Source organism: Phocoena sinus, chromosome X (genome assembly GCF_008692025.1).
Source record: "Phocoena sinus isolate mPhoSin1 chromosome X, mPhoSin1.pri, whole genome shotgun sequence".
In the NCBI taxonomy this organism is placed as follows: domain Eukaryota; kingdom Metazoa; phylum Chordata; class Mammalia; order Artiodactyla; family Phocoenidae; genus Phocoena; species Phocoena sinus.
The window spans coordinates 54,658,401-54,802,579 of NC_045784.1; the positions used below are offsets into that span (position 1 = coordinate 54,658,401).

At 42.0% G+C, this 144,179-nt stretch overlaps 2 protein-coding genes across 13 annotated transcripts; one reads left to right on the forward strand and one right to left on the reverse strand.

Moving 5' to 3' along the window:
* The first annotated feature begins 21,427 nt into the window (after positions 1–21,427).
* On the forward strand, positions 21,428–60,413 carry ZC3H12B (zinc finger CCCH-type containing 12B). Its single transcript, XM_032620248.1, has 5 exons — positions 21,428–22,035; positions 55,235–55,374; positions 56,811–57,045; positions 57,706–57,812; positions 58,993–60,413. Exons 1-5 carry the CDS (start codon positions 21,428–21,430, stop codon positions 60,411–60,413), a joined length of 2,511 nt encoding a protein of 836 aa, XP_032476139.1.
* Positions 60,414–69,432: 9,019 nt separating this feature from the next.
* LAS1L (LAS1 like ribosome biogenesis factor) lies at positions 69,433–89,130 on the reverse strand. 12 transcript variants are annotated; one of them, XM_032620219.1, is made up of 15 exons: positions 88,670–89,106; positions 87,787–87,912; positions 86,712–86,781; positions 85,798–85,879; positions 85,063–85,347; positions 84,733–84,779; positions 83,762–83,871; positions 81,934–82,019; positions 81,521–81,571; positions 80,967–81,173; positions 80,462–80,609; positions 74,845–75,386; positions 71,758–71,908; positions 70,332–70,435; positions 69,433–69,827 (listed from the first exon to the last, which is right to left on the reverse strand). In XM_032620219.1, exons 1-15 carry the CDS (start codon positions 88,858–88,860, stop codon positions 69,814–69,816), a joined length of 2,214 nt encoding a protein of 737 aa, XP_032476110.1. In that variant the 5' UTR covers positions 88,861–89,106; the 3' UTR covers positions 69,433–69,813. The 12 variants fall into 12 exon arrangements, with proteins under 12 accessions (XP_032476110.1, XP_032476107.1, XP_032476114.1 ...); XM_032620216.1 differs by having other exon boundaries at positions 70,332–70,492; XM_032620222.1 differs by having other exon boundaries at positions 69,693–69,827; positions 70,332–70,395.
* Positions 89,131–144,179: the final 55,049 nt, after the last annotated feature.

Genomic DNA, 144,179 nt, shown 5'->3' on the forward strand with positions numbered 1-144,179 from the left:
AAAGCTTCCAAAACTATGTTGAATAATAGTGGTGAGAGTGAGCAACCTTCTCTTATTCCTGACATTAGTGAAAATGGTTTAAATTTTTCACCATTGTGAATGATGTTGGCTGTGGGTTTTTCATATATGGCATTTATTATGCTCAGGTAAGTTCCATCTATGCCAACTTTCTGGAGAGTTTTTATTATAAATGGATGTTGAATTTTGTTGGAAGCTTTTTCTGCATCTACTGAGATTTTTGTATTGTTTTATCCTTCAGTTTGTTAATATGGTTTATCACATTGATTGATTTGTGTATATTGAAAAATCCTTGCATTCCTGGGATAAAGGCCATTTGATCATGGTGTATGATCCTTTTATTGTGCTGCTGGATCTAGTTTGCTAGTACTTTGCTGAGGATTTTTGCGTGTACGTTCATCTGTGATATTGGTTTGTAGTTTTCTTTTTTTGTAACATCTTTGTCTGGTTTTGGTATAAGGGTGATGGTGGCTTAATAAAATGTGTTTGGGTGTGTTCCTCCCTCTGCTACATTTTGGAAGTCTTTGAGAAGGATACATGTTAGCTCTTCTCTAAATGTTTGACAGAATTCACCTTTGAAGCCATCTCATCCTGGACTTTTCTGGAAGATTTTTAATCTCAGTTTCAATTCCACTGCTTGTGATTGGTCTGTTTATATTTTCTATTTCTTCCTGGTTCAGTCTTGGAAGGTTGTGCTTTTCTAAAAATTTGTCCATTTCTTCAAGGTTGTCCATTATTTTGGCATATACTTGCTTGTAGTAATCTCTCATGGTCCTTTGTATTACTGGAGTGTCAGTTGTAACTTCTCCTTTTTCATTTCTAATTTTGTTGATTTCAGTCTTCTCCCTTTTTTCTCTTTTGAATTTTATTTTATTAATTTTTTATACAGCAGGTTCTTATTATTTATCCATTTTATACATATTAGTGTATATATGTCAATCCCAAACTCCCAAATCGTCACCCCACACCCTTCTCCCCTTTCTCCCCTTGGTGTCCATATGTTTCTTCTCTATATCTGTGTCTCTATTTCTGCCCTGCAAACCGGTTCATCTGTACCATTTTTCTAGGTTCCACATATATGTGTTAATATGTGATATTTCTTTTTCTCCTTCTGGCTTACTTCACTCTGTATGACAGTCTCTACATCCAACCACATCTCTATAAGTGACCCCATTTCTTTCCTTTTCATGACTGAGTAATATTCCATTGTGTATATGTACCACATCTTCTTTATCCATTCATCTGTCGATGGGCATTTAGGCTGCTTCCATGACCTGGCTATTGTAAAAAATGTTGCAATGAACATTGGGGTGCATGTGTCTTTTTGAATTATGGTCTCCTCTGGGTATATGCCCAGTAGTGGGATTTCTGGGTCATATGGTAATTCTATTTTTAGATTTTTAGGGAACCTCCATACTGTTCTCCATAGTGGCTGTATCAATTTACATTCCTACCAACAGTGCAAGAGGGTTCTTTTTTCTCCACACTCTCTCCAGCATTTGTTGTTTGTAGATTTTCTGATAATGCCCATACTAACTGGTGTGAAGTGATACCTCACTGTAATTTTGATTTGCATTCCTCTAATTATTAGTGATGTTGAACAGCTTTTCATGTGTTTCATGGTCATCTCTATGTCTTCTTTGGAGAAATGCCTATTTAGGTCTTCTACTCATTTTTTGATTGGGTTGTTTGTTTTTTTAATATTAAGCTTCATGTGCTGTTTATATATTTGGGGGATTAATCCTTTGTCCATTGATTCACATGCAAATAGTTTCTCCCATTTTGAGAGTTGTTGTTTTATCTTGTTTGTAGTTTGTTTTACAAAAGCTTTTAAGTTTCATTAGGTCCCATTTGTTTATTTTTGTTTTTATTTCCATTACTCTAAGAGGTGGATCAAAAAAGATCTTCCTGTTATTTATGTCAAAGATTGTTCTTCATATGTTTTCCTCTAAGAGTTCTATAGTGTCCAGTCTTACATTTAGGTCTCTAATCCATTTTGAGTTTATTTTAGTGTATGGTGTTAGGGAGTGTTCTAATTTCATTCTTTTACATGTAGCTGTCTAGTTTTCCCGTCACCACTTATTGAAGCAGCTGTCTTTTCTCCATTGTATATCTTTGCCTCCATTGTCATAGATTGGTTTACCATAGGTGCGTAGGTTTATCTCTGGGCTTTCTATCCTGTTCCATTGATCTATATTTCTGTTTTTGTGCTGATACCATATTGTTTTGATTACTGTAGCTTTGTAGTATAGTCTGAAGTCAGGGAGTCTGATTCCTCTAGCTCCATTTTTTCCCTCAAGACTGCTTTGGCTATTTGGCATCTTTTGTGTCTCCATACAAATTTTAAGATTGTTTGTACTAGTTCTGTAAAAAATGCCATTTGTAATTTCATAGGGATTTCATTGAATCTGTAGATTGCTTTGGGTAGTATAGTCATTTTCACAATATTGATTCTTCCAGTCCAAGAATATGGCATATCTCTCCATCTGTAATTTCTTCCATCAGTGTGTTATAGTTTTCTGCATACAGGTCTTTTGTCTCCCTGGGTTGGATTATTCCTAGGTATTTTATTCTTTTTCTGGAAGGGTAAATGGGAGTGGTTCCTTAATTTTTCTCAGATTTTTCATATTACTGTATGAGAATGAAAGAGATTTCTGTGTGTTAATTTTGTATCCTTCAACTTTACCAAATTCATTGATTAGTTCTAATAGTTTTCTGGTTGCATACTTAGGATTCTCTAAGTATAGTGTCATGTCATCTGCAAACAGTGACAGTTTTTCTTCCTCTTTTCCAATTTGTATTCCTTTTATTTCCTTTTCTTCTCTCATTGTGGTGGCTAGGACTTTCAATACTATGTTGAATAATAGTGGCAAGAGTGCACATTCTTGTCTTGTTCCTGATCTTAGAGAAAATGCTTTCAGTTTTTCACCATTGAGAATGATGTTTGCTGTGGTTTTGTCATATACAGCCTTTATTTTGTTGAGGTAAGTTCCCTCTATGCCCACTCGTTGGAGAGTTTCTATCATAAATGGGTGTTGTATTCTGTCAAAGCTCTTTCTGCATCTATTGAGATGATCATATGGTTTTTATTTTTCAATTTGTTAATATGGTGTATCACGTTGATTGATTTGCATGTATTGAAGAATGCTTGCATCCCTGGGATAAATCCCACTTGATCATGGTGTATTATCCTTTTAATGCATTGTTGGATTCTATTTGCTAGTTTTTTGTTGAGGATATTTGCATCTATATTCATCAGTGACACTGGTCTGTAATTTTCTTTTTTTGTAGTGTGTTTGTCTGGTTTTGGTATCAGGGTGATGGCCTCATAGAATGAGTTTGTGAGTGTTCCTTCCTCTGCTGTTTTTTGGAAGAGTTTGAGAAGGATGGATGTTAGCTCTTCTCTAAATATTTATTAGAATTCTCCTGTGAAGCCATCTGGTCCCGGACTTTTGTTTGTTGGAAGATTTTTAATCAAAGTTTCGATTTCAGTACTTTTGATTGGTCTCTTCCTATTTTCTATTTCTTCCTGGTTCAGTCTTGAAAGGTTACACCTTTCTAAGAATTTGTCCATTTCTTCCAAGTTGTCCATTTTATTGGCATAGAGTTGCTTGTGGTAATCTCTTAGGATGCTTTGTGTTTCTGCGGTGTCCATTGTAACTTCTCCTTTTTTATTTCTAATTTTATTGATTTGAGTCATCTCCCTTTTCTTCTTGATGAGTCTGGCTAATGATTTATCATTTTTTTTTATCTTCTCAAAGAACCAGGTGTTAGTTTTATTGATCTCTGTTATCATTTCCTTCATTTCTTTTTCATTTATTTTTTATTTCATCTTTATGATTTCTTTATTTTTGCTAACTTTGCAGGGGGGTTGTTCTTTCTCTAATTTCTTTAGGTGTAAGGTTAGGTTGTTTACTGTAGATTTTTCTTGTTTCTTGATGTAGAATTGTATTGATATAACCTTCCCTCTTAGAACTGCTTTTGCTGCATCCCATAGGTTTTTGGTTGTCTTGCTTTCATTGTCATTTGCTTCTAGGTATTTTTTTTAATTTCCTCTTTGATTTCTTCAGTGATCTCTATGTTATTTAGTAGTGTATTTTTCAGCCTCCATGTGTTTTTATTTTTATGGCTTTTTTCCGGTAATTGATATCTAGTCTCTTAGCGTTGTGGACCTAGAAGATTCTTGATGTGATTTCAATTTTCTTAAATATACCAAGGCTTGATTTGTGACCCAAGATATGATCTATCCTGGAGAACATTCCATGAGCACTTAAGAAGAAAGTGTATTTTGTTGTTTTTGGACTGAATGTCCTATAAATGTCAATTAAATCCATCTTGTTTAATGTGTCATTTAAAGCTTGTGTTTCATTATTTATTTTCATTTTGGATGATCTGTCCATTGGTGAAAGAGGGGTGTTAAAGTCCCCTACTATGAATATGTTACTGTCAGTATCCCCTTTTATGGCTGTTAGCATTTGCCTTACGTATTGAGGTGCCCCTCTGTTAGGTGCATAAATATTTACAATTGTTATATCTTCTTCTTGGATTGATCCCCTGAACATTATGTAGTGTCCTTCTTTGTCTCTTGTAATAGTCTTTCTTTTATAGTCATTTGGTATGATATGAGAATTGCTACTCCAGCTTTCTTTCGATTTCCATTTGCATGGAATACCTTTATCCATCCCCTCACTTTCAGTTTGTATGTGTCCCTGGGTCTGTAGTGGTTCTTGTAGACAGCATATATATATGGGTCTTGTTTTTGTATCCATTCAGCCAGTCAGTGTATTTTGGTTGGAGCATTTAATCCATTTACATTTTAGGTAATTATTGATATGTATGTTCCTATTACCATTTTCTTAATTGTTTTGGGTTTGTTTTTGTAAGTCTTTTCCTTCTCTTGTGTTTCCTGCTTAGAGAAGTTCCTTTAGCATTTGTTGTAAAGCTGGTTTGGTGGTGCTGAAACCTCTTTACTTTTGCTTGTCTGTAAAGGTTTTATTTTCTCTGTCGAATCTCAGTGAGATTCTTCCTGGGTAGAGTAATCTTGTTTGTAGTTTTTTCACTTTCATCACTTAAATATCTCCTGCCACTCTCTTCTGACTTGCAGAGTTTCTGCTGAAAGATCAGCTGTTAACCTTATTGGGATTTCCTTGTATGTTATTTGTTGTTTTTCCATTGCTGACTTTAATATTTTTTCTTTGTATTTAATTTTTGATAGTTTGATTAATATGTGTCTTGGCATGTTTCTCCTGGAATTTATCCTTCATGGGACTCTCTGTGCTTCTTGGACTTGATTGGCACTTTCCTTTTCCATATTAGGGAAGTTTTCAACTATAATCTCTTCAAATATTTTCTCAGTCCCTTTTTTTTTCCTCTTCTTCTTTGGGACCCCTACAATTCGAATTTTGGTGCGTTTAATGTTGTACCAGATGTCTCTGAGACTGTCTTCAATCCTTTTCATTCTTTTTTCTTTATTGTTCTCTGTGGTAGTTATTTCCACTATTTTGTCTTCCAGGTCACTTATCTGTTCTTATCCCTCAGTCATTCTGCTCTTGATTCCTTCTAGAGAATTTTTAATTTCATTTATTGTGTTGTTCATCATTGTTTGTTCGCTCTTTAGTTCTTCTAGGTCCTTGTTAAAAGTTTCTTGTAGTTTCTCCATTCTATTTCCAAGGTTTGGATCATCTTCACTATTATTACTCTGAATTCTTTTTCTGGTAAACTGCCTATTTCCTCTTCATTTGTTTTGTCTGGTGGTTTTTTACCTTGCTCCTTCATCTGCTGTGTATTTCTCTGTCTTCTCATTTTTCTTAACTACTATGTTTGGTGACTCCTTTTCACAGGCTGGAGGTTCATAGTTCCCATTGTTTTTAGTGTCTGCCCCCAGTGGGTAAAGTTTGTTCATTCAGTTGTGTAGGCTTCCTGGTGGAATGGACTGGTCCCCTGTTCTGGTGGATGAAGCTGGATCTTGTCTTTCTGGTGGGCAGTGCTCTGTCCAGTGGTGTGTTTTGGTGTGTCTGTGAACTTAGCATGATTTTAGGCAGCCTCTCTGCTAACGGGTGGGGTTGTGTTCCTGTCTTGCTGGTTGTTTGGCATGGAGTGTCCAGCACTGAAGCTTGCTGGTCATTAGGTGGAGCTGGGTCTTAACATTGAGATGAAGATCTCTGGGAGAGCTCTCACTGATTGATATTATGGGGGCCCAGGAAGTCTCTGTTGGTCCAATGTCCTGAACTCAGCTCTCCCACCAAAGATGCTCAGGCCTGACACCCGGCCAAAGCACCAATACCCTGTCAGCCACAACTCTCCAGGTACTTGGAGAGTTTCTTGCCTTTGGGGAAGTCTGAGGTCTTCTGCCAACATTCAGTAGGTGTTCTATAGGAGTTGTTCCACATTTAGATGTATTTTTTATGTATTTGTTGAGAGGAAGATGATTTCCACTTCTTACTCCTCCACTATCTTGAAGGTCCTCCATCCACTGAGTTTTCACTGTTTTGTGTCTGGATCCAAAAGCTCCCACAAAGGCACTTTTGTTCAGGGATGGCTGTCAAATTATTGTCTCTGAGGGGGGATACAAGCAGGGGACTTCCTATTCCATCATCTTGCTGATATCACTTGGGCCACACTTTCTTATTTCTTTGTATGTCTCATATTGTTTTGTTGTTGAAAACTGGACATTTTAAGTAATATAATGTGGTAACTTTGGAAATCAAATTTCCGCCCCTTCCCAGTGTTTGTCATTGTAGTTGTTATTTAGTGACTTCTGAAGTAATTCTATAAATTCTTCAACAGAATTCTTTGTTGTGTGTGATCATTGAGGTCTCTGCCTGAAATTGCTTAGTTGTCAGCTAATGGTTCAACAGAGTTCTTCTTAAATACCTTGAACCAATAAATGTCCCTCCCTTTGCAGAGGGACTTTGTGTGTATGTTGGCACACACTTTCAGCACTCTAGGAGGCACTTGATAACTTGGCCTTAGCCTACACTTCCTACTGCACAGAGCCTTAATGTCAGCCAGAGGTGAGAGATAAAGGATTTTTCAAGTCTTTCCTGTGCACATGCACAGCCCTGCACACACATGTGTCCTTCCAGATCCCCCAGGAATATGTGGGAGCTTTTCATTGTCCCCTATGGACATCTAGTTTCCAGTTTTTATGTTTAAGAGTTTTAGTCAGCTTATTTTTTGCTCCAAATGTTATTACAACTGAAGACAGCTGCAATGCTAAAGAATAGTCTCTAATTATTTTTGATATAACTCCCTGGGGAAAAATCTTTTCACCATGCCCAAGCACTAAGTCAGGCCAAATAAAGACAAGCTCTATGAGTCAAGTATTCTAAGGAACTGCTAGATGTATCAGATAATGATGATTCTAAGGGGGTGGTACTTTGGAGCAGCTCTAAATGCATTCTGATCCCTATATTGGCTTCTAAGTTGCTGTATTTCATTACTAGTGTGATTGTGAGGCTGTTGGCTTTCAAGGCCACTATGGATCTTGGGAGAGGAGATGGGAATAGGGTAAATTAAAATGCCACAATTTCTGTTCTTACCATGGTTCAGCCAGTTGTTTGTTGTTGTTGTGTTTTGGTTTAGAACAAACACTCCCTAGATTACTGCAAGTCTTTGTTTAATTTCCAGAATTCTGGAAATGTTGACTTTAACAAGTTTTGTTTGTGTTCTCATTGCTTTTATAGACAAGCGGTTTTTGGAGTTCCTGTCTCTACCATTCCTGTTGACATCACCCATAACTAAGCTAACACAATATTTTAAAGCAACTATACTCCAATAAAAAAATCTCATGACATAAAGGTAATTACATGGACTTTTAGACATTTGGAGAGTTATGCTGTACATTGTTTTCACTATTTTTAATCTCTACTGTAAAAAAATGTGCTTTCCAAACAATTAGTATTAATGTTTACTGAAATACAAAGTCAATTACAGGCAGCTTTTTAAGCAAATTTCCACTAGATAATAAGTGACTCACAAGAAATCATTTTAACCCAACTCACCATTATTAAGGTAAAAGTCAGGACTGTATATAACTGATATAAAGTCAAATGTTTTTTATAATTTTGATCAACTGAACTTGGCTGCAGGATGCTATAATATGTCAGAGGCTGCAACAGTACAAAAATGAAGCATTTAATAAAGTATTTATTGAAAAATTACCATGTACATAGCAATATGCTGTGTTGGGACTGGGAAAAGAGGAACTACAAACATGAATGTGAATCGTTCTTACCTTTAGTGGAACTCATAGTCCAGTGAGGGAGAGAGACAGACTCGTAGCAAACGAAGGAGGGAGTGAAGTGGAAGAAGTAGAGGGGAGAGAATCCTGACTGTGAAGAGCATTAATCACTAGTCTTAACTCCACTGTGGTCTTTCATACCTCCATGCCCTTTCAATGTTACTCCATCTGCCCAGCATGTCTTCCACAATTCCCTTACCTTTTCCCTGATAAACCCTCAAAGCCAGCTCCAATTTCACTTCCCTTGCCTCAGGTAGCAGAATTACTTATTCCCTCCTTCATTTTCTCTTAGCACTTATAAACGACCTTATGAGAGTATATTATTCTGTGACAGTTTACATGTTTGTCTTACCTACTAGGATGTGAACATCTTATAGGGACTGTGTCATATTTGTTTTAGAACCCTCAGTATCTAGAGTAGTACTGGGCACATAGTATGCAAAAGAGAGAGAGAAAGGGAGAGAAAGAGATAAATTAGAACTTCCTATCTTCAAAGATCCAAATTGGAACAGTGATTTTATGATGTGGAAGGGCAGATTTTGGACATCCTCCTACTGGAACTGTATGGATAAGAGAGGAATGTAAGCCCAAGAGAAATACTACTTTGACATTATGTTTCAACAGTATAGTTGATGGTGAAGCAACCTACCAAGTCTGGAGATATGAAAATATGTTATATGGACAACTGGTATAGAAATTTACAGTTTATAAACAGCTTTCATATCTGTTTTTCATTTGATATTTACAAAATCCTATGAAATAGGTGCTATCACCATTCTCACTTCACAGGTGAGAAAACTATGGCTCAGAGAGGTAATATAATTTGTCCAAGATCACACAATTAGCCATGGTAAAGTTAGGACTAGCATGTAAGTCTCCTGACTCTCATTCTACTACAGTTGTTGCTGCTTATTATTAAGTGGTCTACACCTCTCTCTTATAACCAACAGTAACAATATCTTACATTTATATTATTTTATAATATACTTTCCCCATTTTCTTCTTTGATCCTCACACTGGTCCTCTCAGCAGAAAGATAAAAATATCCCCATTTCCAGGTGACAAAACAGACTAATAGGTGAGATGACTGCCTAAAGTCACACAGCTCTAGTAAATGGTAGAAGGCTGCTCCTGTTTCAGACGTTCAAATACCAACAGCACCCTATGCTCATGGAGCAACCAGGAAAGTGCCTATGTCATAACATGGTTGACATATTATTCACTAAAACATATATTGCATTAAATATTTCCTATTCTGAAAGCCTCTAAAATATTTTTAAAACTCTTTCTTATGAAACTGAATGGCCACAGTAGTGCAGCTTCGGCTGAGATCGAACAGAGCAGCTGTTGAAAAGAAAACAGTACATAATTGTCTGAGAAAGGAAGTGAAAACAAATAGTGTTTTGGTTAAAATAAGGATAATTAAGACTTATGAGAGTCTAATAACCTCTACAAGCATTCCACTCCCCCTTTCCCTCCTACTCCCATTTTCCTCCAAATACATTTTGAATTTCCTCTTGGAGATCACTGGGGCTAACCAGACTTAAGCTGATGACCTCATGGCTGCAACACTGCAAGCTACCCATCAGAATTGTCCTGATCATTGAGTGATTTCTTATTTTAGTCTAATGATTTGATTATGAAGAGAGAAAATAGGATATATTCTATTCTACTTATTTTTCAAAGCAGTTGAATTGGAGAGAATCAAGAAAGATCAAGCCTGGTATTATTAACTGAATGGGATGCTCAAGATATGTTTATTGCTATTAAAGTCATAAAACAGGCACTATTTTTTTTCAATTTACTGTGAGCATAAGATGGCACAGGCACATTTCCATACAGCTTTGACCAAAAGAATTTTTGGGGTGGGAGTGTATGGCACAGAGAAAAAAAAAAAGAGAATGGTGAAGGACAGAAAAAGGGAGAGGGCAGAAGAAAGCAAAAAAATAAAATAAGAAACTTCATCAATGAGTCTTGACATGTTCTCTGGAACATGTGGAACCCACTAGTGACAGCTGTCATTAGTGGCCAGAGAACATACATGCACTGCACAGTTACTCTAATAGAGACCATCTTTTGTAGTGTGTGATGCAGCGTCCCCACATGAATTTCAACCAATCTTTATCTAGACCTTCTTTATACAGAAAGAAGAAAATAGTAGGTATGTAACCTACAGCTTCCTTGTTTTTCTGAAAGGTTGAGCACTAGAAATGATTTTGTATGGGAGATTGAATCCAGTATAAATTAAGGTTACATTTACCAATGTGGTTTTAATTAATTTAAACAGCAGAGTGTGTGTAGTACTTTGTTTTAGTTGTTCTGTTGACATAAAACTTTCCTAATGGGATGAGTGCATTGAAAGGGAGCAGGAAAATGAGCCCCAGTTTAAAACCTAGGGATAATGGGTCTTGAAATTAAATCATTTTATGTTTATTATGTTTGAAATCCTAGAAGAATGAATGTATATTAAAAGTTAACGGAGTGTTACTTTCCTATAAACACTTTGTCTAAAACTTCAACATTTGATATGGGTACAGGGGACAAGAATTGAGGCCATTTAATCATGCGAAGATTTGAAATGAAATCCTAAATTTTGAATAACTTAGTTGTGTTTAGCTCCAGCCATGACAATTTTTGCTGTGACATGCATCTTATTGAGAATGCATTGAAGATTAAAAGTAAAAAACGAAAGAAAGAAAAAGCCTATTTTTGTTTTAGAGGGTAGTGTAAGGACAGGCTGACAAACACACTCTCTTTGCCTGAGGGAAATCCCATTTTTACAAACCACAGAAAATAGGCTATTTCTTATACTTATTTCTTTGCTAAGTGTTACCACCATTCAAGAGCACATGGACAAGTGGATACAGTTGGAGGCTGAGAAAGCAATAAAGCAAGTCTTTATCTTCTTTATGATATAATTGCTGTATGTAATTGATTTAATATAAATGAAAATGATAAGATTCAGATTTTGGATTTTTTCAGTTCACTCTCACGTGAACTTTTTCATTTTGAGAATCAGTAAGTATTTCAAACCCCTTTGCCTCCCAAGCATTGAGAAAGCTTACATTTCATGTTTTTCCCTGGGATTTTTGTAACTTCTTTAGCTGATGTGCTTGACACAGGGAATTAAAGGTGGACTATGTAAGTTATAACAACCCAAATCTGGACTGTATAGGTAATGGCATGGCCTTGTTGATTGAGAGCCTGTATGTGAAAGCACTTAGGCAAGCTCTAATTTGAAATGCAAACGTAAATGATTGTTCATATTTTATTACTATTACTAAAGTTTCATAATAGCTTTTATTTTCTTTGCCACTTTTAGAGTAAAATATGATGGGTTGATACAATACAGATTTGGATTTGTTCTCTTTAAAGTTAATTCTAAAAGCGGTGGTACAGTTCAAGCAGTAGAAACCAAGAAAAGAGTTTAGTATTCTTATTATGACTGAACTGTAATCATTTCTCAGTTATCTGGGCCTCACCAAAACTATCACATAGTAGATAATTTTTTTATTGAAGTATAGTTGATGTACAGTATTACATAAGTTGCAGGTGTACAATATAGTGAGTTACAATTTTTAAAGGTTATATTTCATTTATAGTTATTATAAAATATTTGTTATATTCCCCATATTGTACAATATATCCTTGTAGTTCATTTTATATATAGTAGTTTTTACCTCTTTATCCCCTACACTTATATTGCCCCCATCCCCTTTCCTCTCCTAGCGGTAACCACTAGTTTGTTTTCTAAATATATCTGTGTGTCTGCTTCTTTTTTGTTATATTCACTAGTTTGTTGTATTTTTTAGATTCCACATATAAGTGACATCATACAGTGTTTGTCTTTCTCTATCTGACTTATTTCACTTAGCATAATAATCTCCAAGTCCATCAATGTTGCTGCAAATGGCAAAATTACATTCTTTTTTATGGCTGAGCAGTATTCCATCATATATATATTTAAACCAGATTTTTTTTTAAATCTTGAGTTACATGAGCTGTTTATATATGTTGGATATCAACCTTTATCAGTCATATCATTTGCAAATATTTTCTCCCATTCAATAGGTTGTCTTTTTGTTTGGTCAAGGTTTCCTTTGCTGTGCAAAAGCTTTTAACTTTAATTAGGCCTCATTTATTTATTTTTGCTTTTTATTTCCTTTGCTTTAGGAGACAAATCCAAAAACATATTGCTATGATTTATGTCAAAGAGTGTTCTGCCTATGTTTTCCTCTAGGAGTTTTATGGTTTCTGGTCCTACATTTCGGTCTTTAATTCATTTTGAGTTTAATTTTTATGTGGTGCTAGAAAATGTTGTATTTTCATTCATTTACATGTAGCTGTCCAGTTTTCTCAGCACCACTTATTGAAGGGACTGTCTTTTCTCCATTGTATACTCTTGCTTTGTTGTAGATTAATTGATCATAAGTGTGTGGGCTTTTTTTTTTTTTCTGGGCCATTTTGTTCCATTGAGCTATGTGTCTGTTTCTGAGCCAGTACTATACTGTTTTGATTATTGTAGCTTTGTAGTATAGTCTGAAGTCAGGGAGCATGATTCTTCCAGCTCTGTTATCAAGTTGTTTGGGCCATTCAGGATCTTTTGTTTCCATACAAATTTTTAAATTATTTGTTCTCGTTCTGTGAAAAATGCCCTTAGTATTTTGATAGGGATTGCACTGGGGATTGTATTGAATCTATAGATTGCCTTGGGTAGTATAGTCATTTTAACAATATTAATTCTTCCAATTCAAAAACAAGGTATATCTTTCCATCTGTGTCCTCTTCAGTGTCTTTCATCAGTGTCTTATAGTTTTCTGAGTACAAGACTTTTACCTCTTTAGGTAGATTTATTCCTAGGTATTTTATTCTTTTTGATGTGATGGTAAATGGGATTGTTTCCTTAATTTCTCTTTCTGATAGTTTGTTGTTAGTGTAGAAATGCAACAGATTTCTTTATATTAGTTTTGTATCCTGCAACCTTACCAAATTCGTTTATGAGCTCTAGTAGTTTTCTGGTGGCAGTTTTAGGATTTTCTTTGTACAGTGTCAGGGCATCTCCAAATAGTAAGAGTTTTATTCCTTCCTTTCCAACTTGGATTCCTTTTATTTATTTTTCTTGTCTGATTGTTGTGGCTATGACTTCCAATAATATGTTAAATAAAAGTGGTGAGAGCAGGCAGGCACCCTTTTCTTGTTCCTCATCTTAAAGGAAATGCTTTCAGCTTTTCACTGTTGAGTATGATATTAGCCGTGGGTTTTTCATATATGGCTTTTATTATGTTGAGGTAGGTTCCATCTATTCCCACTTTCTGGAGAGTTTTTATCATAAATGGATATCGAATTTTAACAAAAGTATTTTCTGCATTTATTGAGATGATCATATGATTTTTATTCTTCAGTTTGTTAATGATGTGTATCACATTGACTGATTTTTGGATATTGAAAAATCTTTGCATCCCTGGTATAAATCCCACTTGATCATGGTGTATGATACTTTTAATGTATTGTTGGATTTTGTTTGCTAATATTTTGTTGAGGATTTTTGCATCTATGTTCATCAGTGATATTGATCTGTAATTTTCTTTTTTTGTGATATCTTTATCTGGTTTTGGTATCAGGGTGATGCTGACCTCTTAGAATGAGGTCAGATGTGTTCTTTCCTCTGTAAATTTTGGAATACTTTGAGAAAGATAGGAGTTAACTCTTCTCTAAATGTTTGGTAGAATTCACCTGTGAAGCCATCTGGTCATGGACTTTTATTGGTTGGGAGGTTTTTTGATTATTGATTCAATTTCATTACTGGCAATTCGTCTGTTCATATTTTCTATTTCTTCCTGGTTCAGTCTTGGGAGACTGTACCTTTCTAAGATTTTATCCATTTCTTCTAGGTTGTCCATTTTATTGGCATATAGTTATTCACAGTAATCTCTTATGATCATTTGTATTCCTGTGGGTATTTCTGTATTTGATATGGGTATTTTCTTTGAGGATACCTATTATGAAAAACCTGCTAGAAGGGAAAGGAATGGGCAGCTGTCTAATTAGGTATCCCTAAGTGTCTCTCGAAACATGCCTTCCCAGATCACAGCTTGAGATTTAACTGCTCCACAAATAAGAAAGTGGCTTAGTCACATGTAGATAATTGAGAATTAACTATTCTGTTCTTGATTTGGCTACTGCTTGATGGCTCTGTTCTACATGGTTATTGGACTTTTTTGAACATTTCCAATGATTTTGGTTCAGTAGACATGGTCAGATGTTTCTGTCTCCATACAGGGTGTTGTTTAGCAGATTTTGGAGAAGATGAAGTGGGGTTTGTAGTAGAATCTGATTGATATTGGAAAATTACTCTGTGCAAATGCAAAATGAACGAATCATATTTTGTAATAAAAGGATGGGGGAGGGGTGGAGGAAGAAAGTGGACTGAGCAGACTGAATGGTAAGGTGAAGATTATTTTTCCCTTGGTGGAAATTCCTTGTCACTCTTGACAGCTTTTGCCTGCATTTGCTTCTCTGTTTTTTTAGCTTCAAAGGCAAGTTTTCAATCATTTGTTTATTATATTCTTAAGAAAATTATAGGCAAGCTCTGTACCTATAACACACAGCCATCTGATGACAAATCTCTCAACTTCTTAAAACAAATTATATCCAGTCCTTTAATTTCTTCTGATGAATGTGATTTTCCAAAATATGTCAGTATTTGTGACTTTTTAAATCAATAACAATGAAAGATAAAAACTCTTTACAATACCTGTCGTAAGTAACAGCTAGAACATCGTCTTTGAAAGCTTTCCCCCCAGTCACCTTCCTTTTTCAGTAAAAGTAACTATTTTCCTTTAGACATCTTCACCAGTAATATTAAGCATGAGGCATTAATTAAGGCACAATATTATATTAATATTCATATATCTATAACAGTAAAAATTCTTTCCTACCCAATAAATTGTTACTCTTTCCTTTAAGACTCAACTCATATGTCCCTATACTTTTTAACAGTTAATCACTTGTCACAGATTATAATTATGAATTATATAAGTATTTGATTATTGTCTATCTCCACTCCCACCACCACCACTATAAGCACTATGAGATCAGAATCCTTGTCTGTTTTTACACCCTACCAGATAACATGTCTCTTGGTACATAGTACTAAGTAGATGTTAATTAATTAGTCAGAAAATTACTCCAAATATTATATCTTTCTTGAATTCTTCATAATCCCTTCAACCACCACCCTCATCTCCCACCCTGCGGATAGAATCGAACATTCCCTCTTCTGTATGTAAATGGAAATTTTCAAGTAACTTGAAGGACCAACCATATATCCATATTTGCCTGGGAATTCCCCAGTTCATGCCTATTGTTCTGATGTAATTATTAGTAATGATTCTTCATTCTCAAAATTGTCCCCACTTGAACTAAAATTGATATGATCACCCTCTATAGAATTGTGTTTCAGCATTCCCTAGGGCCATTTCTAGTCATTTTTAAAATTAGTTTGAGAGTTCTTTGAGGACAGGATCAGTTCTGATCTTTCCTTCTAGACCCAGGGCTTATCACAGTCTCTGGCACTCAGTGATTGTTCTTTTGAATGAAAAGACTTTCCTGCTATCTTTGCCTCAAGAAGTTTGCATTGTAAAACAACACAAAAAAACACATGATACTTACACACCTACGTAGGTTTTAGGACAGACAACCAGCATTTCTCTTAAAAACTTGCTTAAGGCTTTAAAAAGTAAATCAAAGTTTATGTCTGCCAAGTGATTTATTTATCTTCTATCTTAGGTTATTGAGTAAGAAACTTTCACAGTAATAACTAGACATTTGGTCTGCTAGCTAAGAGCAGTCAAACTTGTCTTTTACAGGTACCTGTCATTTGCCAGTAAAATATACATTTAGTCTTATAAACAGTTCTTGTTAAGTGACTTTGGAGCTTTGAATAAATGCAAGAGGAAATTTTTCAATTTCCTGTGTGCACTAGAAATTATTTTCAAGAGAATAAAATGTAAGTCAGTAGTAAATATGGAACTTATAAAGGAAATAGGATTTAAAATTTATATAACAAAGATTAATGGAGAAGTGACAGTGAAATGGGTGTCTATGTGTCTATTCATTAAGAGAAAAATTTGAAGTAACAAGTGGTGATATAATCATTAGAGAAGTCATTATATGCTGCCTGAATGTCAGGTCTGAGATTCAATTCTGTGTGCATATGTTGTTTCCAAACGTGACTTTCCTAAGATAAGTATGCAGTTATCTATATTATTCATAGATAAAACTACTGATGAATTTTCTTCTTGTTTAAATGAATAGAATTAAAGTGTAACTGGAAAACCCTAGTACACTAGTTACATAGATAGTCTGGTTTTAGATTAGTGAGCACAGCTGCTATCTGAAGAGCTTATCAATGCTCACAGGTCTATAGTCTTGCCTCACTGTCAATGTTCTCTTTTTTAAAACCAAACTTCTGGTGGTGTCTGTTGTACCCTTTACATATATTGAGAGCCTACTATGTTCTGTTCACTTTTCTAAGCACTTTCCTTACTCATTTTATGTAATCCTTGTTCTGTGAGGTAACTATCCGTATCCTTATTTCATATATGAGGAAACCGAGGCTCAAAGTAAAGGAAACACCTTGGACAGGTTAGAACTCAAACCTGAGGGGATAGATGATGTAGGTGAAAGAAGTTTAGAAATAAAATGCCCCTATTTCTCTTCTGTAATTAATGTTCTTTTCAAGTATTCTAGTTTCTCATGCAAATTGAGTTGATTTTCTCCTTTTTACAATATAATAAATACAATTACAATAGATAAAAGAGGCTGCAGATACAATTCATGAGTGTGCACACACCTTTTTTTCTTATCTGGAGCACACGTCTCTATTCGTGACTCTTATAGCCAGCTTCAATTGCTTTAAAGCAATTTTAATGGTTTACCAGTCTCCCCAGTAGATGGGGACCCTGATATTTTGCAAAAAGTAATGCTGGAGAAGTTGTCCTCTTCAGGAGTGGAGTTCAGCTTTAGCTAGAAGAATATGGTGTGTTATTTGGAGAATTTACCTGGCCGAAAGTAAAAAAGAGTTCTTAAAAGATGTATATGTTTCTGCACCCTGTTGAAATGCCATGTTTCTCTTCCTTCGTTTTTGTGATAAGCAGTTAACTTTAGATATGACTTTTGTGTGTGGGGGGGAATTAAACCACTATGGCCATCACTGAAAATTTTGTGTCTAGATTTAGTAGAGAATTAGAGACCCTTAGATGGCTCTGTAGTGCAATGGATAGTGCATCGGACTTCTCGAGACTCTATTTTTTTTAACGTGAGTCCAATCATTTTTTATTGAATTATAGTTGATGTGCAATATTATGTTAGCTTCAGGTTTACAACATAATGATTTGACATTTAAACACATTACAAAATTATCACCCCAAAATTCTAATAACCATCTGTCAACATACAAAATTATTAGGACATTATTGACTATATATTCCTTATGCTGTGTATTGGATCCCTGTGACATTTATTTTATTATTGGAAGTCTGTACTTCTTAATCCTCTTCACCTATTTCACCCTCACCACCCAGCCCCAACCAGCAACCATGAGCTTGTTCTCTGTATCTATTAGTCTGTTTCTGTTTTGTTATGTTTATTCATTTGATTTGTTTTTTAGATCTCACATATAAGTGAAATTTACAGTATTTGTCTTTCTTTGTCTGACTTAACATAATACCTTCTAAGGAATTCCCTGGAGGTCCAGTGGTTAGGACTCCATGCTTTCACTGGAAAGGACCCAGGTTTGATCCCTGGTCAGGGAACTAAAAACAAACAAAAAACAACAACACAAATAATACCTTCTAGGTTCATTCATGTTGTCTCAAAAGGCAAGATTTCATTAATTTTTATAGCTGAATAATATTCTGTGTGTGTGTGTGTACACAAATATATCTCACACCTCTTTTATCCATTCATCTATTGATAGACACTTAAGTTACTTTCATAGCTTGGTTACTGTAAATAATGTTGCAATGAACATAAGGGTGCATATATCTTTTTGAATTGGTGTTTTTGCTTACTTCGTGTAAATATCCAGAAGTGGAAATGCTGGTAGTTCTATTTTTAATTTTTTGGGGAACCTCCATGCTATTTTCCATATTGGCCGTGCCAAGTTACATTCTCACCAACAGTGCAGGAGTATTCCCTTTTCTTCACATCCTCACCAGCACTAGTTAGTTGTTTTCTTTTTGATGATAGCCCTCCTGATAGGTGTGAGGTGATAGGTGTGAGGTGATATTGTGGTTTTGATGCATTTTGTTGATGATTAATGAAGTTAGGGATCTTTTCATGTCTCTGACCAGTTTTTAATCAGAAAGTTTGGGGCTTTTTGTTATTGAGTTGTATGAGTTCTTTATATATTTTGAATATTAAGCCCTTATCTAACATGTCATTTGCAAATATCTTCTCTGATTCAGTAGGTTGCTTTTCTTTTGTTGATAGTGCACAAGCACTTTTTAGTTTGATGTAGTCTCATTTGTTTATTTTTTTCTTTTGTTGCCCTTGCCTGAGGACACAGATCCAAAAAAATGTTGCTAAGACTGTTGTCAAAAAGCATATTGCTTATGTTTTCTTCTAGGTGTTCTATGGTTTCAAGTCTTACACTTAAATCTTTAATCCATTTTGAATTTATTTTTGTATATGGTGTAAGAAATTAGTCCAGTTTGATTCTTTTACATACAGCTGTCCAGTTTTCCCAACACCATTTATTGAAGAGGCTGTCTTTTCCCTATTGTATATTCTTGTCTCCTTTGTAATAAATTAATTGACCCAATAGATTTCGGTTTATTCTTTGGCTCTCTATTCTCTCCCATTGATCTATGTGTCTGTTTTTGTACCAATACCACACTATTTTAATTACTATAAATTTGTAGTAAAGTTTTAAGTCAAGGAGCATAATACATCCAGCTTTGTTCTTTTTTCTCAAAATTGCTTTGGCTATTCAGTGCCTTTTTTGGTTCTATATAAATTTTAGAATTATTTATTCTAGTTCTGTGAAAACTACCATTAATGTTTTGATAGGGATTGCATTGAATCTGTAGATTGCTTTGTGTAGTATGGAAATTTTAACAATATTAATTTTTCCAATCCATGAGCAAGGTATATCTTTCATTTGTTTGTGTTGTTTTCAATTTCTTTCATCAGTATCTTATCCTGTTCAGAATACAGTTCTTTCACTGCCCTGGTTAAATTTATTGCTAGGTATTTGATTCTTTTTGATGCAATTGTAAATGGGATTGTTTTGTTAATTTCTCTTTCTGATAGATGGTTTTTAGTGTATAGAAATACTAGAGATTTCTGTATATTAATTTTGTATCCTGCAACTTTATTGAACTCATTTGTCAGTTCTAATAGCTTTTTTGGTGGAGTCTTCAGGGTTTCTATATATAGTATAATGTCATCTGCAAGAGGTTTTACTTCTTTCTTTCCAATTTGGATTACTTTTATTTCTTTTTCTTGTATGATTGCTGTGGCTAGAGCTTCCAATACTGTGTTGAATAAAAGTGGTGAGAGTAGGCCAACTTGTCTTGTTCCTGATCTTAGAGGAAATGCTTTCTGGTTTTCACAATTGAGTATAATGTTGGTTGTTGTGGTATATATGGCCTTTATTATGTTGAGGTATCTTAACTCTATACCCACTTTCTGGAGAGTTTTTATCATAAACAGATGTTAAATTTTGTCAAAAGCTTTTTCTGCATCAGTTGAAGTGATCATATGATTTTTATTCTTCAATTTGTTAATGTGGTATATCACATTGATTAATTTGCAGATATTGAAAAATCCTTGCATCCCTGGGATAAATCCCACTGGATCATGGTGTGTGAACCTTTTAACTTACTGTTGAATTTAGTTTGCTAATATTTTGTTGAGTGTTTTTGCATTTATGTTTATCAGTGATTTTGGCCTGTAATTTTCTTTTTTATGTTGTCTTTGTCTAGTTCTGTTATCAGGGTAATGCTGGCTTGGGAGCAGCATTGAAAGCATTCCCTCCTCTTCAACTTTCTGGAATAGTCTGAGAAGGAGAGGCAATAACTCTTTTTAAAATGTTTACCTGTGAAGTTTACCTGTGAAGCCATCTTATGCTGGACTTTTGTTTGATGGGAGGTTTTTAATTACAGATTTAATTTCATTACTGGCAATTGGTCTGTTCATATTTTTATTTATTCCTGATTCAGTCTTGAGAAACTGTGTTTCTAGGAATTTATCCATTTCTTTTAGGTTGTCCACTTTTTGGCATATAATTGTTTGTAGTAATTTCTTATAATTCTTTGTATTTCTGTGCTGTCAGTTGTAACATCTTTTTCACTTCTGATTTTATTTATTTAGGCCCTCTCTATCTCTTTTGTTTGATGAGTCTGGCTAAAGTTTTATCAATTTTGTATATCTTTTCAAAGAACCAGACCTTACTTTCATTGATTTTTCTATTGCTTTTTAGTCTGTATTTCATTTATTTCTGCTCTAATCTTTATTATGCATTTCTTTCTACTAACTCTGGGTTTTGTTTCTTCTTCATTTTCTAGTTCCTTTAGTTTAGATTCTTTATTTGAGACTTTTCTTGTTTCCTGAGGCAGGCTTGCATCACTATAAACTTCCCTCTTACAACTGCTTTGCTTCAGTCCCATGGATATTTGTATCATTGTGTTTACATTTTTATTTATCTCAAAATATTTTTTATTTTCTGTTTGATTTCTTCAATGACCTATTGGTCATTTAGTAACATGTTGTTTAGACTCCATGTGTTCGATTATTTTCTTTTAGTTGTTTATGTTGTAGTAGATTTTATAGTCTCATATTGTTGTGGTCTGAAAAGATGCTTGGTAATATTTCAAGAGTCCAATCATTATAAGCAGAAAAATATAATGTCAGACAACTGTAGTTTCTTAGGAAGAAAACACTGTGTTCTAAAATACTTTTTCATAAGTTTACTAAACATGATTATGGTATGTGTGTTTATTTGTAGGAACTGGTAACATCTAAACATAACAAACCAAACAGGCAAACCCTTGTGCCATCACTACCACCCCATTTTACACAAAGGGAGGCCAATGTACATGGATTCCAAGAAGGCTAAAAAGAAAAAGAGCTGATTAGACCTCAGATTGCCCACTAAACGGGATGACGGCCACCGCTGCAGTGGAAACACCAAAAATGAAGAAGAATGCCTCCAAGGAAGAGAAGCAGCAGCCTAAGCAAGAGAACACAGAGCAGCATAATGCTGATTCTGAAGAGTTGTTGAACTCTGAGAATGACCCTGAACAGATGAGCCTTAAAAGCAGCAGTAATGACAACAGCTGCCAACCTGGAGATGTTCAGTTGAAGAAAAAGGAGATTCCCTCTAAGCCACACCGCCAGCTTTGTAGATCACCCTGCCTAGATCATCCAAGCTTCTCCCAGAGTAGCATTCTACAGGATGGGAAGCTTGACTTGGAAAAAGAATACCAAACCAAGATGGATTTTGCTTTAAAGCTGGGCTATGCAGAGGAACAGATTCAATTAGTACTGAACAAGCTGGGTCCGGAATCGCTTATTAATGATGTACTGGCAGAGCTTGTCAGACTTGGAAACAAAGGTGATTTGGAAGGGCAAGTCAACTTGAGTTTGTTAGTGCCTCGGGGTCCCAGCTCCAGAGAAGTTGCAAGCCCTGAACTGTCTCTTGAAGATGAAATAGACAACAGTGACAATTTGAGGCCAGTTGTCATAGATGGAAGTAATGTGGCAATGAGGTAAGACTGGTATATTTTGTTTCTCTTTCTTTAAAACTGCCCTGTATGCAGACATTGCTTAGCAGGGTATCTAGAGGTACATTTCAATATACAGTTCTATATAATCTTCATAGCAACTTTATTTTACAGATGAGAAAACTAGAGCTCGGCAAGGTTAAATGACTTCCTTGAGAACACTTGATATAGGTAATATGTAGCAAAGTGAGGATTTAAGTTTTCTGGCTTCAGATGAATGAAATGAAATTAACATTTGTAATCTATTTTGTGCCAAGTACTTTGCATATATGATTTAACCTGCCGGTGAGCCAACTCAAGTTCAGAGGTTGAGCAACCGCCAAGGTTACACAAGTAATAAATGGCAGTTTGTATTAAAACCTGAATCTGACTCCAATGCTCCTTCTGCAATATCATGCAACAGTATGTGGCTATTAATGTTATTAAGAATATTTGACATTGGGCTTCTCTGGTGGCACAGTGGTTGAGAGTCTGCCTGCTGAAGCAGTGGACGCGGGTTCATGTCCCGGTCCGGGAGGATCCCACATGCCGCAGAGCGGCTGGGCCCGTGGGCCATGGCCGCTGAGCCTGTGCGTCCGGAGCCTGTGCTCTGCGGCGGGAGAGGCCACAGCAGTGAGAGGCCTGCGTACGGCAAGAAGAAAAAAAACGAATATTTGACACGATTTCTATTTTTTTTTAACATCTATATTGGAGCATAATTGTTTTACAATGGTGTGTTAGTTTCTGCTTTATAAAAAAGTGAATCAGTTATACATATACATATGTTCCCATATCTCTTCCTTTTTTTTTTAATAGTTATCTTTTATTTATTTATTTATTCTTGGCTGTGTTGGGTCTTCGTTTCTGTGCGAAGGCTTTCTCTAGTTGCGGCAAGCGGGGGCCACTCTTCATCGTGGTGCATGGGCCTCTTCACTGTCGTGGCCTCTCAGGTTGCAAAGCACAGGCTCCAGACGCGCAGGCTCAGTAGTTGAGCTCACGGGCCTAGTTGCTCCGTGGCATGTGGGATCTTCCAAAACCAGGACTCGAACCCATGTCACCTGCATTAGCAGGCAGATTCTCAACCACTGCTCCACCAGGAAAGCCAATCTCTTCCCTCTTGTGTCTCCCTCCCTTCCACACTCCCTATCCCACCACTCTAGGTGGTCACAAAGCACCGAGCTGATCTTCCGGTGCTATGCAGCTGCTTCCCACTAGCTATCTATTTTACGTTTGGTAGTGTATATATGTCCATGCCACTCGCTCACTTTGTCACATCTTACCCTTCCCCCTTCTCATATCCTCAAGTCCATTCTCTAGTAGGTCTGTGTCCTTATTCCTGTCTTACCCCTAGGTTCTTTGTGACATTTTTTTTCTTAGACACCGTATATATGTGTTAGCATAAGGTATTTGTTTTCTCTTTCTCACTTACTTCACTCTATGACAGACTCTAGGTTCATCCATCTCACTACAAATAACTCAATTTCATTTCTTTTTATGGCTGAGTAATATTCCATTGTATATATGAGCCACATCTTCTTTATCCATTCACCTGTTGATGGACACTTAGGTTACTTCCATGTCCTGGCTGTTGTAAACAGAGCTGCAATGAACATTTAGGTACATGACTCTCTTTGAATTATGGATTTCTCAGGGTGTATGCCCAGCACTGGGATTGCTAGGTCATATGGTAGTTCTATTTTTACATTTTCAAGGAACCTCCATACTGTTCTCCATAGTGGCTGTATCTATTTACATTACAACCAACAGTGTAAGAATGTTCCCTTTTCTCCACACCCTCTACAGCATTTATTGTTTCTAGATTTTTTTGATGATGGCCATTCTGACTGGTGTGAGATGATATCTAATTGTAGTTTTGATTCACATTTCTCTAATGATTAATGATGCTGAGCATTCTTTCATGTGTTGTTGGCAATCTGTATATCTTCTTTGGAGAAATGTCTATTTAGGTCTTCTGCCCATTTTGGATTGGATTGTTTGTTTTTTGTTATTGAGCTGTATGAGCTGCTTGTAAATTGTGGATATTAATCCTTTGTCAGTTGCTTTGTTAGCAAATACTTTCTCCCATTCAAAGGGTTTTCTTTTGGTCTTGTTTATGGTTTCCTTTGCTGGCCAAAAGCTTTGAAGTTTCATTAGGTCCCATTTGTTTATTTTTGTTTCCATTTCTCTAGGAGGTGGGTCAAAAAGGATCTTGCTGTGATTTATGTCATAGAGTGTTTTGCCTATGTTTTCTTCTAAGAGTTTGATGGTGTCTGGCCTTACATTTAGGTCTTCAATCCATTTTGAGTTTATTTTTGTGTATGGTATTAGGGAGTGTTCTAATTTCATTCTTTTACATGTCCAGTTTGCCCAGCACCACTTACTGAAGAGGCTGTCTTTTATACACTGTATATTCTTGCCTCCTTTATCAAAGATAAGGTGACCATATGTGTGTGGGTTTATCTTTGGGCTTTCTATCCTGTTCCATTGATCTATATTTCTGTTTTTGTGCCAGTCCCATACTGCCTTGATTACTGTAGCTTTGTAGTATAGTCTGAAGTCAGGGAGCCTGATTCCTCCAGCTCCATTTTTCGTTTGCAAGATTGCTTTGGCTCTTAGGGGTCTTTCGTGTTTCCATGCAAATAGTGAAATATTTGCTTCTAGTGCTGTGAAAAATGCCAGTGGTAGTTTGATAGGGATTGCATTGAATCTGTAGATTGCTTTGGGTGGTAGAGTCATTTTCACAATGTTGATTCTTCCAGTCCAAGAACATGGTATATCTCTGCATCTAGTTGTATCAACTTTAATTTCTTTCAGCAGTGTCTTATAATTTTCTGCATACAGGTCTTTTTTCTCCTTAGGTAAGTTTATTCCTAGATATTCTTTTTTTGAAATGGTAAACGGGAGTGTTTTCTTAATTTCACTTTCAGATTTTTCATCATTAGTGTATAGGAATGCCAGAGATTTCTGTGCATTAATTTTGTATCCTAGTACTTCACCAAATTCATTGATTAGATCTAGTAGTTTTCTGGTAGCTTCTTTATGATTCTCTATGTATAGTATCATGTCATCTGCAAACAGTGACATCTTTAATTCTTCTCTTTTGATTTGGATTCCTTTTATTTCTTTTACTTCTCGGATTGTTGTAGCTAAAACTTCCAAAGCTATGTTGAATAAGAATGTGAGAGTGGGCAACCTTGTCTTGTTCATGATCTTATTGGAAATGGTTTCAGCTTTTCACCATTAAGGATGATGTTGACTGTGGGTTTCATATATGGCCTTTATTATGTTGAGGAAAGTTCCCTCTATGCCCAGTTTCTGCAGGGTTTTTATCAAAAATGGGTGTTGAATTTTGTCAAAAGCTTTCTCTGCATCTGTTGAGAGGATCATATGGTTTTTCTTCTTCAATTTGTTAATGTGGTGTATCACGTTGATTGATTTGCGTATATTGAAGAATCCTTGCATTCCTGGAAGAAACCCCACTTGATCATGGTGTATGATCCTTTTAATGTGCTGTTTGATTCTGTTTGCTAGTATTTTCTTGAGGATTTTTGCATCTATATTCGTCAGTGATATTGGCCTGTAGTTTTCTTTCTTTGTGACATCTTTGTCTGGTTTTGGTATCAGGGTGATGGTGGCCTCGTAGAATGATTTTGGGAGTGTTCTTCCCTCTGCTATATTTTGGAAGAGTTTGAGCAGGATAGGTCTTATCTGTTCTCTAAATGTTTGATAGAATTTGCCTGTGAAGCCATCTGATCCTGGGCTTTTGTTTGTTGGAAGATTTTTAATCATGGTTGCAATTTCAGTGCTTGTGATTGGTCTGTTAGTATTTTCTGTTTCTTCCTGGTTCAGTCTCGGCAGGTGGTGCATGTCTAAGAATTTGTCCATTTCTTCCAGGTTGTCCATTTTATTGTCATAGAGTTGCTTGTAGTAATCTCTCATGATCTTTTGTATTTCTGTAGTGTCAGCTGTTACTTTTCCCTTTTCATTTCTAATTCTATTGATTTGAGTCTTCTCCCTTTTTTTTTGGTAAGTCTGGCTAATGGTTTATCAATTTTGTTTATTTTCTCAAAGAACCAGGTTTTAGTTTCATTGATCTTTGCTTTTGGTTCCTTCATGCATTTCTGATCTGCTCTTTATGATTTCTTTCCTTCTGCTAACTTTGGGGGTTTTTTTGTTTTTCTTTCTCTAATTGCTTTAGGTGCAAAGTTAGGTTGTTTATTGGAGCTGTTTCCTGTTTCTTATGGTAGGATTTTATTTCTATAAACTTCCCTCTTTGAACTGTTTTTGCTGCATCCCATATGTTTTGGGTCACCGTGTCTCCATTGTCATTTGTTTCTAGGTATTTTTTGATTTCTTCAGTGATCACATGGTTATTAAGTAGTGTATTGTTTAGCCTCCATGTGTTTGTATTTTTTACAGATCTTTTCCTGTAATTGATATCTAATCTCATAGCATTGTGGTCGGAAAAGATACTTGATATGATTTCAATTTTCTTAAATTTACCAAGGCCTGATTTGTGACCCAAGATATGATCTAACCTGGAGAATGTTCCCTGAGCCCTTGAGAAAAATGTGTATTCTGTTGTTTTTGGATGGAATGTCCTACAAATATCAATTAAGTCCATCTTGTTTAATCATTTACAGCTTGTTTTTCCTTATTTAATTTCATTTTGGATAATCTGTCCATTGGTGAATGTGGGGTGTTAAGGTCCCCTACTATGATTGTGTTACTGTCGATTTCCCCTTTTATGGCTGTTAGTATTTGCCGTATGTACTGAGGTGCTCCTATGTTGGGTGCATAAATATTTACAATTGTGATATCTTCTTCTTGGTTTTATCCCTTGATCATTATGTAGTGTCCTTCTTTGTCTCTTGTAATAGTCTTTATTTTAAATTCTATTTTGTCTGATATGAGAATTGCTACTGCAGCTTTCTTTTGATTTCCATTTGCATGGAATATCTTTTTCAATCCCCTCAGTTTCACTCTCTATGTGTCCTTAGGTCTGAAGTGGGTCTCCTGTAGACAGCATATATATGGGTCTTGTTTTTGTATCCATTCAGCCAGTCTGTGTCTTTTGGTGGGAGCGTTTAATCCATTTACATTTAAGGTAATTATTGATATGTATGTTCCTATTCTGATATTCTTAATTGTTTTGGGTTTGTTATTGTAGGTATTTTCTTTCTCTTGTGTTTCTTGCCTAGAGAAGGTCCTTTAACATTTGTTGTAAAGCTGGTTTGATGTTGCTGAATTCTCTCAGGTTTTGCTTGTCTGTAAAGCTTTTAATTTCTCCATCAAATCTGAATGAGATCCTTGGTGGGTAGAGTAATCTTAGTTGTATGTTTTTCTCCTTCATCACTTTAAATATGTCCTGCCACTCCCTTCTGGCTTGCAGAGTTTCTGCTGAAAATTCAGCTGTTAACCTTATGGGGATTCCCTTGTGTGTTATTTGTTGTTTTTCCCTTGCTGCTTTTAACATGTTTTATTTGTATTTAATTTTTGATAGTTTGATTAATATGTGTCTTGGCATGTGTCTCCTTGGATTTATCCTGTATGGGACTTTCTGTTATTCCTGGACTTGATTAACTATTTCCTTTCCCATATTAGGGAAGTTTTCAACTATAATCTCTTCAAATATTTTCTCAGTCCCTTTCTTTTTCTCTTCTTCTTCTGAGACCCCTATAATTCAAATGTTGGTGTGTTTAATATGTCCCAGAGACTGTCCTCAGTTCTTTTCATTCTTTTTTCTTTACTCAGCTCTGTAATAGTTATTTCCACTATTTTATCTTCCAGGTCACTTATCCATTCTTCTGCCTCAGTTATTCTGCTATTGATCCCTTCTAGAGTAGTTTTAATTTCATTTATTGTGTTGTTCATCATTGCTTGTTGCCTCTTTAGTTCTTCTACGTCCTTGTTAAATGTTTCTTGCATTTTCTCTATTCTATTTCCAAGATTTTGTATCATCTTTACTATCATTATTCTGAATTCTTTTTCAGGTAGACTGCTTATTTCCTCTTCATTTGTTAGGTCTGGTGGGTTTTTCCTTGCTCCTTCATCTGCTGCGTGTTTTTCTGTTTTCTCATTTTGCTTATCTTACTGTGTTTGTGGTCTCCTTTTCGCAGGCTGCATCTTTGTAGTTCCCTTTATTTCTGTTGTCTGTCCCAGTGGGTAAAGCTGTTTCAGTGGGTTTTGTAGGCTTCCTGGTGTAGGGGACTAGTGCCTGTGTTCTGGTGGATGAGGCTGGATCTTGTCTTTCTGGTGGGCAGGTCCACTTCTGCTTGTATGTTTTGGGGTGTCTGTGGACCTATTATGATTTTAGGCAGCCTCTCTGTTAATGGATAGGGCTGTGTTCCTGTCTTGCTGATTGTTTGGCATAGGGTATCCTGCACTGTAGCTTGCTGGTCATTGAGTGAAGCTGGGTGTTGGTGTTGAGATGGAGATCTCTGGGAGATTTCTGCTGTTTGATATTACGTGGAGCTGGGAGGTATCTTATGGACCAGTGTCCTGAATTTGGCTCTCCCACCTCAGAAGCACAGCACCGACTCCTGGCTGGAGCACCAAGAGTCTTTCATCCACACAGCTCAGAATAAAAGGGAGAAAAAAATAGAAAGAAAGAAAGAAAGAAAGAAGATAAAATAAAATAAAGTTATTAAAATAAAAAATAACTGTGAAGAAAAAAAATCTTTAAGTAAAAAAAAAAACGGATGGACAGAAACCTAGGACAAATGGTGAAAGCAAAGCTATAAAGACAAAATCTCACACAGAAACATACACATACACACTCCCAAAAAGAGGAAAAGGGGAAAATATAATATATCTTGCTCCCAATGTCCACCTCCTCAATTTAGGATGATTCGCTGTCTATTCAGGTAATCCACAGATGCAGGGTACATCAAGTTGATTGTGGAGATTTAATCTGCTTCTTCTGAGGCTGCTGGGAGAAATTTCCCTTTCTCTTCTTTGTTCACACAGCTCCTGGTGTTCAGCTTTGGATTTGGCCCCACTTCTCTGTGTAGGTCGCCTGAGGGCGTCTGTTCTTTACTCAGACAGGACGGGGTTAAAGGAGCAGCTGATTTGGTGGCTGTGTCTCAGTCAGGCCAGGGTGAGGGAGGGGTACGGATGCGGGGCAAGCAGAGGCCTGTGTAATGATTCAGCAGCCTGATGCATGCCATGCGTTCTCCTGGGGAAGTTGTCCCTGGATCACGGGACCCTGGCAGTGCCAGGCTACACAGGCTCCAGGGAGGGGAGGTGTGGGTAGTGACCTGTGCTTGCACACAGGCTTTTTGGTGGCTGCAGTAGCAGCCTTAGCATTCCATGCCCATCTCTGTGGTCTGTGCTGATAGCCACATCTAGCGCCGGTCTCTGGAGCTCGTTAAGCAGCGCTCTTGGTCCCCTCTCCTCTCACACCAGGAATCAAAGAGGGAAGAAAAAGTCTCTTGCCTCTTCGGCAGGTCCAGACTTTTCCCCAGACTCCCTCCCGGCTAGCCGTGGTGCACTAGCCCCCTTCAGCCTGTGTTCACGCCACCAAACCCAGTCCTCTCCCTGAAATCCGACCAACGCCAGAGCCTCAGCTCCCAGCCCCCGCCCACCCCGGCGGGTGAGCAGACAAGCCTCTTGGGCTGGTGAGTGCCAGTCGGCACCAATCCTCCATGCAGGAGTCTCTCCGCTTTGCCCTCTGCACCCTTGTGGCTGCACTCTCCTCCGTGGCTCTGCAGCTTCCCCCCTCCGCCATCCGCAGTCTCAGCCCACAAAGGGGCTTCTAGTGTGTGGAAACCTTTGCTCCTTCACAGCTCCCTCCCACTGGTTCAGGTCCCATCCTTATTCTTTTGTCTCTGTTTTTTCTTTTTTTCTTTTGCCCTACCCATGTACGTGGGGAGTTTCTTGCCTTTTGGGAGGTCTGAGGTCTTCTGCCAGCATTCAGTGCATGTTCTATAGGAGCAGTTCCACGTGTAGATGTATTTCTGATGTATCTATGGGGAGGAAGGTCATCTCCGCATCTTACTCTTCCACCATCTTCTCAAATCCATCTGACATAGTTTCTAGTAGCAGGGAATAGATTTACAGAATTATTTTTTCGAATATTATTTTTTTATTTTTTAGTAAAGTACAGTTATTTACAATACTATATTAATTTTAGGTGTACAACATAGTGAGTCAGTATTTTATACTATTGAATCAGTATAGTAAAATTCAATATTTTACTACATTTAAAGTTATTATAAAATATTGACTATTTCTCTATGACTGTTCTCTGCACTATACAATAAATCCTTGTATCTTATTTATTTTATACATAGCAGTTGGTACCTCTTAATCTCCTACCCCTATATTGCCCCTCCTCCATCCTTCTTCCCAGTGATAACCACTAGTGTGTTCTCTATATCTGTGAGTCTGTTTCTGTTTTGCTATATTCATTCGTTTTATTTTTTAGATTCTACATATAAGTGGTAGCATACAGTAATTACCTTTCTCTGATTTTTTCACCAAGCATAATACCCTCTAGGTCCGTTCAAATTTTTTCAAATGACAAAATTTCATTCTTTTTTAAGGCTGAGTAATATTTCATTGTATATACACCACAGCTTCTGTATCCAATCATCTGTTTATGGACACTAAGGTTGCTTCCATATCTTGACTATTATAAATAATGCTGCTATGAACATTGGGGTGCATATATTTTTTCCAAATCAGTGATTTTGTTCTCTTCAGATATATACACAGGGATGGAATAACTGGATCATATGGTAGTGCTATTTTTAGTTTTTTGAAGAATCTCCTTAGTATTTTTATAATGGCTACACCAGTGTACATTCCCACCGACAGTACAGTAGGGCTCCCTTTTCTCCACATCCTCACCAACACTTGTTATTTTTTGTGGTCCTTTTGACAATAGCCATTCTGACAGGTGTGAGGTGATGTCTCACTTTAGTTTTTATTTGGATTTTGGAGATGATTAGCAACGTTGAGCATCTTTTCATGTACCTGTTGGCCATCTGTATGTCTTCTTTGGAAAAATGTCTACTCAGGTCTTCTGCCCATTTTTTAATTGAGTTGTTTGGCTTTTTTACGTTGAGTTGTATGTGCTGTTTATATATTTTGGACATTAACCCCATATCAGTCATATCAATAACAAATATTTTCTCCCATTCAGTAGGCTGTCTTTTCATTTTGTCAAAGGTTTCCTTTGCTGTGCAGTAGCTTTTAAGTCTAATTAGGTGCCATTTGTTTATTTTTACTTTTATTTCCTTTGCTTTGGGAAACAGATCCAAAAACATATCGCTCTGATTTATGTCAGAGTGTTCTGCCTATGTTTTCCTTTAGGAGTTTTATGGTTTACAGTCTTACATTTAGATCTTTAATTCATTTTGAATTTATTTTTTATGTGGTGTTAGAGAATTTTCTAATTTCATTCTCTTATATGTAGCTGTCCAGTTTTCCTAGCACCACTTATTGAAGAGACTGTCTTTTCTCCATTGTGTATTCTTGCCTCCTTTGTTGTACATTAATTGACCATAAGTGTGTGTTTTTTCCTAGGCTCTCTATTCTTTTCTATTGAGTTATGTGTCTGTTTTTGAGCCAGTACCATACTGTTCTGATTACTGTAGCTTTGTAGTATAGTCTGGATTCAGGGAGTATTATTTCTCCAGTTCTGTTTTTCTTTCTCAAGTTGTTTTGGCTATTAGGGGTCTTTTGTGTTTCCATACAAATTTTTAAATTATTTGTTGTAGTTCTGTGAAAAATGCCCTTGATACTTTGTTAGGGATTACATTGAATCTGTAGGTTGCATTGGGTAATATAGTCATTTTAACAGTATTAATTCTTCCAATTTAAAAACAGGGTATATCTTTCAATCTGTTTGTGTCCTCCTCAATTTCTCTTATCAGTGTCTTACAGTTTTCTGAGTACATGCCTTTTACCGCCATAAGTAGCTTTATTCCCCCCTAACTATTTTATTCTTTTTGATGTGATGGTGGAAAGGATTGTTTCCTGAATTTCTCTTTCCAACAGTTCATTTTTAGTGTATAGAACTGCAACAGATTTCTTTACATTAATTTTGTATCCTGCAACCTTACTGAATTCATTTATTAATTCTAGTAGTTTTTTTATGGAGATTTTAGGGTTTTGTATATATAGTATCTTGTGATTTGGAGCATTAATCCATTGACTTTTTTTTTTTTTTTAAACATCTTTATTGGGGTATAATTGCTTTACAATGGTGTGTTAGTTTCTGCTTTATAACAAAGTGAATCAGCTATACATATACATATGTTCCCATATGTCTTCCCTCTTGCGTCTCCCTCCCTCCCACTCTCCCCATCCCACCCTTCCAGGCTGTCACAAAGCACCGAGCTAATATCCCTGTGCCTTGCGGCTGCTTCCCCCCAGCTATCTACCTTACTACGTTTCTTAGTGTGTAAATGTCCATGACTCTCTCTCGCCCTGGCAAAACTCACCCCTCCCCCTCCCCATACCCTCAAGTCCGTTCTCCAGTAGGTCTGCATCTTTATTCCTATCTTACCCCTAGGTTCTTCATGACATTTTTTTCCCTTAAATTCCATATATATGTGTTAGCGTACGGTATTTGTCTTTTTCTTTCTGACTTACTTCACTCTGTATGACAGACTCTAGGTCTATCCATCTCATTACAAATAGCTCAATTTCATTTCTTTTTAAGGCTAATATTCCATTGTGTATATGTGCCACATCTTCTTTATCCATTCATCCGATGATGGGCGCTTAGGTTGTTTCCATCTCCGGGCTATTGTAAATAGAGCTGCAATGAACATTTTGGTACATGACTCTTATGGAATTTTGGTTTTCTCAGGGTATATGCCAAGTAGTGGGATTGCTGGGTCATATGGTAATTCTATTTGTAGTTTTTTAAGGAACCTCCATACTGTTCTCCACAGTGGCTGAACCAATTCACATTCCCACCAGCAGTGCAAGAGTGTCCCCTTTTCTCCACACCCTCTCCAGCATTTATTGTTTCTAGATTTTTTGATGATGGCCATTCTGACTGGTGTGAGATGATATCTCATTGTAGTTTTGATTTGCATTTCTCTAATGATTAATGATGTTGAGCATTCTTTCATGTGTTTGTTGGCATTCTGTATATCTTCTTTGGAGAAATGTCTATTTAGGTCTTCTGCCCATTTTTGGATGGGGTTGTTTGTTTTTTTGTTATTGAGCTGCATGAGCTGCTTGTAAATTTTGGAGATTAATCCTTTGTCAGTTGCTTCATTTGCAAATGTTTTCTCCCATTCTGAGGGTTGTCTTTTGGTCTTGGTTATGGTTTCCTTTGCTGTGCAAAAGCTTTGAAGTTTCATTAGGTCCCATTTGTTTATTTTTGTTTTTATTGCCATTACTCTAGGAGGTGGGTCAGAAAGGATCTTGCTGTGATTTATGTCATAGAGTGTTCTTCCTATGTTTTCTTCTAAGAGTTTGATAGTTTCTGGCCTTACATTTAGGTCTTTAATCCATTTTGAGCTTATTTTTGTGTATGGTGTTAGGGAGTGATCTAATCTCATACTTTTACATGTACCTGTCCAGTTTTCCCAGCACCATTTATTGAAGAGGCTGTCCTTTCTCCACTGTACATTCCTGCCTCCTTTATCAAAGATAAGGTGTCCATATGTGCGTGGGTTTATCTCTGGGCTTTCTATCCTGTTCCACTGATCTATCTTTCTGTTTTTGTGCCAGTACCATACTGTCTTGATTACTGTTGCTTTGTAATATAGTCTGAAGTCAGGGAGCCTGATTCCTCCAGCTCCTTTTTTCGTTCTCAAGATTGCTTTGGCTATTCGGGGTCTTTTGTGTTTCCATACAAATTGCGAAATTTTTTGTTCTAGTTCTGTGAAAAATGCCAGTGGTAGTTTGATAGGGATTGCATTGAATCTGTAGATTGCTTTGGGTAGTAGAGTCATTTTCTCAATGTTGATTCTTCCAATCCAAGAACATGGTATATCTCTCCATCTAATTGTATCATCTTTAATTTCTTTCATCAGTGTCTTATAATTTTCTGCATACAGGTCTTTCGTCTCCTTAGGTAGGTTTATTCCTAGATATTTTATTCTTTTTGTTGCAATGGTAAATGGGAGGGTTTTCTTGATTTCACTTTCAGAATTTTCATCATTAGTATATAGGAATGCCAGAGATTTCTGTGCATTAATTTTGTATCCTGCTACTTTACCAAATTCATTGATTAGCTCTAGTAGTTTTCTGGTAGCATCTTTAGGATTCTCTATGTATAGTATCATGTCATCTGCAAACAGTGACAGCTTTACTTCTTCTTGTCCGATTTGGATTCCTTTTATTTCCTTTTCTTCTCTGATTGCTGTGGCTAAAACTTCCAAAACTATGTTGAATAAGAGTGGTGAGAGTGGGCAACCTTGTCTTGTTCCTGATCTTAGTGGAAATGCTTTCAGTTTTTCACCATTGAGGATGATGTTTGCTGTGGGCTTGTCATATATGGCCTTTATTATGTTGAGGAAAGTTCCCTCTATGCCTACTTTCTGGAGGGTTTTTATCATAAATGGGTGTTGAATTTTGTCGAAAGCTTTCTCTGCATCTATTGAGATGATCATATGGTTTTTCTCTTTCAATTTGTTAATATGGTTTATCACATTGATAGATTTGCGTATATTGAAGAATCCTTGCATTCCTGGAATAAACCCCACTTGATCATGGTGTATGATCCTTTTAATGTGCTGTTGGATTCTGTTTGCTAGTATTTTGTTGAGGATTTTTGCATCTATGTTCATCAGTGATATTGGCCTGTAGTTTTCTTTCTTTGTGACACCCTTGTCTGGTTTTGGTATCAAGGTGATGGTGGCTTCGTAGAAGGAATTTGGGAGTGTTCCTCCCTCTGCTATATTTTGGAAGAGTTTGAGAAGGATAGGTGTTAGCTCTTCTCTAAACGTTTGATAGAATTCACCTGTGAAGCCATCTGGTCCTGGGCTTTTGTTTGTTGGAAGGTTTTTAATCACAGTTTCAATTTCAGTGCTTGTGATTGGTCTGTTCATATTTTCTATTTCTTCCTGATTCAGTCTTGGCAGGTTGTGCATTTCTAAGAATTTGTCCATTTCTTCCAGATTGTCCATTTTATTGGCATAGAGTTGCTTGTAGTAATCTCTCATGATTTTTTTTATTTCTGCAATGTCAGTTGTTACTTCTCCTTTTTCATTTCTAATTCTATTGATTTGAGTCTTCTCCCTTTTTTTCTTGATGAGTCTGGCTAGTGGTTTATCTATTTTGTTTATCTTCTCAAAGAACCAGCTTTTAGTTTTATTGATCTTTGCTATTGTTTCCTTCATTTCTTTTTCATTTATTTCTGATCTGATTTTTATGATTTCTTTCCTTCTGCTAGCTTTGGGGTTTTTTTGTTCTTCTTTCTCTAATTGCTTGAGGTGCAAGGTTAGGTTGTTTATTCGAGATGTTTCCTGCTTCTTAAGGTGGGCTTGTATTGCTATAAACTTCCCCCTTAGAACTGCTTTTGCTGCATCCCATAGGTTTTGGGTCGTTGTGTCTCCATTGTCATTTGTTTCTAGGTATTTTTTTATTTCCTCTTTGATTTCTTCAGTGATCACTTCATTATTAAGTAGTGTATTGTTTAGCCTCCATGTGTTTGTATTTTTTACAGATCTTTTCCTGTAATTGATATCTAGTCTCATGGCGTTGTGGTCGGAAAAGATACTTGATACAATTTCAGTTTTCTTAAATTTACCAAGGCTTGATTTGTGACCCAAGATATGATCTATCCTGGAGAATGTTCCATGAGCACTTGAGAAAAATGTGTATTCTGTTGTTTTTGGATGGAGTGTCCTATAAATATCAATTAAGTCCATCTTGTTTAATGTATCATTTAAAGCTTGTGTTTCCTTATTTATTTTCATTTTGGATGATCTGTCCATGGGTGAAAGTGGGGTGTTAAAGTCCCCTACTATGAATGTGTTACTGTTGATCTCCCCTTTTATGGTTGTTAGTATTTGCCTTATGTATTGAGGTGCTCCTATGTTGGGTGCATAAATATTTACAATTGTTATATCTTCTTCTTGGATCAATCCCTTGATCATTATGTAGTGTCCTTCTTTGTCCCTTTTAATAGTCCTTATTTTAAAGTCTATTTTGTCTGATATGAGAATTGCTACTCCAGCTTTCTTTTGGTTTCCATTTGCATGGAATATCTTTTTCCATCCCCTTACTTTCAGTCTGTATGTGTCTCTAGTTCTGAAGTGGGTCTCTTGTAGACAGCATATATAAGGGTCTTGTTTTTGTATCCATTCAGTCAATCTGTGTCTTTTGGTGGGAGCATTTAGTCCATTTACATTTAAGGTAATTATCGATATGTATGTTCCTATTTCCATTTTATATATTGTTTTGGGTTCGCTACTATAGGTCATTTCCTTCTCTTGTGTTTCGTGTCTAGAGAAGTTCCTTTAGCATTTGTTGTAAAGCTGGTTTGGTGGTGCTGAACTCTCTCAGCTTTTGCTTGTCTGTAAAGGTTTTAATTTCTCCATCAAATGTGAATGAGATCCTTGCTGGGTAGAGTAGTCTTGGTTGCAGGCTATTCTCCTTCATCACTTTCAGTATGTCCTGCCACTCCCTTCTGGCTTGTAGGGTTTCTGCTGAGAGATCAGCTGTTAACCTTATGGGGATTCCCTTGTGTGTTATTTGTTGTTTTTCCCTTGCTGCTTTTAATATGCTTTCTTTGTATTTAATTTTTGACAGTTTGATTAATATGTGTCTTGGCGTGTTTCTCCTTGTATTTATCCTGTATGGGACCCTCTGTGCTTCCTGGACTTGATTAACTATTTCCTTTCCCATATTAGGGAAGTTTTCAACTATAATCTCTTCAAATATTTTCTCAGTCCCTTTCTTTCTTTCTTCTTCTTCTGGAACCCCTATAATTCGAATGTTGGTGCGTTTCATGTTGTCCCAGAGGTCTCTGAGACTGTCCTCAGTTCTTTTCATTCTTTTTTCTTTATTCTGCTCTGCAGTAGTTATTTCCACTACTTTATCTTCCAGGTTACTTATCCGTTCTTCTGCCTCAGTTATTCTGCTATTGATCCTATCTAGAGTGATTTTAATTTCATTTATTGCATTGTTCATCGTTGCTTGTTTCATCTTTAGTTCTTGTAGGTCCTTGTTAACTGTTTCTTGCATTTTGTCCATTCTACTTCCAAGATTTCGGATCATCCTTACTATCATTATTCTGAATTCTTTTTCAGGTAGATTGCCTATTTCCTCTTCATTTGTTAGGTCTGGTGGGTTTTTATCTTGCTCCTTCATCTGCTGTGTGTTTTTCTGTCTTCTCATTTTGCTTATCTTACTGTGTTTGGGGTCTCCTTTTTGCAGGCTGCACTTTCGTAGTTCCCGTTGTTTTTGATGTCTGTCTCCAGTGGCTAAGGTTGTTTCAGTGGGTTGTGTAGGCTTCCTGGTGGAGGGGACTAGTGCCTGTGTTGTGCTGGATGAGGCTGGATCTTGTCTCTCTAGTGGGCAGGTTCACGTCTGGTGGTGTGTTTTGGGGTGTCTGTGGCCTTATTATGATTTTAGGCAGCCTCTCTGCTAATGGGTGGGGTTGTGTTCCTGTTTTGCTAGTTGTTTGGCATAGGTTGTCCAGCACTGTGGCTTGCTGGTCGTTGAGTGAAGCTGGGTGCTGGTGTTAAGATGGAGGTCTCTGGGATATTTCCACCGTTTAATATTATATGGAGCTGGGAGGTCTCTTGTTGACCAGTGTCCTGAAGTTGGCTCTCCTACCTCAGAGGCAGAGCCCTGACTCCTGGCTGGAGCACCAAGAGCCTTTCATCCACACAGCTCAGAATAAAAGGGAGAAAAAGTAGGGAGAATTAGTAGAAGTATGAGTAAAGAAAGAAGGAAAGGAGGAAAGGAAGGAAGGAAGAAAGAAGCAAAGAAGGAAAGAAAGGAGGGAGGGAGGGAGGGAGGAAGGAAGGAAGGAGGGAAAGAAGGAAAAAAGACAGAAAGAAAGATGATACAGTAAAAATAAAATAAAGTATAATATAGTTATTGAATTAAAAAATATTTAGAAAAAAAAAAAGGGACGGATAGAACCTTAGGACAAATGTTGGAAGCAAAGCTATACAGAGAAAATCTTACACAGAAGCATACACATACACCTTCACAAAAAGCGTTAAAGGGGGAAAAATCATAAATCCTGCTCCCTGAGACCACCTCCTCAATTTGGGGTGATTCGTTGTCTAAGGGAGGGAAGGAAGGAAGGAAAGAAAGAAAGAACGAAGGTAAAGTATAATAAAGTTATTACAATTAAACTTAATTATTAAGAAAAAGAATTTTTAAAAAAAAGTCATGGACGGATAGAGCCCTAGGACAAATGGTGGAAGCAAGAGTATACAGACAGGATCTCACACAGAAGCATACACGTACACATTCACAAAAAGAGGAAAAGGGAAAAAAATCATAGATCTCGCTCCTAAATTCCACCTCTTCAATTTGGGATCATTCCTTGTCTATTCAGGTATTCCACAGATGCAGGGTATATCAAGTTGATTGTGGAGCTTTAATCCGCTGCTTCTGTGGCTGCTGGGAGAGATTTCCCTTTCTCTTCTTTGTTCTCACAGCTCACAGGAGCTCAGCTTTGGATTTGGCCCTGCCTCTGCGTGTAGGTCGCTGGAGGGCGTCTGTTTTTTCGCTCAGACAGGACGGGGTTAAAGGAGCCGCTGATTCGGGGCCTCCGGCTCACTCAGGCCGGGGGTTGGGGGATGGGGGTAGGAGGGGCACTACGTGCGGGGCGGGCCTGCGGCTGCAGAGGCAGCGTGACGTTGCGGCAGAGGCCGGCGTGATGTTGCACCAGCCTGAGACCCGCCGTGCGTACTCCCGGGGAAGTTGTCCCTGGATCCCGGGAACCTGGCAGTGGCGGGCTGCACAGGCTCCGCGGAAGAGGGGTGTGGAGAGTGACCTGTGCTCGCACACAGGCCCCTTGGTGGCGGCAGCAGCAGCCTTAGCGTCTCCCGCCCGTCTCTGGGGTCCGCGGTTTTAGCCGCGGCTCGCGCCCGTCTCTGGGGTTTGCGCTTTCAGCCACGGCTCGCGCCCGTCTCGGGGGCTCGCGCCCTCAGCCGCGGCTCACGCCCGTCTCTGGGGTTCGCGCTTTTAGCCGCGGCTCGCGCCCGTCTCTGGAGTTCCTTTAAGCAGCGCTCTTAAACCCCTCTCCTCGCGCACCAGGAAACAAAGAGGGAAGAAAAAGTCTCTTGCCTCTTCGGCCGGTGCAAGCTTTTCCCCGAACTCCCTCCCGGCTAGTCGTGGTGCACTAACCCCTTCAGGCTATGTTCAAGCCGCCAACCCCAGTTCTCTCCCTGAGCTCCGTCCAAAACCAAAACCCGAGCCTCAGCTCGCAGCCCCGCCCGCCCCGGCGAGTGAGCAGACAAGCCACTCGGGCTGGTGAGTGCCGGTCAGCACCGATCGTCTGTGCAGGAATCTCCCCGCTTTGCCCTCCGCACCCGTCGCTGTGCACTACTCCGCGGTCCCGAAACTCCCCCCTGTGCCTCCCGCAGTCTCCGCCCGCGGAGGGGCTTCCTAGTGTGTGGAAACTTTTCCTCCTTCACAGCTCCCTCCCACTGGTGCAGGTGCCGTCCTTATTCTTTTGTCTCTGTTTTTTCTTTTGCCCTACCCAGTTACGTGGGGAGTTTCTTGCCTTTTGGGAGGTCTGAGGTCTTCTGCCAGCCTTCAGTAGGAGTTCTGTAGGAGTTGTTCCACGTGTGGATGTATTTCTGGTGTATCCGTGGGGAGGAAGGCGATCTCCGCGTCTTCCTCTTCCGCCATCTTCAAGGTCCCCCTCCAATCCATTGACTTTTAAAGTGATTATTGATAAGTATGTACTTATTGCCATTTTGTTACTTGTTTTCTGGTGGTTTCTGTAGTTATTCTCTATTCTTTTCTTCCTCTTGTGGTTTGATGATTTTTTAATGGTATGCTGTGTTCCTTTCTCTCTAGTTTTTGTGTATCTATCATAGGTTTTTGTTGTTGTTGTTGTTGTTTATAAATTTATTTATTTATTTTTGGCTGTGTTTGGTCTTCATTGCTGCATGCGGGCTTTCTCTAGTTGTGGCGAGCGGGGGCTACTCTTTGTTGCGGTGTGTGGGCTTCTCATTGTGGTGGTTTCTCTTGTTGTGGAGCATGGGCTCTAGGCACACAGGCTTCAGTAGTTGTGGCACACGGTCTCAGTAGTTGTAGCTCATGGGCTTTAGAGCACAAGCTCAGTAGTTGTGACACCTGGGCTTAGCTGCTCCGCAGCATGTGGGATCTTCCCAGGCCAGGGCTCAAACCCATGTCCTCTGCATTGGCAGCTGGATTCTTAACCACTGTACCACCAGGGAAGTCCCTATCATGGGGTTTGTATATGTTGACCTACAACTAAATGTATAGATCATGTTCTAAACTGATAGTCATTTAACTCAAACACGTTCTAAAAAATCTACATTTTATACTCCCCTCCCCCAAAGTTTGTGTTTTTTATGTCATATTTTATATCATCATGTCTACCCCTTAACTCTCTATTGTAATTATAGTTTATTTTACAACTGTTGTCTTTTAGTCTCATACTTGCTTATGTAAATTGTTGATCCACCACATCTACTATATATTTGCTTTTACTAGCAGGATTATTTCTTTCCTATAAACTTTTACTTCTTATTGTAACCTTTTATTTTCTACTTAGAAAATACCTTTTAACACTTCTTGTAGGGTCAGTTTAATATTGATGAACTCTTTTAGTTTTTGTTTGTCTCAGAAGTGCTTTTTCTCTTCTTCAATTCTGAATATCTTTTCTGGGTATAATATCCTAGGTTGTAGGTTTTTCACTTTCAGCACTTTAAATATATCATGCCACTCCATTCTGACCTGCAAAGTTTCTGCAGAAACATCAGCTGATAGCTTTGGGGGAGTTCCCTTGTATGTGACTCTTGTTTTTCTCTTGCTGCCTTTAAAATTCTTTCTTTGTCTTTAACATTTGCCATTTTAATTATGATATGCCTTGGTATGTGTCTCTTTGGGTTCGTGTTGTTTAGGACTCTGTGCTCCCTGTGAATGGAAATTTCTTCTTCTGGAATTTTTCAACCATAACTTCATCAACTACATTCTTTACCTCTTACTCTCTCTCCTCTCCTTCTGTGACCCTTATGTGAATGTTAGTATGCTTGATGTTGTCCCATAGATCCCTTAAACTATCCTCATTTTTTTTTTTTTTTTGGCAGTATGCGGGCCTCTCACTGTTGTGGCCTCTCCCATTGCGGAGCACAGGCTCCAGATGCGCAGGCTCAGCCGCCATGGCTCATGGGCCTAGCCGCTCCGTGGCATGTGGGATCTTCCCAGACTGGGGCACGAAACCGTGTCCCCTGCATTGGCAGGCGGACTCTCAACCACTGCACCACCAGGGAAGCCCTATCCTCATTTTTTTTTAATTTTGTTTTTCTATTTACTGTTCTGATTAGGTGGTTTCCATTAGACTATCTTCCAGGTACTTATGCAGTCTTCTGTATCACTTAGTTTGCTTCCAGTGTGTTTTTCATTTCAGTTATTGTATCCTTCAGCTCTGACCAGTTGTTTTATATTTTCTAGCTCCTTGTTAAAATTCTCATTTTGCTTGTCTATTCTTTTCCCAAGTTCAGTTAGCCTTCTTATTACTAATGGTTTATACTCTTTATCTAGTAAATTATTTACCTCTGTTTCATTAGGGGTTTTTTTCAAAGGCAGGTTATTTTTCTTTCATTTGAAACACATTCCTTTGTCTTCTCATTTTGTTTAACTTTCTCTGTCTTTATAGAATTAAGTGAAACTGTTACTTTTCCTGATCTTGAAGCAGTGTTCTTCTCTGGGAGTGTCCTTATGCAGTCTGTGTGTGCCCAGTGACTTTGGTGGGAGAGCTGGATCTGAAATGAGCACAGGTCACATCTTCCCCAGGGGTGTGCTGACAGCTACCACCCTAGTTGGTGGTAGGGCTGGATATGGAGGAGCTAGAGCCAGAAACAGATGTGAGCTGGGGCTTCTCCTATGATCAATGGTTGTCACCACCCTATGGGGGCTGGGGTCCAAGATGCTGGAGTAGAAGCCCTAAGGATTGGGTCCAAGCTGGTCCCACTCTCTAAGTGTGCACTCTCCACCCTAGTGGAGAGCAGAGCCAGAGCAAGTGGAGTTGGAACAGTAGCCCAGTGAGGGCTGGAGTGGATGCTGGGGCAGTAGTGAGGAACAAGCCAGAGTCCCAGGCTGTTTTCAATATGCTTTCTTTGCCTTGTTCCTGGGAGTAAGGAAGTGTGCATGCACACTGTTCATGATGGAGTCTCAGTTTCTCACAGCCCCTCTAGTAAGTCCCACCAGTTTTCAAACAAGGTAAGGGGACTCATCTTCCTAGTGTGAGACCCCAGTGCTGGAATGCCAAATATGTGGCTAGAACCATATATTTGGCATCCACTCACTTCCTAGGGAGTATCTCCAAGCCTATGATATACCCCTCTACTTCTGTGTCCCCCGCTAGTAGCACAGGTCCCAAACTGATCACTTCTCCTCTCTGCCTGACTCCTTGCAGATCTTTCTTTATAGGCTTCGTTGTAGAAGAGCCTTTCTGCCAGCCTCCAGTTAGTTTTCAGTGAGAGTTGCTACACATGTAGATATATTTTTGATGTGTTTGTGGGGGGAGGTGAGCTCCCACAAACGTCCTCCTACTCTGCCATCTTGATTCCCCCTTTTTAAAATATGTTTAAAAATCACAGCATCATAATAGGCTATGTAAAGGAGGCTAGACATCTCCCCTGTTTTAATGAGGGGAAACTAGAAGCATAGTAACAAGAAAGTTAAGTGACCTGTACACAATATTCCAGGAATCAGAATGATGCAATGGGCGGTGAAAAGCAGAGAGTGATTTCTGTGTCCAAAGGACCAAAGGTAACTTTGCCCCCCTCCCTAATAGGCATAAGTAGAGTGATTCTTGAGGGGAAGAGGTATGGATCTGCTAAAATCAATTTTTTTTCCAGATCAGGCCACCCAAAACACTTTAGATTGGACCCATTTCCCAAGACCCACTCTTCTTTAAGTGTTTTGTGTTTTGGAGGTGGGGATGAGAAGAACCCAGGACTTCTTTGAGAACTTTGAATTCATGGTGATATAAGATCTTCCTTGTATTTGGAATTCTGTTCAAGGATTGCTGATTATGAAGGACGCTTTATGGTTCTTTTGCTTTGTAAGGAATAATGAAGAGATTAATTACCAAGGTAATTAGTTTCAACATATCTAGTCTTTGCCAATAGTAAACTCTCATGCTGATAGGAAGATAAACTTGTCTTTTATAGTAGTTGATTTACTATGTTAAAGATACCTCACACAACTTAAAAAGAGCAAAAAAAATCAGCACTCAACCTTATTTTTAGGAGCACGTTAAAATAGTGCATAATGGACAACATATTTTTTTTAATTGCCAACTGTGTCCTTGTTAGCATCTCTTCCTTGTATGACTAGGAAAGTTACTGATGAGTCCCATTTATTCTGCAATCACATTTCACATGGTCAAAAGTTCAGTGCCATAGTCTGCTCATGATTTTTAGTGCCATTAATCTGAATTCATTTTGTTTTCCCCATTCTCCTGTAACTTTATCATGAGATTGGTACTTAAACTATATACTGATGTCTGTTTTTCCTCAATGTATTGGATGAGACTGCATTGAAATCATGATGCTTTGTCATTAATAGCATTTGTTTAACATTTGCAATAGTGGTGTACCTGTAATTCACATATAGATGTATGGTAAAATCCTAAAGGGTTTGTTCATTCAGAGAGCTGTTTCCTTGGGGGTTGGGGGGGATCCATTTCAGTGGAGTTAAGGCTTTCAAATGTAAATACCACCATATATTTTTTTTCTTAGCTGTGTTGGGTCTTCATTGCTGTACATGGGCTTTCTCTAGTTGTGGTGAGTGGGGGCTACTCTTCATTGTGGTGCACAGGCTTCTCATTGTAGTGGCTTCTCTTGCTGTAGAGCATGGGCTCTAAGCATGCAGCCTTCAGTAGTTGCAGCACCAAGGCTCAATAGTTGTGATGCATGGGCTTAGTTGCTCTGCAGCATGCGGGATCTTCCCAGACCAGGGCTTGAACCTGTGCCCCCTGCATTGGCAGGTGGATTCTTAACCACTGGGCCACCAGGGAAGCCACCCCACCATGTTCTCTTTTAAGTCTAGGAGAAGCCCAAATATTTGAACCCTACAAAAAAAAAAAGTCAGGGAGAGAGGCCAGTGACCCATCTGCTAGACTGAATTTGGCTTGGAACCTAGATCGTGAGACATATCTAAGCCACTTGACAGAACAAAGTGCGTTGTAGTGTCACTAAAACATTCTGTAACTTTCAGGTCCTAGGTTTTATATTGCTTTTTAGATAGGATTTTAGGTCCTAGCTTTTTAAAATTGCAAAAGAACATTTTGCAGGTTCAGGCTAAAACAGGTCATCTTGCAGGATTTATTTTCCATTTTTTCATTCATTTATTCCTTAAATATTTATTGATCTCTAAACTTTGCATACTGGGCCCTTATGTAGTGTTACTGGGTTGGCGTGCATTGTGTCAAATAGCTTCAACTAAGGAGGTCAAAGGAAGACCCAGACCAGCAATCTCTGTCCTTGTGATAGCAAGCAAAGAATTGCAGGCTACCACTTTGGGCTTAAGTGCAAAGCAAAGTTTACTAAAGCATAGTTACACTCTCAGAGAGAGAGTGGGCTATTTCTGTGAAGTGAAACCAGCACTCCTGTACAGGCTTAAGCGTGTTTGTAAGGAGCGTTCTGTGAGGAGGTGGGTCATGATCATGGGTGACAGGGGATCATTATTTGATTGACAGTCCCGAACTATGTAACAAGTTCATTATTGTGCATGTGCTTACCCTTAATTCACTAAGAAAAGCCTACCCAGATGGGCAAAACCACTTACAGATTTTATTATAATGATGGTATAATGAGTTTGGGTTTACTATAGGTTATACGCCTGTCTGGTCTGGGCATGTGCAGCCCAGAGAAGTTCCCTCGTGTTATTGGGTTCCCTCTTTATCTTTATCAGGATAAATTGCCCACCACCTGACCATAGTTTCACCCATTCTGGGTGGGGTCAGGGGAGGGTCTTCAGATGGTTGGGGTGTAACTTGACTATTCCCCCCTTGTCTTTTTACCACTGTCACCTCCTTGCTGCTAATGTCAGGGGAGGGTCCTCAGATGGTTGGGGTGTGACTCAACTACTCCCCTCTTGTCTTTTTGCTACTGTTGCCTCCTTGCTCCTAATGTCAGGGGAGGGTGCCCAGTGGGTTGGAGTGTGACTTGATAGTTTCCTTCTTGTCTTTTCACCACTGTCACCTCCTTTCTGCTAATGTTTGACTAACTACCTAACATTCCCCCCTCAAGAGTATGGGACCCAATTCTTTGGGACATGGGCGATTACTGCTCTGGCTGCTTCCTGCTGTTAAGGGGCAGAGTCTTGATTGGGTCCCTCCTCTTGCTCTCCTTCAGCTAGGAGGTAGGCTGGAGTGATGATCATCAAGGGGTTCCATGTAGATCTTGGTCTCAGGGCCAGGCTGAATGGGCTGGTAGCTACCTCGCAGAACCATTTGGAATCGAACAGCCTGTATGCGTTCTGAAATGAGTCAAACAAGTAGGTTTATGATACAAGGGCCTAATAACAAAACAAAGGCTGTCAGGACTAATGGTCCCAACAAGGGCAACAGTCATGTCCATATCTGGGTCTCCATGGAGGAGAGGAAGGTAGAAAACCAACTAGGGCCCTGTCCTGCTCTCTCTTTCAGATCTTCTATTATTTTGATGTTTTTCTTTAAAGCCAGAAGGTTTTCTTCAACCTGGCTGGAGATATTAACATAGAAGCAGCATGTTTCATTTAACAGGGCACAGACACCCCCGGCCTCAGCTGTTATAACAGGGGTCCCCAACTCCCTGGCTGTGGATCGGTACCGGTCTGTGGCCTGTTAGGAACCAGGCCATACATCAGGATGTGAGTGGTGGACAAGTGAGTGGAGCTTCATCTGCTGCTCCCCATCGCTCACATTACTGCCTGAACCATCCCTGCCCCCCACCCAGTCTGTGGAAAAATTGTCTTCCATGAAACTAGTCCCTGATGCCAAAAATGTTGGGGACTGCTGTGTTATAACATTGAGGGCCCTCTTATTTTGTAAAACCACCTCAGCCAGAGAATCAAGGGCTGACTGTTGCTCCTCAATGGCTGCTACTGTAGCCTTCCAGGATTCCTGGACCATGATGGTAAGATTGAGAATGCTTCTCTCTAAGAGGTGTATACCCGCAAACCAAAATATTTCCTCTAAAGACACTGTGGATCACTTCAGGCTGATCCAAATGGCGATCCCTGGTACTTTAACAGCTGTAGGAGAAGAGAGCAAGACTGGATAGGGTCCCTTCCAGGTCAGCTGAAGTTGAGAACCAGGGGAGCCATCCTTCCAAGTTTTGATGAATACTTGTGTTCCTGGAGAGTAGAGGCAAGGAGAAGACTCTGGGGAAGGAAGCCTTTTTACCACATATTTCTGGAGGGCTTTTTGGAATTGTCCAAAGGAGGTGACAGAGTATGTCAGTAGGTCCCCTCATAAGAAAGGCCTACCAACAGCATTTCATAAGAGCTAAGGTTAAGTAAGGCCTTTGGGGATGTTCTGACCCTTAAAAGAGCAATAGGGAAGGCTTCCTTCCAACTAAGGGAGGTCTCAGGTTATTTTTCTTAAGGTATTCTTTAAATGTTGGTTGGCTCTTTGTACGTTTCCTGAGGATTGGGGTCTCCAGGAAGAATGAAGGTGGTACTCAATATCTAGAGCCTTGGATATCTGCTGAATAATTTGGTAAACAAAGACAGGACCATTATCACTCTGAAGAGACAACAGGAGGCCAAATCTAGGGATTATTTCAATTAAAAGCTTCTGGGCTACCTCCGAAGCTTTTTCTGTCCTGGTGGGGAAAGCTTCCACCCAACCAGTAAAGTTGTCCAGAAACACCAAAATGTACTTATATCCTCAGTAGGGAGGAACCATTGTAAAGTCCATTTGCCAGTCTTCCCCTGGATATGTTCTGTGTCTCTGAGCTAGAAGGGCCAATGGGGGTGGCTTATTTCCCTGAGGATTGTTAGTCAGACAAATAGGGCATGATGAGGTTACCTTATTAACTACATCGTAAAGTCCCTTCCCAGAGAAGATAGAAGAAACAATCTGGTATGAGGCATCTCTCCCTAGGTGACAGGCCTCATGCAAAAATTTAATAATTTTCCACTAGAGTGACTGGGGCAGGTGAGTTAAGTCCTCTCTCCAGTACCATCCATCTGGGTCAAGGTGGTACCCATGATTTATGGCCCATTTGATTTCCTTAGGCAGGTAAGACAGGGAAGGGGGAGAACTAAGGGAAGGAACTAAGGAACCCTCTATCACAAAGGGCTGAAGGGCTGTTTGTCGGGCAGCCTGATCAGCTAGCCGATTTCTCTTTGTTATTTCATCGTCACCCTTCTGGTGACTTCTGCAATGAATCACTGGTACATGGAAAGGCTTGAGGACTACATCCAAGAGGGAGAGAATTTGAGGTCCATACTTAACTGGGTTGTTTTGGACCATCAAGTAGCCACATTACTTCCAGATAACAGCATGAGCATGCAGAACCAAAAAAGCATATTTAGAGTCAGTATATATATTAAAGGCCTTATTTTCAGCCATGGTTAAGGCTTGGGTTAAAACAATTATTTCTGCCAATTGGGCTGAGGTCCCTGGGGGAAGAGTCCGGGCCTCAATAACCTGTGTCAAGGAGACCACCACATACCCTGCCCTTCTACATCCTTCAGAAACAAAATTACTTCCATCAGTAAACCAAACCTCCTCAGGTTTTGTAGTGGAATATCAGTTAGATCTGGTCGGGGCAACAAGGAATGATATATTATCTTCACATTGGTGAACTGGTAGACCTTCTTCAGGTAGGGGGAGCAGGGTAGCTGGATTTAAAGAGGAACAGACCATGACACATAAGTCTGGATTCTCCAACAGTAATGCTTGATATTTGAGGATCCTGCTATCTGTGAGCAAGAAATGGCCTTTCTCTTCTGAGAGAGGTAACCTGATGGGAGGTATATACTGTCAGGGGAGGCTTCTTCCACTAATAAGGCCAAGGCAGCAACTACCCTAAGACAGTTGGGCCATCCAGTGGCCACCAGGTCCAGTCTCATTGACAGATATCCTACAGGTCTCCAGACAGGGCCAAGTTCCTGAGTTAAGATTCCTAAAGCCATCCCTTGATTTTCTGCCACAAATAGTTAGAAAGGTCTATCAGTTCTTGGGATTCCCAAGAATGGGGCCTGAGATAGTAATGTCTTTAGCTGTTAGAAATCTTGGGTTTGATTAGGGCCCAAGAGCAGAGGTATAGAGTCAGATTTTCCTTTCGAGGTCTCATAAAGAGGTTGTGCTTTTAATCCGTAATTAGGAATCCATAGTCTGTAATACCCCATGAGGCCTAAAAAGGCTCAGAGCTGCTTTCAGATAGTTGGTTCCAGCAGATCTAAATCCCTTGTATTCTATCTGGGGAGATACTTCGTTCCCCTGGGGAGAGGATTACTCCCAGATATTTGACTTCCTGCTGTGCCAATTAGACCTTAGACTTAGAAACTTTATAGCTTTTTTTGGCCAAAAAATTGAAGGTCTGGGTAGCATGAATTAAGGCTCTCTCATGGTCTTGGGAGCAAATAAGAAGGTCATCCACATACTGGATGATAGTCCCTTCCTCCAGGTATAGATCTTGGAGGTCCTTGGCCAGGGCCTGGGCAATAAGGTGAGGGCTGTCTCAGAACCCTTGAAGTAGGACTGTCCAGGTGAGTTGTTGTCCTCTATTCCCTTCCTCATGCCACTCAAAAGCAAAGAGGTAGTAGGACTGGGGGTCCAGAGGTATGGAAAAGAAAGCATCCTTTAAGTCTAACACAGTAAACCAGGAGGCTGTGCCTGGGATGGTCCCCAACAAGTTGTATGGGTTGGGGACTACTGGATGGAGTGGGACAACTGCCTCATTGATAGCTCTTAAGTCTTGGACCAGTCTGTATTCTCCGTTTGGCTTCTTAACAGGTAAGATAGGGATGTTGCAAGGAGAACTGTAAGGAATAAGTAGCCCGTGTTGTAAAAATCTGGATATGAGAGGCTGCAGTACCCTTTGGGCTTCTGGGCAAATTGGATATTGTTTCTTTTTTTTTTTTTTTTTTTTTTTTTTTTGCGGTATGTGGGCCTCTCACTGTTGTGGCCTCTCTGGTTGCGGAGCAGAGGTTCCAGACACGCAGGTTCAGCGCCCATGGCTCAAGGGCCCAGCCGCTCCGCGGCATGTGGGATCCTCCCGGACCAGGGAACGAACCCGTGTCCCCTACATTGGGAGACGGACTCTCAACCACTGCGCCACCAGGGAAGCCCTGGATATTGTTTCTGATTGGGGAAAGAGGTTGGCTCCTTTAAGGTGATAAGCACTGGGGAGGCGGTTATAGCTCTCCCTGGGATTCTATCAGCCCAGACCTGGGGGTCTACTGGCAACTTATCTAAGGCTGGTGTGCCAGTTCTCAGAGGGGGCTGTGTCTCTAAGACTAAGAACTGGAGGGGTGTTACTGGGGTGGTTCCCCCAAGTAGCAATCTGGTTCCCAGCTTGCTGGGGACAGTGGGAGGGGGCATTCAGGTATGACCAGGAAGGAATGAGAGAGAGTATATCCTTCCCAGTAACAACACAAAGGGACAGTAAAGGGCCTAGTAGTAAGTTTACCTGAGACTCCTGTACCCTGACAGGAGTCGGAGAAGGGTCCAGAGAAGGAAAACTAGGACAGAGTAAGAGCCCCCTGTATCCAATAAGAAAGATATGGTCCTACCTGCCACATCCAGGTTCGCCCTTGGTTCCAATCCAGTAATACTGACGTTAAACAGGGGGCCCATTTGGAGCGGAGGGTCCCGTCAATCCAGGGTCATCTGAGGGGCTGCCCCTGGCCCCTGAGCCCTTTAGCCCAAAGGGAAGTTGGCTCCTCAATGGCCACTTTTTTGGCATTTTGGACAAGGCATCTTAGGAGGCTTGCCCTTGTGGGAGCATTCCCTCTGCCCAGTAGCCAGGCTTTCTACAGACCCAACATCCGTCTTGGCTTCTGCTGGGACGGGTCAGGGTTTCTCTGGATGGGGGTTGCCCCTGTAGGGCTACCAATAGTTGGGCCTGCCTATTTTCTTTCCTCTTTTCCTTCTCTGGGTAAGGAAACTATCTTTTAAGAGGTTGGATTAAAATTGGGTTTCTGGCAGATGGAACAAATCAAGCTCGCTTGTCTAGATGGCTAAACCGTTTTTTACTAATATTTATGGAAAACAAGTCAAGTTCTAAATTACTTTACCCTCTTTTTCAAAATTTGCATTTTAAAACGATGGCAGAGATAAGGGTTCCTGAGAAGACCAGATAGCACATTGGCATCTCAAAGATACAGGCAAGTTTCTCTTAGGATGACTTTGTTTCCCCTTTGTTTAATACTTACAAGCCTCTTAAGATAAATAGGGAAGGTTTGGGAGTGGTAAAAGGATTGGTGCGCTTTGGATTATTTTTGGAGCCACACTCCTGGTCTTGTAAAGACTACATTTGTAAAACAAGGACAGTTTTGTTTTTCTTTTTTCAAAGAATTGGGTGGCTACCTCAATGATATTGAAGGACTAACATACCCATTTACCTATGTTGGGAAGTTTTACTTTTCCTCATTTAGCTTAGGGGAGAAGGTCTCTTCCAAAATTCCAATCAGGCTCTGAATATCAGCTATGATTAATTTAGTCAGACCAGTGGCCTCCTATTTTGGTAATCTATGTACAAATATTTTTGAGGATCTTCCCTAGGTTTAAGAAATTTGTGAGGGTGGTTCCCTTGCCCCTCAAGAAATATAGTGGCCCCTAACTTAGTTAATAAACCTCTTCCCATTAAAGGGATGGGACAATCAGGCACAAACAGAAAGGAATGTAAAAACAGCTGGCCATTGATGTTGCACAAAAGAGGTTCCAGGAAAATGTGCCCCTGCCTTTTCCCTGACACCCCCATTACATACTCTTTATGGTTACTAAGTTTTCCAATACTTTGGGTTAAGACCAAAAAGGTTGCACCCGTATCTATAAGCAAAATTCTATCAGGAGGGCTGCCACATCAATGACCACCCAAGTCTCAACATTTATTATGTAGATGGTATCTCTAGGCAGAGCCACTTTTGGCCTCGGGCCCCCTCAGTCTTCTGATTGTGAAACCGTCAATGGCTGAGGGGCCCCCATCACTCTCTGATGTCTGGGGCATTCCTTCTTCCAATGCCCTGGCTGTTTGCAAAGGGCACATCGATCGCAACTCTCCTTCCAGTGCCCGTTTTGTCCACACAGGGTACATTGGTCCTGTCTGGGTATCCATGGGCCTAGTGGTCCAGGAAAAGCCGGCCTCACAGTTGGTGGTCGCTGAGCAGACAAAACCACTGCAATCATTTGGGCCTTTTGCATATTTCTCTCCATGCATTCAGCATTTTTGGCCATATACCTATTGTAGAAAAACAAATAAGCCAATTGGAGCAAATCGTTCTTTGGAGTCTGAAGACCAGCAGTTGCTTTCTGAATTTTGTACCTGATGGCTGGGGCAGACTGGGCCATGAAATGCATAGCCAAAAGGGCCTGTACCTAGGGGGAGGAGGGATCCATATTCATTCGGGATCCATGGCCCTGTAGGGTGAGGTCCCCTAGCTGACATTCTAGAGGTTGTAAGAACAAATGGTTTTGTACTTCTACAGAAACTCCCATGACCAGGATAGACTGAGATGTTTTCTGTGCCACTATGGTGTTTACCACAGAATATGTGACACCATATCTATTAGAAAGTCAATCAACTTATTCCTCACTGTCAATGTTACCTGGGGGCTCTTGTGGGAAAGTTAGAATCGGGCACCTCAAGTCCAAGGGAGTCCCCGGGCCTCTTAGAGGATATCGGAGCAAGGGAAATTGCCCTGCTGCGGAAACGGCTCCCGGTCCAAATTGGGTGCTCTGTCGGGTCTTAGATGGTGATACTAAACCAGGTTCCTGTGCTCCAGAGGTTAACATAGAAACTACTATTTGATCCCCATGGGTAAGGTAAATAGGAGGTGGTGAATATGTTGGCGGCATGGGTCAAAGTGCAGTTGGAACAACTGCCGGGGCAGCTTGCTCGGCCGCTGGAGGAGCTGGATAGGCTAGAGGGAGGCTTAAGTTTTGAAATAACATATTCCCACTCTCATTTTCTCCCTCTTCCCCTTGTAGAATAGGTTCCCCCTTAGGTTTTCTTTCAGACCGCTGCACCATAAGGTGACAGCCCTCTGACTCCTTTTCCTCCTGATGCAATAGCATAAATGCTTCTACATATGGAATCTCGTCTCTTTTCCCTGCTCTTTTGCAAAACACTTCTAACTGCGGTATCATATAATAATTGAGGGCTTCTCTGGTGGCACAGTGGTTGAGAGTCCGCCTGCCGATGCAGGGGACACGGGTTCGTGCCCCGGTCTGGGAAGATCCCACATGCCGCGGAGCGGCTGGGCCCGTGAGCCATGGCCACTGAGCCTGTGCGTCCGGAGCCTGTGCTCCGCAACCAGAGAGGCCACAACAGTGAGAGGCCCGCGTACTGCAAAAAAATAAAAATAAAAAAAATAATAATTGAGTGAGCCATTCAGGGGCCATTGTTCTTCTGTTCCTAACATATATTGGATCTGCACCCTATTATAGTAGTATATCATATCTTTCTTAGTCATAGGCTCACAGCTATGTTTTGCCCATTTATCTAATATACGCCCCAAAGGGCTCTCCTTTGGGATAGATGGAGTATTTCTCATTTTTATAAGTTTTATAACACCAGAACACAAAAGACACATATTCCAACACAAAAAGCACAAATTCCAACATCAACAAAACCAAAACCAAACCCACCAAACCGGTTCCCCAAATCAGGTAGAGTCCAACAACAATTCCCCTCTCCAACAGGGTACCCCAGTCAAACAAACTGGTTTGTCCTGTAAAGGAAAAGCCCAAATTGAGGGGGAAATATGTTCTAATGTGCACGGCAGAGCGACTTACTCTCCAAAATCGAGTCTGTGGATTTATAGAAGTTTGTCGGTTCCTTGCTTCAACTGCCAAGAGCTGGGGTAGCCAGTGCCGCTTCAGGGAATTTTGAAGGGAACACCCTCAGGACAAATGGTCCCCGCAGCTGCTAGGGCCTAGCCCCAGTATTCCCTGACTGGCGCCGCCTAGCCACAAGCAGCAAGGCTCCTGGCTGGCTAAGCTAAATTTGTTACCGAGTCCAAGATCGCTCTGCTCACGGCACAACAGGCCAATAAATTGGGAGACGAGGTGTTCAGACAAGGAATAGCTACTGTATTCAGAAAGCCGGCAGACTGAGAAGATGGCAGACTAGGGTCCCCCCAAAACCCATCTTATTGGGGTCTGGATGCCAGTTTCTTTTATAGAATCAGAGAGGGAAGTAAAGTAAAAAGTCAGAATAGAGAGGGAGAGGTGGGGAGGAAGTAAAGTAAAAAGGGCCATCAGTCTTGAAAAACATCTCCTGGAATGGCCAGCCTTGGGGAAGGGATGTGTTAATTTCTTTTTTCTTGCAGCCATTCACAGGTGGGTAGGGTTCCCTGAGGCAGGCCGATATGTATGGCTATAATAACAAAAGCAACCAAAAGCAAATGCTAAGGTCAAAGAAACAGATCCAGCATGGAGTCAAAATTGGCTCTTCCCTGCTAAAATAGTTTTTCTAACTTTTTACAGTAGTCCCCTGTTATCCACGGGGATTACGTACCAAGAACCCCAGGGGATGTCTGACACTAGGGATAATACCAAACCCTGTTTGGTATATACTCTGCTTTTTCCTATACATACATAACTATGATAAAGTTTAATTTATGAATTAGGCACAGTAAGAGATTAACAACAACTAATAATAAAAGAACAATTATAACAGTATATTGTAATAAAGTTGTATGAGTTTGTCTCTCTCTTAAATATCACTGTACAAATTCGGTGTCTTTTCCATCTTAACTTTTGCAGTTTGAGGTGCAACAGCAAAACTAGCATGAATTTCTTTTTCTTTCTTCACAGTTTCATGGATAGAAGATTCGTTCTTACAGTAGACCTTAGCAACCTCAGCATATGATTTTTTTTCTTTCCTTAAGTCAAGAACTTTCACTTTTCCACTTAAGGGAAGCATTTTATGGCCTCTCTTCAGTATATCCAAATTGCGAGTACCACTACTCTTGCACTTTGGAGCCATTATTAAGTAAAATAAGAGTTACTTGAACACAAGCACTATGATACTGCAACAGCCAACCTGATAACAGAGATGCTGCTAAGTGACTCAAGAGATGGGATATGCTGGACAAAGGGATGATTCACCTCCTGGGGTGGGATGGAATGGGATGGCACCAGATTTCATCACTCAGAATGGTGCACAATTTAAAACTTATGAATTATTTATTTCTGGAGTTTTCCATTTAATATTTTTGGACTGCAGTTGACCGTGGGTAAGTGGAACTGCACACAGTGAAGCCACAATAAGGAAAGAATACTGTACATATACTTTCTTCTATAAAATTTAGATTACATTACATGTAGTCCAAATCCTTTCTTTTCTCTTTTAGCATTACACTGTGAGCATTTCCCACATCTTAAAATTTTCAAGACTGTGACTTTTGTTGGCACATCATATTTAATTAAATGTGATAACTTTTCAGTCAGCATTTATGTGTGCCTTTTTTGCTATCAGTTGTTTTTTAAGCTTACTATATGTGCTTAAAATTCATCTCCAATTAATCCTCAATATAAACTTTATCTAAACCTCTGGTGACACCTCTTCTTTTTTCATCTGATAAATATCTGAATCTTTGAAAAGAAAGTGGTAATAGAAACAGAAAGAGATGAGAGAAAATGGAAATAATGATAGGAAATAGTCACTAAGGCTGCTATAAGTTGGGAGGTGTTACCTGTGGCCTTGAATGCATGTGTAATAATAACGGCAATATTTGTAATGATGGAATAAAAAAGAATTTGTTTTTTTAAAAAATACATTTTTGCCATCCTCAAGAAACAATATGTCTGTCGTTAATGCCTTGGTGCTAAGAAAAAGCCTGTTCCGAGTATTTCTTTGCTACCTGTTGTCAATCTTCTCTACTCTCATTCTCTATCTTCCTGAAGCCATGGGAATAAAGAAGAGTTCTCCTGCAGAGGAATACAACTTGCTGTGGAATGGTTTCTAGATAAAGGCCATAAAGACATTACTGTATTTGTGCCTGCGTGGAGAAAGGAGCAATCCCGCCCTGATGCACCAATTACAGGTACCATTTCATATAAGACATTTCTTCTCATCCAGAGGCAAAGCTGGCAAGATAGTTTGGGGAGAGCTTGATGCTCCCAAATTAGATAATTACTTTTCTAAATTTATTAAGTATACTTAAAATGTTTTTATTAAGTATATTTTAAAGCATATTTTTCCTGATCCAAATAAACCATTTTGCTGTGGCATACAGCAGTTAAATAGAGACTTCAATTTCAAGCAAAGAATAAAGCACACAGTTGAAAAAAAGGAGTGTTTTTTTCTATTTGACCACAGACTTCAGACTAAAGGGGGATGAATCTGAGTTTTCCAAAATACTAAAGAAACCATGGTAGACAATGGATCTTATTCTGTACCAGATAAGTGACTGTGGGATTTGCAGATTAGGGGGTAGAATAGAAAAAGAGAAAAGTCCCATGGCATTCAGAGCGAACTTATCCATGAGGCACAGGAGGCTCAGTGCCTAGGGCCTATGATAGATACTTTTAGGGTCCCATGTAAAAGTTTTAATTTTATTATTTTTTTAACATCAGAGGGGAAAATTGAATATAACAATGAATATATAATAATGTACCTAACTGGATTATTTGTTTTTATACTACCCAGTTGTAAAGTATAATTTTTAATATTTCTTTAATGGAAGAAGGGACCCATGAAGGCAAAAGTGCCTAAAGTCCACAAAAGTCATGATGTGGCCCTATTGGCAGGAGGATCACTACATTCACTTGTAGTAGTATATGAAGCTAGCTCTTTACAGCATTTGAGAGCATAAATACCCCAGTCCTCTGAGTATCAGCTCTTGCCTGTTGTGCAAAATGAGAAGGTTCAGTGAATGGCTGTCAGAACTGTGTCATGGAGCTATCTGCCAGCTGCTGAACAGGCTTCCAGCCTCAGTCTGAGAGTGGATCCTGGCTTCTTTCCTCAGTAATTAAGAAGCTAAAAGGAAAGGGGGTCAGTACTCACGTGCTACCGCTTAATGTTTTTCCTTAGTCATGGCTTTCCCTCAGACAGAAGGCAAAAATGTTGTCCCTAGGAGGGATGCTTTATTCTCCTTCTGGCAGATACATCCTCAGCATACTGCCCTGGTTTCTTCAGCAACCAAAAGCTGGTGCTTCAGCCAAAGGGCAAAACAAGCCTCAAGAATGCTAGGATATCAGTGTTATTTCTCACTGTTCATGGTAGGTTTTAAAAACTTAGATGTCATTGAATCTATTTCCTTCATTTTATCAGAAAGAAAACTGGAATGCAAAGGGGAAGGTAACTTGCCTAAGGTCACAATCCAAATTGGTGCCATAGCCAGGAATAGAGGCCACTTTCTCTCTACAGGCAAATAATATATTAATCTAGTACCAACTTTTGTATTTGTAATATGGGGATAATGCTGTTGATTTCCAAAGGTTATTTCTACCCTCTGACATATAATCCGTATTTCAACAGATCAAGATATCCTACGTAAACTGGAGAAGGAAAAGATTCTTGTCTTCACACCATCCAGAAGGGTCCAGGGCAGGAGAGTTGTTTGCTATGATGACCGGTTCATAGTCAAACTGGCTTTTGATTCTGATGGCATCATTGTATCCAATGATAACTACCGAGACCTTCAAATTGAAAAGCCAGAATGGAAGAAGTTTATAGAGGAGCGGTTGCTGATGTATTCTTTTGTGAATGACAAGTATGTTTCTTTCCTGTAGGCTCTGAATAGCCTAAATCCAAGTTACTACTAGGGATAGATTTCATTTCATTTCAATAAACATTTGCTGGACACTTACTGTGTACAGTGCATTATGCTGGTCACCATGGGGATAAAAGGCTGAATGAGTAACAGGACTCACCCTTAAGAGGCTCAAAGTGTACTGGAGAAGAGAAAGATTCCCACAATGTGTCATGATATGTGCTATGGTTAGAATTTTTTTAAATTACTTTGTCTATGTGAAATGATAGGAAAAAGCCTCACAGAGGAGATAACATTTGAGATGAAGTTTACTGCAGAGAAAAGAGGGCTGCTGGGCATTTCAGGTAAAGAAGACATCATGAATAAAGCTATAAAGATGTGAAAGTGGATTGCATGTTGGGGGAACCAGCAGGCATGCCAGTATGGCTAGAACTTATAATCCACAGAAGAATGATGCATGGGAAAAATCATTCCTTTTTTGTGTTAAAGTGGAAACAGAGGGAAGAACTGCTGGCTTAGCAGAAGATAGACTTGAGGCAGGAAGGGCCGTTAGAAGGCTGTGACAACAGTGTAGGCAAGAGGTAGTGATGGTCTGAACTCCTGATAAGGGATAGTGGAGACAGAATGGAAGACGTTTGCCTCTTGCTTGCTTGCTTTCAGATTTATGCCTCCAGATGATCCTTTAGGACGCCATGGCCCAAGCCTTGAAAACTTCTTAAGAAAGAGACCCGTTGTCCCCGAACACAAGAAGCAACCATGCCCTTATGGTGAGTACCTATGTGCAGAACCAAGTTCTGTACTGAGAGAAACATGAGAACTCTGTGAATACTTTTCTCTTCAAGGTTTCCCTTCCAAAGGGAAAATCCTGGCTTGTCCACTTTCTGAGTTAAAGTCTGTGTCTTCGTGTATTATCAGCTAGGCATTTAAAGAAACATCTTAGAAATTACATGAGGAAAAGGTAACTAGGATTGAAGGAAAGAATAATTGTCACTAGTTAAAATGATGCATGTGTTCTAGCTGCCTCTGTCCTGAGCAGTGTTGCTGGGTGTAGGGAAGTGCAGAAACCCACTTGGCCTATGGAATCAGAAAGGGCAATGCCAAATTGGGTTTGGTCTGAAGAAGGACATGTCTTTCAGGCAGGTGACTGCACACTCTGTCAACTAATAATACCCTTTTCTTCCAATCTGTACTTTCCAGTTTGCTTTCAAACTTTATTTTCATTTCCTTTTTAAAATATAGTTTTCTAGAGTGCTTTCATGATCTTACCCAAGTCCCTAGGATACAAAGTTTGTGAGCCTAATAATATGACATGGGATGCCTGGTCTGAGGCTACTTTGAATGTTCACTATTTTTGGAGAGTCATTTATTTATAGGATGACTAGGTGTTTGTTCTCAACTATCATTTACTCATATCATAGAGTATTTCATGTTCATTATTTTCATTTAATCCTCACAATGACCCTATAATAAAGGCATTATTATTAACCTTGTTTACAGAATAGGAAAATGAGGCACAGAAAGTAAAATCGCTTACCAAGGTCACGGGGCTAGTAAGTGACATAGCTGGAATTCAAACTCAGGTCTGACCGGCCTCCAAGCCGGTGCTCTTTGCACTGAACCACCCTGCCTGCTGCTGCCCTACACTGCCTCAGCATGTGGGTTATACCTAGGCAAAGTTGTGAATTACAGGAAAATGAAGGCTGTTCAATGGCTCAACTCTTAGCTTTCACATTGCAGTTTCCTCCCCAGGTTTCCACTTCTCTCTCCCCTCACAGTGTGTGATGCCACCATGGTGTTGTGTCTCCCATCTTTATGAACAGTTAATTTTCTGCCTTAACCCCAAACAGTAAAACTCTAACCTGAGTGACCAGATTGTTACGACAGCTTCTGGCACAGAGAGTTGCACTACTCTGAGAGAGAGTCTTACCACAAGGCATTATTTTTCAGGCAAAAAATGCACCTACGGCCACAAGTGCAAATACTACCATCCGGAGCGGGCCAACCAACCGCAGCGTTCGGTGGCTGATGAGCTCCGCATCAGTGCCAAACTGTCCACAGTGAAAACCATGAGTGAAGGCACCCTGGCCAAGTGTGGCACAGGGCTGTCTAGTACCAAAGGTGACATAACCTCAGAAGTCAAACGTGTGGCCCCCAAGCGCCAATCGGATCCCAGTATCCGTTCCGTGGCTGTGGAGCCTGAGGAATGGCTGTCCATTGCCCGTAAGCCTGAGGCCAGCTCTGTCCCCTCACTTGTGACTGCTCTAAGTGTCCCCACAATCCCACCTGCCAAAAGCCATGCAGTGGGTGCACTCAACACCCGTTCAGCCAGCAGCCCAGTGCCAGGATCCTCTCATTTCTCCCACCAGAAGTCCTCACTGGAGCACATGACCAGCATGCAGTACCCCCCGATCCTGGTTACCAATAGCCATGGGACCCCTATTAGCTACGCTGAGCAATACCCAAAGTTTGAGTCCTTGGGTGACCACGGCTACTATTCAATGTTAGGTGACTTCTCCAAATTGAACATCAACAGCATGCATAATAGAGAGTACTACATGGCTGAAACAGACCGGGGGTTGTATGCCCGGAATCCCAACCTCTGTCCTGACAATCGTATGAGCCATAGCAGGAACGACAGCTATTCCTCTTACAACAACCTGTATTTGGCTGTAGCTGATACTCATCCTGAAGGTAGTTTGAAGCTGCATCGCTCAGCATCTCAGAACCATCTTCAGCCTTTTCCTCATGGTTACCATGAAGCCTTAACGCGAGTGCAGAGCTATGGCCCAGAGGACTCTAAGCAAGCCCCCAACAAGCAATCAGTCCCCCACTTAGTTCTGCATGCCCAGCACCCGACAACTGGAGCACACTCCAGCTGTCCTGGAGACTATCCCATGCCTCCCAATATCCATCCTGGGGCAACTCCCCAGCCAGGACGTGCCCTGGTGATGACTCGGATGGACAGCATTTCTGATTCCCGTCTGTATGAGAGCAACCCCATGAGGCAAAGACGCCCTCCTCTGTGCCGGGAACAACATGCCAGCTGGGACCCACTGCCCTGTGCAACTGACTCCTATGGCTACCACTCCTATCCCTTGAGTAACAGCCTCATGCAACCATGCTATGAGCCAGTCATGGTACGGAGCGTGCCTGAAAAGATGGAGCAGCTTTGGATGAATCCTTGGGTTGGAATGTGCAATGATTCCAGGGAGCATATGATCCCAGAGCACCAGTATCAGACCTACAAGAACCTCTGCAATATTTTCCCTTCAAACATCGTCCTTGCAGTGATGGAGAAGAATCCCCACACAGCAGATGCCCAGCAACTAGCAGCCTTGATTGTTTCTAAGCTTAGGGCTGCACGTTGACATGACATAGGACTTATTTCATTTTACAAATATAAATATGAATACCAATAATGCACTAATACTATGATAATAGTAACTAATAATTTTGTGTTACACTTTACAAGTTACAGAGTGTTTATGTCATTGATGTGCATAACAACCCTGTGAGGTAAGTCTTACTAAAGTCTTGCTTTCTAGACAAGGAAACTGAAGCTCAGTGAGATTAGGTGACTTGCCGAGGTCACACTGCTAGCAAGTGACCAAGTAAAGACTCACACCCAAGTCCTCTGACTCCAAGTCCTATGCCCTTTTACACTGCACCATGCAGGTAATGGAGGACAAAACCCAGGGGAAAGGTCCAAATGCAAGAAACTCCAAGGGATTCCGTTACCAACTGTTTTCTTAGTCACACATTCTATATTACAAAGTATCGATGATATATCTAATTTTAGAGAGCAAGAGCATCAGGATCAATCCATATGTTGAATTAACCTTTTAGGATTTTTAATAGGAATATTTAAAGGTATTTAAAAGTAAATGCATACTTTATTGCATGGATATCTGACCATTCAATACCTTTATTAACCGAGCTATAGGGTCACATCGAAGCTTCTAGAGCTATATTTCAAACTTATTGTTAGCAATTATATTGCATGTATGACTGTATGTATTTGTTTGAGAGGTGTGTGTGTATATCTCTATATAACCTTTTATATAGTGATGATAAAAAGACAGGCTCTGCACAGCCCTTCGTCTACAGCTGTGTAGATCACAAATCAGACTTGATTTTATGTCACATTTCATAGTTTCAACTAGTTTTGAAAGTGAAACTACATCCTAATATTTGAACATTGCTTTCTTAGGCACCAGAGCAAACTGGCTCTATTTCCTTTGCACATTTTACTTGTCAACATTTATTGACAGTTCTTAGCTTTTCAGTCTCTTCACCTCAGTAAATTAGGGATCAGATTGCAGCCTTCTTCTGCAGAGGAGCTGATGGATAAGCTCAAGTTCCAAGCATAGTAGATGCGTGTGCTAGACAAGCACAGAAGAGTTTGACCAGGACCAAGGGATTTCCTACCAGAATCCGCTTCCCTTAATCCCAGGAGAGATGGCCAAACTCATTTGGCATTAAATGATGGACACAAAAGCTGCATTCAAGGAGGGTCTAATGGATGCTCTTTGGACTTCTGACCTATGCAGTATTCAACACTACAGGATGAAATGTAATGCACAGCCATGTAATCCACTTTGTCCTTCCATCCACCCTTTGGGCAATAAGGTTGATCATTGGTGGAGCAGAATTTCTTTAGGAAACAAAATTAGGGGATTTTCTAGGTGGGAAAAAGGCAGCTTCCAAAAGGGGATGCTACATCTTTGCTAATAGCTGGCTCAGTTACACACTTCAAATGCACACAAAGAGTGTGCGCTTGACCTTAGGTAATTCTTAAATGCATTACTAAAGAAGGCAGGACTTTGTGTTGAGGGCACCATTTGCGCAACTTGTATCTTGCTCAGGGTGGGAACCTTTGTAGCTAAATGCCTCTAGAAGAGGCGTTTATTGTTTTTGGTTTTTTAACAGCTGCACTAAATGAACCCCTTTTTGAATCCATTGTATATTGCAACATTTTGAACCATGACCAGCTCAGTATTTCTTGAGCTGGAACTTGCTAATTTCTATGGTCGTTTTTTCATGAAAGTTGAGAAGGCCTGGTCTTGGCCTTTTGTTTCTTCATGAGAAGGTGTGACACTGCCTATAAATGTTTCTTACTGTGAAACACTCCGAATGTGAGACTGTAGTCAGGGTTGTTTCTGGTGGTTTGATAATGGCTTGCATGCTGCTTTCTGGCTTTGTGTCTCTGTCCTAGTTGATCAAAACTTCATCTCAGTGTTTCTCTTCAGTTAACCACAGTTCACATTCATCTCCTACCCTCTGATCTTTCTATCCCTCAGCATACTGAGATGTAAAATTATTTTCTGTCAGGTAGGTCCATAGAGAGTGATGTGCTTGCTATTTCACACAAACACCATTTTATACCTTCAGCTTCTTGGACCTTCTAAATCTGTCCCATGTCTAAATCAGGGTATTTGACAATCTTAGATGACTCTACTGCCTTTGTGCCAGTTAGTTCATCTTCCTACCAAAACCATCAATGACACCACTGTATCCACTAGCTGCACAACGTACAGGGAAGCACAAGATTAATCTTGTCAGCTGCAATTCATCTGGAACATGTTCATGTTTAGTACTCAAAAAAATTGTAAGCTCCTCCCAATACAGGAAATATTTTTAGGGCAGCGTATGTATTTCTTATTTCCAAAAACAATTGTCATTCTTCTCATAAAATGTGTATGAATCAAAGCGGCTAAGAGCAATGCCTCAAATAACCAGAAATGACCTTCTGTTGATACAAATTGTATCTCTTTTTTTCCTGATTGTATAGAAGCAAATGTACAAAACTCATCTTAAACTAGGTTTGGTATTGACTTTTCACTATGATGTTTGTGGCACTGTGTGTCACAAGGGAGTAGCCCAGGGGTCATGAGAGAGCTTTTATTTCCAAAGGGCAGCAGTTTATAGACAAAGACAATTTTTCAAGGCCTCTTTATTACTATGTCCAACAGCTATTGTGCATACAGTTTCAAGCATTATATTGCATAAGTTTCTCTTTAGCTTGTTAAGTTTAATATATCCTTGCAAAAGAGACTTTGTGTAAAAAAGTGTCAGTGTTAGTGGTTCATCTGCAAGAATCTACAAATCAAGCTGGGAACTCCCCTGGTGGTCCAGGGGGTAAGACTCCACGCTCCCAATGCAGGGAGCCTGGGTTCAATCCCTGGTCAGGGAACTAGATCCCCCATGCATGCCACAACTAAGAGTTCACATGCCACAACTAAGAAGTCCGCATGCCACAAATGAATCTGCATGCCACAACTAAGAAGTCCATGTACTGCAACTAAAGATCCCGCATGCCACAATGAAGATCCTGTGTGCTGCAACTAAGACCTGGTGTAGCCAAAATAAATAAATAAATATTTAAAAAAATATATATAAATGGAGCTGTACAATTATGAATGCATTGAGGTCTGCACACTTCTTGACTTCCATTTTGTCTGCAATTATAAAACAGTAAATACAAAGAAAGCCTGGAACCCCTTTGGCTCCCTTGATAATAAAATCAAGCTTCCTTCTTAGGGCTAAGTGTGTGTCCTTCAGGATGCTTACCTCCAAGCACTAAGCAGGGGTTACTACACAGTGTTTTGTGTGGTTTTCAAGAAGTATATTTTGAAGAGGTGCTTTGTAATTTTAATTCTTTCACTGAGTTTCTGAACTCATAGCAAGTCTGTGCTTATTCAGGCCTTATATTTTGTAGATTTTGTGAATTTTTTTTCTTTTTGTGATTTTGTTGTTGTTATTTTTATTTTGATCTGAAGAAGTGTGACTCTGGAGTGGCATGGTCAATCCAGGGCACCATTTCTGTAAAACAACTCAAAGGAAAGTGAGCTTTTTCAAAGGTAACATATAGCCATTGCATTCTCTCTTAAGGTGCAAGAAATGGGAGGATGACAGATGCTTTATGGAAATGGTATATAAAACTTTTCTTCTATGTAATGAAATATACATCTATATATCTATATCTATATCATCTATATATCCTCTCTCTCTCTCTCTCTCTTTCTGCTAGTTTCCAGGAGAATACTTCTAAATCCATTTTTTTCTATTTTAGAATAAATTATCTTTATACAGTAATTCAAACACTGATATCCATTAACCTTTGGCACTGGGTTTTTTTCTAATATAGAAGAGTTCATTTTGAGAGGCGCTCAGTTACTGTTCTATCTATGCTTTAAGTATGGGACTTTGTATAAACACCCTTTTTGAGGGCCAACAATTTCAATACACTTTAACTCTGTGAACTACGTCTGGAACTGCACAGGGAAAGTAATGTCAAGCTGTCCAAAGAGCCCTGCTCAGGTGTCCTCCCAACCCTTCTCTGCCTTCCCCTAGTTTGCTTCTCCTCAGGTCTGACACTGAGATGTGCATAATCTTCAACTGAAAAGGCACTACACTTAGTTCTCATTGGAAACCAAACTAGTATATTTTGGGAACCTGCTTATCTAAATAGCTGATGCCAAAAGACTCAGCATATTCCATATCTATCATAGTGTAGCTAGCTATATACATAGGCAGATTGACTAATTTTAGTCCTGGTTTGTGTATCACTGAGCTATAGTAGTTTGCTTTATCCATTTGTGGGGTTAAATGATACTGTATAATGGCTATAAACTTTTATAAAATCTCTTTGGGTTTTTTGTTTGACCCAAACATTATGTAAGTCTCAACGACAAAACACACAAAGCTAACCTGAGGTGAGTGAAAATATATCGTGTCCCCAGTTTTGTCTGCCCCTCTAATGCATGTGCAATGCTTTGCAGTATGTTCTTACTGGCATGAATGTGCTACGACTACTTCATGAGGTTTTAATTTGTTTCACCTATCATCATGATGGAAAATGCTGTCATTGACAACAATGAACTGTAACCACACTTAATTACTGCATAAATGTTTTGTTTACTAACCACTAAGGGCTCTGTTTCTTTAAGAATGTCACCAACAAAAGCCATACCACACATGTAAATACACACACTCAGCTCCTAAAAAATTAGACTTCTGTCCTTGGGATTTGCATCTTGAGATAAGCTATAATGGGAGGGATCTCCCCAAATGAGTTCATCTGAATTTCATCACAGTAAACATATGCCCTCTAATTTTTGTATACTAACACATCTATAAGTGCTAATCAGTCGGTGTTTCCCGCAGGGCTGGGCTGGACCAGGCCTTCACTGGTGGGTCAGAAACTGGTGGAGGGCTCAGGGCTCAGGTTTATTTCTGTAAAAGCCTACTGTTTCCCCCCTGAATAGCCTCAGGTCCACAGAGACATCATCTGCCGAGCCATAGCCAGAATATCAGAGCTAGAAGCAGCCTGGCACCCTACAGTTCACAGAGAAGTCACATGGGGAGTGCTCAGTTGCATGGACTCAATCAAGTTATAGGTATGAGAACTGAGGCTCCAAGAACTGAAGAGATTCAACCAAGGCTTAACAGGGAGTTAATGGCAAAGCCAGGACTGGAACCCCAGGCCTCATTGCTCTCAGGCCAGTGAGCCCTTTATCACAGTGGTATCTGCTCTTCCCTTAGGTCTCTCTGAAGCCTCATCCTTACCCCTGCACTCCTCCTCCCCTCCCCGACACAACAGGTCAGTCTCATTCTAAAGGCAGAGGTGGACACAGTGGCTGCAGGGGACCCCAGGCTAGGAGACTTCAGAAGGGGCTAGTATTCGTGAATCTTTTTTTCTTTTATCATCCTTCTTGGGACTAAGTGTGCTCATCTCTCCCCATCCTTTTCCTCTTCTGTCTGTTTACTCCTGCTGTCTCCTCTCACATTTCTCAGACATACATACAACAAATTCTTACTGAGTACCAAATAGGAGCTTGGCCTATACTGGACTAGGGAGAGACTGAAGAGGAGGAAACAGTTCCTGTCTTCTGGAACTTGCACTGCAGTGAGGGAATGAAACATGCTTAGAAAATAAATGAATTCCCTTTCTTAGAGGGCAGTGACAGTGTGAGGTTAGGGGAAGTGATAAGAATAATTAGAATTCTAAGAAGGGACAATTCAATGTCCAATGCTTCTCCCTAATCACAGGCAGAAAATCAATTAGTCTGACAATATCCCTCTCTAGCTTAACCTCTCTGGCCTCAGGACCTCCCATGTTCTTCGCTTAACCCATATTCCAATTATTCTGGACCCCTCACTGGTGCCCCAACATGCCATGGTCTTTCTTATAACCCTCCAGACTTTTACCTTCCTTCTACTCTTTTGACTAGTAAAGTCACCTCCTTATTAAGCTGTCCCACCTCCTTGTCCAGACATTGTTAGTCCTTTCCCCCGGGGGCCTTGCAGGCATCTTGAACAATACGTCTATTTTAGCACTTGCCACTCTGTTACAATCATGTTGGCATGCAGATCCCATACAAAACATGAAACTCCTTAGGGGCAGGAACCATATTCTTCATTACTAAGGAAATTAACTCCTATCAGAAGGGGTGTGTTGACTTTAAAAAAATACACAACCTGAGAGTTGCAAGTTAAGTTTTATCTGGGGCAAAATGAGGACTGAAGCCTGGGGAGACAGCGTTTCAGATAGCTCTGAGAAACTGCTCCGAGGAGGCAAGGGGAGGAGCCCGGATATAGAGGAGTTTGCAAAGAAGGGCAGGTAGTCAGGAACATCAAAAGATTACTGTTAATTAAAGAAAACCAGATAGCTCAAGTTAAGGAATTTAGCGCTTTTCTGTGTATGGGAAGATGCAAGAGTCTGGGCTCACTGAAATCATTCCTTTGATATGCACCTCAACCATCTGGGGCCAGTATCCTGTATTTTCACATCCTGAGTTTCCTCAGGGCTCACCACAGGGAGTGGCTGCAGTCTGATGGCTGCTAGATGTCAGGTATTCTTTTCAGCCCTGAGTTTCCTCAGGACTCACCAGCTCACGTTGGAGGGCTGCAATCGTTGATGACTGTGACATCCTTTGTTTATTGATAAGGCAGGAAATATTCCATTTATAAATATTCCATTCCACTTATATTCCATTTATCAGGTGACTCTCATTATTGTTGTTGAATAGCAATATAATCAGTGCTCCCTTCCCTTGACCCTGAACCCTGCTCCTCGGTTAAATGTGTGCAGTTCAAAGACTTTCTAATCAGTCTCTGGCCTCTAGTCAGAAGGAAAAGGTGCAAGGGCACTGGGCTAAGGTTGCTTCCTGGCCTGTCCTCCCCTATGCCCCCCTCCCTCACTTCCTACCCCCAGCCCCCGCCATCTAAAGCAGCCCTTCCCAGGGACCTGGCTTCACAAATCCCAGGTTTCAGGAGGACTCCAGCCAACAATAATGCTTGGTTCTTACTCTCCCTGGACCTGGACTAAAAATGGCTCTGATAGCCTACTTCTCATCTTTAGGTCAGTCTTTGAGGGCCAGGGGAGAGGTCTTTGTCCTAGGTTATATGGAGACCCAAGTCCTGAGTTCAAGGCCTGTGAACCCTGGCATGAATCCACACCACTCACACATACAAAGCATGAAAAGCTTTAGAAAGCAATTGCACATCTATTATCTTATTTGATCCTTACAAGCCCATGAGGCAAATATCCTCCTTCTACAGATCAAGAAACTGTGACATGATTTGCCCAAGGCTGTTCTCATTAAGTGGTGGAGCTTGCCTGGAATCTAGGTCTTTGGGTAGCTTTTTCCTCTATACCAGAGCATCTCAAACTTTAGTGTGCATCAGAATCATGTGAAGGGCTCGTTAAACCAGATTGCTGGCCGTCCTCAACATTTCTGATCCAGGCCAGGAGTGGGGTTCAATAATTTGCATGTCTAACAAGTACCCAGGTGATGCTGATATTACAAGAAACTCGTTCTACACCAAGCTGTTAACTTGTTCTGTGTCCTTAGGCAAATCCCTTCCCTTTTACTCTGCCTTAGTGTCTCAATGTATAAAATGAGGGGGCTAGACTAGAACTATGATTTCTAAACTATTTTTTTGGCAGCAAAGTCCACTTTGAAAAAATATCTTATATACAATACCAATACATACACAATAGATAAAAATCCAGGCTGCTTTAGAGAAGTGCTGGACAGAACCAAGAGCTTGCAGCACCCATCTCCCCACAGGGCAGATGCTGAGGCTATGTCCCAGAATACACATTTGCAAATCCCTTTAGATGTGGCCTAGATCCTCCTTGAGGGCTCCGTTAGATCTGACATTCCTGGATGCTAAGACTTAGCATTTGGCAGGAGAGGGAAGAGTTGGAGGGAAACTGACTTTGCATTAACCTGTGCAGGAGACTGCTTGGCCCATGCCTCGTGCTTGGGTCCACACAGGATAGGAAATTGTAACCTTTTCAGCTGTTGGGCTCATGGACCACTTTGATAATCTGATTAAACCTGTGAACTAGCTCTAGAAAAATGATTACATACACATACCCACAAAGATATTCAGGATATCTTTTAAGAGGTGTTGGGGACTCCCTAGAGTCTTAACTAGTTTAAACCCTTGACTGGGCTCTGGCAGGACACTTACACTCAATTCCTCCTTGGCATTTCATAGCATATGCCCTCTCCTTCCTTTCACCATTCCTTGGCTCAGCCGCTTCTAGAGCCAGCTTCTTGGCTGGAATGTGGCCTGGTTCTGTCCCTTGTTTCAGCTTGTCTGGGCCCAAACGGGCCCCACAGATGCCCACTCTCTCACCCAGTTATCACTTCCCCAAGTTGGGTTGGGAGATACTGTAGCCAATCTTAACCTCAGTCAGCCACCACCCTGGAAATATCATCCTGAGAAAAACAAACAACTTGTGTACACTGGGGCTTTCTTAAGACACTTAACAAAGGCATCAGGTTACCATAATTGGTGGACTTTGTCCTTTTTCACCCGGCAGAGGGCTCTGACAGGTGAGACATATTTTATTCATCCCTGTCTCTTGGCAGCTCAGGGCTGACAGGGTAAGTAAGGCACTCTGAGTGTCTGAAGGAGTTGGGTGACCATAGAAGAACTCTGGTTCAGTCCCTTAGACATTTTCTGTTCCAGTGCATACCACAGGGAAGTCCACTTCATCTTTTCCAGGCAAAAAGGTGACAAAGAAAGGTTTCTCTTTGACTTTCAACTGCTTTTTGGTGCCCAGTGAGGGCAGGCAGGTAAATGAGTCAGAAGCCTGCTGAATAGCAACAGGAAGACCTGGGTCTTCCAGCTGTCAGGGAGGTTCTGAGCAGATTCCCCTGATGCTGGCTGGGCTTTATGGCCAACAATGCCTCTTCTGGGGCCTGATGCTTCCTAGTGAGCTGGCCTCACACTACATTCCAATGAGGGGAGTGAAAATGGTTTGAGTCAGAAAAAAAGGCAAAAAAGGGGCAGTGGACCCAGATCCTGCTCTGTTATGATCCCACCTTTTCCGGAGCCCCCAGAATAAAGGAAGAAGCACACAATCCCTCATCTCACAAACACCAAAACAGTTGCCTGTTTATTGTTTTTCAAAACAAAAAACAAAATGAAACAAAGCAAAACAAAATAAAACATATTCAAAATCCTACTGTGATTTTGAATCCTACTGTGATTTTGAAAGCTGAGCTGATATGGCTGATGCAGGCTGTCTCCCAGCTTGTTTTATGGAGCATTAGGTGCACTGGCGGAGTGGGGGAGAGTGGGCTGTTGCCCCAGTAGCACTGGATGAACACCTGCACCAGGGCTGGCATCAGAAGAGCTGTAGGCCACTTTTGAGCCCATGCAGCTGGCCCTGGCTCCAGAGAAGGCCGTCCAAGTTGCCACTGTCATTGCTGCCATTGCTGCAGTTGCCACTGCCAATGCTGCAGCTCAGGCCCAGGGTGCTGCAAAGAGAGGGGAGAGGGGAGGTCAGTCAGAGAAGGAGGCAGCTTTAGGCTCTGGAGGGGCTAAGGGTGCTTGATGTGTGTGTCTATGGGAAGGGCCCACCCTCTTGCCTGGCTTTACAAAGAGACTGGAACACATCTGAGAAACCATTTCAAGATGGGCCCCAGGGGTGGCTCTGCCCTGCCCTCAGTTGAGGGAGGAGGGAGAAAAGGAGTGGAACTTTTCAAATGAAACTTTATATAGAACCCCAGTACATAAACCAGATTAAAGCAGAGCTAATTGGGTTGAGGTAGGAAAGGGAGACCCGCACCACCCTACCCCCAGGAAGGCATTAAAAGTGGCTGCCTTAATAGGCTTTCTTCTAAGGCCCTAGATCTTGGGCCTTAGATCCTAGAGGACCCTGGGCTGGATCCCTCCCACCCCAACAGCAGGTTAAGGGGCCCAAGGCCAGGCTTAGGCTGCATGGCTAGGCCCAGCTCCCATCTCAGGATTGCAGAACTGACCTAGGGAGAAGACTGCCCTCCTCTTCCCTGGCCCTGCTCGGAACACTCTTGCTTCCCCTGCTTCCTGCAGGTCAAAAGTTCTTCCAGGTAGATGAGGGTGACAGCTGAGAGCAAAGCCATCATCCTTCCTCTCAGGGAGATCCACGGTTACACTAATGCAGCTGAAAAAACCCTTAGAGATGATCTAGCCCCATCCCCTCCCATCACTCACCATCTCACAGACAAGGGAACTGAGGCTCAGAGATGAAAAGGGACTTGCTCAAGGCCACACAGCCAAGTCGGGGTGGAGCTGAGACAAGGAGCAGGGGCAGGCACGCTGGCTCCAGCTGAGGAAGTCTCCCTACTACAGGGGGTGTGGGACTGGGCCTCCTTCTGGATAAAACAGCTCTACCTGCCCACAATTCACCCTTGATACCTTGATGTTCATCAAGACAGCCCTACCCAAGGGAGAGGAGGTCTCTCTCTCAGACATGTGGGCCCCACTCGCAACTACAGACAACCTGGCTTCCCCCACTGCCTCCTATTCTCTCCAAGAGGCCTGCTGCCCCGGCTTACAGCAAAGAGTCCATGACACTGCCTTGGGCCTGGCCTGTTGCTGGGGTCCCTGGGTTCCATAGCCCTCTCTCTGAATGTCTAGAGGAAGAAGGGCTCATCTCCCATGAAGTGGGCAGGCAGCACAGGGACAGACTGTTTCAGGGGCCCACAGAGGTCTCTCTCTGGTACTCACAGGATTGTCCCAGTCACAATGGCCCCACATTCTGGAATGTACAGGCCCTCTGGACGGGCTCCTCTGTGTTACCAGCAGAGCCCCTCAGCAAGGGCTGCTTGGTTCCTGCCTCCCTGATGACCCAAGGGCTCCTACGCCTGTGATCCAGAGGTGAGTTTCGAGGGACAGCATGGAGCCGGGCATAGGCCTTGCTACCAAGATGCCTGGACAGTGCAGGGAGGCCTACTGATTACTCTGTGCACCTTTGGACAAATCTCTTCCCCTTTCTGGGCCTCAGTTTTCTCCTCAAGAACATGAAGAAGTTAATTAGAGCACCTGTTCTTGACTTTTTAGGAGTGGTGGATCCTTTAGAGAATCTGTTGAAAGCTATGGACCTCTCCCTTCCCAATACACACACACACACACACACACATACATACACATAAACACACACACACATGCATGCATGCACAAACCAGATGCAATCTGAGAGGGATGCCAAGCCAGTTCTGTGTGGCTGCCTCACTGGTCCCCCACACTAGGGGCTGGGACTCCTGGCAAGGGCCCAGCCAGGGACTGGAGCTTATATTTCACTCATTTAGGTCCTGACTGGGGACAGTTACCTCCCTCAACCACCCCACTCTATGTTCTTCCCTTCCTCCCTCCCTCCTGTGGGAGGCAGAGAAAGGGGTGAGAAATCCTGCTGCCATGGGCACTCACCCAGTCTTGCATGTTGGGGGTTCCAGCCGCTGGTCTAGCACAGGCTGGTCCAAAAGATACATGGTGTCATAATTCTCCAGCATAAGCTCTGATGGGTCCTCGGTCTGACCTGGCATTCGGCCTAAGGGGAAAGTGTCCCATCGTACATCTTCTGTGGAGCAAAATGAGGAGGCAAGAGAGGGCTGATGAGCTAGTTCTCATATGGGTGCACAAGCCCACCTACTCTGTCCATCCACCCACCTTACTTAGCCTGCTCAGCACAGGCTGTGTATCTTCATCCTCACTCCTCTCTGCATCATTTCTCATCATTTCTCCTCTCCACCTTAGCACTCCCTGTCCCTTCCATACTCCCCCATACACTCTTCATGGTCCTTCTATGTGTTCACATGCAGCACCCCCACCACAGCCACCCCCAACCCCCGCATACCATGCACACAACTATCACAACTGTAGACATTTTTGTTCCTCTCCACTCTTCTTCTCCCACTTCCCCAAACATGTCCCTACACAGATACAGATGACACCTTCTTCAGACCTGGCTGTATCACTGCCTCAATCGCTCACCCTCACCCCTATTTTCACACACGCATATATATATATATATATATCCTGGAGAGTCTGGATGCCCCTGAATTCCCACCACACCTCCTCCCCAAACTGAAAGATACCTCTGCATATCTGAATGACCTAGATATCCTATACATCTATGCACAACCACCCCCTCCCAACATGTTTGAGTGCCACATCATTTCTTAGTAGCCTTGCCTTGAGAGATATACATACAGGCCCACATACCACCTCAGGGTGAACACTCTCTCAGCAGTTATCATGCTCTCCCTGCCCCCTGCAAGGTCTTTTTGCCCCAGATATGCACACAAAGAACATCCCTTCTCTAGGGAAGGACTGTCTCATTGCATATCCCACCCCCTATAGATGCCTCAATATACATACATAAGCACACTGACCAAACCCTCCACTCAACAAATGTTTCCAGTTTTACTCCCTGCCTCTCATACTTCTCCTGCACAGGCACACAAACCAGAAATCTTAACGTCCCTGCATCTCCACATATGTGTATACACATACAGAGGAAGTAACAACAAGGGGGAGAGGGAAAGATTTCAATGCCCTAGGCCTTTCCACATTCACAACCCCTCCCCGCCCCTGCCATACTCCACTTTGGAATGGACCATGTCAGGCACTCCCTACCCACTCTGTCCTATCACTTAAGTATCCTCCATACAGTATTATATTAAATCCCTTCCCCATCCTTACACTAGTGCATCCAGTGTTTTCAAGCGAAGCCTTCACTGGTGAGCTCCTCCAAGTAGATCCAGTTTCTGGCCTCCTGCATCTCCCTGGTACCCAAAGAATTCTCCCTGTCATTACGCCCCTGGCATTCTGGAAAGTATCAACCCTGGACTAGAGTTTTATGTTACCCAAAGAACCCCCGCAGGAAGGGCTGTACCTCTGCTTGCCCATCTCCCCATCCCTGGCTCTCTTACACGAAGGAAGTTGTGACTTTTAACACCCTGCATTGCCCTATGCATACAAAGACACCTTTGTACACAGGGACCATTCCCCCATGTCTGTCACTGACCTGACCATCCTCCCTACTCCCAACCCTGTCTACATCACTGCCCTTGGCTCTCTAGCCTGATACCTTTGTACATGTCCCCTCAGTGATAGCATAGACCACATAGGCCATCTCAACATGGCTGTTTCACTGCCTGTTTTCAGGCCTTTCCATATCCCCCCCACCTCTTATTGTTTCCACTTCTCTCCCTCATACAGATGCCTCCTGGTCCTCATAGGTCTTAGCAACCCTGCCTCCTCTTCCAAAAACATATATGACCATGTGTGCATGTATGCACAGATGCACATACAGCCCACTTCACACTTTCTCTTTTCACAACCCCTACTCTCTTTCTCTCTCTCTCTCTCTCTCTCTCTCTCTCTCACACACACACACACACACACACACACACACACACACAATTCTGCCTGAGTCACTGCCCCTCCCTTTGAATATTTACAAACACAGCCCTCCTTGCTCTAAGAGATTTCTCTGTTGCTGTGCCTTGGTTTGTCCAGCACATGCAAGCACATACCCATTCACATTCACACACACACACATAAATATGTTCCCCCATCTGTAGCACTCAGGGCCTTTATGTCCCAGCCCTTCCACACACACGTCCATAAGGGCAAAGACTTCACTTTCCCCCTAAGCTCTTTCACTGCTTCCCCTTTCTCTCCCTATTGTTCTCCACCATGCCTACCCCACAGCATACCCAGTCCCAGCCCCAGGCTCCATCACATGGGCTGTGCCCCATGTCTACCCCTGCCTCCAGCATGTACACATACACACATGCCCATGTGCACAAGTCAGACTGTTCATTCCTGCGGAGTCCCCCTGCCTTAAGGTTCCTGCTCCCCAACCCAAATGAGGGCATTCAAAAAACCACCCTCAGGAGCTGACTCATGTTCCCCCACCTACCATTCAACCCCCTGCTCCCTCCTGGCTTTGTCTCACTAACTCGTATACTCACCAAAAAACTGCACTGCTCCTTATTCTCCCCCTTCTGATCTCATTTCCACTTCCACTGACTGAATACCCTTGGGTTCCTTCTTTCTCATACACACAGCAAAATCCTGTCCTATCACCAACCAGCCTCCAAGTGTCCATACACATTCACATATACACAGAAAGCACTATTCTTTGGCTCCTTGCCCTGATCACTGCACATGAAAAACACACGCAGAATCATACATATATCAACCACCTAACTCTAGCCTTCTGTGTTTTGCTGCCCAGTGCCCACATCCACACCAACCTCTCTGAATGTGCTCTCTGCATGAGGCAGCTGGCAGCATGACAGTGCTAAGGTCCCTGGTGCTCACATGCTCCATCTTAAGGGGGAGGGAAACCAGATGTCATCCACACACCAGGCTGTCTCCCAGGCTTGCCTCATGCTGGCTACCTCCTGCTACTTTCCATCCTTTCTCTAGGGTGAAGGGAAGCCTCAAGAGCCAGCCAGAGAGGGAAGATAGATGTGGGGAGAAAGTGGATATCAGGCTTCTTACCTGAGCTAACTTGCCATGTAGAGCCCTCCAAAGCTCCTCTTTTCTGGGCCAGGAGCCTGGCATTCTCAGCAGTGGGGGACTCTTCCTCCATAGAGAAAGGCCCCACTTCCATCCTGTCTTCCTCCTCCTCATCTTCGCCGTCGTCGTCATCATCGTCGTCGTCGTCATCGTCGTCATCATCATCACCTTCCTCCTCCTCCTCCCACTTCTGGGCATCATTTTCCTCTTCCTCCTCCTCTCCCTCCTCCTCTTCCATCTGGTCTTCCAAGGCCTCTTGCTTCTTCTTCTCATCTTCCTTGGCATCATTAAGGCTGCCCTGTTCCTCCTGTTGCTGGGCTTCTCCTTCAGGTCCAGAGCTCGAGCCAGCTGGTTTGAGGCTCCAGTACAGGCTGTCCAGTGTGTATGGAGACTTCCCAATAGGGGAAGCCTCTGAGCCCTCCTGCACCAGGTTGTTTTCTCCACTCTGGGTATAAATGGAACAAATGTGCAGCAGCTTCTCCTGCTCCTCATCTGGCAGGACCTGCCCCATGGCTTTGAAGATGCTGAGCAGAGGGACGGAGTAAGAAAGATTCAAAATCTCAAGTCATTTTATATCCCAAAACTCCAGTTTCAATTTGGTCTCTGAGCTTCCAGACCTGCCTCTGAAAGGCAGTGCAGTAGAGCAGACAAAACACAGATACAACAGGACCATGGACACTGAACGAGCTCTGTAATTCATCTCTGTGGCTCACTTCCACTCTCAGTAAAATGAGGACAATAATGGCACCTAACTTAGAGAGTTGTTGAAAGGAGTAAATAAGATAGCTCACACAGAATGCCTGGCACAGTGCCTGGCACATAGTAAGCAATCAATAAATGAGAGCTATTAATCTGTACTGAAATGCTATGTAAATACACAAACTAGCCAACAGGCCTGCAGGGCTGGACATGAGAATAGATCCCTCTCTTTAGCCGAGCAATGTATCCTGAGCTCCAAAGATATGCCTGGAAGTGTGCTGTGCTCCTTCTGCATGGAACACAAAGTGTGATCCCTTTTGGGGGACAACTACAGCCCAGCCTGGAATGGAGGAAAAGAACAAAAAAAAGCAGCAGCTGACAAGACAAAGCAGAATGTGGGCGGGAGGCCAGATGAGCACTGCAGACCTGGGCACTACAGGAGCTGGGGGGAGGCAGAGAGCACAAGGAGGGCAGGAGAGATCAAGGGAAGGCTTTGTGCAGAGACAAGAGTGAGCACACCGGGCTGTGTGCATGCCGTGAGAGTAGCCTGGCTCGAGCGGAAGGGCTGTGCTGAGCAGCTGTGGGAGCAAGAGAAGCCTGCAAAGGTTAAGTGTGTGTGTGTTGGGTGGAGGGGGTCATCTGACGTGTTTGAGCACAGGTGAAGGCTGCATTTCTGAAGATCACCATGGTGACCATGTGGAGGATGGCCTGGGTGGGGCAACCTGGAGTCAGGGAGAACAGGGAGAGTCGGTGAGGGCTGACCTAGGGCACTGGCAGCAGCGATGGGAGGGAGAGAAGCTATGAAGGACAGATAGACAGAGAGCAGGGCTTGGTGATCAGATGGTAGGGGGGAAGGCAGAGGGGAGTTAAAGATGACGACATCGTGCATACAAAGGACGGCGCTAACAGCAAAACCACCAACAAACACAGAGCGGTTGGGAAGGAGAGCTCCTGGGGAGGAAGAGGGTGAGTACCCCTTGCAGAGCCTCACATAGAACTGGGCACCCAGCAGGTACCTGGTCACCGCTGGAGGCATGGTAGGATGGACAGATGGATAGTTTCCTTCTAAGTGTATTGAGTTTGAATTGTGGGTTGTTCACAGAAGGAAGGGCCATGTGCTCAGCAGGCTGTTTTCTCTCTGGGCCCCATAGGCAGACCGGACACATAGGTGTGGCTGCTGGTCACTGGCTGCTGGGGGTAGGGCTGGGAGCTAGTGACTCCACTGGGAGACCCTCTCTGCAGGGCTAATTTCACATTCCAAGATGGCACTGGCTCAAGCTGAATTGATATTGGCTGGCTGGGGGAAGCTCTCAAAAAGCTTCCAGCCTTACTACTAAGAGGAAAAGCCAGAGAGAAACTCTTTTCCCTCTCACTGTGGTCCATTTGTAGGATTAATAATAAATATTCCCAGGCACTTTATATTGGCAAGATGCCATATTACCACTGTTTATTATTATTACACACCCACTCTCTCAAGCTGTCTAGTCTGACCACTGAGGTACAGGGGTGATATGAATCTTAAAATCCATCTCCTTCCTCGGGTATGCCTGGTCACAGCTAGGGACTGAGAAGGTCACAGGTCAGGCTGGTGGAAAGAAGGTGGACTTTGGACTCATAAGCCCTGGGCCCAAATCCCTGTCCCACCACCAACAAATTGCATGACTTTTGGATAAGTCACTTCACACTATTCAGAACCTTGGTGTCTTTCTTATCTGTCAAATAAAAGTATATAATATCTCCACCTCCAAAGACTGCTGTGTCAAGTTAAATGAAAATGCTTCTACAAACACAGCACCATGTCCGACACTTAATTGCCAGTGGTATCTTTTATTTTCCTGTGGGGAAAAGAAAAGTCATGTTCTGTATGTGCAATCTAATGGAACACTGTAGAAAGAGCACAGGAGTAAGGACAGTATATCTGGAATCTGGTTTCTGGCCCCAGCTCTGACTTGCAGACTTGTTACTGACTTGCAGCCTAATACCTGGGGAAATCCCATTTCCCAATCTGTGTAACAGGATGATTAGGACTAGATTCACTAATTATCTGCGAAAGGCAGGATCTGTGCACAAGAAATCGTACCCAAGTGAGCCGCTGTTACTGCTGGCATGTGTCGCATCCCGCTGGTATGCTTGGGTTGGGAGAAGATCTCTGTGGTCCAGACTTCTCCAAGACCAGCAGCTTCCACTCTGTAGGCACTTAGGATTGGAAAGTACCTTGAAGGCCACTTATCCAACCTCTCCATGCTGCTCTTTTCATTCCCTCCCCCCATTACATACATATGCCATATTCCTTCAGAATTTTGAAATTTCCTTTATTCTTTCTCTTGCTGGAATTGCTCAAATGCCTCTAGGATTTTTTGGTTCTCCTCCCAGTTACCCACCCATCCATATCACTTCCAGTCTAGAGCATACACATCTGGAGATTTGGCTGTTTGGTTCAGTCTCATCTCCTGGAGGTCTTAAACTGGCTATCTTTTGTCAACAAGGCTACTTTTTTCTCTTATAAGTTACTTATAAGATACAACTGTGCCCCAAATGTCATTAGGGTTCAAGAAAGACTTTCTGACTCCATGGGAAAGATCAGGGGACTAAGACGGTCTTAGCATCCAGACTCCCACTTCATTTATTCCTCAAGCATGGAGTCAGCTCCCACCAAAGACAGCACTGCTGGCAATGAGACAGCAGAGTACAGTTCAGTTCAGCATTTACTGAGGTTTATTTGGGGCCTGGACTTGCATGGCGTGCTGGGGCACAGATGGCTAATGCAGAACCCTTGTCCTTGAAAAGCTTAGTCTGATAGAGGGAAGGAGACACTAGGGGAAATAGACACGGCAAGACAGAATCTCAGATTTGAGAAGTACTTGAGAGAATCAACATGACACAGTAGATAGTACTGCCACCAAGTGAGATAGGGAGCAGAGGACGAAGTTCACTTTGGGGCTGGGGTGGGGAGTAAGATGACCCATGCTCTTTTGGTCACAGTAAGGTGACTGGAGGCCATCTAAGGGGAGATATCTGGCATGCGGTCAAATACAGGAGGTTGAATCTTAGGGGAAAGGCCTGAGCTAGATAAAGAGATTTGAGCTTTGGTACTTTACTGGAACTAGGAAAAAAGCACAGGCATTTGAAGGAGGGAGTGGTAAACAGCATCAATGCGGCAGACAGGCAACGGACAAGGGCCCACTGGATTTGGTAATTAGGTCAAAGCAGCTCTGGGGATGAATGCCAAATTGCAGTAGCTTGAGGAGTAAGAAGGTAGTGAGGAAATTGAGACTGCTGAGTATAGACTACTCTTTTGAGATGTTTTGATAGGAAAGGAAGGAGTGATAAGCTAGTGATAACCCAACAGAGGGATGCAGGGTCAAAGGAGACTTTGCTTGTGTTGTTGTTGTTGTTTGGTTTAAAGATAAGAAAAACTCAGGCACTGTTCACAGGTTGAAGAGTAAGAGCCAGTAGAGCAAAGGAGGGGCTGGGTTGAGGCCCCAGTGATGCTAGCAGAGAGCACAGGTGGAGAGAAGGCTTTGAGGTTGGGCAAGGCCACCTCATACTGAGACTGGCGACAATGTTCAGTTCACGAGGGCTGGACCTCAGGTCGAGGGGGCCCTGCTGGAGGCCTCCATGTGCTTGAGGAAGCTAGGGTGAAATGGGAGGGGGGGTGGGGCTTGAGATGAGTGGTTAGGTTTTCAGAACAGTCAGGAAACAGGAGAGAAAGTGGGCAGAAAACAAGTAAAAGTTCAGACAAGCAGAACTGAGGCCTGGCTTGAGATTAAAAATCATACCTCTGCAGTGGCAGCAATCTGCAGGGCTATGTGGTTTTCTCCAGCAGAGCTCAGCTACCCGGGCTGAGGAGTGGGAGAAGCAGAGTGGGGAGGATCACTCCTAGCTCGGGGGTTTGCAAGTCAGACACGCCAAGGGATGGGCAGAGCTGAGGATGCTGATGATGGGTGGCTGAAGTGATCAACCACAGATAGGATTGAGGGGAAGCAAAATTGAGGTGGGTAAGAAATGGAGGGATGGAGGTCTGGAGGCAGGCAAAGAGCAGATGTTGTGGGATGCGAGGGTGAGAACTGGTAGGACAACAGGTGGTGGTCACCGAGTGGGATGCTGGGATGTAAACTTTCAGAGGTGGAATAGCTCTGAGTGATGGAAATGGGTTGCTGAGTGTAGTGGAGAATGAAGGTCACTGGAGGTGAGGAGCTGCAGTGTCAGATGGGTCACTCAAATGAAACAGATATCATTCAAGAAAGCAGGAAGAGAATTGGGTGCTAAAGCCTTCCATGAGTATGAGGGAAGTGGCTCAGGGTCAGGAAATGACAGAAAAAAAAGGGAGACAACCACAGGTATTTACAGGAACCAGTGCAATATTCAGTTTGACCACAGCGCCCAGAGTAGACTGGGTAAAGGGGAATCACAGGAGGTATGGTTATCATGATAGGTTGGGGCAGAATCAGAAAGATCTTTGAATGTCAGGCTAAGAAGCCTAGACCTCATTAGGAAGGCAGTAAGGAGCCACTGAAGGTAGTTAAGCACCTATGAGAGGTATATTTTGGGAAGATAATAGAGACAGCACTGGGCATAAAGTCAGAAGAATGGGTTCAATAATAAACAGCAGCTACCATTTATTGTGCACTTACTCTGTACAGGCCACTGTGCTAACCACTCTAGGGGTGTTGCCTTGTCCATTTTCATACTGGACTCAGTTCAGTCACATCTTAAGCTCTGTGATCTTAGGCAAGAATACCCTACCCTCTCTGGGACTCAATTCTCTCATCTGTTAGTAGGACGGCGACAGGACTAGATGTCCTTGCAAGGGCTCGTCCAACTGTGCCATTCTAGGGCTGTGTGGCCCTGAGGCCTGCAGGGTCTCACCCTCTTACCGGATGGAATTCAAGAGACTTACAGCTGAAGGAGTTGGGGGCTGGCCCAGCAAGGTGAACCCAAGCAGGACTCAACCACCTGGGGCCAGTCAAGGGAGGCAGAGCAGTTGAATAGCCTCCAGTTCTTCCTCGCTTCCCACTGGCTTGCAGAAAACCGGCGGGCGTTCCGTCCTGAGAGAGAAGAGAGGGCCTGAGGAGAAGGAACTAGAAAGCCCACCCACCCAATCTTGCACCTCGAAAAGCTTGGCTCTGCCCATCCCTGTCTCCCCAGACTCCGACTCCCCATTCTATACCTCCCAATTGCTCAAAGTATTCAGGACCCTTTGCCCCAGTCCAGTTTACTTGGTTCTGAGAAGAAAAATGTGAAGGGAGATTTGTCCACTGCTGCTGTGGGGCCCTCTTGGGCAGATCTAAACCTTTCACAAGGGATGTGTCCTCCTGGTGCTATTCAGTCGAGAGCTGAGCACAGTGGCAGATGCTCTTGCCTGGGCTGCATTAGGCCCTGGAGCTAGGGCTAGTCTCCCTCACCAGTTTTGGTGTTAGCCACGATCAGTTCAATGGTCCATCTGAGGATGTAGGTGGGCCGGATCCCAGTGTCCCCCAAGGCTGGCAGCTCAGAGAGCATCCTTTCCAGCAGGGCCTGTGTGAAGGTCTGGGAGTGGAGGCCCCTGAGCAGGGGCTGCCAGAATTGAGAGAACGGCCTTGGCACCAGGACGTCATTCAAGTCCACATTTTCTGGTTTGTGAGAAACACCCATTGACAGGAAAAGGGGAGGCAGGGAGGGAGAGAGAAGGGGGGAGGGAGGGAAGAAGGAGAGGAGAGAAGAGGGCGAGAAAGGGAAAGAGGGAGAGAAAGGGAAAGAGGGAGAGAGAGAAGGAAGGGAGGAAGAGAAGGAGAGAGAGGGAGAAGAAGAGGGGGCCCCACCAACAATAACAGAGTTGCCACCGCAGAACAGGAGGAAAGAGGAAAGTAGAAGAGCGGGGAGAGAAACCAGTTAGTATCTGGTAAACAACAACTGACTCAAAATAGAATATAAAAGAAAAAGAGCTCTGGTTCTAGCTTCGGCTTTGTCAATAACTCACTGTGTGACTTTGGGTCAGTACCTTCCCCTCTCTGGACCTCAGTCTGCCCATCTGTAACATGAGGATGTTGGACTAGATGACCTCACAAGGCCCTTCCAGTTCTGCTGTTCTAGCTCTCTACCAAGTGGCTAGATCACAATTAACATAGCACAATAATGGCATTAAGACCCCCACCCCCACCCCAGCCCACCCCAGCCCACCTCACCCCACCCAATTCCAGGCCACCTAAGGGTAGCCCAACAACTACTTATCAGTGGGGCTACATGTTCTGCTCAGCCAAGAGGGCTTCCAGTAGCTATGGAACAGCAGTAAACAACCCTTACCTCCCAGTCCAGGGCCACCCAGCCCACCCCTGGTGTTCTTGCCCAGGATACACTGTACCCTAAGGCTGCATCGAGCCTCCAGAACCCTACCTTCATAGTCTAACTGCAAAGCTGCCAACTGTTCAAATGTGGGGATGAGAAAGCCGTCATCCAGAAAAGCATCTAGCAGAGCCTCCCTGGAGCAAGAGGACACTAAATTAAGTAAAATGCAACAGGCAGAAGACCCTCTTCTACTCCCCTACCCACTCCCAAGGCAGCTAATGCCTTTGACTCAAATGGCCAAACCAGCATGGGGGAAAAGGAAGGCAGATGACAGTTGGTTCTCAGGCCTCAGCCTCCCTGAGTCAGGGGCTGAGCCAAAGACTGGGATCTGTGGGTTTTGAACAAGCATTTACCAAGCACAGGCAAATCTAAGGCCCATAACAAGGGCAGTAGTGGCTTAACAAGTCCAAAAGCACAGATGAAGAAAAGTCCCAGGCCCACAAAGGAGTTAAATGCCTGAGGTTATAGGGTCAAGGGCTTTTAGACTTTAGTTCCTGCTTAGTCTTTGTTTCCCTTGACAGTCCTCCAGTCTCCTACCCCTCCCCTTCTCCCTGGTTACCCTCTTTCAGATCTTACAAGCAGAAACTTTGGGGACTCAATTGCTGGGCCAAATATTATATTATCCTCATTCCTAAGGACCCCAAGAACCCAGAACTAAGATACAGAGGTTAAAAGTATAAGCTATAGGGGTAATCTCTCATCCCCATCTAGCTTAAACCAAAACCAGCAACATCCAGCTGTCTCCTCCAGAGCTAGCAGTTCCCTAAGAGAGGCTCTCCTAGCTGACTGGGCTGAGGGGGAACAAGAGCTCCCAAGGTGTCTCAATGTCTGGAGGGTTGTCATGCTCAGATCCCTCCCTCTACCAGGCTCAAGGAGGAAAGAGTTGTCCTTCCGTCCATCTCCCATCTCCTCAGGTAAGTATGCAGGAAGAGCACTTAAAACAGTCAGCCAGTTGCCTGCTCAGCATGACCAGGCAGACACTACTGTATAGCACAAGGATAGTTTTCCAAGCTACGGAGGGGGCCACCACTCACCCCTTTACTGAAGGGTACAGCTAAGAAGCCTAGGCTGGGCAGACACTGATAAAACACCTTTGGAACTACTGGTATCCCGGGAATAAAGAAGACGCCAGGGACAATCCTAACCTGCACTGCAGGCTCCCCACCCAGGCCCACTCTGCCACATATACCACCTTCCTATACTCTCTGCTCCATCCCAGATTCTTTCCAACCTCTTCCCAAAGCCCCTTCCAGCTGAATGTAGGTAGCAAGCCCCAAAGAGCCAGGGAGGAAAGGAATGGATAGACACTGTCTGCTCTGACTGAACTGAGTACTACTTTGAGGGGAAAATAAGGCTCATGGCCATACTGGGTGGGTCAGTGGGGACTTAGTCTTTGGAGGATCCAGGCCCTGGGAAGGCCCCTCCTCTCTCTCCTCAACCACAATTATCCAGGGGATGTTGATCCTCTCTAATAGCAGTTCAAAAGAGGCCAGCAGTGCCTACCATATATCTTTTACCTCAAACTCAGACAAGAGATCGGCAGTGAAAAAGCAAAAGGTTAACGGCTTTTCCTAGTTGCCAAGAGCTCCACATACCACTGGACAAACAGGAACAAAGCTGGCCAGGGGATGGATGACAGTAGACATTCCTGACTCTGGCCATTTCAGTTACTCAGAGTAGGCAAACCCCACCTGGTAGCTGGCAGGGTTTGGGGAAGAGGATCATGTGAAATGCAAGGTCACCCGTGGTGGGTCAAGATTATCCCTGGGATTTCCTACAGCAGAGGTTGGCAAGCTGGGATATGAAAACCAATTTCAGTGAGGCTGCTACGCTCTACCCTAGAGAGTAGGCAGCCCCTGATTACCTAGTTACACACCTGTTCTCCCATGTAATGCCCTTGAGCTCTGCCAGGATGCATTCTACAGGTGGGGACAGGTTATTCCACGCCTTAATGGCCTGAGGTAAATACCTAAATTTCTCCAGCACCTGCCAGCAAAGAGGGTCCCATCAGAAGGCTGGTTCAGCCAGGTAACACCCCCCCATCCCTCCAGGATTCCTTCTCATAGGACCTCTCAGCATGTCCCTTCAGGGGATACGGCAGGGTATGCAGAGGTGAGCCCACAATGTCCCTATTGGTCCTGCAACTAAAAATATCCTGACCCTCAAACTCCAGACTTTCTCTTCCTCCTCCCTCCCCACCCTCCAAATTCCCTTGTTATTGTGGCTGTCAATAACCAGATAATCCAATACATAGATATCCAATGGGGGCATATGGTTGGAGTTGGGCAGAGACCCTTGGACCAAGGGGTGAAAGGAAGCAATGGGTTATGGAAGAAAGTGAATCAGGAGACTCAGGTTCTTGTCCTGGTTCTATCACTAACTGCATATGTGACATTGGGCCAGTCATTTCACTCATCCATGGCTTCAATTTCTTCATCTGTGAAAAGGAAGGGTTGAGGTGAATAGTTTCTAAGCTTACCTCCCTTCCTGCTAAAACAGCACCCCTCAAGCTCACCTGATCTAGGAAGGTTCCTGGACGCCATCTGCTGATCAGCTGCAGTACCACAGGTCTAAGCAACCACCTAAGCCCTGTTGTTCCCTACCACCCAGTGGGACCGATTATCCACAAACTTCCAGTGATGTGGAGGATCAGCCAACTGGACTCTGCTCCTCTTGTCTCCTTCCTACTTCCCCTCTCTCTCTTTCCAAGAAGAGTTTTGGAAGAGCTTTCCAAGCTTTGCCACTTTTCTTTAAATTTCATTCTCAAGACTTCTTTCAGGTAGCTGGCAAGGGGGAAGAAATGGCTGGGGCAGATGAAAACAGGCCAAGTCAAGGGCACTTTCTTACCTTAAACTGCTCCTCTTCATAGGATACCAGCAGTTCTCGGGCTCTTTCTGAAAACAGAATAGGGAAACAGATAGAGCAGCCAGCCCTGTGCCTTGCTCCTGATGGAATTTTGAGCCCTCTCACCTCATTTCTTGAGTTGTAAATTGGGAACTAGAATTCTTGGCTCTTCTGCCTCACGGGGCTCAAGGAAGATGATTTGTGACAGTAATTTTTTTAAGCTAAGCCTCACCACAACCCCAGAGGAAATACTGAGCCAGGGAAATAACCAGAGTCAACCTAAGTCCGAGTCTTCCAAGCTCATGGGCCCCTTTCTGTATCAAGGACACCTACCATACAACTCTTTATGTCTCACAGCCTTTTGCCAATGTGGATCAACCTCTTTGTTGCCTTCACTGTTTCCATCAGCCTTAACATCCAGCTCTGCACCTTTCTCCTCATCCTTAGGCTCTGGTTTCTGTTCTGTGACGTCATCAACGACAATGTTCTTATCTTCCTCTTGGTCTTCTTCATCTGTCTCTTCCCTGTCCTCCTCCAACTCCCAGGTCTCTCTTAGGCTGTTCTCCAGTTGGCGGCACCAGTAGGTCTTCTGGAGCCAATCCAGGACAAAGTAACAGCCTAAAGGAGGGGAGGAAGGAAGGCAGCGCCATAGTAACAGCACAGGCAAGCAGCTCCTAGCAGGCCTCCAGCTTCATCTTGCAAACATTATGGGGAGGCCCCAGGTAAGAGGCTTGGCTCCAAGGAGGCACAAATCTCAAATATCTAGAAGCAGCCCCTCTTGCTCTGGGTTATCCCCCAGTTCTTTGCTTCCTCCCACTCACCAGCACATTTCCTAGAAAAAATCTATACCAGACTTGAAGATGGGATGCCAAAAACGGCACGGGGCTAGCAAGTGGGAGAACAGAGACCCCTTAAAAGTTTGTGTCCAAGGCAAATGCCTCACTCACCTCACCCTAGTCTCAGCTCTGACCCCAAGTGAAGACCCTCCTCCCTCTCTCTCCCCCCACAGTGCCACCTAGCCCAGGCCTCTGGGCTTAACTGTGATAGGTATACTCCCTGGGGACTCACCCCTGCGGCAGTCATTTATATGGGGCATTTTCTTGTGGGTCAACTCATGGCGAAGTTCAACAATCCAATCTGGAATGTTCACCTGATTGTGGGGGAGGGTGTGAGTGCAGAAATTAGAAAATATTAAAGCAGAAAGGGCCACAGAGATGAATTAACCTGGCTTCTCCCCATTTTACAGATAGAGAAACTGAGCTCCTGAGAGGAGGTTCCGTTCTTAGTGGCAGAGCCAAGATCAGGAACCAGGTCTCCTGATTCTCTTTACGCTCTGTGGAAGTGATCTTGAAAATCAGAAGACACTCGCCTCCCCCAACCACCAACTACCCTCCTCCAATGAAGAGATTCCTGTGAATGAGCATTAACAATCACCTTCTTCAGCCTCCCTCTGCCCTTGTCTGTACCAGTTGCTCTCCCAGGGTACCCTTTACTCTCCCCTCTCTTCCTCCCTTCCTCCTTCTCTCCCAGATCTCCTCCAGGAAGCTTCTCTTGATGGCTGAGAACCTGTCTGCCATCTGGGTCTCTACACACCTCCCATACTCACTCAAGGCGGCAATGTCTTGCATTTTCACCCTGCTTGGCTGAGTTTGTCTCCTCCTTCAGACTGTCAACAACCAGAGGGCAGGTACTTTAACTGCCACCTCTTTCCTGTCCCCACTCAGGGGTGCATTGGGGTGCTTCAGCTTCACCTGGGCCACTCCCAGCAAGCTGGGCAGGCCAAGCCCACTGAAGATAGCAGCCATGAGCAAGGGAGCAAGTCTGCTTCTTTCAAGCTGGAAGCTGAGGCTCTGGGGTTCTTGCTGGGCTTGGCTGACAGTGATGGGATGAGCTAGTCTGACTGTACCCACATCACCCCATGCCCCATTTAGTGAGTCCTCCTGAGAAGAGAGAATTTAGCAAGTCCACTTTATCATACACACCTCCTGAGCCAGGAACTTGAGAGGGAGCTTGGCAAACTTTGTTTTCCTCTCCGAGATAAGGTTCACAAACCTGAGTTTGGGGGAGAAATAAGTGGCATAGCCCAAGTAACTGTTTTATTCAAACCAGTGGGGCTTTAAAACACCTTGCTGAGTTACTGTCACCTTGCATTTCCACAACCTTTCCAATGACTGTTCTGTCCTGTTCTTATGGTTGGTGTCAGCCAGAGCAGGAATGATTCCATCCAGTCTAACATTTACTGAGACTCTGCCCTGTACTGAAGCCATACAAATGAATAAGACACTGCTCTGGCCTTGAAGAGTTCAGTCTAGGATAAATAATCATGACATAATATAAAATATTATGCTAGAACATAATATGTTATAAATGCTACAACAAAGGACTACATCAAATGATATGGGGAGCACAGCTAAACAATGGAGAAGGTAAGAAGAGCTAGGGAGGACCACAAGGCAGACAAGGCAAACAGTATGAGCTAAGCAAAGACTCTGACAGATGAGAAAACTCAGAGGCAACCTTTTTCCTGATGTACATGATACAGCTAGAACCACTCTGAGTCACTTTGTAAATCAGGAACTCCTGGCCCATGTCTCCATTTCCACAACTCAGTAACCTTTCAGTGTTCGTGGAGAGAATGGAAAAAAGGTGTAGGTAGGGGTAGGATTAGAAAATCCACATTAAATCATGGGCAAGGGCATTGAACCATGTAGAAAAGTTCCTCTGGGTTAAAGAGTAAAAGGGGGAAAGTAAATCAAACTGCCAAGGCTGGAAGAGACCCATAGAGACCACTTAGTCTGAACCACTCCCACCCAACATTCCAAAGAGAGGGAAAGAAAAACGGAAGAGAGAAGGCTCTCAGGAAAAAAGAGGAATGTGTGTTAACAGGGGGTACCAAAAGCTGACACATTAAGCAATCATAAGGTGACCCATACACAGGGACACACAAGGCTTTTTGCTTCAGGTAGAACCCAAAGCCAAACTTTGCTTATTATGTGCTAAGCCCACGCCCCCCCCTCAAAAAACCACCCCCCACACCCCTACCCATGTAGGTCTTACCTGACCAATGCCATGCCATAGAGCAGTCTAAGTTCATCAGTGCCCAAGCCACCAGTTACATCCATGAGCTTACAGCGTACCAGGTCAGCAGTAGAAGCCACTGCCAGGGGGAGTTCGTTGCCTAACCTAAAGGGCCACAGTCCAGCACCATCATAAAGGTCCTTTACACAGGCCCACCCTCCATCTCAGAACCTAGGTTGTAGGTTATTGCAATTATATACTGGCTCAAGTGTGTGGATAGACACAAATCAAGAAGCTGGGAAGAGGGAGGTTAATGTCCCTGGGATCCAATAGTACACAGGACATGAGAGGCTGGTTTAGGACATACAAGGGATATCTAACTGCTACACAGCCAATCAACAATTAAGTGTGGACACACTCCTTTCTTTCACCGTGAAACCCTCAACTCTTTCACCCAGAGAAGACCTTATTCTTGGAGGCATTAGCCCCTTGTCTGCTCCCAACTAAATCTTACCAACTGGACTGAAGCGCTCCATTCAAACATGCTTTTGCAGGCAAGCTCCCCCCACCCCCTTTCTATTTCGAATCAGAAATCCACCCTAGAGTGCTACTCCTTAAGACCAGGCTGGCTCAGCCACAGCGGTGCCCTCTCATCGGCACCCACCTCAAGATGAGAGAAGGTAAGGATCAAAGCTCACAGACTTGACAAAAGGGCTGTTGAGGCACACCCCGTTTCTTTCCGCAAAAGGGATTAGTGTACGAGCTTGGCTGCGAGCTTCCCCCGGGCACTTGTGAGACAAGCAATGCCCAAACTACGCGTAGTGGGGGGCCATTAAGCATTTAGGAGAAAACTGGGTAATAAGGCCTTACGGAAATTCTACAAAGGAAGAGGTGAAGTGCAGGGCTAAGCCTGCCGCCTTACCTGCTCCTCCACACGGTGATGCGGTTCAGCGCGTATCGCTGCAATTTATGGTCGTCAGAGAACAGATACACTGTCACCTGATCCCACTCGGCCCTACTGAGCCAGGCGACCACGATGCGCTGGGCCCAGAGTGGCGGCGACCCTTTCTCTTTGACGCACTTCCCGCACCACGCACTCCACACGCGATCCATCCCCTGGGGACTCAGGCCTGGCTCAATCCCGGATTACCACCAGACACCGGGCTCGTTGCCAGGCTTTGGGCCGCCGCACTCCGAACAGCCTCCAGCTCAACGTGCTACCCTCACTCCAAACCGCCGCCGCACCAGCAACCAATGGGAGAGTGTGACCCCGACGCAAGCCTGCCTCCCACCGTTAGCGCGGCAAATCGAAACGCGAGAGCTAGAGCTGACCAAACCACAAGTTGCGGGAACGGCCTCTCCGACCGGAAGTGTTCTTTCCTCAAAGCAATCGTACCAGCTGCAAGCATTCAGCCTCAAGGTTCCGCTAATTTCCTGGTTGCTAACGGGATTCTGTCCCAGACCCGGAGGGACACTTCTGGACTGCAGGAGGAATTTTAGTTTGCGCTCCCTGGCGGGCCGGGGAGGGATTGTGGGCGTCCAGTGTACTGGAAAAGCGCTTAATGTTTTCATTGCCATGAATCAATACCTGATCCAGTAAAACACTATGGACTCTAAAGCAAGACTGCAGAACAAATATCTAGTATCTAAATATCTAAAGTTGGGTTAAAAAAACTCTGCTGGGTTTCACATCTGTACAGTGAGGAGCTTAGACTGGGTGATCTCTAGGTTCTTTTCCATAGCTGAAAATTGTAGGATTTTACTCTGCCAGCATTCCACTGCTATGTTGGTTTCAACATCCACAAAGGTATACTTAGTTTTTCTGCACAATTTCTTGGGATTCTGGAGTTCTGGAGGGGAAAGCAATATTATGAAACCCTTCTGATTTTATGGGTTGGCTAAAATATGTTCAAGACTCTGTCCCAATCTTTCTCACAGAAGTTATTTTCCAATCTAACACATGAGAGAGAACTGTTGCTAACACTCTAACAGCATTGCTGGGAGTAACTCTTTTGCACTTTACATCAATAAATTCCAATCCATTCTCTATATGTGCTTCTTTCTCCAGCCATCTTCTCCTAAGATCTAGTCTGCCCATGGTTCTTGAATGATAGTTACTCTGTCCTGAGTAGCCATGCCAAACAGTAGGCCAGGTGTCTTCCAGAAACCAGATACCCTCTCCATGCTCAGGCTCTTAGCTGTGTGCAGGCAAAGACAGGGAGATGGCTTATATGACCCCTTAAGATTCAATCCAGTCAGAGAAGTTGCCAGGTCTGCAGGAATCATTCATGAACATTTTAGTTTAGAGGTTATTTTTGGATAGTACTTTTCAGGTAAAGGGCCCTATCCTTCCCCATTCCTTCCCTATGAATTTGAGGGTCTCCCTATTCCATGTGTTCCAAGAAAACTTGACAAAGCACATAACAAGAGTACCATGTCTAATATGTGGCAAATGAGGCCTGACACCTATTGAGAATTAGGAATTACTGGATCAAGTCTGTTAAGTAATGATAGCTTTGAGGAGGCCCTGCATTAATTTCCTGTGGATGCTATAACTAATTTCCACAAACTTGGTGGCTTAAAACAACAGAAATTATCTCACAGTTCTGGAAGTCAGAAGTCTAAAATCAGTACAGTTTGGCTAAAATCAGTACAGTTTGGCTGAAATCAAGGTGCTGGCAGGGCCAGAGTCCTGCTGGCTGCTCTAGGGGGAAATCCATTCCTTGTCTTTTCCAGCTTCTGGAGGCTACTGGCATTCCTTGGCTTATAGCCACATCATTTCAATCTTCAAAACCAGCATCTTCAAATGTCTCTCTGCTTTGTCTTCACTTCACCTTTTCTTGGTGTGTGTAAGATCTTCCTCTGCGTCCCTCTACTACATGTGATTGTATTTAGGGCCCATCTGGATAATGCAGGGTAATATCCCCATTTTAAGAACTTTAATTTAATTATATCTGCAATTAAATTTATTTTTAAAATTAATTTTACTGTATAAAATAGCATTCTTTTATTTATTTATTTTACCATATAAAGTAATGTTCACAGGTACCAGGGATTAGGATGTGGATGTTCTGCCGGTGGGGGGGGGGGGGGCGTTGCGATTCAGCCTACCACAGGCACTATGGAATCTATCCTAGCACATGCTCAAGAATCCTAGGAATCCCTAGACATTTGATGCTGCAGGACACCTCTAGATGTGCCAGTGGGCTTGAATTAAATGAGCACTCTCCAAGTCTAAGGCATTGCTTGTAAAATCTTAAAGTGGATCAAATTTGTCTTCAAGCTACTGCTTCCCCTTATATGTTTCACCATTTCCCTCCCTCTACCCACCCCCAATTTGTGCATCCCATTCACCTAAGACAGTCCTAAGGCCCCTTCTGAGCACCTGCCTGTAAGTAGATGCCCTTCAAATCTCCAGCTCTGATCCTAATCTTTCTCTGTAGCTCCAGACCCATTTAATAATTGCACTCAATATCAGCCTGTCCAAAACTAAAATATTTTCCCCATAAGTCTGCCCCCATCCAATAGCCTTCAATCCTAGTAAATGGCAACACTATTCACACAGTCATCCAAAGTTCAGTCTCTGCACTCAGACAGCTTGGGCTTGAATTCTAGCTTCACCACCTACTATCTGTAAAAACTTGAGCAAGTTATTTAACTTCTATATGCCTCATTTTCTTCATTTAAAAATGGAGAAAAAAGAGCACTTACTTCATAGGACTCTTATGTGGGTTAGAGATAAGTGTAGAGCCCTTAGAACTGTGCTCAGCACATTGTAAGTACTTGAAATATTAGCCTATACTGCTTTTAACAGTATCATCGTCCACTATTCCACTTCCTCCCTCACCTCCATGCTGACCTTCCCCACAACTACATAATCTGTCTAGTAAATTCTACTTACTATTTTTTAAATTCAGTCCTCTCCTTGACATCCTCATGGCCATTGCTCTAGTTCAGGCCTTGATCCTCTCTGGATCATGTACTACTTTCCTAACCGATCTCCCTGCCTCCATCCCTTACACAGCAGGGAAGGGGTTCTCATAAACTGGAATCTAATCTTGTCAGAATCATAAATTCCTGGACTATTTTCCTGAGACAGCAGGCATTAAATGGCTTTTGAAGCATTTTTACAATTTGGCTCTAACCTACCTTATGTCTAGTTACTCCTTGTAGCACATTGAAGTTAGAGCTGGTCTCTGAACATGCAAATCTCCTGTAAGCCGCTATGCCTTTATCTCTTACATTAAAACTATCAATAATGTTCTTTCCTCCCTCTTTTTGGCAAACAATTATTCATCCTTTAAGATTCAACATCCTTTGACAAATCTAGTTCTCTCATGCAGAGTAAATCTGTCAGGCCTTTCTCTGAACCACCACACCACTATCCACATCTTTCTATTGGAGGAAGAGAAGGAAAGAAACATTTGCTGAATGCCTACCATGGGCCAGGCCCCATGCTAAGTGCTTGATAACGTTAAACTTTATCTGAGCCCTGGGCTCCAAGAAAGCAGCCACAGTTGAAAAACTCCCTCACCCTTTCTTGTTCTAAAAAAGATGCTAATTGTATAGTAACACATTGCCCTGGCATATTCCGAGATCAGACCCTCTCCATACTTCCTCATGACTCCCATAGACTTGTGATGACTCTTTTGTTTACCTATGTCTATAAAACTCTAAATTTACTTTCTTTTCTTTGAGCCTTCTCCCTATGGCTATAACCTGAATAAAATCATCTCCTTAATTGCCCTGTGCATTTTATCTTTCACGTGGTGCTCACAATTCTATGAAGTTGGTTTTATTCTCACCAGTCTACAGATGAGAAAACCAAAGCTCAGCTGCATGGCTTTAAATGGTGCCATTAAGAAAGGAGGGAAATGCAATTCCCTCCCAGGTATATAAGACTCTGAAGTCCAGGCTTTCCATAACCTCAGACATAGGCTATGATTTACCTGTTTACAGATCTGCTTCAGACCATGAAAGCTTCAAAAGTGGGGAAATCCAGGGTTTCAATCAGCCTTATCCTTGCTTGCTGAATGAATTCCTGAATAAACCACATCAACTCCTACTAAGGTAGTATTGCAGTTTTTCTCAAGCTTTGTTTTTAATCCAGGCCTCTTTTTGATAACTAGGAAAAACAAATTGAAAGGCTAAACTTCCGAGACAAAGGAGAATTTACATTTTAAATGGAGAAGATAGTGCCTTATCCATAGGAATGGAACCTTCTGAGGAATTTCAGGGCAGGTTGTGGGGGGCGGCTAATGTCCCTTCCAAAATCACCAGCCTTCTAAAGCCATAAAGTGGCAGAATTTCCTCAGAGAAGTAGATAACCCATTTGAGAATGGAAGCCACTGTGTCACATTTATTGTTCTATCCAACAATACTCAGAATCAGTTCTGGGAGGTAATAGCCAGAGAACACATCTCAGGTTAACTGCCTGCTTCTATTGTAAGATTCTCTCTAGAATCATAAAAACTTCCCAATGAAGGGGACCCCCTAGTTCATCTTATCCAGTGCCCTGACTAAATAGGTTGTATCTCAGTCAAAAGGGAACTTATATCTGCTTAAGGATTGGTTTTAGACACTAACAATGCTCACATTAGGGAGTTGTTATTTGTGTCTAGCCTCCATCTTTTGTTCTGAAGTAACAGTTATGACTTGGCTTCTTTCAGCTCTCTACCAAAATTGCGGACAGCCTTATAGATCCAAAGTTCCCACTTAACCCTTAATCTACCTGGACAGGGCCTCTGTTCCAATTCTTAGATTATGTGTTTCTCCTTAATAAAGCTCTACTATTAGCATGAAAGTTTAGATTGGAGCAATGTAAACTGGCTGAGAGAGGGGATCATCCCTTTTAGGGGTCTGTCAGCATTTTTTTTAGGCATTAGCTTTCTAATATTTCTGGATCCAGACCTATTGTAAGAGACACATTTCACTTCATGACTCATTTCACACATACACATGTATAACTGAAACAAAATTTCCACAAAACGATTCTCATCCTTACTAGATACAATTCAACTGTAATTTATTTAGTTCATTTTTTGAAAAATACTGGTCATCACTGCCATGTAAGGGGGTCATGGACATACACCATAACACCTGAGAACCAAAACCTTTTATTCCCAAACTTAGTCTGTACATTGAGAACTGAAACCACACCTTACTGTCTACACTAACACTATTTTTATTCTACTGTCTTCATTAGCATGACTTTACTTTTCCAGGACTCCCCTCTGCCTCAGCAAATGGTTCATTACAGGAACATCCCGAAAATCCCAACAACTAACTCCCCAATGGAAAACAACAACAGGTTTTGAACTGCCATACGATTTTTAAATCCCTCATCTCAAAAATCCTTGTCTTGGGCTTCCCTGGTGGCGCAGTGGTTGAGAGTCTGACTGCCGATGCAGGGGACACGGGTTTGGGACACGGTTCGTGCCCCGGTCCGGGAAGATCCCACATGCCGCGGAGCGGCTGGGTCCATGAGCCATGGCTGCTGAGCCTGTGCGTCCGGAGTCTGTGCTCCGCAACGGGAGAGGCCACAACAGTGAGAGGTCTGGGTAACGCAAAAAAAAAAAAAAAAAAAAAAAAAAATCCTTGTCTTGCTGTTTCCACGAACCCTAGATTATTATATTATAATCCTTACCTAATTCTAATCAAATCCCTGCATTGAAAAACCTATGTCAAACTAAACTTCCAATTCTTTAGTTCTAACCTTGCCTTCCCTCCCTCTGAGACCCCTCCACTGAAGCTTTGCAGAATTGGAGTCATCCTTCACCCCTGTAAGCAATAAACTCAGTTTGGTCTTATCAATAGGCTGTGTAGGTAATATTTGGGGAACCAGCTTTTGATATGCCGCAGGGTACAGATCAGCATGGGGTTTATTGGGGGAAAACTTACAAGCAAGCCAAGAAGTAGTAGGACACACAATCTCCCGAACTCTCCTTGTTCCATGGTGTAGGCCAGTCATGGATCTTCTGAGTGCACCAAGGCCAAAGTCCCAGCAAAGAGGGGTCTGCTTGGACTGCATACTGAATGTGCCACTGTGAGTCCAAATGAACACAAGCTCTACCTCCACACTGGGAAAAGGGGCTAAGGTGACACCTAGTTTCTCAAAGTAACAAGAAATGTATCAACAATCTCCTAGATTGGGAACAATGCTAGGGAGTGTGCATGCCCAGGGCCAAGGTCAGCATACTGAGGGCCTCCTTGGAAGAGCCTAGTCTGCCAGGAATGCTGACATCAGCCAAAGGCCTTGTCTTTCTGCCACTGGCTCAGTACAGCACAGCCAGCTCTCAGCTAAGCTACTGATAAGGGGAAGGAAATGAGGCTGCAGGGCTATCCAGAATTCTCTCATTAATCATCCCAGAAGTGATTCCACAAATGTCTATTGGGTTGCAAACTGCAGTTAAAAAAACACTGTTCTAACTTTTGGGGTGATTAACATGTTCATTATACTGATGGTTTCATAAGTGTATACATTTACCAAAACTCATCAAATTTTACAATTTAAATATATGCAGTTTATTGTATGTAAATTATACCCCATTAAAGCTGTGAAAGAATTATAAAACAGGTGGGTAAGAATAGAGGGTATAAATGCAACAAGATTGGTTTTTCGTTGATAACTGTTAAAGCTACTTTTGTCTGCCTTTGAAAATTTCTTAAGTAATTTTTAAATGAATTTTACCACACAGATATGAAAAAAAACAACATAAAGAACCTATTCTAAGGGTCTGAACCATGGCTTCACAGTTATGAGGAGAATAACGAGTGAAAGTTGCTCCAAAGCTCCAGACACAAGTTTCTTTAGAGCCTTTTGTTACCCTGGTAGAAGAATTTCTAATATCCTAAGGGCATAGAAGAAATATGAGGAGAGTGGTATTCATGCATTCAATAATTCATTGAAGAAATATTAGTTGAGTACTCATACATACCAGGTACTGTTCTGGGCACTGGGGGTGAAGCAGTGAACAGAATAAAGTCCTGGCTCTCATGAAGCCTACATTCTAGTGAAAGGAGAGAGACAACCTAGGAGAAAACAAATATTGTGTGATATAATTTCAGGTAATGATAAGAGCTATTAAAAAAAGAAATAGGTACAGGAATAAGCGAATAATAAGGAGTTCAGAGAAGGCTTCTGAAGAATGGATTTGATCTAGAATTTAGAATGAAACATTGGTAATGGAGACAAGGGAAGGAACAGGAAGAGGGGATTAAATACTAGAAATGAATATTATTTACCAGATATTAGAGGAAAAGTGCTAAAGGTAAGGGAGATATTGCTCAAGTGAAGTGTCAAAGCCCCTGCATTTACTCTTACTAATAGAAGGGAATAAATACAGGGTTTGTGGGAGGCTAAATTCTAAAGGACTGGAGCTCAGGAGTCTAGTCCTGGCACAAGCTCATGTACCATTAAGAAGCACCCAGCTTTCCCTGTCTGGGCTGGTGCTGTTAGAGTCAAAATAGAATTGCTGATTTCTAGTTGATCACCTTTCTGTGTTTTATATTCCATCTATTAAATGACCCACTGGTGCCCTATTTTGCTCAGCAGTTGAACTATATATTAGGTTGGAAAGCCAGAGGTTGGGGATTGGGCATCAAGCAGCTAAGAATTGTTAAATCCTGATCCTCTACTGACCAGGGTTAAGTGACTGCTCCACTTGGGGGAATGTGACACGAGATGGATCCTTTATACTATGCCATGCCTACTATCACCTCACCACCTTCCAATTTTATATTGTTTTAATTATATTCTTCCAAATAGGTTTACATTTATGGAATATGTAAATAGTCATTAGCTATGTAAATCTGACCATATAAATATTGGGGATATTTGGAACAGTCTTTTTTGTGGAAATCCTCCTTCCTATCATTCCCATAATCCATGTTGATATGCTATTATATGTATTTCCCTTCACATAACCAAATATTCCTATGCATAGATACACATATCATATGTTTTCCAAAATAGGGCTATATCATAAAGACTTTTCTACATATTGCCTTCAACAATACCTCATTAAAGCCCCTTCAAGTCATCTGTTACACCTACAATTATGTCTTTTTTTTTTTTTTTAAATTTATTTATTCATTTATTTATTTTTGGCTGTGTTGGGTCTTCGTTTCTGTGCAAGGGCTTTCTCTAGTTGTGGCAAGCGGGGGCCACTCTTCATCGCGGTGCGCGGGCCTCTCACTGTCGCGGCCTCTCTTGCTGCGGAGCACAGGCTCCAGACGCGCAGAGCTCAGTATTTGTAGCTCACGGGCCCAGCTGCTCCGCGGCACGTGGGATCTTCCCAGACCAGGGCTTGAACCCGTGTCCCCTGCATTGGTAGGCAGACTCCCAACCACTGCGCCACCAGGGAAGCCCCAATTATGTCTTTTAATGGCTGCATAATATTCCCTGTCAGGAATGTACTGTAATTTCTTCAACCATTACCTATTGCTGGGCATTCACTTTGTTACCAATATTTTTCAGCTAAGAATACAATAACATTTTTGTATAGATTTGCAGCTAAGAAATATGATACAGTAATATTCTTGTATAGATTTGCTAGAGAGGCAGTGTCGTAGTACATAACTCACACAGCTATACCCAGAAGTCCTGCTAGGAAAAGTAAACAGGATCTTAAAAAAAATTTTTAAACCCTGAATTGTACTGTTTGCTGATTTCTGTGGTTTAAATACTGTCATCATAGTCGATTTCAAGCTACCAGTGTGAAATCACTGAGTGCAGACTTGGAAAGAGATGCACACAATCGGCTCTAACCTGTATGAACCAGCTTTAGGACATCACCGTGACGACTAATAGGAGATGTGGTGTTCTGTTCTTGGTTTTTTATTTGTTAACTTCTTTTAGTGGCAGGAAGAGGAATAGCATCCTTACTAACAGGTCTGCACTGCACATCTCTGTATGGCACCATTCACATTTACATGAAGGGTAGCCTCTGGAGTTGTGCAAAGCATAATTGAGTTCAGTGGCCTTACTTCCTAGTACCCCTAAAACGATACCACTCTACTTCTTTGTAAAGCTAACCTAAGGGCACAGGGCAGAACTTCTCGAAGTTCAGCATGTAGCAGAATCACCTGGGCTGCTGGATAAAACCAAGATTATTGGGCTTCACCCTCAGAGTCTCTGACTCCGTAGATCTGGGGTGGGGACAATACTTTTCATTTCTAACTAGTTCCCAGATAGTGGTGCCATTGTTGATTTAGAGACCAACTTTCGAGCATTACTGGTTAGAGTAAACTAGGTGTTTTCTCTGTGAGCAAGAAATACATGGCTGGAATACTCAATTCGACTGCCTGCCTTAGGTAATAAAGGCTCAGGGTAGAGTGGAGTGCCAAATTCAGATGTCTGTTGGGGCTTTGCTGGTAATAGAAGTATGTGTAGTGGCTAGCTGGGGTGTAAAAAATGTTATATTTAAGGTTAATTCTTTGCTTTGAGGTTTAGGAGCTTTAGAAAGGACAAATTGACCAAGGTTTAGGGCATTGGGGGAATGGGAGCTAGGCAGTGAGGACAGGAGATGGGATTGAAATGAGAGAGAGTCAGCAGTCCAGGACCACAGTGTAAAAGAAATGTCAAAAGCGGGACATTTCCCTTCCTTTCTAATATTTCTCCATCTCCACACCCTAACATCTGCCTCAGGATCCTCAAATTCCAGTTTATTAAGAGAGCCTGCTGGGTGAGAATTGAGGATACAGAGGTGTGTGGAGGTGTATTGGCCTGCATTCAGCAGTAATGTAGAAGGGCCTCCTTGGCCTGCAAGCCTCAGATTCCAGAGGATGCAGTGACATGAGCTCTGCACTAGGTGGCAGGACACCTTAGTATTCCTGTCCGTCTTCACCTTCAAAACAGTGAGCCAGACCTTTCTCTGGACTTCATTTTTTTTCTATCTGTAAAATGAGAGTTTGGGGCTAGATTATAGCAACAGGCCACCTCTATAAGTTCTATAGTGCAAGATGTGGCCCTTCTTGGGAACTAGTTTTGGAATCAGGGGCTGGAGACATTCTTGAGGATGCTAAGAGGCTGAAGGGATGGGCTTGCTGCTTCCCAATAACTGACTACTATCTTGGCAGGGGTGGACTTTTCACTCTTCCCTCTGCACCACCACCCTGGTCCCCAGCTGTCACTCACCTCCAGGCCTCTCAGGGGTTCCAACCAATGATCAAATCCTCACTGCCATCATATCCTATGCCTTGTGGTGTGTGTGTGTGTGTGTGTGTGTGTGTGTGTGTGTGTGTGTGTGGCAAGGGTAGGCTGTAGGGTACAAGCTAAAATTGACTGAGAAGCTAAAAACCTGAGTTTTGGAGGCTCCATCTTCCCATCTCTAACAAACACTATGTCTTATCATGCCAGGGACACAATAAACCCAAATGGGGTGAGAAACAAAATATTTCTCAGGGGCATTGCAATATTGTAAGATAAGAGCTGTATCCAGAGTCGACCAGTCTGGGTTTGAATCCTATATTTGTCAATTTCCAGCATTTTGACCTTGAGCTACTTCTCTCACTCAGCCTCAGAGTCTTCATTTGTAGCACTATTGAGCTATAGATAATATATCCACTAGACTAGGCTTTCTCAACCTTAGCACTATTGACATTTTGACCCAAATAATTTATTGTTGAAGTTGCCTTGTACATTGTGGGATGTTTAGCAGCATCCCTGTCCCTCACCTACTAGATGCCAGTAGCATTCTTCTCCCCTCAGGCTGCGACAACAAAAAATGCCTGCAGACATGCCAAATATCCCCTGTGGGTAAAATCACTTCAGTTGAGAAGCACTGTCCTAGAACACAGAGTTATTAGGAGGAATGGACATTAGAAGCACATTGCAATTTGTTGAATCTATGTATTTTTTTTACAAATTTTTAGAATTTTGATTAGAGAAATACAGAAGTAGATTGGTTTGTGAGTCAAACAAATGAGAATGTTGGATGGTTAGACTGTGCCTTCATTTGGAGAGTTGAGAAGAGAGGATTGAAAATAGGGTGAACTGCTAACATATATATATGGAATCTTAAAAAAAAAATGGTTCTGAAGAACCTAGGGGCAGAACAGGAATAAAGATGCAGACGTAGAGAATGGACTTGAGGACATGGGGAGGGGGAAGGGTAAACTGGGATGAAGTGAGGGAGTGGCATGGACATATATACACTACCAAATGTAAAATAGATAGCTAGTGGGAAGCAGGCGCATAGCACAGGGAGATCAGCTCGGTGCTTTTTGACCACCTAGAGGGGTAGGATAGGGAGGGTAGGAGGGAGACACCAGAGGAAGGAGATATGGGGATATATGTATATGTATAGCTGATTCACTTAGTTATAAAGCAGAAATTAACACACCATTGTAAAGCAATTATACCCCAATAAAGATGTTTAAAAAAAAAAAAGAAAAGAAAATAGGGTGACCAACGATCCTGTTCTGCCAGAACTCAGGGAGTTTCCCACAACGTGAGACTTTCAGTGCTAAAACCAGGAAAGTCTTGGGCAAACCAGGATGTCACTCTAGTTAAAAAAGGCACCGCCAGTATGTATTGTACTACATTGCCAGGCATTGTGTTGGGCACTTTACACATATTGCTCAATCTTGGCAGGCAGGCCTGTGACAAAAGTATTGATCCAAAACAAATATATTGCTAGTTATTTCTCCAGCAAAAAAAAAAAAAAAAAAAGGAACTTATTCCAGATCAGCAAAGAATTGCTATTTGGGGTCTGCAGCCATGGTGAGCCACATGCAATTCTCCAGCAAAAATGGCGAGGAAAACTCTTTTACGGAGGGAGAAAGGAAATTGGGAGGGCTGTAGTAAACGAACAGTTCATGACTTTTCATTGGTTGAGTTGTGACTGGCTCTCATTGGCTGAGCTCTTCCCAGGCAAGAAAAGGGAGTCTTTCTTCTTCCTGTTGGGCTCTGCTATGTCATAGGGTGTGTAAACTCCCCGTTCTGGTCTCCTGACTCCATTTAATTGAGGTTTCTGTTTATTACATTGGGTTGGCCAAAACATTCATTCAGAATTTTCCGTAAGAGGTTATAGAAAAACCCGAACGAACTTTGTGGCCAGCCCAATATTTTTTACAAAAGTGATATCCTTATTTCCTTGGATAGGTAACCAAGACTCAGTGCAGGAGGATGGTCTAGACACAGACATTTGGGCAAATTCACTCAAAGGAGGTGAAATGGTTTCAGGCCTTCCAAAAACCCAGTGGGATGATCCAGATTCCATTCCACCACACTCTGGGGTCTTCTTCCCTCTAAGTCCTTGGCCCAAGATGCAGCCAGTAACTTGATAATGAGAGTATGGACATATGATTCTGAACATACCATGCCCAAAGCCTTCAGCATGAAGTGGACTGGAATGAGCCTCCTCAAAATATACTCTACATCAGCAAAATCATCTCCAAGGGTAAAGAGATGGTAATAAGGAATGGGGGAGCCCCAGGAAGAGGCATCTATAAGATTATCTGGGCTCCTTTGGGGGCATTACCCTTGAATAGGAGGAGGTGGGGTAGGAGAGATGAGTGGAGTAACTTGGGGCAGAAAAGAGACAGTAAATCCAACGTGCCATTCTGGAGCTTACATTTCCTCAGTGCACCATCATTTCCCAGGAATCCTCAACACTCTGCCCAAACCCCTACTGTTAAAACAAAAAACAAAAAAACAAACCTTTTGCCCCTGGAAAGGTCTGCTTAGTTGTCTGGCATCACAAGCTCTTGCCAGGCTTTTTGGAAGGAAGCTTTCTTTTCTGGGATGAGGAATTTTCTTTAGGGAAGTCTGGGGCTTTCTCTGCTAATTGCTGGAAAATATGCTATCTGTCTCTTCTGCCTGCATTTTGATGTCCTAAACAGCTATCCTCACTCTAGCCTTAGCAACTTGAAAACAGACTTGCATTTTCTCCTAGTACCCACAGTAGAATCTGAGCTGCTCACTTCTTTCCATGAGTATCTTTTGATCAAAGGCCAGGATTTATTAGTGCTGCTGTTTGCCTAATAGGAACTGCCCACTCTATCGCAATTTTACTTTTCCTCTCTGAAGTCCAAGGCTGCCATAGAATTATGTTCCCCTTCCTACTTCTACTTTCTGGTCTCTGGCTAGCCAGAGAGACTTCAAAAAGGATGAGGAAGCATGCTCACATAGATTCACTCTCATACTTAAAAACTTCTGAGGCAAACTCTCCTAGAAGCGTGAACTGTTGGAGTTGGAAGGACCTTCAGAAGATCAGCCAGTTTAACTCCCTAAGCTTAGAGAAGGGGAGGCAGTGATGACCAGAAAGGCCAATGACCTAGCACAAGATCACTCAGCAAGTTGTGGACTGAATCTGGCACTAGAATCCACAGCTGCTGGAATCTAAATTATCATTCAGAAGACTTTTTACTTTCTGAACACTACCCTAGCCCTGGTGCAGACAAAGGGACTGAAAGTTCTAGCTAGGAGTCTGGCTATGTGATACCTTGCGCTGAAGACCAGTCTGCTGATTCCTTGCTCCTTGGAAAGGTCAGTGTCTTCACTGAAGTGCTCAGCACCAGCAGGACAGCCTTGGAGTGGGGACAGAGGAGGCCAGATCATCAGAGGGATTGGTGAGGTGACCAATGTCTCAGTGGCTTTCACTGCCAGGTGTGATCCTGAATGTAATTCATTTGCCTAGGTTGGCATAATTAAGCTAAATAATTGACTTTTCTTTATGTTTTTTTAATTACATAAATCTCTATTAAACTACTGCCACAGGTCAGCAACATGTGTTTAAGATGAAAAACCCGAGCAGCTTTTCTCGTTTTGCTTTGTTTTCTTTTTCCTGGACATGTGTGCTGTGGGTTGTGATTTTAGACACATATGTATTATATGTTGTCTGCTGGGACATTGTTTTCATGAAAGAATGAAGTAAAGAGCAGGAACTTTAGAGACAAACATACGAGAATTCTAGCCCCAGATTTTTTTTAACATCTTTATTAGAGTATAATTGCTTTACAATGGTGTGTCAGTTTCTGCTTTATAACAAAGTGAATCAGCTATACCTATACATATATCCCCATATCTCCTCCCTCTTGCGTCTCCATCCCACCCTCCCTATCCCACGCCTCTAGGTGGTCACAAAGCACCGAGATGATCTCCCTGTGCTATGTGGCTGCTTCCCACTAGCTATCTATTTTGTCCTGCCCCTAGGTTCTTCAGAACCATGTTTTTTTTAGATTTGATATATATGTGTTAGCATACAGTATTTATTTTTCTCTTTCTGACTTACTTAACTCTGTATGACAGACTCTAGGTCCATCCACCTCACTACAAATAACTCAATTTCATTTCTTTTTCATGGCTGAGTAGTATTCCATTGTATATATGTGCCATATCTTCTTTATCCATTCATCTGTCAATGGACACTTAGGTTGCTTCCATGTCCTGGCTATTGTAAATAGTGCTGTAATGAACATTGTGGTACATGACTCTTTTTGAATGATGGTTTTCTTAGGGTATATGCCCAGGAGTGGGGCTGCTGGTAGTTCTATTTTTAGATTTTTAGGGAACCTCCATACTGTTCTCCATAGTGGCTGTATCAATTTACATTCCGACCAACAGTGCAAGAGGGTTCCCTTTTCTCCACACCCTCTCCAGCATTTATTGTTTGTAGTTTTTTTTTTTGTATGTTTTTTTGTTTTTGCAGTACGTGGGCCTCTCACTGTTATGGCCTCTCCTGTTGCGGAGCACAGACTCCGGATGTGCAGGCTCAGAGACCGTGGCTCATGGGCCTAGCCGCTCCGCGGCACGTGGGATCTTCCTGAACCGGGGCACGCACCCGTGTCCCCTGCATCGGCAGGCGGACTCTCAACCACTGTGCCACCAGGGAAGCCCTGTTTGCAGATTTTTTGATGATGGCCATTCTGACTGGTATGAGATATCTCGTTGTAGTTTTGATTTGCATTTCTCTAATGATTAATGATGTTGAGCATTCTTTCATGTGTTTGTTGGCAATCTGTATATCTTCTTTGGAGAAATGTCTGCTTAGGTCTTCTGCTCATTTTTTGATTGGGTTGTTTGTTTTTCTGATATTGAGCTGCATGAGCTGCTTGTAAATTTTTGAGATTAATCATTTGTCAGTTGCTTCTTTTGCAAATATTTTCTCCCATTCCGAGGGTTGTCTTTTCATCTTGTTTATGTTTTCCTTTGCTGTTCTAGCCCCAGTTTGAATTAATTCTATAAACTGAGGTGAGTTGCTTAATCTTTCTGAGCTTTAATTACTCTAGCTGCAAATTGAGGCTATCATACTCACTTCAGTGGATTCTTGGTATGATGATATGAGATAATGTGGGTAAAGTGCTTAGCTTAGTGCCTGGCACATACACTGAATTTGTGCTCAGCCAACAGGATCTATTAACATTGTTGTTATGTCCCATGTTGTTCTAAGAGTTTTGGGACCTCTAGATATTTTGTAGGCACTCATCTGGGAAGCAGTAAACCATCCCCATAAGCCACGACCCAGCTACCCAACTCCTATCCTCTTCTGTACTCCAAAACCAATTTTGGAGTGTGGCTAGGCTAAAGGGAATTTCCCCCTGCTCTCTACTAGCCTGGATACTTTGCTAATATCATGGGTATATATCTTTACCTCTGCCTTTTTGCATTGTTTTATAATTATCTGTTTATATCGCTGTGTCTGTCCAGCTACACTTTTTTTTCTTTCAGTTTTATTGAGATATAATTGACATATAGCACTGTGTAAATTTAATATGTACAGCATAATGATTTAACTTACATACTTCATGAAAAAATGATCACAATAAGTTTAGTGAACATCCATCACCTCATATAGAGACAAAATTAAAGAAATAGAAAAAAATGTTTTCTCGTGATGAGAACTCTTAGGATTTACTCTCTTAACAACTTCCATACATAAGTAGTGTTAATTATATTTATAATGTTGTATATTACATTCCTAGTACTTTTTAATCTTATAACTGGTAGTTTATACCTTTTGACCTCTTTTATCCAATTCCCCCTCCCGCCATTACCCACCTCTGGTCACTACAAATCTGATCTCTTTTTCTATGAGTTTGTTTGTTTTTGAAGTATAATTGACCTACATCACTTTGTTAGTTCCTGTTACACAACAAAGTGATTTGGTATTTTTATATACTTCAAAATGACAACCAAGATAAGTCTAGCTGTCATCTGCCACCATACAAGAATATTGCATAGCTATTGACTATATTCCCCACACTGTTCATAACAATATATATGTGAATATTTTAAGTTGCTGAGCTTTCAAGTTCAAACACATTTAACAAGACTGCAATTTTACTCCCCCCACCTCATGGTTACTGTTTTTGACATCATATTTTACATCTTTTTGTTTTGTGTAGCCCTTAACTACTTATTGTCGATATAGACGGTTTTACTACTTTTGTCTTTTAAACTTCCTACTAGCTTTATATGGCTGATTTACTACCTTTACTGTATATTTCTCTTTATTAATGAGATTTTTCCTTGTGTGATTTTTCTGTTTCTTTTCTTTCTTTCTTTCTTTTTTTTTTTTGGCCATACCTCATGGCTTGTGGGATCTTAGCTCCCTCATCTGGGATTGAACCTGTGCGCTTGGCAGCGAAGGCATGGAGTCCTAACTACTGGACCACTAGGGAGTTCCCTAATTTTCCTGTTTTTAGTTGTGGCCTTTTCTTTTCTGCTTAGAGAAATCTCTTTAACATTTCTTGTAAAGCTGGTTTGGTTAACTCTTCTAGCTTTTGCTTTGACCTTTGACCTCTCCATCAAATCTGAATGAAAGCTTTGCCATGTAGGGTATTCTTGGCTGTAGAATTTTTCCCTTTGATCACTTTATATATATATATATATATATATATCTTGCCACTACCTTCTGGTCTGCAGAGTTTCTGCTGAAAAGTCAGCTGATAGCCTTATGGGATTTCCTTTGTATATAACTTGTTGCTTTTCCCTTGCTGCTTTTATTATTCTGTCTTTAATTTTTGCCATTTTAATTACAATGTGTCTTGGTGTGGTCCTCTTTGGGTTGATCCTGTTTGGGACTCTCTATTCTTCCTGGACCTGGATGTGTTTCCTTTCCCAGATTGGGTAAGTTTTCAGCTATTATATCTTCAAATATGTTCTCTGCCCATTTCTCTTTCTCTTCTCCTTCTGGCACCCCTATAATGGGAATATTAGTATGATTGATATTGTCCCAGAGGTCTCTTAAACGGTCCTCATTTCATTCTTTTTCCTTTTTTCTGTTCAGCTTCAGTGATTTCCACTACTCTGTCCTCCAGCTTGCTAACCCATTCCTCTGTATTATTTAATTTACAGTTGATTCCTTCTAGTGTATTTTTCATTTCCATTATTGTATTCTTCATCTTTCTTTGGTTCTTCTTTATATTTTCTAATTCTTTGTTAAAAATTTCTGACTTCTCTTTCTGTTCATCCAATCTTCTCCTGAGTTCTTTGAACATCTTTACTATCATTACCTTGAACTCCTTTTGGGTAGATTGCCTATCTCCACTTCACTTAATTCTTCTTCTGGGGTTTTATCTTGTTCCTTCATCTTTAGCATATTCCTCAGTCAATTCTTTTTGCTTAATTTGTTCTTTCTATTTCTATGTATCTGGTAAGTTGGTTATGTTTCTTGACCTTGGAGAAGTGGCCTTCTGTAGGAGACATCCTATGCAACCCAGCAGCACACTGCCCCCTGGTCATCAGAGATATATGCTCTAGGTGTGCTCTCAACTTGGGCTGAGTGGGTACTTCTGTTGTGGTGGGCTGACTACTGTGGGTGGTCTGACAGGCATGGCTGGCCCGCAGTCTGGTTAGTTGCCAGGCTCTGCCTTGTGTGGAGGTGGCCAGCCACTGGTGGGCAGGGTCTGGTCATGAGGCTGCTGGCTGTGGGGCTCTGGGGGTATCTCTGGGGTAGTGCTGGCTCTTTAGTGGGCAGAGCCAGGTTCTGAAGTGGGTGCTTTCAGGGCAGGGGCTCCCAGATCTAGTGTTGGCTTACTGGTGGGCAGGATCAGTTCCAGACATGGCTGGCTGCAGGGTCTATGGTGCCTCAAAGTTGCTGTTGGCTCACTGTTGGGTGGGACTGGATCCTGGTGCTGCTTGCTGAGGGCCCAATATGTCCCAGAGCTGGAGTTGGTCTGCTGGTGGGCAGTGCTGGGACCCAAGTGTCCTGGGGCTGGTGCTGAACTGCTAGTGGGTGGGCTAGGTCTTAGTATAGCAGGCTGCAGGGCTGTGGTGGTCCTGGGGACCCTGGGGCTGGTTCCCTACCACCAGTGGGTAAGGCTGGCTCCTGAGGCTATTGTCAGCCCACTGTTGGCCATAGCTGGATCCTGGGGTCTCTGTCTGCAGGTTCCTGGTGGTCCTGGTTCTAGTACCAGTGCGCTGGTGTGTAGGACCAAGTCCTGGGTCCTCTGGTGAACAGGGCCAGCTCCTAGGGTGGCTTTGGGCTCAGGGGGTCTTAACATAGCAAGCCTGGTGGTGGGTGAGGCTGTGTCTCTGCCTGGCTAGTTGTTTGGCCTGAGGTGTCCCAGTACTGGTGCAGAAAGGTTGGTGAGTGGGGTTGGGTCCCTGTGCTGATAAGCTAGAAGGAAGTTTCCAAAATGGCACTTGCCAGCTCCAGTGCCCACATGGTGGAATGTGCTCCCCCAAATGGCTGCCACCACTGTCCATGTCCCCAGGGTGAGCTCCAGTTGCCTCCTGCCTCACTCAGAGGCTCTCCAAGATCAGCAAGTAGGTCTGACCCAGGCTCCTTCCAAATTACTGCTTCTGCCCTGAGACCTGAAGCATGTAAAATTTTTTTGTGTGCCCTTTAAGAAGTGGAATCTCTATTTACCATGGCCATCTGGCTCTCCCCAGAGTAAATCTCTCTGGGGTTCAAAGCCAAATGTTCTGGGGGTTTGTCTTCCTGGTGCAGGACCCCCAGGCTGGGGAGCCTGATGTGGGGCTCTGACCCTTTGCTCTTTGGGGAGAGACTCTGCAGTTGTAATTATCCTCCCATTTGTGAGTTGTCCACCCTTGGGTATGGCTCTTGACTATATTATGTCTTTGAGAGTTGTCTTTATATCTTTAGTTGTAGGAGGTCTTTTCTGCTAGTCTTCCAGTTTTTCTCATCAATAGTTGCTCTCCAAATGGTTGTAATTTTGCTGAGCCCATGGGAGGAGGTGAGCTCAGGATCTCCCTACTCTGCCATCTTTACCTCTCCTCCTCCAGCTAGACTTTAAATAAGATCAGAAACTGTCTTAATCCTTTTTGATCTCCCCCACAGCATTAAACCCATAGCAGAGCACGTGCTTAGGGTATATTTAAATGTTAACAATTGAATGAGCCCCCAGATGCTAAGGACTAAGCCCTCAAACTCTTTCTGATTGTTAAGGACCTATCTCTCTCCTTAGATTACCATCAGTATGCTCAAAGAGTCCTAGTTGTTTCCGGTAAAAGGGTTGGTTCCAAGCTGTTTTGAGATTTTTTTTCCTTTCCTTTTCTTTTTCCTTTTTTTTGGCCACAGTCATCCCATTTGAGTTTACTTCTTGTTCCTCTTTATGTGCACAGAAATTTGCACTTTTTTTTTCTGGAACTTAACATAGTCAGTCTTAGAGTACAGTGTGTTGTATATTTCACTTACCCCGTAAGAGTGGTTACTCCTGGAGGGTGGGTTTGGCTTTGGAGCACCAGCTTTGGAGTCTGACAGGTCTGGCTGGATTGCAACTCTGGCTCTACCACTCATTTATTGGCTGTATGACCTTCAACAAGTGGCTTAACCTCTTGAGTTCAGTATCTGTATTTGTAAAATGATGTAAAAAGTTTGTAAAAATCTTATTTAATCTTTGTGACAATCCTATCAGGGATTTGAGTTGTCACAAGGGTCAAATAAGATAATGTGTGGGATGTGCCCAACATAGTCTTGGCACATAGTGGATATTTAACCAATTTTACCTTATCATTTGTTTATTAAAATAACCATATTATAGAAAAAAATGTAGAAAATAGAGAAAGGAAGGAAAAAAATACCCATAGTTCCAGTACCTTAACATAATGTTTGGCCTTTGGGTATCTTCAGGGATCCTGCCTTACTCATCTTTGTAGTTCCTACAGTGCCTGGCAGTTAGTGCACACTCAATCAATGTGTTCTATTCAACTGACTTAGAAGGGAGAAGTAAATAAATGCCAAACATATGTAGAGACCTTGACAGTTTACAAAATCCATGTCTATTACACCTTTGTTTCTCACACCAACACTTCTTTTTTTGAAATTAATTAATTAATTAATTAATTAATTTTTGGGTGTGTTGGGTCTTCGTTTCTGCGCGAGGGCTTTCTCTAGTTGCAGCGAGCGGGGGCCACCCTTCATCGCGGTGCGCGGGCCTCTCACTGTTGTGGCCTCTCTTGTGGAGCATAGGCTCCAGACGCGCAGGCTCAGTAGTTGTGGCTCACGGGCCTAGTTGCTCCACAGCATGTGGGATCTTCCCAGACCAGGGCTCGAACCCATGTCCCCTGCATTGGCAGGCAGATTCTCAACCACTGCGCCACCAGGGAAGCCCTCACACCAACACTTTCAAGGTAGCATATTGTCATTCCTCCTATTTTACTGAGGAAGAAATTGAGACTCAGAGAGGTACAAAGTGATTTGCCCAAGTCTACATAGCTAATAAGTAAATGGCAGGTCCTGGCCTCTGGCCCAGGGTTTCTAACTCCACTGTCTACCCCTCACTCCCTGAGCCCAGTCCTCCCCTAGAAAGCTTAAATTGCGGGAGGTTCCCTGGCAGTCCAGTGGTTAGGACTCGGCTCTTTCACTGCCATGACCCAGGTTAAATCCCTGCTCAGGGAACTAAGATCCCGCAAGCTGTGCGGCATGGCCAAAAAAAAAAAGAAATAGAAAAGAAAAATAAAAAGACAGTTAAAAAAAAGCCTAAATTGCCATCCTTCCTCCTCCTAAAAGTGTAATGTTCCCAGGCAAACTGCCCAGCTATGCCCCCTCTTTACTCTTGGCCCTTGGGACTTAGTTTGGGGAGTGGGGATGGTGGTGGACAGGGAGCTGAGACAGGGAGGGCATTGGATCTGCCAGCCCAGAGAGAGTGGAGGGAGAAAAAGCATGCCCAGAGGTGCCTGGGGCCATTTCCATTGAGGGTCTGGGGAGAGGAATTCACTTTAGAGAAGGTTCAGCTTGTCCTGGACCAGTAAACTTTGGGAGAAAGAGAGCTCCCTCTGAAGTCTCTGTCCAGGAAATTGGGAAGGGATTCTGGGCCACTTCAGTTTATCTCCGTCTCCTGTGCCTGGGGCAGGCTTATGTTCCTGAGACAACCAAAACTCTACTCTGCCTCTGCCCTTAGCTACCCACTCCTGGTATTTCAATCCCCACTGTAAAATGAGGGCTTTTGAAACTGCTCCCAGGTGAGCTAAGCTAGGACTCCAAGTAAGCCTCCTCCCCATCATACATCAGCCCCAGGTTCCATCACTACACTCTACAGCAGGAAGCTGACTTACACACCTGTGAGGCCCTCTCTAGACTGCCTTGATTCCTGAGATCTAAGCATGTTTTCTCAGATTGATGAAATGTCCTTGCAGATACTCGTGGAGAAAATCCAGATGATAGAACTCCAGCAGGGGTTCAACAAATTGAATACAGTGGAGAAGGGTAATATAGGGGAGCAGGGAGAATGGGATGGATTTGGGGTAGGGGTTGGGGAGGCACGGCCATACTCATCTGCCTCCAGTCTTCTGGGTAGGCTTTACCTCCCTGGGCCTCAAATGCCACCCGAGTTTGAGGAAATGATTCCCAGAATGTTAAAACTGGGATGAACTTCAGGGGTCTTATCCCACCTGAGACCCTGAGACTTGTGCAAGGTAAGTGGCTGGAATTCGAATACAAGGAAAAATGCCTACACAGTACCCAGCACACAGTAGGGACTCGAATGTTCATCTCCTTTCTTCTTTCTGACCTTCTGGCCAGGGTTCTTTTTAGGGTGACCAACTTGTCCTGGTTTCCCTAGGATTTTCCCAGTTTTAGCATTGAAAATACTGGTCCTGGGCAGACCAGAACAGTTGGTCACCCTAGTTCTCTTATTGCTGTCCTTTCACCACCCTGCTTCCCATTGGGAAGTTCAAGCTTGCAGGCAGAGTTGATATTACTTCTTGAGGAAGCAGACGCTGCATTTTTTTTTAAAACCTGAGACTGGCATGTTTCAGCAGCATTGTGTCTTTGGATTTATAGATCATTTTACAATTTTTAAAGGCTTTTGTAGTCATTATCTGGTTTAATCCTCCCTCTAGCCCTAGGAGGAAGATAATCATCAGCCTATTTTACAGATAAGGTATCCAGGACTCAGGTAGGTTAGATAGCTTGCCTTAAGTCCATGTGTGTCCATGGTGCAAGGGTCAGGGATGGACAAGCAAAGCCAGGGCTTATGAAACTAAGTTCAATGTGTTTCCCATGGTACTCCCCATTGCCCCTCAAAATTGGACCTGTGACTGGACTCATAAATCTTTGGGGCTTCTCTTCTAAGGACTGAGACCAGTGTTGTGCATCCAGTAAATCCTCAGTCAGAGTACTGCCTGTCCACATGGTGTTTTTGTGTGTGGTAGTCAGATGAGCAATTGAAGAGGGCTGGCATTTTGCTGGTTCTGGGAATTTGTTTGTAGAGTGACTCATTCTACAAGTTTCTGGGAGCCTTGAGATCCCTTTCTGTCTGCTGGTAGCCTGCCCCTCCCTCCTCCTTCTCCCCCACCCCGCAGGCTCACGTTATAGTTCTGGTATCTTTTTAAGAGAGACTTTGCATATACTATGGGATGGTCTTGACTGTGTCAGATAACATCCACCTAGTATAGGAGCACATCAGCAGCCTACTGAAGCTGTGTCCCCAGTAGGCGTGCCAGTGGGAAGTGAGTACTAGGGGAGTGGGGGACCCCAGCCTGCTGCACCTTCTGGAACACCTCTGTACCCCCACTTTATACTCTATCAATGGTTTCTGGGCTTGAGGTTTGGGGAAAGAGGCCTGAGAGGGTACAAAGAGCATGGGTTTGGGAGTCAACAGAACAGGGTTGGACCCTAGCTCTGCCCTTAATTGCTGCATGTCTTTGGGCAAGCCACTCTGCCTTCCTGGGGCTCAATTTCCTCCTCTGTACAATGCAAGGACCGCCCCACAAGATCCCTGAGGGGCATGAAAATTTTGTCACTGTTCTAGTCTCTGATTTTAGTTCCTCTGGGATTCTGGGCTTTCAGAAATGATTATGATAGTAAAGAGAAATAATAATATCATTTATTGAACACTGGACATTCACCAAACAAGCAGAGCAGATGAGAGCTTGGGCTCTGGAACCAGGTGGTCTGGATTGGAATCCAGCTCTGCCACTTGCTAGTTGTGTGACCTTGGGCAAGTGACTCAATCTCTCTGTGCTTCAATTTCTTTCATTTGTAACTCGAGAAAAATAAGAAGTGCTGAGCACAGTGCCTGGCACTTAAGAAGTTAGATATTATTATATAAACCACCATTTTTTTCTCATAACAACCCTATGAGATAGGGACTATACTTACAACCATTTTACAAATGGAAGAAATGAGGCTCAAAGCAGATAGACCACTTTCCCAAGATGACAGAGTTAGCAAGTGTCAGTGATGAGCTTCAAACCAAGCAGTCTGACTCCAGAGCCTACTCTCTTAACTCCTGTGTTATGCAGTTCAAAGTCACCTAGAAAGGCAGTGGGTCAGTGGCAGGCCCAAGCAAGAGACCTTGGGAAGGTGGCTAAGTCCAGGAGGCCAGGAAATGAAGAAGAACTGCTTCCTGAGCAAAGGTCTCCTGCAGAGTCAGTCCTGGCCCCCTCTTGGGACCTGGGAGGGGAAGGGGCAAGGCTAAGGAGCCCCACAGGATACAGGAGCCTAAGAGTGTCAGGGGGCCTAGTCCCTGTCTATTGCAGCATGGAGGGTCCCCAAGCCAGCTCTCTTCAATCCCAGAAACACAGTTTGACCAAAGTTTCCTTCCTCTCCTCCCCACTTGACCCAGCCTGGCCCTAGAGCAAGGAGAGCCTCCCCTATATGGGTCCCTCACTCCCATGGAAAAGCCCCGTGCTAGACTTGATACAGCCAGGTCTTCAGACAGCTCCACTTGCCCTCTTTGTACAATAACAATAAACCTATGGGTTTATAAGCAAATCATAATTTTCATATGTGTACACTACTTTAGCTGTTTACAAAGTATTTTCTCACATACCTCTTTATCTTCACAACTACCTTAGGCAGAGGAACTTCTCTCCTATTTTATTGCTGAGGAAACAGAGACTCCTAGTCAAAATGATTTGCCAAAGTCAAACCATTGAGTGTACGTGGGTTCCAAACACAAGATGGTTGTCTCTTGCCTCTTGTTCTACCATGAGAGGCATGGAGGGAGAGGGAACCAGAAGTTAACTCTTGCCCATGCCCCCATTTGGTTCCCTTCCCTCTCTGCCATTCAGGGCACTGTCCTCACTGTAGGATTGGCAGCTTCTTGATGTCTGGATCTGACCTATGTTCTGCTAGAAGAATTTGGCAGTGACATTCTAAACTAGGTGACCTAAGTGGATTCACAGTGTGCGTTATTCCCAGGGAGAGGAGAGTTTGTGGATGACTGACCTCTGGGGACAAGACCCTGTCCTTCTTCCAGTCCCCACCTCCCATCTTCACTCAGGCCTGTCCTGGAGCTATTCCCAAAGAGGTCTGCCATTAGGTTAGTTGGAGGTGGGGAGGGCTTGAGCTCTCCCTACCCACCATCTAGTTCTATCCTAATAAGAGGGTCTTTGCAATGGCCTCCTTGCTGCTCATGAGGGAAAGAGAGTTTGCTGTGCAGCCATAGCTCTCACTTAGAAGGTAAAGGCAGCTGAGCAGGTAGTGGGTTCTGGGACATGCTTAGGAGCTGCACAGTTTCTGTGCCTCTGTGAATTGCCTGCTCTTAGGGACAGGCATGTAGGTCTGAGGCCCTTGACCTTCTTCATGACTGAGGAAATGTCTTCTAAAAACTCATAGAAACTGAACTCTCACTTACTAACTCAAACTTGTGACCCACGTTTCCTTTCGGTGTGAGCTCTGCAGCACTCCTGGACAGGTTTATGGCAAAAATTTGAGAGGAGGGGCAGTAGGAGAGGGAGTATTGGCCCTCTTGCCGTACAGCATACCAGCTCCTATGGCCATGAGCCTAAGAGTGGGCATTGTTCCCTTCACTAGGGCCTGTTGCCACAAAGCCCCAGAAGGGCTGCACCCTGTTGCTCTGCTATGGCCACATGGCTTCACACTCCCAGGACATCCTCTCAGCACTGGCTGACCACCTCGTCTCCTGCACTGTGTTTTACTTTCAGAACAGCCACTGAGTACCTTGTTCTTTTTCCCCTTTCCCTTCCCCACTGTACCTTTTCCCATTCCTCTGGCTTGAAGGAGATTGAAGAGCCAGAAATCCTGAGTTTTGACCTGTTTCCTTGCTCTAGGACTCAATTTTCTGTCTAAAGTGCATTCACCCCAACCTAGACTCACTCTGAACCAGCGGCTCTATTCCTTCTACTGGCGTTGTTTACATAGAAGAGGTCCCCTGTACCTCTTAGTAGGTTTTATAGTCCCAGACCAGGACTGCAAAACTGAAGCAATAATATTCATTTATTTAAAAAATTGTTCAACAAACATTTATTGAGTCTTATCAAATGCTAAGTGCTATGCCAGACCCTGGGGACACAGGAATGAATCACACACAATCCTTGACTTCAGAGAGTTCACACGGTCGTAGTGACGTAGACAAATAGGGAACTTCACTGCAATGTGATTAAATGGTGTGATCATGGGAAATACAGGGGCCTGTGGAAGCACCAGGAAGGATCAATAACTCACTGGGCGTGGAACAAAGGCTGATTACAATGGTTTCTCAGAAGAAATAATATTTGAGCTGGATCTAGAAGGATGAGCACAAGTTGGCCCAGTGGATAAGAGTGTGAGGAGGGGCAATCAAGTCTGAGAGAAAAGCTGGTGCCAAGGTTCCGAGGCCTGGGTGGCATGCATTCCTGGGGAATATAGAGTGGCTTGTTTCACCTGAAGCCTCATGCCTGGTAGCTGGAGGACAGGAGTGGTAGGAGTTGAGGTTAGTCAGGTAATTCTAGGCTAGGCTGGTGTGAATTTGACATCCTCTGAGTGAGGAGCCATTGATAGTTTTTAAGTAAAAGTTGTTACATGATCAAATAAAAGGTTCCCCAAAAGGAAGTCTGGTAGCAGTAAAGGAAGGTGCACTAGAAAGAGAGAGGAGGAAGAAAAATGGATTAGGAGGTGAAAACTGCCTGGCCCAGTGCATTGTGAGTTGGGACAGAGAAGAGAGGAGAGGATGGAAAGATAAGAAAGGTATTCAGAAAGCAAAATATATGAAACTACCAAAGTATTAGTTTCTTATTGCTGCTTGCAATTACTACAAACTTAGTTGTTCTGTATGGGAGGAAATATAATTTTCCTTCTATCCTCCTAGGTTCCCACTGAGAACCCCCCTGTGATAAAAAGACAGATTAACAGAAGAAAAATAAATTTAATTTCCAACTTATGTATGGAAACCCCACAAAAATATGAGATTCATAGGTAGTCAGGCAATTAAGGCTTATTTACCATCCTGAGCTAAAGAAAGGGATAGGGTGACCATATGTGCATGAGTTTATCTCTGGGATTTTTATCCTGTTCCATTGATCTATCTTTCTGTTTTTGCACCAGTACCATACTGTCTTGATTACTGTAGTTTTGTAGTATAGTCTGAAGTCAGGGAGCCTGATTCCTCCAGCTCCGTTTTTCTTTCTCAAGATTGCTTTGGCTATTCGGGGTCTTTTGTGTTTCCATACAAATTGTGAATTTTTTTGTTTTAGTTCTGTGAAAAATACCAGTGGTAGTTTGATAGGGATTGCATTGAATCTGTAGACTGCTTTGGGTAGTAGAGTCATTTTCACAATGTTGATTCTTCCAATCCAAGAACATGGTATATGGTATATCTCTCCATCTATTTGTATCATCTTTAATTTCTTTCATCAGTGTCTTATAACTTTCTGCATACAGGTCTTTTGTCTCCTTAGGTAGGGTTACTCCTAGATATTTTATTCTTTTTGTTGCAACGGTAAATGGGAGTGTTTTCTTGATTTCACTTTCAGATTTTTCATCATTAGTGTATAGGAATGCCAGAGATTTCTGTGCATTAATTTTGTATCCTGCTACTTTACCAAATTCATTGATTAGCTCTAGTAGTTTTCTGGTAGCATCTTTAGGATTCTCTATGTATAGTACCATGTGATCTGCAAACAGTGACAACTTTACTTCTTCTTTTCAGATTTGGATTCCTTTTATTTCTTTTTCTTCTCTGATTGCTGTGGCTAAAACTTCCAAAGCTATGTTGAATAGTAGTGGTGAGAGTGGGCAACTTTGTCTTGTTCCTGATCTTAGTGGAAATGGTTACAGTTTTTCACCGTTGAGGATGATGTTGGCTGTGGGTTTGTTATATATGGCCTTTACTATGATGAGGGAAGTTCCGTCTATGCCTACTTTCTGCAGGGTTTTTATCACAAATGGGTGTTGAATTTTGTCTAAAGCTTTGATAAAGGAGGCAAGAATATGCAGTGGAGAAAAGACAGCCTCTTCAATAAGTGGTGCTGGGAAAACTGGACAGGTACATGTAAAAGATTGAAATTAGAACACTCCCTAACACCATACACAAAAATAAACTCAAAATGGATTAAAGACCTAAATGTAAGGCCAGACACTATCAAACTCTTAGAGGAAAACATAGGCAGAACACTCTATGACATAAATCACAGCAAGATCCTTTATGACCCACCTCCTAGAGAAATGGAAATAAAAACAAAAATAAACAAGTGGGACCTAATGAAACTTAAAAGCTTTTGCACAGCAAAGGAAACCATAAACAAGACCAAAAGACAACCCTCAGAATGAGAGAAAATATTTGCAAATGAAGCCACTGACAAAGGATTAATCTCCAAAATTTACAAGCAGCTCATGCAGCTCAATATCAAACAACCCAATCCAAAAATGGGCAGAAGGCCTAAACAGACATTTCTCCATGGAAGATATACAGATTGCCAACAAACACATGAAAGAATGCTCAACATCATTAATTATTAGAGAAATGCAAATCAAAACTGCAATGAGATATCATCTCACACCAGTCAGAATGGCCATCATCAAAAAATCTGTAAACAATAAATGCTGAAGAGGGTGTGGAGAAAAGGGAACCCTCTTGCACTGTTGGTGGGAATGTAAATTGATACAGCCACTATGGAGAACAGTATGGAGGTTCCTTAAAAACCTTAAAAATACTACCATATGACCCAGCAATCTCACTGATGGGCATATACCCTGTGAAAACCATCATTCAAAAAGAGTCATGTACCACAATGTTCATTGCAGCTGTATTTACAATAGCCAGGACATGGAAGCAACCTAAGTGTCCATCAACAGATGAATGAATAAAGAAGATGTGGCACATATATACAACGGAATATTGCTCAGCCATAAAAAGAAACGAAATGTAGTTATTTGTAGTGATGTGGATGGATCTTGAGTCTGTTATACAGAGTGAAGTAGTCAGAAAGAGAAAAACAAATACCGTATGCTAACAAATATATATGGAGTCTAAGAAAAAAAGAGGTCATGAAGAGCCTAGGGGCAAGATGGGAATAAAGACACAGACCTACTAGAGAATGCACTTGAGGATATGGAGAGGGGGAAGGGTAAGCTGTGACAAAGTGATAGAGTGGCATGGACATATATACACTACCAAATGTAAAATAGATAGCTAGTGGGAAGCAGCTGATAGCACAGGGAGATCAGCTTGGTGCTTTGTGACCACCTAGAGGGGTGGGATAGGGAAGGTCGGAGAGAGGGATATGCAAGAGGGAAGAGGTATGGGAACATATGTATAAGTATAACTGATTCACTTTGTTATAAAGAAGAAACTAACACACCATTGTATAGCAATTATACTCCAATAAAGATGTTAAAAAAATAAAAAAAGAAAGAAAGGGATAGGGACCTGGGGCTTCAAAGGGGAGGAAGGCAGTTCACAGGAAAATGAGAGGAGGAAATGTATGGTAAACAAAGGTTGCCCTGCTACGTAAGTCTCTCAGATGAAAAAGTTATCACTGGTAACAGCTTTCTTCCTGGTGCAGGCCCCCTTTCTAACGTTCCCTTACAAAAGGGTAACTTCTACTCTGTTTATAGAGCTTCCCCTGTATCTGCATTTTCTCAAAATAATTCTTATGCCAAAGAGGCATATTTTGGGGTGGTGTATTGAAAGTGCTACCCTTCAATGAATTGGAATATACTGTTCAATTAACTGACTGGTGCTGACCTATTAAAGCCTGACTCATTAAGCCTGATTCACCCATAAACCAAGAAATCAACATTGGCTATTTCACTAACCACTTAACAACCTCTCCAAACAAAACAACTCTAATTAGCTGACTGACCTGACCTCAGGTAGGAATGACTGATTAAAACTTGCTATATAATTAAAGAAGTGAGACAGAGTTCAGAAAGATTGATTGGGTGAATGGCTGCCCAGCTCTTTCTAAGACTCAGACCCCTCTGGAGTTTGGGCCTTGCCCTGGCTGCCTATGTAATACATTCACAGAGATAGAGACAGATTCTTCCATTCTCCATGACTGAGGCTCTACAAGGCCGTTTCATGGAAATGTAACTTTGGAAGTTCCTGAGGTCTTTTCTGATGGTGAGTGAGGTAGAAGAGGAAATGAAGAGGATTCTAAGGGATGTTTCTGTCAACTTAAATAAGGAGGTAAACAGAGGCAAGCTCGAATTACCTGAAATTGAGTTTATTCAGGAGTATCAGAGGAACTGCAATTTGAGAAACGCATGCTGTAGCAAGCTACAGGTGAGTCCATTGAGGGTTTGGGCTGGGCTGCATTTACGGGCAAGGATTGCAAAGAGAGAGAAGTCCAGCCAGAATCAAAGCAGTTAAGTTCATTGACTTGAGGATAGGGAGAGATTCTTAATAGATGTTCATTAGTCAGTAGATTAGATTCCGTTTTCTGTAAATCATGCATTTATGGGAAATCAATCTCTCCATTCTTAAATTCTGTTCTTCTCAGGGCACATGCATGAGATTCTCCATTTCATATCCTCTGGTTCCATTTTAGATTGAAATCCTTTCACACTTCAGTCCTGTGCTCAAGTATAGGTTTGATGAGCCCTGTGTGGTACTTTTCTCCTTTGTGCCTGGGGCAGGGAGGGGCAAGAGGATAAGGGGGAGTACCTGGTGCTAGGATTCTAGCAAGAGATTCAGGGAAACAGGTAGCCTTAGTTTAACACTTGGTGGAGACACTTCATTCAGGACTGAGGTAGAATGATCCAATTATCAGATTCTCTGCTTGGCAGGAGGTGACTTGTCAGGTAGGAGTGCAGGATAATAATAATAAATGTGCAGAATAAATGCAAATATCTATTGACACTGTGAGGGGTGGAGCATGTAAGTAGGAGTGGTGAGTATATAAGTAAGTATGTATATTTATATAAGTATTAACACGTGTGTAAATACTGTGTGTACAGTGTCTGAATGTGTATATTTCTGTATATGTATTATATATGTAGCCTGAATGAAGCCACATAGCATGTTGTGTGAATGCTGTCCCAAGTCATTTCTGGATTGAGGGAGGTTAGGAAGAAAGGAAGAGCAAGAAAGAAATATTTTCATATATATATATATATATATATATATATATAAATAACCAGGCCTTACAACTTGATAGAACGTCACAGATTACAAAGGACTTTGACATCTGTTATTCTACAGCCTCCTTGTGAAGCAAGCAGACTAAGTTTTATTGTCTCCATTTTCTAGATAAGGATTTCTAGATAACCTCAAGAAAGTTATGTGATTTTTCCCAAGGTCATACTGTAAGTAACAAAGCAGGGACAGAGACCCAAATCTCCAGATTTCCATCTCACATTTCTCTTTTCACTATGCTATGCCGGAAGCAGCAGGGCATATATATTTGTATCTCATGTGATTCTTTGAACATATGGAAATGTATCTGTGGGCGCTACACTGGGCACTCTTGGAGAGCAGGGGTTATGAGCTGCTTGATCTCCAGAATTCTTATAGCAGGCTCAGCCATAGCAAGAAATGAATGTATATAAACTAACACAATATTGTAAAACAACTATACTCCAATAAAAAATAAATAAAATTTAAAAAGGAATGTAAATGTAAAGTAAGAGAGGAAAGAAGACAGATGGAAGAATGGAAGGTGGACAAGAGAAAACAAGTAGATGGAAAAATTGAAAGTTTGGAAAAAATAAAGAGAAAAAAAGAAAAAGAACGAGTATACATTGGCTTGTGAACTGATTAAAGAGAGATTCTCTGTGATATGAAAGTCCTTTCAGAGACAACGAATATACTGGCAAGAACATGAACTTGGAACTCAGAGAAACTTGGGTTTAGAACTCACTTCCCATTTAAGTGCTCTATTACCTTGGCTGAAATTACTTTCCCTTCTAAGTTCTCAGTTTCTTTTTCTGTAAAATGGGGTTAATACACGCTCTTAGGGTGGTTTGTGGGGAAAACTTGAAAATGGAAAATGTGTGTATGGAATCTGACAAGAACTCAATAACAATATTTCCTTCCCTTTTCTTTCTGTGCTATCATCCCATCCTACACCTAGGGTCATTCCACTGGGATCCTGGGGTCCCAGCCATTCCCTGGCTCATTCATTTTATTCCCTGTCACATTCTTAATGAGTAGATGATGCAGGCCTTGGTCAGGCGCTCCAAGGCTTCTTCTCTGAGAACCCTGGTGCAGGTTCAGACCTGGAAAAGACTCCCTGACCCAGGAGGAGTCACAGTTAGACTCCCAGGTGATGTTGGCTGCCCAGAAGAGATGATAGGAGGAAGAAAGAGGTGGTGTGTAGAAGGGTTAAAACTAGGTTTGAATTAAAAACAAACAGCAGGGCTTCCCTGGTGGCGCAGTGGTTGAGAGTCTGCCTGCCAATGCAGGGGACATGGGTTCGTGCCCTGGTCCGGGAAGATCCCACATGCCGCGGAGCAGCTGGGCCTGTGAGCCATGGCCGCTGAGTCTGCGCGTCCGGATCCTGTGCTCCAAAGTGGGAGAGGCCACAACAGTGAGAGGCCCGTGTACTACAAAAAAAAAAAAAAAAAAAAAACAAACAGCAAAAAGCCTTCTGGAATAATCCACTGGTTATTATCACAAGGATAATTGAGAATTGACCATGTCCTCTGAGCCTCTCAAGCCTTTTATTATTTGGGTTAAACGTCCTCTGGGCCCTTGCTAGCTACCCCTTGGCTCCAGCTACTACAGGGTACCAGACAGGCCTGAGTTGCTTGCATTGGACTGACTAGGGCCTAAGATGCTGGGAAGTTCAGGCCTTTGTTCTCTCCCTGATTCTCTTTCCCCTCACTTTGAGCAATTGATATGTTGGGTGAGTTCTGCACTCCCCTGAGTGCCAGCAGGTGCGTGCCTGGGCTGGTGCCCTCCTTTTCAAGCCTGTCATGGAGCACTTCAGCTATAATGTGAATCTGGCTGAGCCTTTGCCCTTCCCTGATTTTGATCTCCCTTTCCCTATCCTGGCCTGTTTCTGGGCTCCCTGGACAGGTCTGTCTTTGCATTTCAGGCTTCTTTCTGCTTTTTCATCATTCTCAGACCCTTCTGGGCCCTCTACTTCTTTCAAAATCTCCATTTTGCTTTACTGCCTCCTTCTCCTTAACTTGCTAAATTTTATTATGATGGGGATTCCTTGATATGGTCTGGTTCATGATCCTTTACAAAGTGTCCTTCTGTCTGCCAGTTTTCTCCCTGGAGCTTCACATAATGTTAGAGAAGCAGACAGGTCAGGCAACTAGCACCTAATGTCAAGCTAAGCCCAGAAGCAAGTATGCTTTTCCTCTTTTTCTCCTCTTCTCTCCCTCTTTCCTTTTCATTCAGTCAACAAGCATATGCTGGGCCCCTTCTATGCACCAAATTTTGTGCTGGGCATTAAGAAAACAAATGGGTCAGATGGAGTCCCTGCCCTCAATGAGATAAGTACCTCTCCCACCTAGGTCTTTGCCTCTTACTAGCAATGTGTTCTTGGGAAGTCATTTAACATTTCTGGGCCTTGCTTCATACATAACTAGAATTCAAGACAGAATATAAGTGCTATAAGAGAGGCCAAAGGAACACAAAAAATGGTAAGATTAGTTCCGTCCCTGAAAGTCAGAGAAGGTTTCATGAAAGAAGTGGTATTTAAGGTGGACCTTAAAGAATGGGTAGAATTGAGATTTAAATTCCACTCATTGAAGAATAGGTAGTGGGAAAACATGGTGAAGCATGAGAAGTAGATAGAGAATTGGGGTCATAGGATCAGGGAGTTTGATCTTGAGGACAATGATTCCTGACCTGTCCGTCTCCAGGGGGTGTTGTTAGGATCAAGTGAGATAAGAAATACGAGGGATATAGACTTGGGTTTTTTTGTATACAGATTTTTAAATCTAGGGGGGCGCCAGATCTTAGAGGTCCTGAAATGCTACACTAGGAGTTTAGATTATTTTGAGTTACTTTGAACATTTCATGTATATTTTTTAGAATGGATAAATACTATATTTGAAATTAAAATACACTGGATGAGCATAAAAATGAAATGATGGCGATGACTGAGGAAAGAGACAGAGAATTCTTGTCTAGTAGAGTCAGGAATCTATTATCCAATGTAAAGAACAGAGAAAATAGAAAGAAAATAAACAGATAATATAATGCAGTCCCAGAAGGAGAAGAACAATAAGGGGGCAAAAAATATTTAAAGACTAAATAGTAGCTGAAACTTTCATATGTTGCTGGTGGTATGCAAAATGGTGCATCTACTTTGGAAAGCAGTTTAGTGCTTTCTTATGACAATAAACATATACATGACAGGATCTCTATTAGGACCCAGCAATTCTACTTATAAGTATTTACCACAAAAAATGAACATATAGGTCTACACAAAGATTTGTATGCAAATTTTCATAGTAACAGTTTTTTATAATGGCCCCAATCTGGAAACATGTCATTAAATGTTCATTAACTGGTAAATGGATAAACAAATTGTATTACACCCCTACTTTGGGGTACTACTCAGCAACAACAAAAATAACATAACAAATCTCAAAAACATTATGCTAAGTGAAAGAAATCCAACACAAAACACTGTTTGCTTCATGATTCCACTGACATGATGAACATTTCATATATTTTTAATTGTAAAAGAAATACATGCTCATTGGAAAAAAATCAAATGATAGGGAAAAGATTAAAGTAAATATAGAACATCCACCCACTCCCTACACCCACTTCCCATGGGTGTCCATGGCAAATGGTTTGATATTCAACCTTCCAGACCATTTTCTATGTATGTACAAATATCCATATGTAGGTATGTGAGAGAGAGTGTGTATGTGTGTGTATGTGAACAAAGGGAAGGCATGTGACAATATGAGAGTTGGTAGTGGATATGTTTGTATGTGGAATATACGTGAATGGATGGAGAGTGTGGTGTCTTGGAGAAAGCATTTGCATTGGATTGTGGGGAGCAAGACTATGGTGGAATATGTGTTGAAGAGTGAGCCGGATGTGCCTATACTCACGCATGCTTTGAGTATATCTGTATGTGAGTGAGAGTGCATGTGAGAGTTTAAGGTGAGCATGTGCAGAGATAGGGTGAAGGGAGGACATGTGTTGGTAAGTGTGAGTGTGTGGGTATGGAGAGTGAATTAGTGGGAGGTTACTTGGGCAGCCCTAGTTATACCCCTTAGTTCATACTGCTCAATGAAAGCCTTCCACTGAATTCCTTTCAGCACCAGTCTTTGGGATGTGGACACTCTAGGTTTAAGAAAACTGTTATTTCTCCCCTCAGGCCCTGTGCCAAAGGGTACCCTCATTTAGCTTCATACACATTCCATGAATACTTACTCTGGCACAAGGCACTGCTCTTATATTGCTCCTGGCAGATAAGAATAACTTCTGAGGAGTCATATCTCTTGACACTGTCCCAAATCCCTTTCTCTCATTGGATTCTCTTAAGAGCTTATTCTCTTCATTGTATGAGCAGAGGAAGCAAGAGCTGCTCAGAACTTGGGCCTGGGGGAGGGGGGGAGTGGTAAATTCCTGGCTCTGCTATTTCCTAGCTGTATTAGTTTGCTAGGGTTGCCGTAGCAAAACACCACAGGCTGGGTGGCTTAAAGAACAGACATTTATTTTCTCACAGTTCTGGAGGCTACAAGTCCAAGATCAAAGTGTTGTCAGGTTTAGTTTCTTCTGAGACCTCTCTCTTTGGCTTGCAGATGGCCACATTCTCTTTCTGTCCTCACATGGTCTTTTCTCTGTGCATGTGCGTCCCAGGTGTCTCTGTGTCCAAATTTCTTCTTATAAGGACACCACCCAGATCAGACTAGGGCCCACCCTAAAGGCCTCATTTTAACTTAATCACCTCTCCAAATACTCTCACATTCTGAGGTACTGGAGGTTAAAGTTTCACATATGAATTTTGGGGGAATGCAATTCAGCCCATAACACTAGCTGTGTGACCTTGGCCATGTCATTTCACCCTCTGAACCTCAGTTTTTCCTCAGAACAAATGGAGATAATCAGAGATGATATTTAAAATATTTAACACCTGGCAGGGACTCTGACCAGGCTCAAACTTCAGTGACCTTAGTACTATAGCAGAGTCCTAGAGGCCCTTTGCTAGGCCAGGCATTAACCCTTTGGTTGCTGGATTGTATCAGGAGGTCTGAGGGAGGAGGTGTCCCAAGGGAGGGTTCAGGGTGGCAGTGGTGGGAGAGAAGGGTGATACCAATCAATACAGAGGTTTTTCAATATCTTAACAACCTGTACAGCTCTATCTGTGCATACCACCCAAATATCAGTCCCAAATATATAATGCCTACCTGCATAGTCTAATTCCACACACACTGGAATGCTGACCTCCTCCCTAAACACTCAACTTGGTTTCTCTAAGGAAATTCCCCAGGGCTCAATTGTAGGGTCTCAAAAACCCTGCCACCGTAAGACTGAAGAGATCCTCTCCCCTCTTTAGTATACTATGGTGTTCACCAAAGTAAACCTGGTGGCTGCTTGGGGCATGCTCTCTGGCAATTCTGAGGAAGACACCCATCTATATGCCTTGGAATGAGTATTTTATGTTTACACCATTATGGTGCAGCAGAAGGGTCAGATTCCAGTCTGGGCTTAGCTACCTTCTCACCCTTGGTGGGCTTCACTCTTCCCTCTGTCATACAAGGAGTTGGATAGTTCAGTGTTCTGTGAAAATCTTTGCTGGGAAGCAGAAAGGAACTTGAACAGTAGTTGTTGAGTTAGAGGACACATACATCTCCCTCATAGCAGACTATCTTGACTCTGGGATCTGTTCTTTCCCACCTCCTTTTTCTCCGGGTCCGGATGTGACTCATCTTTGGGCAAGGAAGCCAGAGCAGGCTGCCTCTTGTTACTTGACTGAGGGCCACAGCTCCTTATCTCCAGTCCCGTGTCTCACCTAATCTCTGACTGGGTGGTATGGTCAAGGGGAGATGGAGGCAGAACCTTTCCTTGTAGTGGGGGCTTCTTAATGGGAACTCAGGCCAAGAGAGGGTAATGGGAGATTTCAGGGCAAGCTGTTGATCCCAAGCCTCAGGGTTTAGCAGGACCTGAGTGAAGGGTGAAGTCAGCTTCAGAATCTCAGCCCTCCTGGGGCTATTTAGCAGGGCTCTTCTGGAAAGCTGAGGCCAAACGGAGAGAGAGACAGACACAAAGACAGAGACAGAGGAAAAAGCCTCATCATAGTGGTAGCCAGTCAGAGGTGGTTTTAGCTCTGTGCATTTTTGTCACCAATGGTGAGAGTCCAGAAAAACAGGACTTTCTTGCCTTTTAGAATGTATTCATAAAGGATACTAGGTGCAGTGCTCTACCTCCAGCCCCTGCTAAATTACATTGGTTGACGCTGGCAAGAAAATCTCCTGTTTGGGTTTGACCAAGGTATGTTCACACTTAGACTTTAGCCCGACCCATCTCCCAGTGGAAGTGTCAAAAACTATCTCTGAAACACTTTGGCATGACTGTACTCACCTTAAAAAATTGTTTGCAGTGGGTAAAAGTTATTTTTAAATTAACTAGTTTTTTTTAAATTTAAAAGCAGTATGTTCACAAAGTAAAGCATTTAATCAGTGCAAACAGCCAGACTGCCAAAGTTCACTACCCAGGGGTACGCACTGGTAACAGTTTATCGTGTGTTTCTTCCAGAAAATGTAAATGGTTTATACAGAGCAACATTTTTTTACACAAATGAACTCGTACCATACCTTTCTTTGTTTACTTAACTGTCTTTGGACAGCTTTCCATATCTCTACAAACATATTTACTTCATTCTTTTTAATGAAGGTATAGTTGGAGGTAGAGTTTATACCTTAATTTAATTGACCAGCTCCCAAATGATGAATATTCAGGGATTTTCCCCATTTATAGGGGAAAACTAGAAACAACACTGTACTGATTATCTCTGTACACTTGTCCATGCACAGATGTGATACATCTGCAGGCTAATCCCTAGGCATATAATTGTTGGGTCAAAGGGTATACACACCAGAATTTTTGATAGATATTGATGAACTGCCCCTGAGAGAGATTGTCCAATTTACACTTCTACTAGCTATGTACAAGAGTGATTGTTTCTTCATACTGTCACCCACACTGAATACTATCAAACTTCTTAATCTTTGTCAGCCTAATAGGTGAAAAATATCTCACTTTAAATTGAATATTTTTCATTATGATTGAAGATGAGCATTTTTCATTGATATTTCTCTTTCTGTACACTCCCTCTTCATGCTCTTTTCCCATTTTGTACTATTATTCACCTTATTCTTATTGATTTATAAGATCTCTTTGTTATTGAGGAAAGTAGTCCCTTCCTTCCCTGTTTTATGAAATTTACATTCCTAGTTTGCTGCTTGTGATTTCATTTTATATCCTATGTATTTGTGTGGTGCAGAAGTTGTAAATGTTATGTAGTAAAATGTATCAATCTTTTCTTTTATGGCTTTTGAATTTTGTATGGTGTTTGTTTAGAAAAGGTTTCTTCACTTAGAGGTTATAGAAATTTTGCCTGGTTTTCTTCTTGTACTTTAAATTCTCTTACTTTTTCTTTCTTAACATTTAAATCTTAGAATCTGGAAATGTTCTAACTTTGTACTTAACTTTCCAAACTTAGCACCTCTAAATCTGTTTATTTCCCTCAAGCTAGTACTTTTCAAACATTCCCACAAAACATCTCAGAGGAGAGGGAAATGTCCTTGAGCCCCTGGGGATCTGGGGAGGAAATTTGGTGCCAACTGAGGGTCAACATTTTTTGGAAGCCTCATGTTTTATTGTAAATAGCCATGCCAGTTTTGCATTATATGTCATGTTATATCCATGTTTCCTTTAGTATAAAAATAGAGATTTAAATTATTTATCCACTGAGTGAAACCAGTGCCTTAAGAAGATGGGTTGTGCCATATTTAGTCTGTGATTTCATTGCCCTGCTCTAGCCTGCTATGCACACACAGTGCTGCTGTGTTCTCCAGGACATTTGTTGGCTACACTTTAGAGAAGCAAAGCCTCAGGCTGTTGGTCTGCAGTCAGGGTATACCACCATCAGAGGAGCATATGCAACCAGTAATGTCTGTGTTATTTTGCTAGGGCTGCCATAATCAAGTACCACAAACGGAGTGCTTAAGACAACAGAAATTTATTCTCTCACAGTTCTGGAGGTTAGAAATCTGAAATCAAGGTGGGGGTTCCTTCTTGGGGGCTTAGAGGGAGAATCTGTTCCATGCCTCTCTCCTAGCTTCTGGTGGTTGCTGGTAGTCCTTGGCATTCCTTGGTTTGTGGTGGCATAAATCCATTTGATGTCTCTGTCTTCATATACATATGGCATTCTCCCTATGTGTCTCTGTGAGTCTTTTCTTTGCTGCTTAATGACACCAGTCATATTGGATTAAGGGCCTCCCTTACTCCAGTATGACCTTATCTTAAATAATTACATCTGCAATGACGCTATTTCCAAACAAGGTCACATTCAGAGATTCTGGGATGTATATGAATTTGGGGGGGACACTATCAAATCCAGCACAAGGACTGAGTTAGAAGGGACTGGTTCAAAGAAGAGGGTGACCTTTGGTTATGCCTGCCATATCTTTCTACCCATTTATTATATTTTTAAACAAAAACCTCTTTAAAAAATTTTAAATATTTATTTATTTTGGCTGTGCTGGGTCTTAGTTGTGGCATGTGGGCTCTTCATTGCAGCATGTGGGCTTCTTAGTTGAGGCATGCATGCAGGATATACTTCCCTGACCGGGAATCAAAACCAGGCCCCCTGCAATGGGAACATGAAGTCTTACCCACTGGATCACAGGGCATGTCCCCTCTTTTAAAATTTTTATTTACAACATTTTATTGTAGAAAATTTTAATGTATACAAAAATAAAGAGAATACTGTAATGAACTTCATATATCCATTACCCAGTTTCAAAATTATCAACTAACAACTTTTGTTTTTGTAATATCTTTATTGGAGTATAACTGCTTTACAATGGTGTGTCAGTTTCTGCTTTATAACAAAATGAATCAGCTATACATATATATATATCCCCATAACTCCTCCCTCTTGCGTCTCCCTCCCACCATCCCTATCCCATCCCTCTAGGTGGTCAAAAAGCACCGAGATGATCTTCCTGTGCTATGCAGCTCCTTCCTACTAGCTATCTATTTTACATTCGGTAGTATATATAAGTCCATGCCACACTCTCACTTCATCCCAGCTTACCCTTCCCTCTCCCCATGTCCTCAAGTCCATTCTCTACGTCTGCGTCTTTATTCTTGTCCTGCCCCTAGGTTCTTCAGAAACTCTTTATATTTTTTAGATTCCATATATATGTGTTACCATACAGTATTTATTTTTCTCTTTATGACTTACTTACCTCTGTATGACAGTCTCTAGGTCTATCCACCTCACTACAAATAACTCAATTTCCTTTCTCTTTATGACTGACTAATATTCCATTCTATGTATGTGTCACACCTTTTTTATCCATTCATCTGTTGATGGAAACTTAGGTTGCTTCCATGTCCTGACTATTGTAAACAGAGCTGCAATGAACATTGTGATACATGAATCTTTTTGAACTATGGTTTTCTCAGGGTATATGCCCAGTAGTGGGATTGCTGGGTCATATGGTAGTTCTATCTTTAGGTTTTTAAGGAACCTCCATACTGTTCTCCATAGTGGCTGTATCAATTTACATTCCCACCAACAGTGCAAGAGTGCTCCCTTTTCTCCACACCCTCTCCAGCATTTATTGTTTGTAGATTTTTTGATGATGGCCATTCTGAGTGGTGTGAGGTGATACCTTATTGTAGTTTTGATTTGCATTTCTCTAGATGTTGAACATGTTTTCATGTGTTTGTTGGCAATCTGTAAATCTTCTTTGGAGAATTGTCTATTTGGGTCTTCTGCCCATTGGTGGATTGGGTTGTTTGGTTTTTTGATATTAACCTGCATGAGCTGCTTGTAAATTTTGGAGATTAATTGCTTGTCAGGTGCTTCATTTGCAAATATTTTCTCCCATTCTGAGGGTTGTCTTTTTTTTTTTAACATCTTAATTGGGGTATAATTGCTTTACAATGGTGTGTTAGTTTCTGCTTTATAACAAAGTGAATCAGTTATACATATACATATGTTCCCATATCTCTTCCCTCTTGCGTCTCCCTCCCTCCCCCCTCCCTATCCCACCCCTCCAGGTGGTCACAAAGCACCGAGCTGATATCCCTGTGCCATGCGGCTGCTTCCCACTAGCTATCTACCTTACGTTTGTTAGTGGATACACGTCCATGACTCTCTCGCCCTGTCACAGCTCACCCTTCCCCCTCCCCATATCCTGAAGTCCGTTCTCCAGTAGGACTGTGTCTTTATTCCTGTCTTACCCCTAGGTTCTTCATGACATTTTGTTTTCTTAAATTCCATATATATGTGTTAGCATATGGTATTTGTCTTTTTCTTTCTGACTTACTTCACTCTGTATGACAGACTCTAGGTCTATCCACCTCATGACAAATAGCGCAATTTCGTTTCTTTTTATGGCTGAGTAATATTCCATTGTGTATATGTGCCACATCTTCTTTATCCATTAATCCGATGATGGGCACTTAGGTTGTTTCCATCTCCGGGCTATTGTAAATACAGCTGCAATGAACATTTTGGTACATGACTCCTTTTGAATTTGGTTTTCTCAGGGTATATGCCCAGTAGTGGGATTGCTGGGTCATACGGTAGTTCTATTTGTAGTTTTATAAGGAACCACCATACTGTTCTCCATAGTGGCTGAACCAATTCACATTCCCACCAGCAGTGCAAGAGTGTTCCCTTTTCTCCACACCCTCTCCAGCATTTGTTTCTAGAATTTTTGATGATGGCCATTCTGACTGGTGTGAGATGATATCTCATTGTAGTTTTCATTTGCATTTCTCTAATGATTAATGATGTTGAGCATTCTTTCATGTGTTTGTTGGCAGTCTGTGTATCTTCTTTGGAGAAATGTCTATTTAGGACTTCTGCCCATTTTTGGATTGGGTTGTTTGTTTTTTTGTTATTGAGCTGCATGTGTTGCTTGTAAATTTTGGAGATTAATCCTTTGTCAGTTGCTTCATTTGCAAATATTTTCTCCCATTCTGAGGGTTGTCTTTTGGTCTTGTTTATGGTTTCCTTTGCTGTGCAAAAGCTTTGAAGTTTCATTAGGTCCCACTTTTTTATTTTTGTTTTTATTTCCATTTCTCTAGGAGGTGGGTCATAAAGGATCTTGCTGTGATTTATGTCATAGAGTGTTCTTCCTATGTTTTCTTCTAAGAGTTTGATAGTTTCTGGCCTTACATTTAGGTCTTTAATCCATTTTGAGCTTATTTTTGTGTATCGTGTTAGGGAGTGATCTAATATCATACTTTTACATGTACCTGTCCAGTTTTCCCAGCACCACTGATTGAAGAGGCTGTCCTTTCTCCACTGTACATGCCTGCCTCCTTTATCAAAGATAAGGTGACCATATGTGTGTGGGTATATCTCTGGACTTTCTATCCTATTCCATTGATCTATCTTTCTGTTTTTGTGCCAGTACCATACTGTCTTGATTACTGTAGCTTTGTAGTATAGTCTGAAGTCAGGGAGCCTGATTCTTCCAGCTCCATTTTTCGTTTTCAAGATTGCTTTGGCTATTCGGGGTCTTTTGTGTTTCCATACAAATTGTGAAATTTTTTGTTCTAGTTCTGTGAAAAATATCAGTGGTAGTTTGATAGGGATTGCATTGAATCTATAGATTGCTTTGGGTAGTAGAGTCATTTTCACAATGTTGATTCTTCCAATCCAAGAACATGGTATATCTCTCCATCTATTTGTATCATATTTAAATTCTTTCATCAGTGTCTTATAATTTTCTGCATACAGGTCTTTTGTCTCCTTAGGTAGGGTTACTCCTAGATATTTTATTCTTTTTGTTGCAACGGTAAATGGGAGTGTTTTCTTGATTTCACTTTCAGATTTTTCATCATTAGTGTATAGGAATGCCAGAGATTTCTGTGCATTAATTTTGTATCCTGCTACTTTACCAAATTCATTGATTAGCTCTCGTAGTTTTCTGGTAGCATCTTTAGGATTTTCTGTGTATAGTATCATGTCATCTGTAAACAGTGGCAGCTTTACTTCTTCTTTTCTGATTTGGATTCCATTTATTTCCTTTTCTTCTCTGATTGCTGTGGCTAAAACTTCCAAAACTATGTTGAATGAGAGTGGTGAGAGTGGGCAACGTTGTCTTGTTCCTGATCTTAGTGGAAATGCTTTCAGTTTTTCACCATTGAGGATGACGTTGGCTGTGGGCTTGTCATATATGGCCTTTGTCATGTTGAGGAAAATTCCCTCTATGCCTACTTTCTGCAGGGTTTTTATCATAAATTGTGGTTGAATTTTGTCAAAATCTTTCTCTGAATCTATTGAGATGATCATATGGTTTTTCTCTTTCAATTTGTTAATATGGTTTATCACATTGATAGATTTGCATATATTGAAGAATCCGTGCATTCCTGGAATAAACCCCACTTGATCATGGTGTATGATCCTTTTAATGTGCTGTTGGGTTCTGTTTGCTAGTATTTTGTTGAGGATTTTTGCATCTATGTTCATCAGTGATATTGGCCTGTAGTTTTCTTTCTTTTTGACATCCTGGTCTGGTTTGGTATCAGGGTGATGGTGGCCTCGTAGAATGAGTTCGGGAGTGTTCCTCCCTCTGCTGTATTTTGGAATAGTTTGAGAAGGATAGGTGTTAGCTCTTCTCTAAATGTTTGATAGGATTCACCTGTGAAGCCATCTGGTCCTGGGCTTTTGTTTGTTGGAAGATTTTTAATCACTGTTTCAATTTCAGTGCTTGTGATTGGTCGGTTCATATTTTCTATTTCTTCCTGATTCAGTCTTGGCAGGTTGTGCATTTCTAAGAATTTGTCCATTTCTTCCAGATTGTCCATTTTACTGGCATGGATTTGCTTGTAGTAATCTCTCATGATCTTTTTTATTTCTGCAGTGTGAGTTTTTACTTCTCCTTTTTCATTTCTAATTCTATTGATTTGAGTCTTCTCCCTTTTTTTCTTGATGAGTCTGGCTAGTGGTTTATCTATTTTGTTTATCTTCTCAAAGAACCAGCTTTTAGTTTTATTGATCTTTGTGGTTGTTGCCTTCATTTCTTTTTCATTTATTTCTGATCTGTTTTTTATGATTTCTTTCCTTCTGCTAGCTTTGGGGTTTTTTTGTTCTTCTTTCTCTAATTGCTTGAGGTGCAAGTTTAGGTTGTTTATTCGAGATGTTTCCTGCTTCTTAAGGTGGGCTTGTATTGCTATAAACTTCCTCCTTAGAACTGCTTTTGCTGCATCCCATAGGTTTTGGGTCGTTGTGTCTTCATTGTCATTTGTTTGTAGGTATTTTTTTTATTTCCTCTTTGATTTCTTCAGTGATCACTTCATTATTAAGTAGTGTATTGTTTAGCCTCCATGTGTTTGTATTTTTTACAGATCTTTTCCTGTAATTGATATCTAGTCTCATGGCGTTGTGGTCAGAAAAGATACTTGATACAATTTCAGTTTTCTTAAATTTACCAAAGCTTGATTTGTGACCCAAGATATGATCTATCCTGGAGAATGTTCCATGAGCACTTGAGAAAAATGTGTATTCTGTTGTTTTTGGATGGAGTGTCCTATAAATATCAATTAAGTCCATCTTGTTTAATGTATCATTTAAAGCTTGTGTTTCCTTATTTATTTTCATTTTGGATGATCTGTCCATGGTTGAAAGTGGGGTGTTAAAGTCCCCTACTATGAATATGTTACTGTCGATTTCCCCTTTTATAGCTGTTAGTAGTTGCCTTATGTATTGAGGTGCTCCTATGTTGGGTGCATAAATATTTACAATTTTTATATCTCCTTCTTGGAGCGATACCTTGATCATTATGTAGTGTCCTTTTTCGTCTCTGGTATTAGTCTTTTTTTTAAAGTCTATTTTGTCTGATATGAGAATTGCTACTCCAGCTTTCTTTTGGTTTCCATTTGCATGGAATATCTTTTTCCATCCCCTCACTTTCAGTCTGTATGTGTCTCTAGGTCTGAATTGGGTCTCTTGTAGACAGCATATATATGGGTCTTGTTTTTGTATCCATTCAGCCAATCTGTGTCTTTTGGTGGGAGCATTTAGTCCATTTACATTTAAAGTAATTATCAATATGTATGTTCCGATTCCCATTTTCTAAATTGTTTTGGGTTCGTTATTGTAGGTCTTTCCCTTCTCTTGTGTTTCATGCCCAGAGAAGTTCCTTTAGCATTTGTTGTAAAGCTGATTTGGTGGTGCTGAACTCTCTCAACTTTTGCTTGTCTTTAAAGGTTTTAATTTCTCCATCAAACCTGAATGAGATCCTTGCTGGGTAGAGTAATCTTGGTTGCAGGTTTTTCTCCTTTATCACTTTAAATATGTCCTGCCAGTCCCTTCTGGTTTGCAGAGATTCTGCTGAAAGTTCAGCTGTTAACCTTATGGGGATTCCCTTGTGTGTTATTTGTTGTTTTTCCCTTGCTGCTTTTAATATGCTTTCTTTGTATTTAATTTTTGACAGTTTGATTAATATGTGTCTTGGCGTGTTTCTCCTTGGATTTATCCTTTATGGGACTCTCTGTGCTTCCTACACTTAATTAACTATTTCCTTTCCCATATTTGGGAAATTTTCAACTATAATCTCTTCAAATATTTTCTCAGTCCCTTTCTTTTTCTCTTCCTCTTCTGGAACCCCTATAATTCGAATGTTGGTGTGTTTAATGTTGTCCCAGAGGTCTATGAGACTGTCCTCAGTTCTTTTCATTCTTTTTTCTTTATTCTGCTCTGCACTAGTTATTTCCACTATTTTGTCTTCCAGGTCACTTATCCGTTCTTCTGCGTCAGTTATTCTGCTATTGATCCCATCTAGAGTACTTTTAATTTCATTTATTGTGTTGTTCATCGTTGCTTGTTTCATATTTATTTCTTCTAGGTCCTTGTTAACTGTTTCTTGCATTTTGTCCATTCTATTTCCAAGATTTTGGATCATCCTTACTATCATTATTCTGAATTCTTTTTCAGGTAGACTGCCAATTTCCTCTTCATTTGTTAGGTCTGGTGGATTTTTGTCTTGCTCCTTTATCTGCTGTGTATTTTTCTATCTTCTCATTTTGCTTATCTTACTGTGTTTGGGGTCTCCTTTTTGCAGGCTGCAGGTTCCTAGTTCCCGCTGTTTTTGATGTCTGTCTCCAGTGGTTAAGGTTGGTTCAGTGGGTTGTGTAGGCTTCCTGGTGGAGGGGACTAGTACCTGTGTTGTGGTGTATGAGGATGATCTTGTCTCTCTTGTGGGCAGGTTCACATCTGGTGGTGTGTTTTGGGGTGTGTGTGGCCTTATTATGATTTTAGGCAGCCTCTCTGCTAATGGGTGGGGTTGTGTTCCTGTTTTGCTAGTTGTTTGGCATAGGTTGTCCAGCACTGTAGCTTGCTGCTCGTTGAGTGAAGCTGGGTGCTGGTGTTAAGATGGAGGTCTCTGGGAGATTTCCGCCGTTTAATATTATGTGGAGCTGGGAGGTCTCTTGTTGACCAGTGTCCTGAATTTGGCTCTCCCACCTCAGAGGCAGAGCCCTGACTCCTGGCTGGAGCACCAAGAGCCTTTCATCCACACAGCTCAGAATAAAAGGGAGAAAAAGTAGAGAGAATTAGTAGAAGTAGGAAGAAAGAAAGAAAGAAAGAAAGGCAGGAAGGAAGGAAGGAAGGAAGGAAGAAAGAAGCAAAGAAGGAAAGAGGGCAAGAAGGAAAGAAAGGAGGGAGGGAGGGAGGAAGGAAGGAAGGAGGGAAGGAAGGAAAAAAGACAGAAAGAAAGAAGATACAGTAAAATAAAATGAAGTATAATAAAGTTATTGAATTAAAAATAATTATTGAGAAAAGAAAAAAAAGGGACGGATAGAACCTTAAGACGAATGTTGGAAGCAAAGCTATACCGACAAAATCTTATGCAGAAGCATACACATACACCCTCACAAAAAGAGGTAAAGGGGAAAAAATCATAAATCTTGCTCTCAGAGACCACCTCCTCAATTTGGGATGATTCGTTGTCTAAAGGAGGGAAGGAAGGAAAGAAAGAAAGAAAGAAAGAAAGAAAGAAAGAAAGAAAGAAAGAAAGAAAGAAAGAAAAAAGAAAGAAAGAAAGTATAATAAAGTTATTAAAATTAAAATTAATTCTTAAGAAAAAAATTAAAAAAAAAACCATGGACGGATAGAACCCTAGGACAAATGGTGGCAGCAAAGCTATACAGACAAGATCTCACACAGAAGCATACACATACACATTCACAAAAAGAGGAAAAGGGGAAAAAAATCATAGATCTTGCTCTCGAAGCCCACCTCCTCAATTTGGGATGATTCGTTGTCTATTCATGTATTCCACAGATGCAGCGTACATCAAGTTGATTGTGGAGCTTCAATCCGCTGTTTCTGAGGCTGCTGGGAGAGATTTCCCTTTCTCTTCTTTGTTCTCACAGCTCACAGGGGCTCAGCTTTGGATTTAGCCCTGTTTCTGCGTGTAGGTCGCTGGAGGGCATCTGTTTCTTGCTCAGACAGGAGGGGGTTAAAGGAGCCGCTGATTCAGGGGCTCTGGCGCACTCAGGCCAGGGGGAGGGAGGGGTACTGTGTGCGGGGCGGGCCTGTGGCGGCAGAGGCCAGCGTGACATTGCACCAGCCTGAGGCCCGCCGCGCGTTCTCCCGGGGAAGTTGTCCCTGGATCCCGGGAACCTGGCAGTGGCGGGCTCCACAGGCTCCCCAGAATAGGGGTGTGGATAGTGACCTGTACTCGTACACAGGCCCTTTGGTGGCAGCAGCAGAAGCCTTAGCGTCTCCCGTGCGTCCCTGGGGTCCGTGCTTTTAGCCGCGGCTTGCGCCCGTCTCTGGGGTCCACGCTTTTAGCCACGGCTCGCGCCCGTCTCTGGGGTCCGCGCTTTTAGCCGCGGCTCGCGCCCATCTCTAGAGTTCCTTTAAGCAGCACTCTTAAACCCCTCTCCTCGCGCACCAGGAAACAAAGAGGGAAGAAAAAGTCTCTTGCCTCTTTGGCAGGTGCAGACCTTTCCTCGGACTCCCTCCTGGCTAGCCATGGTGCACTAACCCCTTCAGGCTATGTTCAAGCCGCCAACCCCAGTCCTCTCCCTGTGCTCCGACCAAAACCCGAGCCTCAGCTCGCAGCCCCGCCCACCCCGGTGGGTGAGCAGACAAGCTTCTCGGGTTGGTGAGTGCCAGTCGGCACCGATCCTCTGTTCGGGAATCTCCCCGCTTTGCCCTCCGCACCCCTGTTGCTGTGCACTTTTCCGTGGCTCCGAAGCTCCCCCCTTCGCCTCCCGCAGTCTCCACCCACGAAGGGGCTTCCTAGTGTGTGGAAACTTTTCCTCCTTCACAGCTCCCTCCCACTGGTGCAGGTCCCGTCCCTATTCTTTTGTCTCTGTATTTTCTTTTGCCCTACCCAGGTACGTGGGGAGTTTCTTGCCCTTTGGGAGGTCTGAGGTCTTCTGCCAGCCTTCAGTAGGTGTTCTGTAGGAGTTGTTCCACGTGTAGATGTATTTCTGGTGTATCTGTGGGGAGGAAGGTGATCTCCGCGTCTTACTCTTCCGCCATCTTCAAGGTCCCCCCCAGGGTTGTCTTATTGTCTTGTTTATGGTTTCCTTTGCTGTGCAAAAGCTTTTAAGTTTCATTAGGTCACATTTGTTTATTTTTGTTTTTATTTCCATTACTCTAGGAGGTGGGTCAGAAAGGATCTTGCTGTGATTTATGTCATAGAGTGTTCTGCCTGTTTTCTTCTAAGTGTTTAATAGTGTCTGGCCTTACATTTAGGTCTTTAATCCGTTTTGAGTTTTCTGTGTGTACGATGTTAGGGAGTGTTCTAATTTCATTCTTTTACATGTAGCTGTGCAGTTTTCCAAGCACCACTCATTAAAGAGGCTGTCTTTTCTCCATTGCATGTTCTTGCATCCTTTATCAAAAATAACCTGAACATATGTATGTGGGTTTATCTCTGGGCTTTCTATCCTGTTCCATTGATCTATATTTCTGCTTTTGTGCCAGTACCATACTGTCTTGATTGCTGTAGCTTTGCAATATAGTCTGAAGTCCAGGAGCCTGATTCCTCGAGCTCCATTTTTCTTTCTCAAGATTGCTTTGGCTATTCAGGGTCTTTTGTGTTTCTATACAGATTGTGAAATTTTTTGTTCTAGTTCTGTGAAAAATGCCATTTTTAGTTTCATACGGATTGCATTGAATCTGTAGATTGCTTTGGGTAGCAGAGTCATTTACACAGTGTTGATTCTGCCAATCCAAGATCATGGTATATCTCTCCATCTGTTTGTATCATCTTTAATTTCTTTCATCAGTGTCTTATAGTTTTCTGCATACAGGTCTTTTGTCTCCTTATGTAGGTTTATTCCTAGATATTTTATTCTTTTTGTTGCAATGGTAAATGGGAGTGTTTCCTTAATTTCTCTTTCAGATTTTTCATTATTAGTGTACAGGAATGCAAGAGATTTCTGTGCATTAATTTTGTATCCTGCTACTTTACCAAATTCATTGATGAGCTCTAATAGTTTTCTGGTAGCATCTTTAGGATACTCTATGTATAGTATCATGTCATCTGCAAACAGTGACAGCTTTACTTCTTCTTTTCAGATTTGGATTCCTTTATTTCTTTTTCTTCTCTGATTGCTGTGGCTAAAACTTCCAAAACTATGTTAAATAATAGTGGTGAGAGTGGACAACCTTGTCTTGTTCCTGATGTTAGTGGAAATGGTTTTCCTTTTTCACCATTGAGGGCGATGTTGACTGTGGGTTTGTCATATATGGCCTTTACTATGATGAGGGAAGTTCCCTCTATGCCTACTTTCTGGAGGGTTTTTATCATAAATGGTGTTGAATTTTGTCAAAAGCTTTCTCTGCATCTATTGAGATGATCATATGGTTTTTCTCCTTCAGTTTGTTAATATGGTGTATCACATTGATTGATCTGTGTATATTGAAGAATCTTTGCATTCCTGGGATAATCCCCAGTTGATTACGGTGTATGATCCTTTTAATGTGCTGTTGGATTCTGTTTACTAGTATTTTGTTGAGGATTTTTGCATCTATATTCATCAGTGAATTGGCTTCTAGTTTTCTTTCTTTGTGACATTTTTGTCTGGTTTTGTTATCGGGGTGATAGTGGCCTCATAGAATGAGTTGGGGAGTGTTTCTCCCTCTGCTATATTTTCAAGAGTTTGAGAAGGATAGGTGTTAGCTCTTCTCTAAATGTTTGATAGAATTCGCCTGTGAAGCCATCTGGTCCTGGGATTTTGTTTGTTGGATGATTTTTTTTTTCGGTATGCGGGCCTCTCACTGTTGTGGCCTCTCCCGTTGCAGAGCACAGGCTCCAGACGCGCAGGCTCAGCGGCCATGACTCACGGGCCTAACTGCTCCATGGCATGTGGGCTCTTCCTGGACTGGGGCGCGAACCCATGTCCCCTGCATCAGCAGGCAGACTCTCAACCACTGTGCCACCAGGGAAGCCCTGTTGGATGATTTTTAATCACAGTCTCAATTTCAGTGCCTGTGCTTCGTCTGTTTAATTTTTTATTTCTACCTGGTTCAGTCTCAGAACGTTGTGCTTTTCTAAGATTTGTCCATTTCTTTCAGGTTGTCCATGTTATTGGCCTATAGTTGCCTGTAGTAATATCCCATAAGCCTCTGTATTTCTGCAGTGTCAGATGTTACTTCTCCTTTTTCATTTTTAATTTTATTGATTTGAGTCTTCACCCTTTTTTTCTTGATGAGTCTGGCTACTGGGTTGTCAATTTTGTTTATCTTCTCAAAGAACCAGTTTTTAGTTTTATTGATGTTTCCTATCATTTTCTTCATTTCTTCTTATTTTATTTCTGATCTGATCTTTATAATTTCTTTCTTTCTGCTAACTTTAGGGTTTTTTTGTTCTTCTTTCTCTAATTGCTTTAGGTGTAAATTTAGGTTGTTTATTTGAGATGTTTCTTGTTTCTTGAGGTAGGATTTTATTGCTATAAACTTCCCTCTTCGAACTGCTTTTGCTGCATCCCATAGGCTTTGGATCGTCATGTTTTCATTGTCATTTGTTTCTAGGTATTTTTTTGATTTCCTCTTTGATTTCTTCAGTGCTCTCTTGGTTATTAAGTAGTGTATTGTTTAGTCTCCATGTGTTTGTATTTTTTACAGATTTTTTCTTGTAATTGATATCTAGTCTCATAGCACTGAAGTCGGAAAAGATACTTGATATGGTTTCAATTTTCTTAAATTTACCAAGACTTGATTTTTGACCCAAGATATGATCTATCCTGGAGAATGTTCCATGAGCACTTGAGCAGTAAGTGTATTCTGTTGTTTTGGGGTGAAATGTCCTATAAATATCATTAAATCCATTTTGTTTAATATTCATTTAAAGCTTGTGTTTCCTTATTTAATTTCATTTTGGATGATCTGTCCATTGGTGATAGTGGGGTGTTAAAGTCCCCTATTGTGTTTGTGTTACTGTCTATTTCCCCTTTTATGGCTCTTAGCATTTGCCTTATGTATTGAGGTGTTCCGATGAGGCGCTCCAATATTTATGATTGTGATATCTTCTTCTTGGTTTTGTCTCTTGATCATTATGTAATGTCCTTCTGTGTCTCTTAATAGTCTTTGTTTCAAAGTCTATTTTGTCTGATATGACAATTGCTACCCCAGCTTTCTTTTGATTTCCATTTGCATGGAATAACTTTTCCCATCCCCTCACTTTTAGTCTGTATGTGTCCCTAGGTCTGAAGTGGGTCTCTTGTAGACAGCATATATATGGGTCTTGTTTTTGTATCCATTCAGCCAGTCTATATCTTTTGGTGGGAGCGTTTAATCCATTTACATTTAAGGTAATTATCGATATGTATGTTCCTATTACCATTTCCTTAATTGTTTTGAGTTTGTTATTGTAGGTCTTTTCATTCTCTTGTGTTTCCTGCCTAGAGAAGTTCCTTTAGCATTTGTTGTAAAGCTGGCTTGGTGGTACTGAATTCTCTTAGCTTTTGCTTTTCTGTAAGGCTTTTAATTTCTCCATCAAATCTGAATGAGATCCTTGCTGGGTAGAGTAATCTTGGTTGTAGGTTTTTCCTTTCATCACTTTAAATATGTCTTGCCACTCCCTTCTGGCTTGCAGATTTTCTGCTGAAAGATCAGCTGTTAACCTTATTGGGATTCCCTTCTATGTTTTTTTATTATTTTTCTTTTGCTGCTTTTAATATTTTTCCTTTGTATTTAATTTTTGATAGTTTGATTAATATGTGTCTTGTCATGTTTCTCCTTGGATTTATCTATGCTTCCTGGACTTGATTAACTATTTCCTTTCCCATATTTGGGAAGTTTTCAACTATAATCTCTTCAAATATTTTCTCAGTCCCTTTCTTATTCTCTTCTTCTTCTGGGACACCTATAATTCGAATGTTGGTGCATTTAATGTTGTCCCAGAGGTCTCTGAGACTGTCCTCAGTTCTTTTCATTCTTTTTTCTTTATTCTGCTCTGCACTAGTTATTTCCAGTATTTTATCTTCCAGGTCACTTATCCGTTCTTCTGCTGCAGTTATTCTACTATTGTTTCGTTCTAGAGTATTTTTAATTTCATTTATTGCGTTGCTCATCATTGTTTGTTTCATCTTTAGTTCTTCTAGGTCCTTGTTAACTGTTTCTTGCATTTTGTCTATTCTATTTCCAAGATTTTGGATCATCTTTACTATTATTACTCTGAATTCTTTTTCAGTTGACTGCCTATTTCCTCTTCATTTGTTTGGTTTGCTGGGTTTTTACCTTGCTCCTTCATCAGCTGCTGTGTTTCTCTATCTTCTCATTTTGCTTAACTTACTATGTTTGGGGTCTCCTTTTCGCAGGCTGCTGGTTCATAGTTCCTGTTGTTTTTGTTGTCTGCCCCCAGTGGCTAAGGTAGTTTCAGTGGTTTGTGTAGGCTTCCTGGTGGAGGGGACTGTTGTCTGTGTTTTGGTGGTTGCGGCTGGATCTTGTCTTTCTGGTGGGCACTACCACATCCGGTGGTGTGTTTTGAGGTGTCTGTTACCTTATTATGATTTAAGGCAGCCTCTCTGCTAATGGGTTGTGTTGTGTTCCTGTCTTGCTAGTTGTTTGGCATAGGGTGTCCAGCACTGTAGCTTGCTGGTCATTGAGTGGAGCTGGATCTTAGCATTGAGATAGAGATTTCTGGGTGAGCTTTCGTCATTTGATATTATGTGGAACTGGGAGGTCTCTGGTGGACCAATGTCCTGAACTCGGCTCTCGCACCTCAAAGGCACAGGCCTGACACCCCGCCGGAGCACCAAGACCCTGTCAGGCACACGACCAGGTACGTGGGGAGTTTCTTGCCTTTTGGAAAGTCTTAGGTCTTCTGCCAGCATTCAGTAGGTGATCTGTAGTAATTGTTCCACATGTAGATGTATTTCTGATTTATTTTGCAGGAAGAAGGTGGTCTCCATGTCTTACTGCTCTGCCATGTTGAAGGTCTTCTCAGCCTATATTTCTGCTTCTTCAGAAGGATATCATAGAGATGTTGTCAAGGTCTTTTTGAAATCCAGTTAAACTCCTAACTCCAGAACTCCACACTCCAGAGGCCTTCCTTTCCACGTGCTGCCACTTCCCTTCTGCACAGGTCCTAACTCAACTAACTATTTAATCTGTAACACCCCCACAACTCGCTTGTCCTAGACATCATAATTCTGCATCCACAAACACTTCAGTATGTATTTCTAAAAGAAAAGGACTCATTTTATTAATATATACATCACATACATATATACACAATGACACTGTCACATGTTAAATAATAATCAAATAGCATATCAGTATTCACATTCCCCCAATATAAAACATCAACTTATGACAGTGTAATGGGGGACTTCCCTGGTGGTCTGGTGGTTCAGAATGCTTCTTGAAATGCAGGAGACCCTGGTTCTACACCTGGTCGGGGAACTAAGATCCCACATGCCACAGGGCAGCTAAGTCCATGTGCCACAACGGGAGAGCCCACGTGCCACAACTACAGAGCCCATGCACTCTGGAGCCCATGTGCTCTGGAGCCCGCACACCACAACTAGAGAGCCTGTATACAGCAACCACTGAGCCTGTGCATTTTGGAGCCCATGCGCCACAACTAGAGAGAAGCCCTCGCACTGCAACAAAAGATCCCACGTGCCGCAACTAAGACCTGATGCAACCCAAAAATAGATAAATAAATAAATAATTTTAAAAAGACAGTATAATGAATTGATGTTTTTACTAACATCAATAATTTGTGAGGAATATATGAGGAATGTGCATGGAAATTACCAAACCCTAGTACCTTCCTCACAAATCCTTAACTATTAGCACCTAAGCTTAAGGATTCTTCCAACCTCTCCCTGAAACCTTATCTTTGAGTCAGACTGTTCCCTTAATTAACTTTTTTACTTCCTTGTTAGGTTTTGTAAGAAATGAATTCTTCCTTATTAATTCTCTTCAGAACTAGCCACTCTCAAAAAGTTGCTTCTGACAATAAGCATAGAATTCTGCCACTCTCAATTTATGCTAGAAGCTTTTATAAAAAAAAATTCTCTTTAGGAGAAAAAAATACCTCACTTTTTCACAGGAAGAACTGTCTTAAAAGGACTTCATTTATTGTTTTACAGCAATTTTTGGTTCACAGCAAAATTGCGAGGAAGGTACAGAGATTTCCCCAGTCCTCACACATGAATAGCCTCCCCCATATCAACATCACTCACCAGAATGATACATTTTTTTTTTACCAGGAATGATATAACATTGACACATCACAATCACCCAACGTCCATAGTTTACCTTAGGGTTCACTCTTGGTGTTGCACATTCCATAGGTTTGGACAAATGTATAATGACATGTACCAATCATTATATTATAGTGTCATACACAGTATTTTCACTGCCCTAAAAACCCTCTGTGCTCTGCTTATTTATCATCCTCCCCCTCACAAAGTACATTTGAAAATCCAATTCATGTGTTTTTTCTCAGAGAACTGCAAGACTGAGGGTGGATGATGATGAGCGTCTCCCTCAAACCCAGCTCATTCCAGTTGATGTTCCCCCTTCCAAGTGACTGGCACTGACAAGCGGATTTACCAACAATTCTCCTTCATGCACATCACCAAAGTGAAGGAGATTGCGCTCCAGGCCATCTCCCATCTAGCTTGGTACCACTGCAGGACTTTCCCCCTACCTTTCTGGAGTTTCCTGCCACCATGACCAGGTACTAGGCTTGGGGTCTGACTGGCCACAGCCTGCGGGAGCAGGCTTCCTGGAGAGAGTTAGATCAGAGGTGTCTGGGAATGGGGCTGGAATTCCACATATCTCAGAGCCTAGGCTTCTAGGGCTATGGTTTTCAAGCTTTTTGACAGAGACCCACACTAAGAAATACATTTTACATACCACCCCCCTTCATGGATACGGGGACATGCACACACGAGCACGTGTGCACACATACATACCTTAAATGAAAGTTTCATGAAACAGTAGCTACTTTCACCATGTGTGATATACTCTGAAGTTATCTATTCTTTCCTATTTCATTTTTTTAAAAAGGCTGACCTTTAAAAAATCTATTTCAGAACTCACCATAATTTGAGAAACATTGCTCTCAGGAGGGCATAAGAATACAGTCTTTTTATTTATTTATTTAGGCTGCACTGGGTCTTAGTTGTGGCATGCGGGATCTTTTAGTTGCAGCATGCGGGCTCTTAGTTGAGGCATGAAGACTCTTAGATGCGGCATGTGAACT

Bases quoted from the DNA above. Each gene is read 5' to 3' on its own strand.
- LAS1L (XM_032620216.1), bottom strand. From the start codon at position 88,860: ATGGATCGCGTGTGGAGTGCGTGGTGCGGGAAGTGCGTCAAAGAGAAA. The intron at 85,880-86,711 runs GTGTGTATGATA...CCCCACAATCAG, and splicing joins TCAAGTTCCTGGCTCAGGAG to GTGAACATTCCAGATTGGAT. The intron at 84,780-85,062 runs GTAGGTGTCCTT...TTCTGTTTTCAG, and splicing joins GAGACATAAAGAGTTGTATG to AAAGAGCCCGAGAACTGCTG.
- ZC3H12B (XM_032620248.1), top strand. From the start codon at position 21,428: ATGACGGCCACCGCTGCAGTGGAAACACCAAAAATGAAGAAGAATGCC. The intron at 22,036-55,234 runs GTAAGACTGGTA...ATCTTCCTGAAG, and splicing joins GGAAGTAATGTGGCAATGAG to CCATGGGAATAAAGAAGAGT. The intron at 57,813-58,992 runs GTGAGTACCTAT...ATTATTTTTCAG, and splicing joins GAAGCAACCATGCCCTTATG to GCAAAAAATGCACCTACGGC.